The sequence below is a fragment of the Rhinolophus hipposideros genome (genome assembly GCF_964194185.1).
Source record: "Rhinolophus hipposideros genome assembly, chromosome: 6".
NCBI lineage: Eukaryota > Metazoa > Chordata > Mammalia > Chiroptera > Rhinolophidae > Rhinolophus > Rhinolophus hipposideros.
In genome coordinates, this window is record NC_138052.1 from 57,361,416 (window position 1) to 57,505,594 (window position 144,179).

A 144,179-nucleotide genomic window follows, 5' to 3' on the forward strand; every position below is an offset into this window, starting at 1 on the left:
TTTTAATATCTCTATTAGGAATCAAATAAGGAATAATATTTAAATTTAACATTCAAGTGTTTTGGCACTGTCAGGTGCTACTATTTAAGTTGCATTTTCTCATCTACCTGTCTCAACAAACCTTTGAGATATTATCATTTTCATTTTACAAGTGAGGAAACTGAAATGCAGATAGGTTGTTTTTTTTAATTACCAAAGGTCACACCCATAGTAAGTGATAAAGCTGGTATTGGTTCCTTGATTAGTGTGACTGCAAAGTTCATGCATACTCTTAATTACTGTGATGTCATTGAAGACGAGTTGGATGGCATAAATTTGTCAGTATTCAGTGAAGATGATTCTATAGTTTCTTCTAGAGTCCCTTAACTCTGCCCAAACTTTATGTATAGTCCCTTTATTAGATTTTCTTCAATTAAGAGATAGACTCTGCCATATTTTCCCCTGACACATACTGGCTCTTTTAGGTGGTGTTCTTTAGCTTTGCTTTCTATAGAAATTTGGATGAGAATTATTTCTGTAATGCTTTTGGCTAATCATGAAGAATTTTTCAGATTGCTTTTTTTTAATCATTTAGCTGACCCAGCCTTCTGTTGCTTCCCTACTTAAGGCAAGACGAGAGAAAAATTGATGAAAGCATCTTCTTGGATTCTTAGTATGTTTCCTGTCAAAGAGAGCGCTCCACTTATTCTTAAAGATAAATGCCACGTTTTCCCTCCCATCAAACTTCAAGCCAGGTACTACTAGCTGTGTATGACTGTCAATGTATGACAAAAATTCTCTTAGAAACAGCCTGTGACTAGCGTAGTAGACTGTATTGTTTTTATATCCTCCATCCCTTCCTTTTGGAAACTGCTACATTTTGACAAAATTGAATGTAGAAAGAGAAAAGGGGGTCAGGCTGTAAGGGTCAGACATATGTAAACAAGAAATTCATGGAGTTTTGTAAGGAACTGTTATTTTTTAAATTGTTTTAAAGACTGCATATAGTTAGACCATAATGTAAACGGAGGAACAAACTTGGTTGAAAAACTGGAAAAAGACAATAGAGGATTTCACTGTTGTTTAATAGTGGTCATAGAAAGAATAGACAGTAACATATATACTAAATACTTCAAGTTCTGTTCTCCTACATCCAAAGACCACCAGATATGAACATTTACTCCACTAAAAAATGATTAAGAAAGAGAATAGGGAAAATATGAAGTGATAGTATCCCAGTATTCGTAGTAAAAGAAGTAAGGAGTTAAGACTGAGCCAGAGATTGCAACTTGGTATTGCAAAGGAGTAACTAAGCCAGGCCTAAATGGAACATAGGATCTCCATAGTCAGCAGAAGAGGTGCCAGAAATAGAACTGATCTGAAAAGTTCAAAAAGAAAACAATGAAATATTAATTACAGTGTTGATCTTGACCATTCGCATCCAATTAGATTCACCTTTTCACCTACCAGATCTTTGATAATGCACTTCACACTTGTTTATTTGCGTCTGCTCTGCAAAATTAAAGACATATTTATCTTTCCTTTTGAAGTCACTCAAAGAACTTCGGGTTTGTTTCTGTGGAAAAACGCTAATGTAATGAACAATTTCAGTTTATGAGTTTTAATTCTTCTGGATTCTTTGCGTAGTACAAAGGACTTGTAAGTCTTGATTTTGTGTTAGCAGTTTATTGTGCTTAGACTTAAATAGAGATGATGAAATACATGTAAGTATATACAAATATTGGTTGATCTTTTTGGTTTGCTCTTGTCTTTTTTAAACATTAGAATGCTACATGGAAAACTGGCAAAATTAGTGGTAAAACAAAACTTGAGTTAGAATATAGGATAAGCTTATGATGATACTCAGGTTGCAGCTGAACACATAAGATCCACTTGCATTTTTACATTTAGTCTACCCCAAAAGTAAACAGTCTTTCAAAAATTGGGAAGGATACTACGTACTGTATACTGAACCGGACCTCTAAGGAGAGGCCTAGACTAGAGATACAAATCTGGGGTCGTCAGAATATGGATGTTATTTGAAGCAATAGGAAAAAATGAGATCATTATTGAGAGAGTATTTTAAAAAGGAAAATAGGGCCTACTCCAAAGGCCTGAGAAATTACAACTTTTAGGAATCAAATAAAAAATAAATGGAGCTAGCAAATGAGACTAAATAAGATTGTGAAGAGGAATAGAGACTGGGACAGTAGCTGGAGGGGTAAAGCAAGGGTTTTTTTGTTTGTTTATTTTCAGTAATAGTTGTCATATTATCCTGTAGAGACAGATTTATAACTCAGTACATAGAGGAGCAGAAGCCCTGACAGAACAGGAAGAAAAGAGATGGAGGAGAAGCAGATGATACAGTCAGATTGATTTTTGATTGGGGGTTGCAGGGAGAGACAAGATAATGATATTAGCTAATATTTACTGAGTACTTGTAATGTATCACGTCTTGTTCCAAGTGCCTAACATGCATTAACATGTTTCATCTTCATAAAAAGCCCTTAAAGTAGGTACACTTTATCATTCCTATTAAATGGATGAGGAAGTTGTGCCTAACACTGCAATTGGTAAGGGGCAGAGCACAGGCTATTAACCACTTGATATGTACACTGATGTAGATCAGTAGAATTGGTTTAGGGAAGGTTTCTTATATTTTCTATATTTTCAATGAAATAGAAATAGTTCATTAGTCTACAAGGGAGGTCATGTGTCAGAAAATGTTAACTGTTCATTTGAGTTTGGTGTCATGTACTGAAGGGTTAGAAGAAGAAGAGCCTAAGCTCTGGGGTCAGAATGACAGAGTTTGAATCCTGGCTTTGCTATTTACAGCAGTGTGACCTTGGACATGTGACTAAAGCTCTCTAAACTCAATTTTTCACCTTAATGGGAATAATTGCATCAACTACACTAGATTGTTGTGAGGAGTGCTTGCAATACATTTTAGCACTGTGCCTTATACAATTCAGTGAGTATAAATGTTGCTTGTCATTACTACTATTATGGCTGTGATTATTATTATTGTTATTATTATTGCCCCAGTCTGTCCAGTTGTGTGATTTTCTACATTGGTACATGGCACATGTACATAGAGGGTTGTGAATTTTTCTTTTATTAGATGAGTGCAATGTAAGGAGAAAGTGGCAAAGGCATTGAGTGAAGTGGTTAGGGAACAATATAGCTAACTAATTGTATTTTAGCATTCAATGAGAAAAAAAAAAATTTAAACCTACCTAATTGTATTAACATTGCTTTGCTTCACAGACTCCTATTTCAAAGTAATAATTTCTTAAAATGACATTTTCACTATTTCTTGTTAGACACATACCATAATTATTAAGTTTCCAAGTGTTGATTATGTGCAAATGTTAATGACATTAAATATATAAATTATAAAATATACATTATGCTAAAATGTTATAAACTCATTATAAGAATATTTGCCCCCCTTAAAACATCACTGAAGTCCAAATGTCTATAAGTCAGGCGTTGTCTAATGCTTAAATTCAACTTAGTATTCCCACTTAAATTTAAATCCAGAATTACTTAACCACTATCATACAAACTAAGCTGTTACTGTCAAGTCCTTTTATTCTGCGTTAAAACTACGAATATACAATGGCCCTACATAGATTGTTTGCATGTTAACATTTAGATTGTAACATAGATTGTAATGCATGTAACCATTTCTTCTATTACTTCTCATTACTTCAACTGATTCCTCTTTACACAACAAAACTTTAGAATCAGAATTCATTCAAATTGTCCTTAATTACTTTTTGCATTTCTCCCAATTCTGATGGTCTTTATTTGTACTATGTTTAAAGTGATAAAATGAACAATTAATTTTCAATTTGTGAAGAGAGAAAAGCCACGCTTCCTAATGAGTTTTAAATTATTTACTTATCTCATATAGTAGATCCTACATTTAAAATATTAGGAGTATATTAAAGCAAACTTTAGCATATATGTATATATATATATATAAATGCTATCTTGTGTCAGGTTTTAATTACAGAATAGTTTGACTTAAACAGAAAACATTTGTAAGTCAATTTAAATAGAAAATAGTCATGTCACCTAATAGTTTAGCTAAAAAACGCTGGGAGTTTTGTTATCTAATATATTCACCGAAAATGCAACCACTAGATTACAAACTACAGAATTTCCAAACATCAGAAGAGAACCTTGGCTGTGCAGTGAATTCTGGAAATAACAGAGTTAGTTTCGCTCACTCTCTTGTTTTAAGAGAGGATGAGATAGCCCATGAATTGAATCAGAAGAAAGGAAGGAGTCAATGCAAAAACAAAAACAAAGCTGCAATTATTTTTTCTTTACATGTCGGTCTTTATAGGCCAAATTCATTCTTGGTTTCAACTATTGTTCCTAATTAGCTTTGGATCATGAACCCCTATATAAATTTAATGAAGTTATGCATCCTGGCCATAAAAACATACAAATTTTAGTACCATCTTACAGTTCGTGATCTCACTAAAACCCACAGACCCAAGATTCAGAACCATTCTGAATTGTAGTGAGTCCACCCACAAAATCACGGTAGGAGCAATTGTATACCCAAGGAATCATGTGATAAGGTGTCCAGGTTTAACCTGACATACTCGTAAATGTTAAAATACTAATGTTATTTAGACCATTGTCTAGAGTTGTAAAAAGTATTCCTCTTTTGATCAATTCAATACATTGCAACCAACTCTATGGTAATCTTTCAACAAAAGGGATAGGGTAGCTTTTGTAATCAACATTTTATCAGAACTAAATATCCCACTGTAGATTGATCACTCAACTTCCCTCTTTATCTGCCTCCTCTGGCTGCCAGAACTTTGGCACTTCCAAGAGCAGGTGGAAAGGAGAATTGAAAGCAGGAAACTCAAGTTGTATCATTTTACTTTGAATTGAATACCTTGACTAAACAGTTTAATGCAAAGGGAAAAAATGGAAACGGCTGTTTAGCACTAAGCCTTTGAATTCTGTGCAAATTACCATTTGCCTCCATATCCCTTTCTCTCATTGCTATAGGTAATGGAGGGTTGGTTGCCTCCTTAATGAAATGCACAGTGCTTAAAAGAGATCCTGTGACTTCTACACATTACATAAGCCATAGTTAGCTTGCCTCAGAATGATTGCAGAAAAACTGTAAATTTAGTCTCAGAAACCTGCTGCTAAAGCAGAGCCAGCCAGCTTTTCAGCTTTTCAAGCTGCTATGTATAAAGCAGCACATTTGGAAATCTGTTGCTGGTACACCGTATTCGTATTCTATTCATGAGAAGTAAAACTGAGCATGAGAAAGAAAAGGACATAAGACATGTGAAAGGACCACAGACATGGAAGAAGCAATGAATCATAGAAAATCCAGTGTTGGTTAGGGTTTCAAATACATTAGGTATTCAACAGTCTTTGAATATTGAACAATATATTCTTATTAAAGAAATAACCCCTCTTTTGACTTCTTTGCTAGGTGGCAAATTCTCGCTCTACCAGCATACAACTGGCCCTATGTTTCATATTGCTTTTCGGCAGGGAAAAAGTAAATATAAAGTAAATACCACCACCATCATCATCATTTAACATTTTGACATAAAGCAATGGACTTGACTACAATTATCAGAGTTAGGTAAGCTGCCTCAAATTCTTTGTGGAATGAGGTCATGTAAAATATAATCAAATACTAGGGATTTGAGGGATTCTTTTTCCTTCTTTCCATGGGAGACAGATTAGTTTAATTTATATGAAAAATTTATTTTTGTTTTTTTTGTCTCTTTTATTTCAAGAAGTATTCCTACCTTAGTTGGAAGATTATTTTTAATGTTAATTTTTTTATTACAAATTTTTCAAACGTAAAAAAGAGTAGAGAGAAGAGTATAATAAGCTCCCATGTATCCATTACCCAGCTTTGACACTTAACATTTTTGCAAAATTGAATGTAAAGGATTTTAATTTATCTATGGTCTAATCAGAATTCATTTATTTATGCTATAAATAATAATTATAAATAATATAAGATAATAAATAACTAGAAATTCTTGAAAGAGATTACTTTGAGTTATTTTTTAAAAGACAACTATTTATTTTTCCCTCAGAAGGGACCTGGAGTTATAAATGGTATTCTTAATGTGGGGTTAATTTTATTTGTACGCTTAATGGTCATTTTTAGCAGATTTTTGGAAGAGGAGACTATTAGAATAACTATCAGAGTGACATGCCTAGCTATAGATAAACCAAAGGGTAAAAAGATCAGTTAAATACATATCTTTCTATCAACCTGAACTAACAGCATATAATATGACTGTGTGATTAATGTTTCCTAAATTTTGGTTTCTTCGAGAAGCAAATGAAGAATGCACCCAGTACATTGATTATGCTGAGTCACTGGGTTGAAAGAGAGAATGATACACCACCTACTGAACAATCACATTATTTTCTTCTTTGTGATTCACAATTTTATGAGAACTGGCAGGCAGGAAGCCACCAGGTCCTGTATGACCTGTCCTCTTTACAATGATACTCGGTGCCTGTTCCACATATTTTGATCTTGGGCAACTCTGATTATGAGAATTTGATTATATAAAAAATTCTCTGACTGGTGTGTAGGTTTAAGCAAAAAAAAAAAATTAAATCAAATAATACTCAGTATCATAGTGAAATAATTTATTAATATTAACTAAAATCTTTTTCAGTTAGCATTAAACATTTGCTAGACATTCACACTAATTGATAAGAAAAGTTACAAAATCATTTTGATTGACTCAGTCTAAAAATAGTTTCTTCTTTTTTTATTTCCAGAGAATTATAGAAGAGTAATTTTGCGGGCAATATCGGCTGTAGATTTGGAAAATTTACTAATTGACAAGGTTGGTTAATATCCTCATCATTTAATTTTTGTTTAGTAAGTTTTAGGTTAAGCCTAAGATTGATTGTGAGAAAAGAGCTATAATAAAATACAGAAATATTAATCTTTATAATTTTGTATTGTTCGTGATATCAAATGATTTTCCTCTCTATAATAGAGAAAAAATACAAACTGTATTTTGTTCATGAATCTATAATGTGGGGGAAAAAAGAGGTCTCCAAAATTTAGAGCTGCAAGACTCCATACTTTGGAAAACAAGAAAAATGAAGTTTAAACTGTTTTTGTAGTAAAAAAGGGCATTTTTTTTTTTTAATTTTGTTGGGGGAATATTAGGGAACAGCGTGTTTCTCCAGGGCCCATCAGCTCCAAGTTGTCCTTCAATCTAGTTGTGGAGGTTGCAGCTCAGCTCCAAATCCAGTCGCCATTTTCAATCTTTAGTTGGAGGGAGCCAACCAACCATCCTATGTGGGAATTGAACCGGTAACCTTGTTTAAGAGCTCACACTCTAACTACCTGAGCCATCCAACCACCCAAAAGGGAACTTTCGTACAGTGCTATAACCCTTTTGAAGATCAATTTGGATGTGTATAAAGAGCATTCAAAATATCCATGCATTCTACATATGAATATACACTCTTCCATTTGAATATTCAAATCCTGGAAATATTTCCTAAGGAAAAAAATCCTAAGCAAAAAAGAAAAAGTGCACAAGGATACTATTTATAATAACATCGATTAGACACAACCTAAATTCTCACAGTAGGGAATACAGAAGTTATAGTACATGCGTATAACAAGAAATTTCTAAGGAATTCCATCCATGTCAATGAAAGAAAACAAACAGATATCCAGGATTTACTAAAACCTGTTGTAGATCTGCTGCTTGTTGGGGCTTTAGATAGAAGTTCTTGGTCCTTTATTAGGTTTTTAGAACTAAAATGATTGTCTTTGTTGGTTGCGTGGGCCCTATAATGAAACCAAGTAAATCACCAGATTGGTGTGATATGAGTAACACTATAAGCTCTTGATACTTAAAGTATTATAGTATTACTTATCCTCAGCTCTGATTCTATAACAGAGAGGAGAAAGTGGGTGAAATACTAAACTCTCAGGCCCCTTTAAAGGCACTAGGGTCATAACCCAAAATTAAATACTTCAGACAAATGGGCCTTCAGAGAGGGGAACCTGGAACCTTGGTGGCCTGACAAGGGGTCAGGACAAGGAAGACACAGCAGTTTCAAGCACCACTTGGCCTATGAACAATGACGAATAGAGTTGGACTTCTGAGGCACAAAATCCACTAACCTGTGGGGACCAAATGAAGGTTCCCCTTGGGGTTCTTTGTATTCTCTGTGGCACCTACAAAGCCCAATGCTGGAATCATCTCTTTCATGGATTGAAGACGCCAGTGCCCAAACCATCCCTTTCATAGGCATTGTATGCTTCTGCTCTAAAGTCCCCGACGTTCTTTAATTTAGCCAAAAAATGTAATGTCAGTGACTGCAAAGGGCTGCTTTCAAAATGTACTTATATCCAAAAGGTAGACACAAATTCTCCAGTCCCCCTTTTCCTTTTTTAGCATGGATTAGGTTAGTAGGCAGCCTAACAGCAGAGGGGGAAGACAAAAGAGAAGTTAGTATATTTGGGAATGAGTCTGAGATTGGGACAAGAATAACAGTGACAGTCTTGGTGGTCTGGCCAGGGTCTGCTGTTAGGAGCACCTATGCCCAGATAAGAGAAAGAGAAAGTTTCTCTTCACTGAAGAGAGCAGAAGAGGAGGACTTGTCAGCATTCAGGTGTGCTTTGAGAGAAGATGTGACATTCCAAAGGCAGGAAACAATTTAAATAGAATTTTAAAGGAGTTGGGCCTAAAGTAAGGATCGCTGCTCCCTAAGGAAAAAGATGGTGTCACAACTCTGCTAAGTCTGCTCTGAATAAATTTAGGGAAACTGCCGTATCTCTATCCTTATATATCTTGGAACACAGAGAATTTGATGGCCCTGAAGACTGTTGTGGAAGGGGGAGTAGTAAAAATACTAAAACTCAAGGAATCAGCCTTCCATTTCCCAGGAACTGAAAAGGGTTGGGTAGAATCAGCCCTGCTTTTAACCGTTCTCTCCTTTGACATGTGTTCTGGCCCAGCCCATCTGAGGGCCACACTTTGCTGAACGTTTGGAGGACTCTGACATTGAAACTCCAACAGAGGGGATGTAGAGAAGTACGTGCAAACTGAGCACCTATAAAACTACAGAAAGGATTTTCCCCAATGTAAGAAAGAACCCCTTCCAATCTGTCCTCATTTTAGAAAATTAAGATATTCTAAAGACTAAGGAAATGTTGCCAACTTTAATAGGAAAATAGAAGACTAAAATATTTGGAATTTATAGGAACAGCAATCCACTCATTACAGTAAATAGTGTTAAAACTTTCCTTTATCTAACCTAGTTAGGGGGAAAGATTGCCTAATGTAGGTTTCAATTGTTTTTATTTCCCAAGCTCATGTTCTCATAGTGGTTTAGGTTGAGTAGAGAAATCATAAAATCATAAAATTTTAGAGTTTAAAGAGACCTGGGAGATCATTTCTTCCTCTTTATTTTATAGCCAAGAAATCTCAGAAGGCATAAATGGTTAAAATGTAGGAAGCCGAAAAGTTGCAGGAGAAGCAATAAATATAGATAATCCATAAAATGAAAATCAGACGGAATGAAATCTTGAGTTTATTATAGGAATTGTGATTGCTCTTAACCATAGTTTATCTGCAGGTTTGGATATGCTTTTGTTGCCTCTTAATTTTGTTGGTTAAGGAATGGATCAAGGTTTTCCAAAATTATTTTTTGCTGCTACAATGGAAATCTACAAAAAGGGATAATAGACTATTTTGGGACCATTGTTCAGAAGTGCATTTATTTTAGAAATGGTTACCATGGAGATGAGCACATGTGGTGTGACTCTACAGCTTTTGAGTTAGAGTCATCTATGCCACCAAGACATAAATAACCATATACACATAGAGGCACAAGAGTTCACGCACACATGCACACTGAAGTTATATTGTTCCCCTCTTTTTGTAATATAACAATAATAGAATTCCATGCAATGCTGATCTCTGATGGTGGGAGGACCTGCAAACTCTAGACATTTTAAATGTAATACTGTAGAATGATATAAGAAAAACTTTTAAAAAACATTGTAAAGTAGTCTGAATCAAGCTTAAAGACAAATAACATATTTAACATGTAAAATAAATGATGAGAAAATACTTCTTAGATATCACTGCTCTTTAAAATAGAATTATAAAAATAAGAAATTAAAAGAACTCAAACCCAGAGTATATTACATAAAAGTCCTTGAGTTATTTTCCCCAAAGTATATTAATATTGGGAATAGTTATTTAGCTAGTCTTTCTCTCTCTTCCATCTTTTTAGCCAGCTACCTAAGTAATTTCTTTTTGTTTGTTTGTTTCTTTTCATTTCTTTGTTTTTCTTTTCCTTTAATAAATATAATTTTTTAAGATGCTGAAATTCCCAAAAGCCTGGACACTTTCAGGAGATGACAAAGGTATGTATTTTGATAAAAGTTAATTTATTTTTACTTATTTTACTTTTTTGTTCACTTTCCAATAGTGAACATTTTCAAAGTTTAAAAAAGGAGAAAGTAAAATTAACCCCCTTTATGTACCCATCACCTAGTGTTGATACATAACAACATACGTCTACTTCTGTTAGATTTTTAACCCTCCTTCAAATCCAAAACATCATAATAAAGATTTTTTTGAATAATGACACTAATCAATAAAAAATTTTTTCCTCCATAATTTGATTTTTTAATATATTTCTTGGAAACTTCAAAGGTTTCATTATATATTAGGTGCAATATGAGGTACTAAATTCAGTAGTGTGAGTAGTAATGACCAGAACCAGAATAATAATAATAATAATAATGCTTCCTTGCACGTTAAAGCAATTTAATACACTGATGATTTTGCCACATTTATCTTTGAAGCTAAACACCATTTGTCTTATGCGAAAATAAATCTTTTTTTTATGCAGCAGAGTTGCTTTTTTTCCAGGCTAATGAGTGCATATGTATTTAAAAGTACATTTAAAGGAAGCCATGCACCTTCACCTTAACTTGTTTTATAGAAACTTAAGAAATGTACATCAAATAAAACCAGTATGTGTTTTTGCTTTTTTTCATAGACAGTTATTTTAACATATTTGATTAGTAAATAAATGCTCTATAGTTGCTAAGGAGTACACAGAAAGTTCAACTATAAAACAGTACATCACCTTTGGCAGTCTTTTCATAAAAATTAGTCATGTAAAGTTTCTCAATAGTTATTGCTATGTTTATACTGAAGCATCATGTATTTTTAGAACTGGGGTAAATCTTTCAATTGAAAATCAACAAAATCCAAAACTGAGGTCAACATAAAAGCTGGTAATAAACTTTTATTCCCTGACTTTTACTTCTCTACGCTTGCACACTGCTTTCTAGAAGTTCAGCACCGAAAGATGTGTGAAATTTGTGTTTTCCTCAATTTATTAATCCAATTTGCTTTACTCTTTTTATTGTTAAATACTTATTTACCAGAGTATTGTATTAAGAGCAAGTCTTTAAAAATCTAGTCTTCAAATCTTGGCCTTTTATATCTCAGTGTCAGGAAGTAAAAGATTTAACTCTCGTACAACGAGAGACCTCTCAGATCAGAAAAAAATCCTTTCACTCTATATAGTCTCATGCCAAATTAATTAATATGGTTGTAAATAATCATTGTTTGAAAAGAATGAGTGCTTTCTCCTATTTGCACAACTCTAGTGATTTTAACTTTTTTTCTTCCTCCTGATAGAATATCAAAATCAAGGGATATTTCCAGAGAAATATACAGTTCTTCAGGAGTATTTCCATGGGGAAAAAATTGCTAGGAATTTCTGACTCAGTTGAAAGAGGACTGAAGATAAAAATAGGAGACATGTCATACTTCATTGGACCAGTTTGTCATCCAGCTGAATGTTGACATTAAGACATCTTTTGAAGGGAAACACTATGGCTTTTTAATCATCCACCTAAAATCCAGAAATATAGATGGTTTCTTTAGAGAACTGGATCAGCTGATGAATGATCCAAACATTTTCCAAACTTCTTGACCATTATTCTGATGTTTGATTATTCCAGTGCTTTAGACAACATATTCAGTTAACTGTACTACCCACCATATTCCTTTGGTTGACATAAAATTACTTCTTTTAAGCTTTACAATACACTCCTTGGTGTTTTTAATATCCTAGGATTTTGTTAATATAGTTAACAGTATCGATATTATTCCTGATTCTTTTAAATAATTTGATCATAGTTCTGTTTTTTTTTACTATTTTAAATAAAAATATCATATATATATAGACATATATTTTGTAATTAATGTAATTAAGTTTAGAGGTGGATAAATTTCTGGCAGAAAGTGGAGAGGTCTACATTCCTTGAAGATGACACTGTGCAAAGGAATTTTCCGTCACTGACAATCTATTATTTTCTGAGCATGACCTACTTCTGCCTCCACTTCCAATCTATCAAATATTTTCAACCCCTCTAATTTGACAGCTGCCTCCACCACTCTTTTGTTCTATGTAAAATAACCAGTTGATTTCATTTCATCATATCAAATTACCTTTTCTTGTTTCTCGGTATCTTTGCCTCTCTGTAACTTTTTATATCACTGGGCAACATTTTTTTTCCCTAAACTCTGTTTAACCTTTCGTTCCATGGCCCAGGTTGTCTACTGATTTCTATAACTTCTCTTTATCTGGTTTCTTTCCATGTTTCACCTGCCTTTCATCCCCCCAAAGTTTGTCCTGCAGAGCATTATTCTTGAATGGGCTTTCTCTAAACTGGCTCCTTTGAAAAATTCATATTTTCTCATTCAGTCATTACCTCTATGTGAATGACCTCAACTCAACTCAGATATCCTGGCTTCACTCATTAATTCATCCCATCATGAAATATTTATCGAATGCTTACAATATGGCAGGCACTAAGTAATAAATTGGGTTCCTCAACACTATAAAAATACAACTCATAACCCTCATAAGACTCGTGTCCAAGTTTCTCTAGCTTTAAACTTGTCAAGTCATCTTTGATGAGCCTCTTTATTCAATTTCTATATTCATTTCTTCAATATCTTTTATTTTTGAAAAGTGTGTTTTGAGTCATCCGTTCTTATTGGTTTCAACATATTCCAAGTTTTCATGTCCCTTATAGCTGGCTTATTACTTTAGCTTCCTAATTGGTCCTCTGATTATGTTCTTCAGCCTGTATAACAATATTTTTTATCGTATCACTCCTATTGTTCAGAAACACTATAAGCCCAAACATCTCAATCTGGTTTTTGAAGCTTATGTAATCTAGACTCACCATACTGTGTAAATTTTAGCCCCTACAAGCATCTTCTTTATAGCTAAGATATTTCCCCATGACACGAATTATTTTTCACTTCTATGTTTTAGCTAATATTGTTTTCTTATTCTGTGATTTATTTTTTCTTGGTTGATTTTTCCCTCTCCCAAATGGAATTGTAAGTTCTTGGAAATCAGGATCTATTTTTAGTTATTGAATTTTATTAATTCTGAAATGCACATTTTTCAATATTATTAACTTCCCTGAAATCAAAATACATCTTATAATCAATGATGTCTTAAACATTGTAATAGCTTAATTGGCAGTATTTCTTCTTTCTTGGTGGTACATAAAATGATGTATTTTATAATCTTAAATTCAATGGAATACCATTTTTGGGGGTAACTTGACTTTAATGGAGTCAAGTTAATGGAGTCAAGTTTAATGGAGACTTTAATGGAGTATGAAGTCCATTGCAGATACTCTGTGAACGCTTGTTGGTTGATTTATTTTCTAGTTATGTGGTTTTGAACCACAGAAATGGCTGCAATAAAGATAACCCACATATCCAGCATGTGACTAATTTCAAAAATTAAGACAAAAATGGTTTGTTTTTGAAGGGAGGTAGAAAACATGAAAAAGAATTTGACAAGTATGTGGAACTGACTTAAAAAAATGTGTATCTTAAAGGATTAAACTCTAAATTTCTGAATTATATCCTAAACTCTCTTTCTGTAGGCTTAGAAAAGTTCTCACTAGTTTTGGGCCATGTGAGAGCCTTAAATATCTCCACAGACATGCAAATAATTAATATTTGGAAGGAAATGTAGAAAGTTTCTGCTTCTGCTTTTATTGCTTCTTTTTTGTATTATTACTATAACCATGCATATATAGGCAGAAAAAGGTTGTGTAATCAAAATGTTCCATTAACAAATTCATATAACAAGCACTGTGTTCATAAAGAAAATTTGCATTCAAACTTATTTTATTTAAACTAATATTTTTGAAAATGTCCTTGAAAAGCTCGCATAGGAGCAGTGCCATAATTACGAAAGAAGTTTGGTTTTTCTCTGTATTCATGTCAGGCTGTGTCTGCATGTTCTCAGTCAAGTGCAGAATTGGCTATTAACTCAAGCCAAAAGTTGTGATGTAAAGTATATTTTGGATTATTTATTAATATTTTTACTCATATAAATCATATTTGAATTCATGAAGATCTCATATTCCCACAATCATTTTATTATGTAATATGTCAGAATGTGTAATGCAGTGGGATAAAAGAGTGCTTTGAGATCCAACTCACCTGAGGTTGAACACAAGATCCACTTTTTACTAGTTTTTTGCTTTTCAATTAGTTTATCTAAAAATGGGATTTTTGTGAGGATTAGAGATAATACTTGGAAAATGCCTAGCATAGCACTTGGCATAGACACTCAATATCTGTTAGGAGAGAAAAATTATATGGGGGGTGGTGGCACAAGAACAATTCTAGGGTGTATTCATTTCACACTTTCCCTTTTCCCCCAGACCCAGGGGCTCTTAGCATTTGGAAGGATGTGCCACCTCTTTCAGGTCAACCCCTTACCAATCATGTCCCAACATAGGCAAAGCCTCCTCCATGGATGGAATGCTTCTCTGCCCCTCTGGCCTGGGTCTCAAAGCCTTTTGCTTCTTCTTTTTCTTCTGCCAGCACTCTAGGCCTAAGAGAGTGATACTTTCCCCAATCCCTCTGCATCTGGGCTAGCTATGTGAAAAGAACTTTTGCCCTTAAAGGACTTTTTGGAAAACCATATAGTGAAGTAGAACAAGCACTAAATATTGAATAAAGAGACCTGCGATCTGGGATCACGAATGATGTGACATTAGACAAATCAGTCTATTTCTTTCTCTAGACCTTGGTTCCTCTTCTGCAAAATGAAGAGTTGAGTCAGTGAATAGAATCAGTGTGTACTAGTATGCAGTGCTACTGCAGAGAGGTTAGCATTGCAGTATTATCAGCAGGGACTGCAGCTATGAATGTGCAACCAACAATTCTACTCATCCTCTATAGAAAACCTGGGCAAAAAATCCGGGCTTTTGAGTAAGAGGAACTCTGTTCAACAATCCTTGTTACTTGAATTTAACAAGTAAATGCAAACTCTGTGACGAAAGGCTTGGTCTTTAAGTTTCAAATCAAATGTCCTCCTATTTAAAAATGTAGTAAATATTACCTCTCTCACAGGTTTGTTATGAGGATTGAATCAGATACTGTTTGTAGAGTGTTGGGACACAGCATCGGGTCTTGCTGGGGCGGCCCTTAAATCCAGTATTAGTGCTCAGTCTTCATCTTATTCAACACTGTCAGCAGCATGTGACACAGCTGATCACACTGTCCTCCTTGGAACTCTTTATTTGTATTCTCAGACCTTTCTTTTCTATCTCCTAGGCGTCTCCTTCTTATTCTCCTTTGCTGCATCTTCTATCTTCCTCCCCCTAAATGTGGGCACACATCAGGCTTCTCTATCAAACTTCATTATTAGATCATCTCCTTCCATCTCATGGTTTTAAATTGTAATTTGAAGCTGATTACTCCAAAGGTTACATCTCCAGCAGAGATCTCCTCTATGAAGTCCAGATTCATATTTCCAGTTGCCCACTTGCCATCTCCATTTGGTCACTGATAAGCATATTAAATTTAAGACGTCCCAAACTGAACTTTTCATCTCCACATCATTCCTGTCTTGGTAAATGGCAAGTCTACTCTTCAGTTGCTTAGGCCAGAAAACCTTGGAATTATCCCATTCTCGCCCACATCAATTGTTTTTGCTTGGCTCTCATATATATCTAGCATCTGACTACACGTTACCTCCCCCTCTGCTGCCTTTCTAGCCCAGACAACTGTCATCTTCCAACTGGACCATTGCAGTAGTCTCCTAACCAACATCCCTGCTTCCATTTCACCCTCTCCTCACAACAGCCAGAAAGATCCTTGTGTAGCATAAGCATAATATGTCACTCGTCACAGATTGGGTTTTTCTGGAGGGAGACTGAGGTAGAATTTAGCATGCAGAACTTTTTTAAGGAGTGTCCTTGGGATAGACATTTATGCAAGGGAGGAGAAGGACAAGTCAGGAGGTTATGCAGGGTCAGTGACAGGCTTAGCCAAGCACATGTTGGCCTTTAGAGCTAGAATGGTCCTTCAGAGTTGTTTCAAGTAGGGCTAAGATGGCCAGGCCTCTATGGTCCCTCATCAATCAGTCATGGATGTGGTCTGGTCTGTGAGGGACAAAATCTCAGGCAGCCCTCTGCAGCTGAAGCAGCCTCTGAAGGGATTGTCACCAGTCAGCCAGTAGCACTCCCAGACCACAGGCATTCATTGAAGGGGTAACTGGGCAACACGACACAGGATCTATGACTCCTCTACCTATTTTTCTCTAGTGGCTTCCTATCTCACTCAGAATAAAATTCGAAGTCTTCATCATTTCTCTTTGTCCTCATCTCCTCCCACTCTTCCTTTCACTCACCACTAAAAGCCACACTAGCTACCTGGAAGTTTCTTGATCCCCCTCATCGCCTACCTCTCCCGTACACTCTTGTCTCAGCACTTGGCTGTTCCTTCTGTCTGCAAAGTTCTTCCCCCAGATAGCTACAGGTCTGGCTCCTTCACTTCATTCAAGTCTCTGCTCAAATTTCACTTTACTAGGATGGCCTTCTTTCACTAATTTATAGCAAATAGCACACTGCTCATTCACTCTGTTCCCTTATTTTACTTAATTTTTCTTTTTAGCACTTAAATCATGATCTACCATGGCTATTTATTTACTTATTGTCTGTCCACTCACTACCTCCACTTGCATATAAGCTCTATAAAAGACAGGAGTTTGTTTTTATTTACTGCTATATCCCCAGTGACTATAACAGTGCCTGGCACATAGTACATGCTCAATAAATATTTAACTTCAATTATTTTAGGAGCAGGGCTGTACTCCATAGCAAACGAGAGCTAAGGCATTGGACTGAAACAAACCTAAGTTTTATTTGTTGGTTATAAACATATATGCTGTGAAATGTGAGATATGTTATTTGTTCTTTGTGCATCCAAATTTTGTCAGTTGTAAAATGCATATACATAATACGTTTGTGGTGAGATCAAATGGGCTAATGTGTGTAAAGCATCATTAAGCAACTGATGGGTAACACTGACAATCTAAAAATTGCTTATAAGCACAGTACCCAGCATATAGTAAGTGCTCAATAGTTGGTAGTTTTTTAAAAATCATTTATGATAAACATATGAAATGTTTTGTGATTAGAGTTGTTTTTGAGGAAGCTGTGATTAATTGATGCAAATAATTTTTTCAGTTTATCATTTTAGAGTGCTGGTAGATAGCCTGGGCTGATATCTCACTCTTTTCAACAGGGAGAAATTTGGTTTATTTTATGTCAGCGAGTTTCAACACCGACAAAAATTGTAATATGTGGTGTTGGAGAATGTTTTCATTAAATGCAACTTCTTTACTTTATACATGTATTTATACATTGTGTCTAAGTCCGTTTAAAGTCGCATCTTAAATAAGGAAAGGAAAACTACTATTTAAAGGAATCTTGTGATTTCTGTTGCAAAAGAAATCATCTTTTTGTAATCAGAATCATCGCCCTGTAATTACGTTTTGGAAATTTGGATGTTTGCGTATTTGATTTAATCAAACTGTATGGAAGGACCTGCTGTAATGCTTCTGATAAACAGTGTATATTTACTGCATAAAAGGCCTCTTTCACTGGTGAAAATGTAGGAGGGAAGTCAGAAAATGCTTTAAGCTCTTTCAATTGTTATATACAGAAATATAACTTACCAAATTAATAGAAAAATATCCTTGCAGATTTAAATGGTTACCTCACAAACATACAAAACAGTTTTTACCTAGTAAACGTTCCTCTGGACTATAAAAGCAGAAAGAGAACGTGTGAAGGGCAATGTCCGTTGTATCCCCCCACCCTCCTGTGTTTCCTCTACAAGTTTGCACCGTGACTCCGCCGAAAAACCCAGGTCAGCAGAGACAGCTCACGGTCACTAACCCAAGTGACACACATCGCACACAGAGAGTCACTACTTTTAAAAAGCGAGGAACTATTACCCCTCTCTCCAATTAAGTCTTATAGTTTACCATTCTGCGTGAATGCTAGAGCTGGAGTTAAACAACCACAGTAAGAAAACGCCCCTGCGCATCCACTGAACCTTTAAGGAAAACGCAGCTTTTCCGGAGTCCGGAAGAAGAACGGGCATCCAATCCGCGCCCGTTTCTCAATGGCCAATCAAACTCCGCCTTACATTGCGGCGCTGGGAAAAACCGAGCTGGAAGTCTCTTGTCTCCGGGGGGTTGCCGTTACTGTCACCTGGAGGGCGGTACACCCCTGAGGCTGCATTTGTTACCTGAGCATTCAGGGACAAACACTTCAGCCCTTTTATGTGCTGCCTGGATTTGCTTGTATTTGTTCCTAGTCACTGCTCATGTGATGCACTCCCTTAACCAGGAAATTAAAGCATTCTCCCGGAATAATCTCAGGAAGCAATGCACCAGGGTGACAACGCTAACTGGAAAGAAAATTATAGAAACATGGAAAGATGCCAGAATTCATGTTGTGGAAGAAGTAGAGCCGAGCACTGGGGGTGGTTGTGGTTATGTGCAGGACCTTAGCTTGGACCTGCAAGTTGGCGTTATTAAGCCATGGTTACTCCTGGGTGAGTATGTCGATTTGTCATTGAGTCCTTCTAGTCATGTTACTTTCTCATTTCCCTTAATATGTAATAGTTTGTACTATCAGCTATCCTGCCGAAAAGTTGATAGGTTTCCTTTTTTGAATATGGAACTTCGATTGGCTAGCTAGAAATATTCCTGCTCCCACAATATATCTATAAAAAAACATAGATTCTAGTAGCACGTGGCTCCTGGTATTTGAATTTTAGAAAAGCTTCGTGTTTTTCTAACTTCTCTGGAGAATAACACACTGATGTTGTGTTTTCTGGGATTATGAAAGGATATCGCTTTTTTTCTTACCAAAAATAAAAATAATTAAAAATTATTTTTTAATTATTAAAAATAATGCTTTTATTAGGCAGAACTACAAGTGACAAGTGTTAAAATTATAGAAAAGTTAATACTGGAAATAGCCAAGTGCTTGTTTGCCTGCTGAGGTTACAAACCACATGGAATGCATGCCTCCTCTGGCCACATCTGCGCATGGTGGCTGTTTATACAGTTAAGGAAAAGGTGGACTTTTATTTTATAGCTACGTATGAGTCTGATGGTTTTACTACTTCTTGTATTATGGAAAATGATTTTCTATACAAGCATAGTCCACAAAGAGCAACCAAAGCAGTTATGAAAGCATAATACAAAGTTTTTAGCTTGCCAGGAATATGAATGATATGGTAGTCTTTTAAAAAAAATAGTCAACAATATTTCAAGTAGGTTTGAATCATTTTTCATTTGTCAATAGAGAAATTAAGACTTTGAAAGATTAATGATTTGTCAATATTTATGCAGCCACGCCATTCTTGAGTAAAAAGAATACTAAAACTGTGAATTAGAAATAGCCAGGTACTACATGAAGTGCACACAGCATCTCCCTCCCTTTAAAAATTCTGTGAAGTAGGGATTATCAGCTCCCTTGTACAGATGGGAACTGAATTTTAAATCGGTTAAGTAACTTCCACAAGGTAACACACCTAGTAAGTAACAACCGGGCATTGAGCACAAGTGTCTGATTGACTCCTGCTCAGCATTGATATATAGACTGCCTCGGGGAGTCTAGGTTTTCAGCTCTCCTCTGCTTCTAACTTATGAGATGAGCTAGTGCAAGTCATTTATCCTTTCTGGTCCTCCAAAAAGCTATCTGTAAAGCTGAGGTAACAGTACCTGCTTATCTCATAGGGTTGTTCTGAGGTTGTGAACGGTTTTTGAAACAAATCAGTTGCGGTATACATATGAGTTGTTATTGTACATGTGTATTATATGAATTATTACATGAGCAATCTTTAAATTCACCAAATAAATATCTGCAACTAGTTTCTGCAGCCCAGTGAAAAATTAAGTGGGTCATCTAGCTAGTCTGGAAGATTCAACCAGGATTTGTACACCATTTCTAGGAGAAAATATGTCCAGGCACATTTTCAATTATTTGGCTTTCACTATAGTAATAATGGTTTTAAATTATTGTAGAATTTTAACATTTGCTTATTATTTTTTTATCTAGACTTATCCAAAGTGAGCTGATAGAGATAGTGTTCTCAGATTGGCGTGGAACCCTTCCCAGGATCCTGGGAGGGTTCTGGAAGGGGCTGGTGAAACTATTCCTTATATGGTCCCGTTTCTGGACCAGGAAATGGGATATTTTCATCAGGTACAACCTCATTTTTTCTGACAGGTAGATGGCCCTTTTTCTGTCTAGTTACAAGTGCCTTATTCCTGAGGGACCCATAGATGGTTACGTCTACAGTTCTTCCACATGAATGATGCAGGGGTTGCTTCTGACCAGACTAGGTTTCTTTCTGGACATGGAATTGTTTCTAAGTTGCTTCGCAGAGCCTCCTTCACCTCTTCAAAGCAACACAACTCCAACCCAGCACTACATGGCAATTAACTTTTGTTTTTGGTGGGGAAGAAGGAAAATGGAGAGCTATTAAAATATAATCTGTCTTTTTCAGTTAGCTCATAAATTCAAACAAGCTTCTGCCATTCAAAAGTTTTACATAAAACTTTGAACTAGTATCTAACAGGTTGATAAAAGATCTTAGTCAGTGGGCATTTTCGTCCTAGGTTTTGCAAATTATATATACATATATATATATATATATATATATATATATATATATATATATATTTTTTGCAAATTATATTTTTACAACAAAAATCAACAGGATTTTTGGATCAATCTGACTTTATTTGGAAAAGTAGAAAATTCCATTTCTCTTGGATAGTTAAAAAGTGCACTCATTATTTGTCATACCCATTCTATTAAGCAGTCCCAATTGGTGACATTTTGAGTTCTTCAATTTCAGGTAAAAAGTTTGGGATTCTTTGTAAGGTTATAGAGAATATCTGAGATCTCGGAAGCCCAGTATTCATGGTGGTCAGATAATACATTAAATTTGTATGTAGCTCCTTATTTTGTAAAATTCTTTCACAAATGTTACATTACCTTATTCTCATATTAATTTATACTATTTCTATCCATTTATGAGTGTTCATGCTGACCAATTTTCTGAAATAAAACATTTCTCTTTGGAATATCATTTATTTCCCTTTCAGTAGTATAATTTTTTTTGGTTTGTTTTTGTGATGATGAAAATAGCGATTTGTAAGTTAAGATATGCTACATCAGAATTTATATAATATTTGGTATTTTCAGAAAAAAGATCTCTTAAAAAATAGAAACAGGATTCTAGAGATCTTACATAGCCTGTTTTTTTTGATGCAGATAATATGATTGCAAAACACTGAAATTGTTAGAAGTCTCAATTCCAAGAGCATATATTCTTTCTAAATCAGTTATCTGTAATACTTCTATAATAAAACTTGACCAAGATAATGAATATTAGTGATTTCGTAAGTGTCAATGTACAATGTGCAATAAGTGATTATTATTAGACCTCTTTATTTAGTTGTATTTCTAGTCATCAGCTTTTTAATTATTTTTAAAATTGTCACACAGTAAAATTGACTCTTGGTATTCAATTCTGTGAATTTTAACATAGGTTCATGTAGCCACTGTTAAAATCATTAAACTCTTAAAATTGATATTTGTTTTTAATCTTGATAAAGATAGTTTATAAAAGGATAACATTCTAATTTTTCAAAACAAAGGTTTAAAATAACAAGTCATAATGTATGATTTACAGTGTTTATTTCTTTTTAATGATAAGTGTTTATCCAATAAAAGTTTAACACAAGACTATAACACAAAGCAACCATTTAAAATTGGAGAAAAGCTGATGTTTATATCTAGAAATTAGAGAGAATTAACTTAAACTGAATATTACCAACTATTAGATGAAACACACAAGCTGATTACCTGAAATCCATTTGTGTTGACTAAAATTGTTACCTCCCCACTGTTAACACTCATATAATTTACTGATTGAAATGGCACAGCATACAGGTTGCATTTTTTTGGTCTCAGGAATACTAAATTTGTCTTAATATAGTCATATTTGAAAGTCATGTTCAAAATATGGCAGCCAACTCTGAAATATAATTTCTGTTCTGTTTGGCACGCAGGCGTTTGAGTGTGTTTAATGTATCCAGCTTTGATAAATGTAATAATGACAGTCTAGGGTAAAGAAAGGAAAGAATTTCATTCATGCATGTTTCCTTTTTTTTTTTTATTTCAAAGACTAAGTATAATAGAATTATTATTTAAAAATGACAGGCATGTTAAACCACCAAATTTCAATTAATTTATTTGATCCCATTTCCCCCCTGGAGATAGTTAGGACTTCTGATAGAAAACTGAGAAAATTTTTTACCTTCTGAAGTATTTCAAATGTATAGAAAATTACAGACAATAATATTACAGATAATTACGTATCCACCATCCAGCTTTAACAGTTGTTCGTATTTTGATAGGCTAACTTTTAAAGTAGAATACAATTACATGTAGACTCAGTAAGGAGTTGTATTACCAAGAGAATACTGACCAACCAGCACATTTGCTGGCCTTTCAGCTACTTAAAATCATATCTGAGAAGCTGGCAGCTTTCCCAGAAAGGTAAGGTAAGAAAAACAATTGTTTATGGAAATGGAACCTAATTTAGGAAACTGAAATACTTGAAATCTTTAAATAATCAATGCCTTATTTTTTCAATTGTACAATTCACTTTATTTTAATTAGTTATTCTCCTGTAAGCACGTGCTTATTAACTAGAGTCATTTTCCAAGTGTGGGAAATCTGGAAAGCCAACTTTGACAGGAAGAAACTGTAAGAGTATACCGCAAGTGGTACACGGAATGTGGGTGGAATTTTATAGGCCAGTACTGTTTGTTTTAAGCCACTGGGTCTTCCCAAATCAGCTGGTACTAAAGTCACTCTGTGGGTGTGTTTTTTTAAATACCATTTTTTTAATTACAAAAAGAATAGATTTTTATGTAAAAAATACAAATAAGCATAAAGAAGAAAAAATCACCTATAACATCACTGTTAACATTTTGTTCTATATAGTTTCTGTCCATTCTAAGCATACACATTTTTTTGTTTTTACAAAAATAGATGATGGTATTTTGTATTGTGCTTTTATCACCTAATATATTGGGATATATTTCCATGCCATAAATATTCTACATTTATCATTTCTAATGTCTGTATGTATTTCACTACATTATTGGACCATCTTTTACTTAACCCAAACCCTACTATTGAGCTTTTTTTAAAACAAGATGAGAAAACAACCTATTATCAGGTTATTTGTTTTTTGTTTTATTTTTGTGGTATTACAGACACTACTATGATGAACATCCTGATAGCTGATTTTTGTAACATCCAGAACTTTTAGGACAGATTCCTAGATGTGGGATTTCAGATTCTAGAGTATATATAAGATGAATATTTTTTAATGAATATTTCCAAATTGTCTTTCAGAAAATTGGTCCTTCCAAGTTGTGTTTTTAAAAATAATTGAATACCTAACAAAATTGTTGCAAAAATTGGATAGAAAGTCAGGATGATTATTTTTATGTTCAAGGTGATATGATTTATTTCTTATAGGATCACAAGATGCTGCTCATGATCTGGATACACTGAAAAAGCACAAGGTAAAAAATGTTTCTGGTCTGGCACCATGTATCGGAAGTATTTTAATTGTTACATTTATTTAGGAAAAATTGTGTCGGTTCATTTCAGAGTTTAATTGGTAATATTTTTGGCTATTATTTTAATAAAGTTGCAAAAGTAATCGCATCTAATTCAAACATGTGCATTTATAATCCATTTTTTCAATTTTATATTCTCTTAATCTCCCTTCACATATCCTCATGAAACTGATTTTGAACGCACATCTTGCTTATGTAGTTCCTCTGTGTGGGATAGAGTTTCCCTTCTTCTTGCATAAGACCTACATAGGCTTTGAGTCCCCACTCACATATCTCTTCCTCTCCAAAGCCATTTCCTCACATCCTCCCACATACAACTTGTGATTTATTAGTAATTTCAACATTTACTGATAATATTAGGCTGGTGCGAAAGGAATTGCATTTTTTGCAGTTATTTTTAACCTTTTAAACTACATCTACTTTTGCACCAACCTAATAATTTTAGCCTTCTACTATTTTGTCAAGCACTGTTTTAGGGTCATGGAACTACTATAGTTTAAGGAATGCAAGAAGTTCTTGTTCACATGAAGCTTATGATCTGAAGGGCAGGGAGGGGAGAAAGACAAGTAGCTATCATACATGGCATTGTGTGCTTTGATGGGGAAGTACAGGGCGCCGTTGGAGTGCATAGAAGATGACGCCATATTTGTTTTGGGTTGGGTCAGAGTTGGCTTGGGGATGAGAACAGGGAATTTTTCCTGGAGAAAGTGATGTTGAAGTTTTGCTCTGAAAGGGAATGGGGGAGGGAGCAGACAGAAAAGAGGGTGGGGAGGGAACAGATAGAAAAAATGGTTTGTGTGAAGACACGGAGGTGAGAGAAAGGCTGATGTTCTCAGGTATGGAAAAGCAGTTCAACAACGCTGGAATAGAAAGTGTGAGATAGAGGGGTACCAGGAGACACAGTCAGTGAGATAAGTGTGAGCCAGATCATGAAAGTCTGTGTAAACCAGAGTAAATTATTTGGACTTGGTCCAAAAGACAGTGGGAAGCCATTGAAAGGTTTTTACCCAGGGATCGAACCTGCATTTTAGAAAGATTGTTCATTAGAGGCAATGTGGAAAATAGAGAGTTGCTCAAGCTTGATGGGAGACTAGTTATGAGACTGTTGCAGTAATCTGAAAAAAGATGATGGTGGCTTAGATTAGGATTCAGTAGGGGTAGAGAAGTACATGGATTTGAGGTTTTTTTTTAAGAGGGTGGAATCCTCACAATTTAATGATTAATTAATTAATTACCTATGAGACAAGGTGGGGAGGGGAGGGAGAGATTGAAAGAGAAGGAGGAGTCAAAGCTGATATCCACATTTCTTGGGTAACTAAATAGGATTGGTGCCATTCCATGAGATAGGGAACAAAGTAGGGCTCAGTTTTGAACATTTTTAATTTCAGATGTTGTGAGTAATCTAGGTTAAATTATTCAGTAGTCAATATGGATATATTGTGCTGAAGTTCAGTTGAGAGGTAAAAATATAGATTTAGGAATCTTCAGCTTATACATGTGATTGGGATGAATGGAGTAGATAAAATCATTTGGAGAAAGGTATAAAGTGAGCTGAAAAGAAGGCCTACACAGAACCCTGAGTAATACCAAGTCATAAAGAATGGTCAACGGAAAAAAGAATTTGCAGTCAGAAAGGAGGATGTAGAGAGATTATGGGAAAGTAAAAAACAAAACAAAACAAAAAGTCATGTTGTGGAAGCCAAAGAAAGAGAATGTTTTAAGGAAGAGAGAATCAGTGGTGTCAGATGCTGCCAGAAGTTTAAGTGCAATTAGCACTAAGTTAGGTCTGTTGGACTTTGCAATGAAGCCATTGTTGGTGGGAACAGTTGCGTTTGAATAGGAGGCCAAAGCCAAATCAGATTTCAGAAAATTGAGAAATGGAAGATATGATGGCAGAAGAAAAGAAGAAAAAAAAGAAGGAGGGGAGAATGGAAAGAGCCAAAGGAGGGAGATGGGAGAATTTTGAGCATGCTTTAGGGGCTGATGGTGGTGGAGGAAGGAACTGAAAATACAGGAGAGAAAGAATTGTGACCAGAGGGATGGGCCAAGAAAGTACTAGGCAGTTTAATCCCAAACACAGGTGACAAAATGAGACTTAGAAAGGATGTAGGAGCACATCATCCATTGTAGTAAGAAGGCAGAAGGAAAATATGGGTGAACATGTAAGCAAGTTGTTAAATTGGATGGTAAGATGTGCGGGTTCCTATGATGGCTTCTGTCTTTACTATAAAGTAGTAAGTGAGGTGATCTGCTGCAATAAGGAAGAGATGGTATGCCTGAAAGTTATAAGAAGAATAGGGAAAGATTGAATGAGCTGATATGGGGAGTAAGGGAGAGAGCCTACTAAGGAAATATAGTTGCTAAGCATTGCTCAGGGTCCAGAGAGGTTGGCTCTCATAACTTTGGCATGAACTGCAACGTCCTGTGACTTTTCTCCAGCAACGCTTAACAGTCTGGGTATACTTATACTAATCCACTTTTACCAGACTGGTTCAGGGGAGGTAGACCATGGACTATAAACCAACTAGAAAAGGAAGTAAAGGCAAGAGGGGGCTCATAGATAAGAAGAAAATAGAAAGATTAAAAAATTGACGGGCTCTTGTGAAGTCTAGTGGGAGTAACTCAATGAAAGAGCTGGAAAGATAAGAGCAGATACCTTAATTTATGGTATTAGACTTGGAACAGTTTGGGGCATTGGCCTTGAAGGGGTGGGACTGAAGTGGAGCAATGATGAAAGTCATTGGAGATGAAGTAGTCAGAAAACTATTAAACCTAAATGGATACTGATATCACCTAGGATTATGGTAGGACTAGGGGTAGGATTCAGCCAACTGAGAGTCAGGTGCCCAAGGAACACAAGGTATAGAAAATGGAATAATCAGTTTGTATGAACCTCACAAAGCAAGGATTTTTACTGGAGGGTGGAAAAGAAGTGATTTGGAAGAGCAGCCAAAAGAATGCAACCCTACCCCTCACCCATGAGGTAAATGAGTGTTAGGCCTCCAGGAGATACAGAAATAAAGAAGGGGTAAGGTGCTTGCTCTTAAAATATTATACTTTGAGAGGTAATACATTCTCTGAAAGAATTGAAACAAGGCAATGAGAGGAGTTGGAGGGTAGCGACACAAGTCAGGGTAGGCCTTTCTGAGGGTATTGTATTTCAGCTGAGACCTTATGACAGACTTGGCCCTGCTTAGGTCAGGGCAAGAAGTCTTCAGATTGAGAGAATAATAGCAAATGTGAAGCTTTGCAGCCGGAAACTAGATCAGAGATCTCTTCCTCCCTTCTGGTCCTATAACACTTTGTTCTCCTATAGCTCTTACACCTCTGCTTTGTATTATTACCCTCAGTGAACATGTTTTCTCCTTCTCTGTTATTCCTCAAACTTCTAGAAGATAGATAGGTAGAGACCTTGTCCGACTTACCTTTGTTGCCCGCATATCTAAGAAAAAAATTTTGATTGAGTTGAGGCTAAAAATTTTATGTGATAAACACTTGCAGTTAATTTCTCCAAGAAAATAACTATTAACCAATTCACTAACTAATTTGATATGTTTACTTGTCAACTTACTTGTGTTTAAACTGGACTCTCCTTGTTTTGTTATAATAATTCCTGCCTGACAATAACAGATAATGGCCTGCAATTGTGTGAGGATATGAGGATTACTATGTTTCTTAACAGGAATGCTCTTAAATCAATATTTTAACATAAGTAGAACAAGGTTCAACATCTTACATTAATGAATTAATATTTCTTAGGGTAAAAACGAAAAATAGCTGATAAATTTGTTCATTGTCAAATACTGTTATTGTTTATCCCCCTCTTATGATACATCAGTTCAAATTCCATTTCATCTTGGTGACGTGTATCAAGTAAGTGTTTAAAAGGTCCTTCTCTCTCTGTATACGACCTGTTAAATGCTTGGAAGAAGCAAAGGTAAACTGAACAGCGGAATAGAGGGTTTCTAGAAAATGTAAGGATGCTGCAAAACAAAATTATTGACTTAAATACATGGCACATTTCAAAGGGATATCCTAGAATTCAAGTAAAATGCTGTATCTAGGAGAAATTCTCTGGTGGAGGATCATTTCAGAAATTTCCGTAGGAATTTCATTAGTGTTGAGATATGGTGATAATGGTTGCTTTATTAATAAGCTACTAGAGAGCCTCGTGTGTGCCAAATAAAGCACTATAGAGGATAGAAAACTGAGAGTAACATAAAATGTTCCCAGTTATTTATTGTAGCATTGTTTATAATAGCAAATTATTAAAATCAAACCATGTGTCCATCAATAGGGAATTGGTTACATGGACAATAGACCACCCACATCATAGACTTGTATAGAGCTGTAAAAAAGAACACATAAAAGGATCTCCAATGACTGAGATGAAAAGATCTCCAGGATGTATTTAAATGTGGGGAACCCCAAGGTGTTGGCTTTGTGTAAGAAAGGGAGTAAATAAAATATTTGCAGAAAGATACTCTAAAAGAATGTACAAGAAACCAACAATGGCGGTTATCATAAAGGTGGCAGACAACGGAGTGTATAGGGACAGGGTGAGAGCAAGACTTGTTAATGTTTCTTTTTATAATGTTTTATTTTTGAAACAGTGCAATAAAATAATTTTTTTTAATTGGAAATAATAATGCCTAAATATGAGGATTAAGTGAGATAAACTGTATGCCTAACACATACTAAGTACTCAATAAAGGGGCTATTCTTATTATCTCTGTTGTAAAGGGCATCCCGAGGGACAATCGTCTGAAATTGTCCTTCCTTCCTTCTAGCTTCTCCCATCTTGTCTCTATTTAAGAGTCTCTCTGGAGTAGACATTTGAGATTTTTTTCTATTGTCTTTCTTCCTCGGAGCAGTTAGGTTAGTAAATGGCCTATGGCTCTCTCTTTATGAGGCCTAGGTCCCTGACTGCCTTAACCAATATTCTTTTGGTTGTGAACCACAGAAACCTGGGCAAGGAAAAAGAATGCGTATGATGATTTAGGGGGATCTCTGGAACCGCAGGGTAGAGAGTGGCCAGAGAATGGAAGGCCATTCAAGATAGCCCCGCTCTCCCACTGGCGTCATGGTCCCTCTCTGCACATGTACTCTATTCTTCTCATTTGTATGCAGGACTTTTTTAGCTTCTCTGAGCATGTAATAGAAAATGGCTGTCTTAAAGCTCACTTGGTGGATCATTTTAGCTGTCTTTTACACCTATTTTGTAAATTTTTAAAGATAGTGATCCACCTAAGCTGTCAGGTGTCCACCCAAACCCAGTCAGCTATGCTGGAGGGAGGAGTGAGGGGCTGCCAGAGATATACCTGTGCGGGAAGTTGGGGCAGGAGAGGCAGGGCTGGACAAATACTCTAAAATATGTGTGAAATACATGAAAATAATGAGATCAGGCAAAAATCTAAGACACATGCTAAGAAAGAGAATAAATGCAATGAGAAGCATGTTATAACAAGAAACACTGACTCATTTTTCTCTTCCATTTAACCTTTGGATTCTCTTAATGGACTTTTCCTGGCTCCTTCCAGATGCCTGGTGGATAGTAGGAAAGGGGCTCGTATGCATACATGGAGTAGGAGGTTGCTTATGTTTACCATTTGAAAGAAAATCCTTCATAACCATCCCACCTTTAAACCAGACTACTTCATCAGAACCTCTGGGTTGGAGGCCCTGGGGCATTCATATTTTTTAAAAGCTTACCGGGTGATTCTAATGTGCAGCCACACTTGAGAGCCATTGTACTTAAAAGAGTATGAAGGAAAATTGGGAAGTAATTATTGAAAGGGAAGTTTGTGCTGCTGATACACTTCCCTTAAGTTTTTTACATGGACTTTCATGGATTTATTCAACAAATATTTTAACTAATTTCTGTGCTAAGGTCACTGCTCATTCACAATGCTTATTTATGATAGTGAGTAAGCTAAACATGGTCCCTACCTTCATGGAGTTTCTAGTATGGTGAGGGAGACAATCTCTAAGTGCTAATGGCTATAATAGGGCAAGTAGAGGGTGCTGTGGGAACATATAGAAATAGCACCTCTGGTGAGGGATGAGGCAGTCAGAGACGGCTTTCTGGAGGAACTGTTAGTCAAGTGAGTCATGCTTAAATTGTTTATTCTTGTTACAGATCTCAACATCCAGTCTCTTTAATTAACCTAATTCATGAGAGTTTTTTTTTTAATTATCTTTTTTTTTTTCTCTTTAAGGTGACTCATATTCTCAATGTTGCCTATGGAGTTGAAAATGCTTTCCTCAGTGACTTCATATATAAGAGCGTTTCTATCCTGGATTTGCCTGAAACCAATATCCTGTCTTATTTTCCAGAATGTTTTGAATTTATTGAACAAGCAAAAGTGAAGGTAAGTTTTATTTTGATCCATAGTTCTTCAAAAGCAGAAAATTTAAAATATGGGTCCATTATCCCATCTTTATTCTTTTTGTAATAAATATGTAGAGGACCATTATGAAGTTTCCCTTCCAACAATATTTTATTAATTCCTACAACTATTTAGTTCTCTAACTGCACTTTTTTCAATGATATATTTATTTTTAAGATTAATTTCTTATCTTTCTATGTCTTCCTGAGAAATGTTAGGAGATCAAATTCTCCATTTACTGGATTTTCCTGTGTATATATGTACTTAGATTTCCTTTGACAGTTTATAACTACCTGCCCTCTGACCAGTTTGCAAGATAATCAGGTAGACTACAGGGAAAAAAGCTGCTTTAGTTCTGTTATTTATTTATGAGAATTAATTTGCATTCATTTTCATGGCTGAGGTAGGGATTGTGAATCTGCATTTTTAACAATAAAATTTTAGGGTGGTCTAAAGGTTAGACGTGTATTGCTTTACTGAGATTGTATGAAAATGCTGAACAGAAGCTGTCCATTGGTTCTCTGACTATGGAAGACCATCATACAATACATACTTTGATCTTGATATTGGATCCAAGTCAATACTCAGACAGGCAGGTTTTCTAGGTTGGCTGTTACCAATAATTATACCTTGAAATGATATTATTTTTAGTCAGTATATAATTCTTACAAAATTTATATGAGGTAAATAGATGGGAATATAGAAGCACTTACAGAGCAAAGCTAACTCTCTTGGAACACCTAACAATTGACAGTTAACATTAGAATCCAGTTTAATTGAACTCTAATGATCTCCCTTCTGCCTTTTCTCCTTCCCTTTCTCTCTCCCTCTCCCTTCCTTCTGTTCATTTAGTAATATTTATTGAGTGTCATATGTGCCCAGCACTGTTCTAAGTGCCTTCTCTGGATTACCTGGAAAATATAAAACTATTCAACCCTACCATTCAACTTTATTTAATAACAGATATTTGGATGAAAGAAAAGGAAGAGGTTTTCTAATTCAAATCCTAATGTTGGCCGCTCTGTTCTCCTATGAAAAATTTGATAGGCTTTAGCTTGTAACAGTCTAGGCTGCCAGTAATTAGCGTTAAAAATTAAATTGATGCTGTTTCTGTATGCTACTTCTCTAAGGAGATGTAGAATATACCTTAGATGGTAAAGGAAAAATATAGACATCATTCATATTCATATTCTAATATATGTATTTGTTGCAAGTCAAAAGTGGAAAGAGTAATAGTTAATTAATATAGTCCTTTGCTTGAGTTTCTGGAAAAACAGAACCTGAGACAGGATTAAGAGCTGATGCTTCATTTGATAGGTGCAGTCCCTAGGCAGTGCAACTGAGATGGAAGGGAAGTGATTCAGGGAAGGGTGAAAAGCAACGTAAGATGTGTTTAACCCTGCTGAGCCCAACTTCACAATGAGCTGACAGTGACAGCTGTGTGCTCCAGACGTCTCCTGGCCGGGCGTATAAAGGAACTGCACCTCAATTCAGACTTTGGGAAGGAGGGAAGAGAGAATTGATTTGCCTGACTCTCTGTCAACTCCTGTTTGCCACTGGTCAGAGTTTACCCATGGGAAGGTAACCACGCCCACAATTCCAGGTTACAACTTGACTTCTTTAGTAGCCACCTTGAAGCAAAACGCAGAGCCCTGTGGTGTGACTTTTCATCCAAGTTCAGAAGCAGCAAGGGTATAAAGAACTCAGGGTGTACCTGTCTGTGCAGAGACTGCCACTGAGAAAGGGGCCTTTTGAGGCAAGCACAATTCAACAGGTCTAAGAGGAGGGGCACTCGGTGCCACAGAGGTGACGGCTGCAGGGGAACAAGCTTAGGGTCCATGAGATGATAGCACTGAAAGAATCTGAGGAGATACACAAAACATTTCTGCTACAAAATGTACGAGAATTCTATAATACATTCTAACTTCTCAAGCCTTTTCTTTTTTAAACTTTTATTTATTTGTGTTTTTCCAGGACACTTCAGCGCCAAGTCACGTAGTTGTTTCAGTCTAGTTGTGGAGGGTGCAACTCACAGTGGTCCCTCTGGGGCTCCAACTGGCAACCTTAAGAGCATTGCGCTCTAACCAACTGAGCTAACCGGCCGCCCCTCAAGCCTTACGTTTTATACTAGGATCTGAATCTCAGCCAGTATTTCCTTGCCCTGAAAACTCTTATTGTTTAGATTAATACACATTTGGTTTTAGCAATAGAATTCTTGAATTGTCTTCATTCATTTTTTTCTAGACAAGATCTCTTCATGACTTTGTCTAATCGTATATGCAAGTATTATTAAATCTGATTACTCTATGAATTGCATATTTCAGAACTACCTTTTTGGCCCTAGTTTTCTGGTTTTATCTGTTTACATATAGCTGCCAATGGAGTGTCTTCTATTTTCCCATGTCTTTCCTCATTTCCTTCTGTAGTGTTTGTTTCTCTGCCCTTCCTCTATCTCTGCCTCATGCCTTATTTGTCAGGTTTATGCCTAAAGGGACAGAAATAAACATGAGAGGGAAGTAGTAAGGTAACCTTTATAGCCTCAAGAGTTCTCTGGAAAATTCACTTGGTCCCTTTTATATGTGTGGAAGGTTTTGTTTGATAGTATAAAAATGTGTATTTGATATTTCATATTTACTGTATTACTTATAAGATGTGATTTTAAAAACATGATGTGTGTAATCCATATCATTGTAGAAAAATAGGAAAATACAGATAAAATTAAGATCACCCTAATTTCCAAAATTTAGACATAATCACTGTTAGCATTTTGATGTTTTCTATAGATTAAAAGACTCATTTACAAAAGACCTGAAGTTGGCTCAATTAATCTTTCAACAAATATTAATTACTTATTCTGAGAAGATATGAGGGATACATATTGCTGCCCTCAAGGAGCTTGCAATCTAGTTCAGAAGCTATTACTAACAATACAAGAACAAAGAAAGCTTGATAAAATGAAATATTGTAACCTAATTACTATCTGCCCATAGCAAAATGGTGATTTGAATTTTTAAGAAAATGCTTTCTTCTCAGAAATGCAGAACAAATTTAATTGATTTGATTAGTAAATATTTATGGAATATCTACCATGTGTCAAAAATTGCACTAAGTTCTAGGCATACAAAGATGACTGAGACAGTCCTTGGCCTTCATCTCACTCAGAGGAAGGCAGGCTTCTTAGACCAGAAGCCAGAGTTAGCTGGGCCAAGAAAAAGAGCAAAGGCCTTCCAAGCAGAGGATAATAGCAAGTGCAAAAGAAAAAACTGCTTTATAAATTATTTAATTGTCCCTATTTTGAGTTCTGGAAAGGGGATATAAAGCCGATATTTTCTCAAAATACTTGCAAGGACAGTATGATTCCCAAGGAATAATAAAAGGCAAATAGGTAAATTCAAAAGCTACAGAAACCAATGGAGAGATAACTGTTACAAAAAGAATGTAAGAAGAAAATGCTAACACTATTAAATCTTAGCTAAAACTGGATGCGTAGTATATGAGACTGAAAAATAAAGCTAGCTTCATTTTCAAAGACATAGGTATGGATCATAAAATAAAACTGACTAGTATGTAGTCAGAAAATATTAAAAATGACACTGAAGAGTTATCTCTTATTAAGGTTATGATTCTAAGTTTCTTTGAAATATCTAACTTATTTTGAGCTAAAAGAAGTTCATTACTAGTTTTCATCAGTTACTGTAATATGATTTTAAAATATCTTCAGTCTCATAAAAATGAAGTATTGAAAAAAGTGAGAAAAATTTCGTATATTTGTGTTTTACTTTTCTTGTACAGAAAGTTATATCTGGAAATGACTCAGAAATGTGTGCATAGATGAAAACAATTGAAATGATCTTTTCGATATGAGTATTTTCAAAATATTAACTAATTTGTTGTGAATGAGATGCACTTGCAAATTTGTTATAACAGATCTAGGAAAGGAATTTTGCAACAAATTTATGTTTCTGAGAAAACTGTCTGTCATAAACATAGTATTGTTAATGTGTGGTTTGGGTAGAGTTTTTAGTTGTAAGTTTCGTTTTTTTCCCCTTCCCCTGTTTCCATCTGTCTTTTGTGTTGTACCAAAAGAGGAATCAGGAAATGAAGTAATTAACATGTCTAGTTCTGTAGGGCGTGCTCACAGTTCCCTACATTTCATTTAGATCATTAACTTTTTAAAAGCCTGAAATAAGCCAACCTGTATCAATGGTGTTCCATCAGATCTATCACATTCATTATTAATGCAATATTACCCCCACCAGCATTGGGCCTGCACTGTGTCCCTTTTCACTTGTAAAGTATCATTTGCAAGTTACCCGAACCGTTTTTCATTTATTGACCTCATGCTGGTGTCAATTACCTTTTCCACTTCACATTGTCATGAGCTTTTTGTGTCATCATTTCACTACCTCATAAGTTTAACTATTTTTTGAGTTACTTCCTTCCAGCATAAATTATATCTAAGGGTAGAAAAATTTTTCCTTGCTGATCATTTTACATGTAGATTTCCAAACTAGTGACACTATTAATAGTTTCTTTATAGGAATACTATGTGTACCGAGACTGTCTCCGTCTTTCTGTTTAGTTTATTATTACAGTTTTCTTAATGTTTGCACATCTATTTCCTGTAATTTTTCTCTTATTTATAGACATGTGGCTAAGTTACTAGGCTTTTATGTGCAGTTTTACTAGATTACTTCAGTTTAAAGGGTACTCTTTCAGAATTCTAAATACATCATCAAAGCATTTCAATCCTGGGGGTTGGTAAGAGGTGTTGGTTGACTGTTTTCCCTCTTTCCTTACACGAATTGTATTTTAATAATTGAATACATTGATAGAATGAATATTTTTATTTTATAATTTTAAATAGTGAAAGAATGTACGATAAATTTAATAACCTCTCTTAAATGAATAATGAAGAGCTTTGTTTCATTTTATTGCAGGATGGAGTGGTTCTTGTTCATTGTAATGCGGGAGTTTCTAGGGCAGCTGCAATTGTAATAGGCTTCCTGATGAATTCTGAAGAAATCTCGTTTACTAGTGCTTTTTCTTTGGTGAAAAATGCAAGGCCTTCCATATGTCCAAATGCTGGCTTCATGGAGCAACTTCGTACATATCAAGAGGGCAAAGAAAGCAATAAGTGTGACAAAATACAGGAATTAGAAGGGGACAACAGTTCATGAGTTACATTCTAGCAGATGATGGACAAGTGTAAATTCTGAGTTGTCCTCTATAGCTACCTTTCCCCCTTTTTGGATAGTAGACTAATAAAAAATGTCCTTTTCTCTTGCATTTTTCAAGTGGAAGTGGAGGTCAATCGATTGTCCTGAACTAGTGTATAAATAATTTTTAAAATTATATTATGTATTCTTTGGTATTATGTGATTAAATGCATCTGATTTGCTAAGGGAGAATAACAACGTATCACCAATAATTGATTTCTGTAGAAGGAAAAGGTTTAAATTTAAAATCTATGTTAGAGCATGGAAAGATTAAATCAGTTGATTAAGACTTTTGGTATTTTTCTATTCCAGCAACTGTTTCCATGAAGGAAAAAGCTTGAAATGCTACTTGACTTACTATTTCAGAGGGGGATAAATTTCTTTGTAAATAATTTAAGATTAAAAACCAATACCCTAAACCTTCCAAAAGAGGTAACCAAAATGTGAAGGTTTACATAATAGTTACATAGTAGTTACCATAGTCACAACATTTTTATGTCCTTTTATGAAAATGTACCCACTTTTCATTTTGATTTTAAAAAATTTAATTATATTCCCTGCTTTGATTTTTTACGTTTTTGTATAGCTTTTTCTCTCTTATAGTGAGTTTATGGTTCTTTATTGAGGTGATCTAGTCTCTTACATTGTGTGCTTTTTATCCTGGGTTCCTAGCATTCTGTTTTTGGATCCCATAATTTTTTGATCTCCTTGGATCATGTTTTATACTGAAAGATCATTTTTCAGATTTTATTTGTTCAATGATCTGTTTTCTAGCTTGATATTCTACTAGAGAACATATTTTTAAGGAAAGAATGGTTATAGTTTTGTAAGAAATTTTAAATACATTGTTAGACAGCCTAAAATGATTTACAATTTTATCTCTGGCCAGAGACTTTGAATAGTTTCTTGTTTTTTAAATTACGTCTCCATATTGGCAAGGCTGAACTTATCTGTACACCATAAATTTGCTTATTCTTTGACTTATTCAAAATAAAATGTACTTAAAATTAATTATAATAATTAAGATAGGATTTATTTAAGTAGCCTTTCATGACTTAGACAATTTCATTGTCATTTAGATTTAATGACAGTTCTGAGCTCTTCTTCAATATATATTAGAGAGAGTAAGCATATTCCCATATGTAAGTTGAAAGTGCATGCACACACATTGAGCACATCATGCGTTTGAGAAAGCAGGCTTTCTTATGCTGTCAGGAGCAAAAAGCAGAAGTGAGAAGTGCAGATTATGTCTCGAGATAGCTTATAGCCTGACAAGATGCCATCACATGCAAAGCTATGAACTTTGCTCCTGTTAAGCAGCAGCGTACATGTAATCAACCTACTTGAGCTGTATTGTCCACCTTGTCCAACCAAGGTGGACAGAATCACCTTAAATATGAAACTGATGTATAATGTTGTCTCTGTTGCTGAGGGTTTGCAGGTTGAACCTTTTCCATTCACATGAAAACATTTATTTAAACACATTTTCTTTTGCTAGGTGCTGTTTAGTTTTCAGCCATTAAATGTTGTGACATGAAGCCTTGAATAGAACTTGTTCATAATGTAATATAGTACTTATTTCTGTAGTTTGTGTGCTTAGTTTTTGCCTCTAGTGGTTTGGTTATGGTACAAGCTCATATTTTCTGTATCATCTACAGAAGTGTGTTGAATATTTCATTTGATCTTAAATGATAGTAGTTTGCTGTATCTAAAATAGATCAATGAGTGTAATTCAGTCTTTTAAATTAGGGGTACTATGTAAGGCAATGATGGGTCATATATATAGTATGTTTATTGTTTCCCATGGATATAAGGCACTCTGTCATACCTAGTTATTTATAAAAAGGAATTTTATCATTATGATGATTTATCTCACATAAATGAAAAAAAAATGTATATCAAATAGAGGGAAAAATATTTCAAGGAGTTTTTACCTGTATTTTAAAATAGGTTTTGTCTACCAATTTTTAAAGGGAAGAGGAAATGAAAATATTATTTATTTTTAAACATTGAAAAGAAATATAGAGCCTTCCTAGCAACCTGAAAAAGATGAGTAAAACAAAGGTACTGAAATATATGATAAAATTCTGTTTATTTGAGGTTAATATTTTTAAAATATTTTGCTAAAACTTTACATTTTAATATAGGTTTGTGATTACATATAATTTGAATTGAAAACCAAGAAATATTTAAAATTTTTGGAAAACCGAAGAAATCTTTTTTTTAAGTCTTTTGGATAAAATTTAGACCATTATTTTAACTCAAAGACAAAGATTTCAGAGGAAATGGGAGTATAGTATTTAAAATTATTATTGCAGTTTTACTTCCACATCCTTTTTTCCCTGTTGAACCTTGATTGACATGTATGAATAGCACATTCAGATAGTATGAATATGTATTATGCAACCTAGGTAATATACTTTAATTCTGATTGATAATTTCAGTGGTGATGGGGACACTGCCAGGACTTGTCACATGATTATTAGTAACTCAAATGGTTCAAATGTATATAGCAAGTCCCCCTCAAAGGTAATTTATCCAGAGTCTTGAATGTAGCAAGTATAAATCAGACCTTATAACTTTACCCAGTGAGTTAACTCAATAAATTGACACCTTTATAAGCAAAGCCATAATACATTCTAAAATAACAGAAATGTAGCACAATGAATTATTTGTTTTTGCCAAGTGACTCTAAATAGTTGATTTTTCTGCCCAAAGGAATCTGAACATATTTAGTCACCATGTAATTATTTAAGAATATAAACCAGAAGATTTCAAAGTTTTATATTCTTGCAATACATTCAATAGAATTTACAGTTAACAAATTTATGGTTTGTTTTCATTGATATACTTTAAAAGTAACGTAAACTTTTCTATTTCAAGTGAAGCTTGACTTGTTTTGTATCCATATTTGTAATTACCCTTTATCGTTTCTAGGTATTAATGTACTTTAATAAAATAATAAATTTACTATTTCCCCTGTTAATACCTTTATTTCTTTGAGTTTATTTGTTTTAAAAGATTTAATACTGACTTGCTGTCAAACTCTAGGTTAAAAAATCTGTTGACAGGATACAAAATTATACATTTTTCAATATAAATTTGTTTCAGGTCTATGGAGATTTGTTGGTTCCAGGCACTTCAAGAAATGAAAAGCTAACATAAAATCTTACAATTAGCATTACTGTGAATAAATTGGCATTGAAAATTCAATGGAACACGCTAGTATTTTAAATCAAGAGGTGTTGAATTACTCTCAGATTAAATATTCTAACCATGACAGCACTGAGATTATTCGGACATTGTCTGGTACCCACCTCCCACATTCACACATTACTTCTCTGACCTACTCATCATCTGCTTTCTCCTCGCCAAACTGGCCTCTTGGCTATCCATTCTTTGAAAATGCATAATCAAGGCCCCCACTTCATTACCTGCTGTTCCCTCTACCTGGAACACTTATCCTCAGAAACATCAGATCTTTGCTCAAATGTTACCTTCTTAGTAGAGTCTTCCCTGACCACCTTATTTAAAATTGCTCCCATCCCTAACACTTTTATCCACCTTATTTCAAATTGTTTCCCTGACCACGTTATTTAAAATTGCTCCCATCCCTAACACTTTTATCCTCCTTCCTGTTTTATTTATGGCATTGCCCTAATTTTATCACCAAAATTCTACATATTTTACTTATCTTGTTGTTTTTCCCATCAAAACTTGAGTCCACCATGAGGGCAGAGGTTTTTACTATATTGTTTATCTGTACTAGGAGTATCGCTTAACACGCATTCAAAAATTGCTTGTTCCAGAAGGAAGGAAGACAAAAAGCTGATGCATGTCTCCCCAAGTTATGTAAGTTCTGATGTTACTTTTTCACTTCCAACACATGATAAGAACCATTTAATTGATTAAAAGATAACAGGTGAATCAGCTAAACAGATGTTTCCTTTGATGTTTGGCTACCCCCTTTCTGACAGTTATTTACTGTGATGAAATGATTAGAAAAATCTCATAAATTTCCAAATGTAATATTTAATTTATAAAGACATACCTTTCATCATAATTATTTATAGAGGTCAGATAATGCAAATAACTAACAGATCTGTATGTTTCTGTACACTGTCCCTACAACTTAAACACCACAAAGCTCTTTTGGAGAGCATCTGTGTGCTGTAGGTGACATCACAGTCTAAGAGACTAACAGCCCGTGCTACACCAGTTACCAAAGGCTGACATGATGAGCACATGAGTGATAGGATGTTCCCTCTCCTTGCTCTCTGCAGGTGAAAAACTCCATCCTTTTCCTAAAGTCTAACTAAAGGTGGATATGTTTTTTCTACACTTCAATTTTTAAAAAATCTTGGTTTTTATTTTTAAAGTAGATGGATGGTAGGAATTTTATATACAAATAGTGTTATTAACAGACATTTATAAATAGATTGATGAGTATTCAGTATATATGGTAGATACACAAGTTGTTTGGCCGTGAATATATCAAACATATTGAAAATAAATAAAATTGAGATTTCACACATATCCAACTGTTTAAAATTTTGTTTTGAATTTAAGAGAAAGATGAAATATATATAGCCCAGAGCTAATTTTCTGGTTGGATGCTCTGGAGCCCTACATACTCCATTCAAGTGTTTCAGGGATTACTTGGAAGTGTGATAGTCAGTAGACAGTTTAGGGTACATGAACCCTGAAATAGTGGGGCTTGCGTTCTCCCTGTTTTTTTTTTAAACCCCAACCAGAGCAGTTCTGTGGTATGTCTTAAGTACTGCACCATAATTAGTTTAAAGAGTTCCCCATCTAAGTTTGAAAAATCAATTGTCTACAATAATAGCACTTTGATGAAATCTTATGCCAGAATAGAAAAGGGGAACAGGTATTCCACTTTATATGATATTTTATTTAATATGTTCATAAGGGAAAGGAAAGCAAGTATTGTAATTAAGATAATATTCATGAACAGAAGCATATGGTTAACATGCAATATTCCTAAAGATTGTAGTTTAACAAGAAACGTATAAAAGTAAAATCATGCCATACAAATGTTTTTCATTCAAGATAATCCAAGTTATGAGAATATCATTTTAACAAAAAAAGGATAAATAATTAGAACTACAAACAGGTGTTCATTTTATAATATAATTAATAAGCACTTCTAATAGAATTAATGTACAAAACTTTAATTTTAAAAATCTGAAAACATGCAAAATTGCATCAAATAAGTTATGTCAGATAATTTACCCATTATTCAATATTTATTTAGAGCTTGTCATTAATTCATTTACTTTTTCAATATATATTTATTGACTACTGATAGAAATACAGAAAAAAACTTAAGGTCCCTGTCCTCAAGAAAACCTATCTAGTGGGACTGAAAACTTATAAAACAAATATCTTACAGCAAATGAGTTGCAGAATATGTTGTACATCCTGAAATGGCATGATGGTTGAGGGCTGGCAGGGCTGGGGCAAGTTTGATGGCAGAAAAGAGCTGCTACTTAGAGGATGGACAGGACTTTGCAAATTGGGGCGGGAAGCAAAGAGATGCTAGGCAAGGGGATTGCTGTGAGCAAGAATACGATGTGGAGATCTTTCACAACAGGTTGAAGGTTTGCAAAGGGCTATAATGGGAGAATTGATTGGAGCAGAAGGCTGAAAAGCTTTACTTTTTAAGGCCAAGGTTTTCAACCACCCTAGGTAAAGGTAGGTGACAAGGTGTATTCCCTTTATGGGTGCCTATTGAAATCTCCAAGAGATCCTCCTGCCCTCCTGTCTCAGTCCATTTCGGCTGTTATAACAGAATACCACAGACAGGGTGACTTATAAACGACAGAAATTTATTTCTCAGAGTTCTGGAAGCTGGGAAATCCAAGATCAAGTCACCAGCAAATTTAGTGTCTGGTTAGAGTCTGCTTCAGGTTCATAGATGGCAGTCTTGTTGTTGTATCCTCACATGGCAGAGGAGGGCGTTGGGGAAGAACTCCCTGGGGTCTGTTTTGTAAGGGAACTAATCTCATTCATGAGTGTTCCACCATGATGACTCAATCACCCTCAAAGTTCCCACCTCCAGATACTATCAATTTGGGGTATTTCAACATATGAATTCTGGGGGACACCAATATTCAGTCTGTAGAACCTTACACCCTGAGAGATTCTGATTTTCCCCTTCCCTTGCTGCCTAAGTGAAAATGAATGTAGTGTAATGAGGGGTGTTATTGGTTGGCATGTGTTGCCCATGTGAATTCTGTGGAGCTGAGGAAAAGGAGGCTGATGTAGGGAACAGGAAATCCATGAAGGTTTTGGACAGCTGGGTAATGTGTATAGAGAAGGGAAAATTGACCAGTGGTATTTTAGATTTGGTGGGAGAGACTGAGCACAGGAAAATGTTAAGGGTTGACTGCAACTGTCTAGGAGTTAAGTAGAGAGAAAGAATAGGACTTGTTATCCTAATATTTGATGGCAGGGAAGGTGGAAGCCAGAAAAAGCAAAAGGGACCAGGCACTGTACCTCGCATAACCACTTTTCAAAGCAGGTATTGTTTCTATTTTACACAAAGTAAAATCTACAAAGATTTAATATCAATCCATGTAATTCGGGATTTAAGTGGGAAATTTGGGCTCTAAATTCAGGTCTGACTTTAAAATGTATGTAGTGTAATGCTATAACATACTGATTTTAATTTCTGGTTACTAAAAGGCTAATAGGACACGGACAACTGGAATGGGGCAAGTTTTTAGGGGTAAGATGAGTTTGTCTTTGAGGTTTAATGTCCTAGTAGGTTGTTCAGCAAGCATTTGGAAAATTATCATTTGGCTTTAGAGAGAGGAGGGGCATACAATAATGGAAATTATTTGCATAGCTGTGACAATCAACAAGGACTCCAAAGGAGACCATAAAGAATTGAGGAAGAGAGAGGACAAAGGCTTCACTAACAATACTATTTCCAGGTTACAATAAAATGGGATCAGGTATGGAAAAGCCAGGGAAAGAGTAGAAAACTGTGAGGAGAAATAGGAAGTGTAGCATCATCCAAAACAAGGAAAACACTTATATATATGAATAGATTGTCAAAGCTGTTGAATACTGCAGATGTCAAGGATACAGACCTAATAAGACAATTAGGAGAAAAATAGTTGGGGGGTCAGTAGTTTCAGATTTACGCAGGAACCAGTGTGTAATGAATTAAAAAACAAGATGGTGAAGTTAGAGAAATAGACAAAACTCTGTAAGACCCTTCTTTTGAGATCTTGAAAAAAAGAGAAGAAATATGAGAGAAATTAGTGCATGCTGGCTAGAAGAAAACGTAGTTCTAGGGAAGATTTTTGGCAGAACAAACTGGGCATCTTTATACCTTGATAAAGAAATAGACAGTTGAAAGCATAGAATTAGAAATGCAAGTGAAGAAAGGAAAGTGACTTTCTTAAAATAAAAACATTTTAATCTTAATAATACTAAAAATAGTAAATACACCTACAATTAACCACTAAAAATTATGTAAATTAAAAGCCCTTCTTAAGACCTTCGATTTACAAACCCCTTTCCCACTCCATCTTTCCTGTTAATAGTTTGACACAAAGGTTTTCCAACTTCTTTTTTAAATAAGCATGTCTCTCTGTTTTTATACTTTTTTATTGATTTTTTTAAAAGTTATTTTTATTGGGGAATATTGGGGAGCAGTGTGTTTCTCCAGGGCCCATCAGTTCCAAATCGTTGCCCTTCAATCTAGTTGTGGAGGGCACAGCTCACTGGCCCATGTGGGAATCAAACCGGCAATCCTGTTGTTCAGGGCTCACATTCTAATCAACTGAGCCATCCAGCTGCCCTGTTTTTATACTTTCTGTTGTTAAATTAAAATGGTGTCGTATAAATGTTTTAAAATTGCTTCTTTTAGTATATCCATCCTGAAAATTTTTCTAGGTCAATACAGACACTCAAATATCAAATCCATTTTCTTAACAGATGTGCATGATCTTCTGTTAGGCTAGATCGTAATTTATATAGAATTCCTTCATTGGTGAACCTTTCTTGGTACCTTAGCTCTGAAAAGGCAATTGCTGGGTGTGGGGCAAAGATCCACAGTCTAATCTCTGGAACCTATGAATATTTCCTTATATGGCAAGAGATACTTTGCAGATCTGATTATTAATTTAATCAGTACGACTAGAGATTGAAATGGTAAGATTATCCTGGATTATTTGAGTAGGCCCTAAATATAATTACTAATGTCCTTATAAGAGGCAGGCAGAGGGAGATTTTACTACAGAAGAAGAAGGCCATGTGATGATAAAAGCAGAGAGAAGCAGTGTTGCAGAGGTAGATGCTATGCCCCGGGTTTTGAAGGGCGAGGACAGAGCCTCTAAAAGCCAAGGAATATAGTTAGCCTCCAGAAGTTAGAAAACACAACGAAACAGATTCTCCTCGGGGTTCCTCCAGAAGAAACCAGTTTTGCTGACACCTTGATTTTAGCCCCTTAAGACTCATTTCAGATTTCTGGCCTCCAGAACTGTAAAAGATAAATTTATGTGGGTTTAAACAGCCAAATTTGTGGTAATTCACTATGACCTCATCTGAACTTGATTACATCTGCAAATACCCTATTTCCAAATAAGGTCACATTCGTATGTACTGAAGGTTAGGACTTGAACATATCTTTTTGGGGGACACAGTTCAACCCACAGACCTGTAAAAAAGAAAGTCAATTCATCTGTCAGTGGTTTTAATTTTTTATCTCTGGGAACTTGCCCGTGAGTGCTGGAATTGTTATTGCCTCATTCAAATCACAAAATTCTTGCTCCATTGGAGATTTCAGGAAATCCCAGAGAACACAGTGAGGGAGGATGGTTGGTATTTTGAGGATACTGAGTTTGGTACGGGCCAGAAATATCCCATAACATATACATGTCATTTTTATAATTAGTAATTGAGCAAAACTGTATACCCAAGAAAGTCCGGCTGTATTCTGCTGTGTGGTGGGCTCGTATTTACTATCTTTTGTGTGACAAGGAGGTCAAGAAAAGAAAAAAAAAAAAAACAACCCTATACCTCAATTCAGCTTAGGCAAGCTACCTAACAATGGAAGATAAGCAGGTTAGAGCAAAAGTGCTGTGGGAAATTTTCGGCCACCCGCACATATCTTCCGTTAAAAACATGTACCCAGTTAAGCTTACCCCAAAACTGGATATCCTGTTGCTGCAGCAAAGATAAGCAGAACATCCCCTTAAGGAAAACCTAACCCTGGGAACATCCCCTTAAGGAAATCTACCCCTGAGAACATCCCCTTAAAAAAAAAAAAACACAGCACCCCTTTTTGTCTCCAAGACACATAAAAAGGGATGGGAAACAGTGCTCAGGGCTCTCGCTCACTGCTATGTCAGTGGAGGCTTGAGCCCAGATTCGAATCTGTAATAAAGGCCTTGTTAATTTGTCCAATTCGGCTCCGTGGTCATTTCTTGGGGACTCGCTCCGTAACATTTTGTATGTATTAATATGTAACAAGACAGCAAATATGAGTTATGCTTTAATGTAAAATTGTGCCAATATAGCACAATGTTTTTTTGAAAATGGCAGAGATGATAGAAAACAAGCTATGAGAATGGAGCTTCACGTACTAAACCCAGAAATCCATACTGGAATGTGGCACCAACTGTTTCTTCAAGCCAGCTTTTTCAGGTGTTACTTGGAAAAGCTGACAGATGACGGAGCACTGGGTAAACTCGCGCTGATTGTGAACCTTGAGCTAAAGCATTCGCACCACCCTACTAGTTTCACAGCACATTCGTCACCGACCCAGGGAAATCCTCCTCGGAGTCTGCGCAGAGACGTTGCCCTACTCCAAAATGACGGCTCGGGTGCCCACAGCTCACGGGAAGCGCATATCCGGAAGTTACGCAACCCCATACGGCAGCGCGGCCCTACCCGTGGGGACAGTTTCCGCCATTTTTGAAAATCGGGAAGGTCCCAAGCTAAGTGTAGTTGCCGCCGGGATGGCAGCCTTTGTCGTGGAACCCCAGGCACCCACGTTGGGTGAGTGAAAAAGTGCTTCTCTTTTCTGGCACTGCGATTCACGCCGTTGGCCCGACGCGGGCCAAAGGGAAAGGCAGTAGTCATCAGGCTCTGGTCAGGGGCCGAGGGGTCGTCTTTGGCGCGCTCCCAAGTTCCTAGTCAGCCCCCTGCCGAGGCCTCGCCATCCCGACGCACCCCTGGCGTCTTAGACTCGACGCTGGGTTTCGGGATCCGGGGAAACGTCGGTGGCCACGGATTTATGGGCGTCCACGTGAGTGGGCGGGGCCCTGGGGTGTGGTGACCGACCATTGCTCTCTGGTCACCTGGGCTTGTGGTTCCTGTTTGATTCCAGCCCTCTCCTGGCGTTTGCCAAAGGAACCTGTTATCACTGGACGCTTGAATCGTGCCACACTTATTTAATCGGGTGATGACAGTCGTCGAGATTCTGGCCCTAAGAGGAAGCCAGGAGTTCTCACGATTTTTCCTGCCTTCACCGTGGCAAAGGGACCAGCTCTTGTAGGAGGTCTTTTTTCTCAAATCAGTCACGTAATGAAATTTTTGAAATTCATTCCCTTTATATAATGGGGAGCATTGCTGAAACGTGTCGTTGAAAAAAATTTAAGTTGACAGGACGTCGCCTTCTTTTTTTGTCTGCTGAGTTTTGGGACGTGTGAGAACCGTCGAATACTTTAGAACAACAGAAAATAAACCGTCTACTTTCATATGTTTGAAAATTAGGTTACGACTTTCTGAGTTTGGAAAAGAAAGCAAGTGTGATATCTGAAGAATGAAGTGTTCTTTTAGATTGGAAGGGCATATATAATGCTTTCCATGTTTTGTGCAAAATAAGTTTCTTTTGAGAATAGAGTGACATGAACTGTTTTACTATTAGTCATACAAAGCTAAATGCATAATGTCAGTGGAGATACTCTGCTATATTTAAATTTATGTGCAGATGTTGGTCTAAGTATTTATGTTTTGTATTATTTTAGTAATCCGAAAACTATTCATTTCCAGTTCCACAGTTTTCTACTCAACAAAAACATGTTGGAGTGCGTATTTCTTGGCGTTGCAAATGTGAATAAACCTGACCCTGGTCAGAACTCTGACATTAGCTGATATTAATTGTTCAAGTCCACATATTGCAGATATTCTAGGTGATGAATAAACATTTTCCCAGCACCTAATTTTGTGTTAAAACTAAGGGTTACTTTAACTAACAGTTGTAGCTGAGTAAGAAGGCACAGTACTTACCATTTTAGAAACACATACTGTGACATGGAATGGGAAGACTTGCACAATCCGCTGGGATACATAGCTTTCTCTTTAAGTGAAATTTAGCCTGAAGGGTCATCAGTGACAGTCTGATAAAGAGTCCTTTGTGCCCTCACTCTGGTGCTTTGTACAGTATCAAAATATATGTCCAGATGTATCAGAACTTTTCTTGACTTATTTTTATAATTACCATGTTTCGTCGAAAATAAGACCTAGCCGACAGTCAGCTGTAATGCGTCTTTTGGAGCAAAGATCAATATAAATATATGAATATAAATTTATTATATTAAATTAATATCAACACAAATATAACATAAATTAAATATTAACAAATGCTAATATAAAAATATTAATAAAAATTTTATTATACGACTGTGTCTTATATAGTAATATAAAACCGGGTATAATACAATATAATAGCGGGTCATATATTATAATACCAGGTCTTATATAATTATATTAATTTTTGCTCTAAAAGATGCAGACAGAACAGCTGATTGGCTAGGTCTTATTTTTGGGGAAACACAGTACCATATTATTTTTTTTCTTTTGGGGCATGGGAGAGTGAAAGTAGTTGGTGTTACCTAAAATTTTTTATTTATTACTATGGGTTTTTAATATCTGTTAAGAAAACGCTTTTGTTTAGACTTATGGTTTGATTTTAGTGTATGTTCTTTGGAAATATGTCGTAGTAACATAGTAACATAGTAACATAGTAACTAGCACTTTAAAATAATTACAATGTAATTATAGTTTTTTCTGCTTGCTTTATCTTTTTCCTGAATTACTTTACCTTTTTCCTATTTTATACACTTGCATTTTAAATATCTAGGTTAATAACAAGAAATAAGAGGACGAATAAATAATTGACAGCATTTGGATGCAAGAAACACATTTTTGAGGCTGTTTTGAGGTTAAGGAGTAGTTAAGACGATATAAATGATACACAAAACGTTTGCTATTTCTGAGTGCCGTGAATCACATTCAGGCTTGTCACATAGTTGAAAAATTAAATTTTCATGAGCAGAAATTGTAAAATTTTCATATGTACATTAGTCACTCAGTTTTGGCTATTATAAGATACCATTGTAATAATAATTAATATTTGTTGAACATTCACTGTATATTAGGCATTGGGTCAAGTGCTTCACTTACTGTAATTGCAATCAAAGATGTTGGATGCTGAGAGACTTGAACCTAAGTCTCTGACTCCAGAGGCCATATTTTCCTTACTGTGCTGTTTTGCTCTGAAATTAGAGTACTCTAAGTTATAGCTTCCTTATCTTCATAGTGGGAATAATAATAAGTACCCTGTAAATTGTGAAGCTTAATTTTCAATAGATGATTATGAAGTAGCAGCTATTTTAAAATTGGTTGTATCAGGGAAGCTTGAAAGTTATTCCTAACTTTAAAATGAATGATTTTTACAAAATGATCCAAAAAGTAAACTTTGCAAATCTTTTAAATATGTTTCTTAATAGGAATGCTAATCATTACTATTATTTCATATGTGCTCTGTGTGCATGAGTTCACTTCATTCCAAAAATGATTTACAGTTTTTATGTGTGGGGATTTTAAAAATGTGACATATAGTAAGTTAAACCCATTGTTTGATATGCTAAGACTTTGTGTAAGTAACTTGTACACCCTGTCCGTATTTTTGGTTGTTAACATAATAGAATCTGACCCAGAAATGCAAAAAGGTTTTCCTGCATGTATTAGGGATTTCTTTTTTATGTAATAATTATTTTTTATTTAAAAATAAGTGTTGATTCTTAAACCTGTGAAATAATGCTCACAAAAATAGCAGTCAGAGATTAATAGTCATATTTTTCTAGCAATAATTTTTATTGGTTTTTAAAATAATAAATTTAATTGGTTCTACAGTATTTAACAATATTGATTACATTTCCAAAATTATTTATGTTAGATTCTTACCTCTTTTTGTTAGATAGTATAATATTAAAGTTATTTTATTTTTTTGATTCATTCAGGATCTGAACCAATGATGCTGGGTTCACCCACATCTCCAAAGCCAGGGGTTAATGCCCAGTTCTTACCTGGATTTTTAATGGGGGATTTGCCAGCTCCAGTAACTCCACAACCTCGATCAATCAGTGGCCCGTCAGTAGGAGTAATGGAAATGAGATCACCTTTACTTGGAGGTAGGTAGATTGCTTAAAATAGTTTCATAGTACTATTAGTACATGTACTAGAATTTTAAAAAGAGTAATGGTGCAGCTTTCACCTTATTAACCCATTTACTAATTTAAAAATTAAGTAATGGCTTTATTTTTTTATTTTAAGACTCTTGGAATAGAGGTGTAAGGGATATAAACTACAGTAGTTCTCCCTGCTTATCCTCAGAGGATATGTTCCAAGACCCTCAGGGGATGCCTGAAACCACTGATAGTACCAAACCTTGTATATGCTGTATTTTTTCCTATACATATGTACCTATGATGAAGTTTAATTTATAAATTAGGCACATTAAGAGTTTAACAATAATAACTAATAATAAAAAAGCAATTATAACAATATACTTTAATAAAGTTGTGAATGTGATCTCCCTCAGAATATCTTATTGTACTGTATGTACAGCATGGATACACTGGACAAAGAGATGATTCATAGCCCAGGCTGGACAATGAAAGATTTCATCATGTTACTCATGACGGTGCATAATTTAAAATTTATGAATTGTTTATTTCTTCACTTTTCCATTTAATATTTTCATACTGAGAGTAATTGAAACTGCAAATAGCACAACTGTGGGTAAGGGGGGACCACTGTACTATAATTCAAAGAATCACTCATTAAAAATGTGCTTACTACGTTTCATCTAATCTAAGATGCTACTGATTGTAAAACTCAAGTTATTTTGAGTACCACTAAGAAAGAAAAACAGTAAATATGTTACAATGCCAAGATCCATTTTTTGTCAATTACTCCTGTTTCAGAGGTGTTCAAGTCTGTGTGTGTATGGGGGGGGGGGGAGAAATATGGTTGTTTAACTTGACCTGAGCTTAAATAATTCATCTTAAATGTAATAACAAATATTCAGTCAAAAGAAGTGTAATTTGAAAATTTGTAGCTACGAATTCTACTTCTAGTCAGAGTGAATTAAGATTGTTACTTGTAGTGTGTTTAGTGAAAGATCTTACTTCACAAACTGGAGTTTTTGACATAGAATATGCAATTGTCAGCACAGAATGTTGTTACCTAAATGCAACATATGTCTTTCACAGGATGCTTTAAGAAAGAAATATTTTAAAAGATAACTTTGAAGTTTTGACTATGAGGAGTGAGAATTAGGTACAAAAATGATGCGATTCCAAATGTGAGCTAATACCCTTTCAATAGATGTTTAAATGTAAACTCTTCTTATTTTGTCTTTAAAGTATTGTTTTGTTTAAAGTGGTTTATTTTATATATATATGTACATATACACACACATATTTATATATATGTATACAGGATTGATCATGTACAATTATCATAAATTATATTTGAAGTAATTTACTTTAAAATATCTGGACAGATTTTTGTTTTGTATATATTTTGAATGTGTTACTATTTTAGCTACAATATATTGAGTACTATGAGCCAGGCAGTATGCTACCTATTTTGTTATTTTCATTCTTTTCTATCAATCTTAAAGGATAGGTAGTAGTATCCCTAGTTTTCAAAAGAGGAGACTTACGCTAAATGCAATAAAGAACTTGTTGGAGCTCACTTGTTAGTAAGTGACAGAGCAGGAGTCTAAAGCCCAGGTCAGTCCCGCTCTACAGCCTGTGCTCCAGACAGCTTACGCTGTACCGACTAGGTTCAGACATTCGTTTACACAGGGCATGGGCTGCTTCACTATTTGGCATTGCTGATTCTCTGACTTAATAAGACATCTTTATGTTCCTAAAAGTTGGTCCTTATATCTTTATTATGTACTTAAATCTAGTTTTACTGTGAAACATATGAATGGGATCTGTTTCATTTTGACAAATTCCACATTAGGGGATTATATTTATTAAAGTATATACAAACTGAAGCTTTTTAATATCTACTTTCAAGTGAGAAATAGGATCAAGTTTTGTATTGACATGTTAAATATTTTGTAGAGAAAGCAAAAGTTCCATGTGTTTACTAAAAACTGAAATTTCTGTTTACTTATTCTGAAATCTTTTATTCAAAGTGTGGGCTGTGGATCACCAGCATTGGCATCGTTAGGAGCTTGTCAGAAATTCATAATCTCAGACTCTACCCTACACATTCTGAGTCGGCATCTGAATTTTAACAAGATCCCTAGGTGACTTTCATATGTATTAAAGTTTGAGAAGCACTAGGAGACAAGAATTTAAGTCAATATTTTAAAAATATAAATTAAAAAAAAATCTTATCAGAAAGATGGAAGATTTCTTTTTTCTCACCTGACTATATTTTTTATACACTGTAGGTGGGTCACCACCACAACCAGTTGTACCAGCTCATAAAGATAAAACCGGAGCACCACCAGTTAGAAGTATATATGATGACATTTCCAGCCCAGGCCTTGGATCAACACCTTTAACTTCAAGAAGACAGGTGATACACATACCCTCATTCATGATCCACAATTAATAATTTCACATTCGGCTATCCAGTGAGGGTCAGTAATTTGAAATGTTTCCCTGAGGTCTATTTTAGTGTAACTTTATTGCACAAAATAAGAATTAAGGACATTTATCATAGAATCTACTTAAATTGTGTTTATTATGAAATGTACTTAAAAATATAAAAGAACTCCAGATTATTTTCTCATATAGGTCATTCTATGGATTCTGTAGGTATGTCTTATTCACCTTCAGAGTCCTTGCTCCTAACCTACTTAATATACATGTAGAAATAATTATGGTTTAAGTCATACCAGTTCTTTAAAAAGTTCAATATTTATACATAATTCTGTAAAAGAACAAATGAAAATTCAGGGTTTTTTCCAGATCTAGGGCACTTAGTAATGATTTGAGATCTTTGTTTTAGGAATTTTTTTATTAATATAAGACCACTATCCTTTTAGATCTAAGTTCCCTGTTTACTTTACTAAAAACACTGCCTCCTGCATATTTATGAGCTGATGATTTATGATGGTTTAGTATGTTCCTGATATCGGTGTTCTGATGGTGACGTTAAGTTTTGGTTGGTGTAGGTGTTTTGATGGTGTCATTTTCACTCGTAGAGTATGCAAGATAGAGATTCTCTGCTTCGATGGGCCTGATTGCTACAAGAACGTGTCTGATACTTATAAAGTTCCTATGGTGCACAGGCCCTAATCTCACAGTTTAAGTAATTTGTCAAGGGTAAGGCAGCTGGTCTAGCAGAGCCAGGCTTTCAACCCAGGCAGCCCTAAATCTAGAGCTTGTGTTTGTAACAGCCATCCTGTGCTAGTATTACTGTGATAACTCTTGATTGTCACTTTGAAGGTGGTATGGATTTTTTTTTAAAGTAGGAGTTTAGTAGCTTTTGTAGTCACAAGTGTTCTCTCCTACCACTATTGTGCTTAGGACTTATAAAGTATGTCAGTTAAACTGATAATTTTTTTTGTATAAAGACGTTTCTGCTGTTTAATTTGGAGAAATGTTTTATGGCTTTCCCTAAGTCAAATATAGCATAGTTGTTGGAAAGTTGAAGAATAGCAGAAAGCATCTTTCAGTAAATTTTGATTATTTATAGGCTTGATATCCCTGGCATAGTAAGCCTACTTGTCAATCAAAACAAAATGAATTCATTGTGTTGAACAGATTATCTTCTCTTTGCAACACTTGCAGACCTTCCTGCCTGTCCAGTACTGTAGCCACCAGCCAAGTGTGGTTCTGGATACTTGAAATGTGGCTATTGCTGTACTTAATTGAGGTATATGTGTCTATAAAATTTAAAATTGCCTATATGGCTTGTGTTATATTTGGATAGTGGTGGTCTAGACCAGGGGTGTCCAAACTTTTTTCAACGTTTTTCACCAAGGGCCATATGTGGTAAAATACACAAACAGCCAGGCCACTCACTTGAGGTGAAGTACGTATTGCCTCACCTGGTTTATTTAAGTAAACTAAATATATTATTGAAATTTGCTGCGGGCCAATTAGCAATGGATCATGGGCTGCAGTTGGGACACTCCTAGTCTAGACTTAACAAATCCAGAATATTCTCGTCTGGAATATTTTTCTTAAGGTTGGTAAGCAAATCTGGCATTTAGTTTGGTATGAGAATCACTGGCTTATAAACTTGTTAGTTTTCATTATTCCTCTGATGATACATGGAAAGAAAGGTAGTTTACAGTTATTGCTATGTTCAAAATATAAGTATTTGTGAGTCATAATTTGTAGAGAATGTTTTTGACTTGAAAATTGGTAAGAATATTATTATTAGATTAAAGCCCAAATTAATTTTGCGTCCTAAGACTTTGCTCAACCTCTTCAATTGTGAAAGATATTGGCATTAAGAATTGAATGATATGTTTTGTATCTCTCCTGACATTCTTTCAACATTTGATTCTGGTTGTTAGATAATAGTAAGATTTTAGATTTTCTTAGTTTAATCAGGATTTGTTAATAGAATTTATATTTACTTCTAGAGAAAGAGTGTTGTCATTCTTGATTTGATACTATTATCTTTGTTTATAGAAGGATTTTTACTGTAATCTTTAATTTTCTCACATTTAAAGGAAATAGTATTGATAATATTCTTGCTTTGTAACTTTCTACTAGTAAAGGCAGAGATATTCTGTCTTTTACTGTGTAGATTGTTTTAAATCTATAGTATTTCATCGTTTGTAAATGTCTGTTTAAAATAAAATCTTGCCATCTTTCTACTTTTCTGTGTGAGCTTGGTGGTTTGAAGAATCACCATTGTTTGTGTTATTTCAAATATTGTACCTTAGGAACTAAAACCAAATAGCAGTGTTACTTTCTATTAAAAATAATGCCTTTTTACCTAATGCAACTTTACTTATTTTAAACAAAGAATATGCTAAGGGTCTAGCATGTTTTAGATTAATACTGCTCAACTTAAAAAAGAAATTAGGGAGTACTCTTTGATAGTGAGCTGATTATAGGCATCTGTAGTACCTGGTAGACATTCAGTTGTCTGTTCAGTGAAGGCTTTCAATACCTATTGTGTTTGTTATTGGTAGAACTTGGCAGTTTTACCTTAACACTTTCTTCTGTTTTTATGTAGCCAAACATGTCAATAATGCAGAGTCCTCTTGTTGGAGTTACAACAACGACTCCCGGAACAGGTAAGCAAAAGCCTTTTTAACACCAAAGACTGTTCTCTACTCTTCGAATGAAGATAATATAAGACCTTTGTTGATAATTGCCAATTTCCCCCCGCCCCCAAACTTGGAGACCTTCTCAAATGTCAGTAATTTCCTTCAGGAAGGAAATACTTTGTGTATTGATTGTTTTCTGAATTTAAAGATAAGATGTGATATTCTACTCAAAATATTAAGAATTAAAAATATTATATATTTAATAGTGTCTCCTGAGATACTAAAAACTAATAAAGAGCTGTTGCAATTGGGAAGAATATGGAGACTGAATAATAAAGGTGTTTTGAGAGGTATTCATAGATATAAATCTGTCATTAACTATAAACAGCCACTGATTATATCTAGATTTTTTAAAGATTAATGGTATTCTTTTGTCACCATCAGCATCATCATCAGTACACCTCTTATTATATATTCATGTATTCATAATCTAGCAAGTGATCATTCAGCAAATAATTGAGCATTTAACCATGTACCAGGCCCTGAGAAACTGAACAAAATACATAGCCCTTGCTTTATGGAGCTTACATTTATTTACAGAATTTACATTTGTAAATTAAGTAAATTATGAAGTTTGTTAGAAGGCAATACATTTTATGGAGGAAAATTGAGCAGCAAGGGGGAGTAGGAAGTGAGGGCTTATATAGTTTTAAATAGGGTGGTGTATTAGTTTTCTATTGTTACCATAAAAGAAATCACCACAAACTTAAAAGTGGCTTAAATACTACAAATGTATTATTTTACAGTTCTGGAGGTGAGAAGTCTGAAATGGGTTTCTGGGCTAAAATTAAAGCATTCATATAGCTGTGTTAATTTATGGAGGCTCCGGGGAGAATCTGTTTTCCCTAATGTTCCATCTCTTAGAGGCTGCCCATGTTTCTTTGCTTGTGGTCCCCTTCATCTTCAAAGCCAGCAACTTTGTATCTCTGATGATTTTTCTGTAGTCATGTCACCTCTCTTGCCAGGACCCTTCTGAATATATCAGGTTCTTCTGGATAATCCAGGATAATCTCCCTATTTTATGGACAACTGATGAGCAGCCTTAATTCCACCTGCAACCTAATTCTCCTTTGCCATGTAATGTAACATATTCCCAGGTTCCAAGGATATGGACTTGGCCATTGGAGGGGGGGCATTATTCTGCTTCCTACAGATAGTTGAGGAGAAAGTAACATTTGGTCAAAAACCGGAACTACCGTAAGTAAGGGAAGTAGGAAAAGTGTTCCAGGCAGAGGAAATGCAAGTACGAAGCCAGTGAGACAGGAGTGTGTCTAGGGTGTTCAAATAACAGTAAGAAGGCAAGTGTGAAATGAGTGAGTGAGGGGGAGAGTAGTGGGAAATGAAATCAGAGAAATAATGGAGGCTGATATTACAGGGTTTTGTAAATCATTGTAACAAGTGGTTCTTACCCAGAAATGGTGGAAAACAAATAGAATGAGACTTGGTGTGATGAGAATAAACTTTTGGGTAAGGACCAGGCTAGAAGCAAGGAGAACAGAAAGGAGGCTACTGCATTAATGCAGGTGAGAGATGGTGGTGGCTTAGATATAAAGGAAGTTGGGAAAGGAGGATACGAGGAACAACAACAAAAATATGGAACAAAAACAACAGCAAGAGAGTAGATTTAAAATGAATCAAGTCAGCAAATATATAAAACAAAAACGTAGTGAGCACTCCAGTTAGAAGACAGAGATTGTCAGAATGAATAACAAAAGCAGTATCCACTGACAAGGTAGATCTTGCTATTCTCCAGATCCAGATTTCTTCAGTCAGGAATGCTCACTGACTGTGTCCTCAAAGTCTAGATTTCTACTTTCAGTTTTTTCAAGGCTATGTAGGTTTTTTCTATTACACTCCTCACATTTCTTTCCGCCTGCATCCCCTGTCCAATTCCTAAGCCACTTCCAGAGTTTTAGTTGTTATAGCAGCGCCCCACTTGTGATACCAAAATCTGTATTACTTTTAAATTACTACCATAACAAATTATCACAAACTTAGTGGCTTGAAACAACACAAATTTATTATCGCACAGTTTCTATAGGTCAGGTGTCTGGCCACAGCTTGGTTCTTTGCTTTAGAACTCAGGTGTCAGCAGGGCTGTGTTCCTTTCTGGAAGCTCTGGAGATGAAATGCTTCCATACTCATTCAGGTTGTTGGCCGAATTCAGTTCCATGTGGTTGTAGGACTGAGGTACCTGTTTCTTTGCTGACCTGCTTGGAGGTTGTTCCAAGCTTTTTGAGGCTGCGCTCATTCGTTGGCTTGTAGTTCCCCTTCTATCTTCAAAGAACAAATGGCAGATAAAGCCTTTTTTATGCTTTGAATCTCTTGCCTCCTTCTTTGTTGGATCTCTCTGACTTGCCTTTTCTGCCATCTGCTGCTATTAAGGGCTCATTTTATTACATTTGGCCCAGTGGATTACAGTTTTCCCCCATTATCGGACAGTAGAGCATTTCTATGAAACCTGAAATCTGAAATGGCCTAAAGTAATGAAGGATTATGTATCTCAGAATACATCTTGCTAGCGGAGTACAGAATAAATCAAAATAAAGCACATAGTCTCACAGACACAGTTCAAAGCGATGGCAGCTGTTGCTGAGATGCTGAATGTAGTTCAGGGAAGGAGCTTGGCTGCTCCTTGGGTATATGCTGCCTCTCTAAGGGCTCGCTGAAAAACAAATGTTGAATGCTATTTTTAATGTTCACCTTTTTTTACAAAAGTGAAATGCTCTGGATTTCTTTCAGTTAGCAAACACAGGTACTAACATAAGTCTTTTGTAAAAGGAAAGAGTTGTAGCACAAACTGAAACTGCGAAAAGGTGGGAATACCTATAATCCAGGGTAATTCCTTATTTTAAGCTCAGTTGATCAGCTTAATGCTATCTGCAGAGTCCTTTCACAGCAATACCTAGGTTAGAGTTTGAATTACCCATCAAATTTTGGGGGATATCTTTAGATTTCTGTCTTCCACATATATCATGGTGAAATATCTAGGATGTCACCTCAGTCTCATATTTGATGTGGAATGTCCTAAGGGAATAGGTTTTAACAGTCCTATTCTGATCAGACAAATAAGTAGCTTACAGTGCTTTGTTATATGACTATTTGTTATAATAGTGACTTGTTGTTTAATTGAGTCAGTAAGTGATGCCAGGGATTGAAAATGCAAAAACACATAATGTTAAGTAATATATTTGATGTGTTACAGGATCTCTTAGTTGTCTGAAAAGCATGCATTATAATGCTCTTATTGGTGTCAAGTGAAAGAGCACAGGATTAATCTGCTAAATATCCTTTTGTTAACTTATTTTTGTATAATATAATTTCTGTGAGGGTCTTGTAATTTTGGAAACGAAATATGAAAATGAGATTTGTGGTAGAAAAATATACCTATCGTAAATTGGCCACTGGGAGCCACTGCTGCTTCTACTCTGAATTTAATGAATTTGTATATAGTAAATCTTAATGGGGTATAAATGAAAAAGAATATTTTTGAAAATATATGATGAGCACGAGGACCTACCATTCAAGGCCAATAATAAGCAGGAAATGGGAAAAAGGAGTTGCCTTGAAAACATTAAGAGGAAAATGGAAACTTTTCACTTATAGCTATTTTTTTAAACTGTTATTTCATGTTAAATAGATGAAAATTTCTTGTATAATGAGTAAATTTGAACTTTCTGAGATTGGCAACTTTATAAAGAGATGTCGTGGGATTTAATGACACAAATGGTATTTTATGCTTAAGTCTTTGTGTCCAATAAGGAAGGGTGTTTTTTTTGTGTGTTTGTTTTTTGTTTTTTAAGTTCTGTAACTGATGTTCTCTTTTAGAGTCTTATTTCTGGTGCAAGAAAACCTTAGTCATATGACAAAGAGGGGAATCTGGATTAAAGAATTTCTGAAAGTCTACGCAGTCTTGGTATATTATTGCCTAGGTAGAGAATGCTGACTGTGTTTGCCCTATCTTTCCACATCCTCATCCCTCAATTTTCTTCTGCTACTAAATATTCATCTGCTTTTCATCTTCTTTTAAATTTAATTTTTTTCTTGAGAAGTTCTTTCACTTGTCTGTCAGCTCTCTTCTCGAAAGGCATACGTACCACTTACATCTACTGAATTAAAATCCTCGTGTTAGCATGTTGTTAACAGATTAAGTGTGATGATTACACCATAGCACTTCTGGGCTGCTTTTGTTGATGCTGGTAGCTCAGAGTTTTGACTATGTTCCTGGAAGGGAGGGAAAGGGGCTAATTTATCTGAGGGACGGTGCCCTGATCCTTTTTTTTCTGATCTGGGTTAGCTGTTCCCTGTATGTGCTCCTATAAAGCTCTCTCTGCTCAACTCTTGTCTTTCTCCATTACTGGTTTATGAATTCCTTCACGACATAGATTCCTTCTGTATCTTCATTATTTACCCATCAGAGAAGTGGGTGTAAATAGACCTCAGTAAATGTTGGTTGACTGAGTAGATTGATGGATTTAAGCTGTTAGTAAATTGAATGGTGGCCCCAAGATTATACATCTGCATCCTAATACCCGGAACCTGTGAATATTAGTAGGTGGCCAAAATATAAGATTAAAGATCCTGAGAGGAGGGGCTCTCACGGAGAGTTTAGACAGTTAAGGAGAGAGGGGAAGTTAATCCTGGTAATTACCTGGCTGTCCCTAAATCCAAGTCTAAGTGTCCTTAGAAGAGAGAGGCAGAGAGAAATCGGACAGAATGGAGAGACATGCAGAGGAGAAGTTGAAGTGATGACTGTGGCAAAGATTGGAGTGATGTGGCCACAAGCCAGTGAACACTGAAACATGCCAGCAATCACCGGAAGCTAGAAGAGGCAAGCAGTGGATTCTCCCATAGTGCCTTCTGCAGGTTTTTGGATCTGCTGAAAACTTGATTGGACTGCTGGCCTCCAGAACTGAGAGAGAATAAATTTCTGTTGTTTTAAACCACTCGGTTTGTGGTAATTTGTTACAGTAGAAAGAAGAAATGTATATATGTATATAGTGTTTTGAGGCAATGACATTCCAATGCCAAGCAAGAAGATTGGAGTACTTGTGTCCAACTTGGTACAGCATAGTTTATCTTTAATAATAATTAGAGTAAACACAACCTTATTCTAGATTACATTAGTTTCTTATTGCTGCCGAAACAAGTTATTACAGATTAGTGGCTTAAAACAACTCATTTATTATCTTAAAATTCTGGAGGTCTGAAGTCTGAAGTGGGTCTTTATGGACTAAAATCAAGGCATTGATAGGGTTGCATTCTTTTAGGGGAGAATCTTTTTTTTTCTGTTCTAGCTTCTACTGTGTTTCCCGAAAATAAGACCTAGCCACACAATCAGCTCTAATGCGTCTTTTGGAGCAAAAATTAATGTTAGACCCAGTATTTTATTATATTTATTTATATTTATATTTTATATTATAAAGACCCGGTCTTACAGTAAAATGAGATCCAGTCTTATATTAATTTTTGCCCCAAAAGATGCATTAGAGCTGATTGTCCGGCTAGGTCTTATTTTCGGGGAAACATGATAGTAGCTGCTCAGGATTCTCGGCTCATGGCTTCCTATCATCTTCAAAGCTTGCAATGGCCAATTGAGTCTTTATATCACTCTTTTCCTCATTTAGGGTCCCTTGTGATTATGTCAGATTTACTGGGTTATTAAGATTATCCTTTATAGGATAATCTTAATTTAAGATTAGATGATTAACAATCTTCTGTCTTCATCCTTAATTCCTGTTTCCCATGTAATGTAATTTATTCACAGCTTCTGAGGATTAGGACATGGACATCTTTGGGGGACCATTTTCTGCTTACCACATAGACTTTTAAAAATTAGTCGCCAACATTTATTTAGTTTCATGCCAGGTTAGGCATAGTACCATTGAGTGGTCTGTAGTTTTAGTGGGAGTAATATTTTACGTTTTAGTCAAAATAATAAAGATAGTTTAAAAAAATCAAATAGTATGTACTTAAATACAATGAAATGCAGCAGTCTTTAGCTTTATTCCTCCAGAACTAACCAGGTCAGATCTTAGAGCTATTCCTTTTGGACTTTACTTCCTAAATGAGATGCTGTATCCATTTTTTCATTGTTACTATAACAAATTATCACAAATTTAGTGGCTTAAAACAACTCAGCATAGTCTTTTACAGTTCTAGGAGTCAGAAGCCCAAAATCAATTTTATTGGGCTAAAGTCAAAGATAGTGTTGGTAGGGTGGGTTTATTCTGGAGGCTCTGAGAGAATTCTTCTCCCGCACTCCCACCCCCAGCTTCTAGCAGCTACCTGTATTCTTCGGCTTGTGGCCACTTCTTTCATCTTTAAAGTGTATCACTCTCATCTCTGTTTTCATCATCTGATCACCTGTCTGTAGCAAAATCTCCCTCCCTCTCTTGTGAGGACACTAATGTATATATGGGGGGGCCCACTAGAATAATCTTCCCATCTGAAGATCCTAATCACATATGCAAAGTCCCTTTTGACATATAAGGTAAGGTTCCAGGGATTAAGGATCTGGGGATGAGATTCCAGGGATTAAGATGTAGTTATTTTGGAGGGCCATTGCTTGGCCATATATGATTATATTGCTAATTCTTGATTTTCAGTTTCTAGTATTGCTCTATTTAAGGTAATTGAAGATATTATCTCCCCCACATTATCTGAATATAATTATATCAAACTTTATTCCTTTGTCAGTGTTTATATTATTATGACTATATAAGCACTGTCAGTGCTGAACCAAGTAGTATATTATAATGTATCCTTTCTGTAAAATTTTAATTTTTCTTTAGTTAAAAACTGTTCCTTTTTTCCCATTTGTCAAATTTTCTATGTGTCACTTGTTTCTTTTATTTTAAGCAAATGTTCTGTTGGTATGATACACATCTATCTTTTTTTAAATGCTCAAACATAATTTCAAAACAATTTTTGTTTGTTTATTTTAAACTGAGAATATCTTTTAGTCTCTCTGGTTGTTTCCTATTACAGCTATCATCCTAGGACTTGCCTTAGCAAGTTTCTAGAGTTGATGTATTTTTCCAAGATAACATGTTTTCTTCTTATTTCCTCATTCTGGTGAAGAAATATATTTGAGTAGCTTTCTAAGAAGGCTTCACTTCAGGGAAGTGAAATGTAAGTCCTCATGTCTGAAATGCTTTTTTTCTGTCTTTTGACTGGATTACTAGCTTGGCCGGATAGTATTTTACATCAGAATTTTGGAGGCATCATTCCCTTGTCTCCTAGCTTCTAGAGTTCGGTGGAAGTTACTTGCGGTGATGATTCCTGAGTCTTTGTATGTGGCCTGGTTTTGAAAAATTTAAGATGCCTCTATGGTTAGTATTCTCAATTCCATAAGCGTGCCTTGGTATGGGACTTTTTAATTTGTTTTGCTGGGGAATTAATTGATGGATCCTTTAAATCAAGACACTTTTAGTTCTGGGAAGTTTCCCTGTATGTATTTATTTGGTAATTGCTCTTGCTCTTTTTTTTGTTGTTTGTTCCCTCTTTCAGGAATTCCTTCTGATGGTGAGTGAGCACTGTAGACTTTTCTGTTTTTTCTTCCCTACGTTCTTTTATATGTATATTCTACTTTCTGAGAGTTATCCTCAATCTCAGCTTCCATCTCATAGTAATTTTTCTATTCTGTCATTTTAATTTCCAGGAATCTTTTTTGTTGTTGATGTTCTCTGAATATACTTAAAAATGTAGCATCCTGTTCTTGTTTCATGGGTATAATATCTTACCAGTGAGATTAATGTTTGTTTTTTATTTTTTATTCCTGCTCATATTGTCTGTTTTCTTCTTTTTCTTTCTACGTCTTCTGTCTTTCTTGGTGGAGGGATATTTACTGAATGAGGCACTACAAAGCTACTTGGAATCTGTGCATGTGTGTGCATCAGTAGTGACAGGAAGGGGAAAATTGGTGGCGAGAAGCTATTTGTCTCTTACCGGGCTTCACTGTAAGGGAATTGGGCAGTTAGCTAGATTTTTGTAGGGAAAAATCTGATTTTAGCATATGTAGGTCTTTTTTCTTTCAATTATTCCCAAAGAAGAATTTTTTTTTTTTTTTTTTTTATTGGGGAATATTGGAGAACAGTGTGTTTCTCCAGGGCCCACCACCAGCTCGAAGTCATTGTCCTTCAATCTAGTTGTGGGGGGCGCAGCTCAGCTCCAAGTCTAGTTGCCATTTTTAATCTTTATTGCAGGGGATGCAGCCCTCCATCTCATGTGGGAATTGAACCGGCCACCCTGTTGTTCAGAGCTCACACTCTAACCAACTGAGCCATCCGTCCAACCCGAAGAATTTGTTAATATTCAGCCTTAACGTCTAAGCTGGTATTCTTCATATAGAATGGGAGAAGTCTCCTTTTCAATACGCAGATTTTCGCTTAATCACTCTCCTTACAGTTGTTCTCCACTGTGATTGGACTCATTGACTACTGAGCCATTTGGATTCCTTTTCCTCAGAGTGTTGGGATGGTTTTTTCCTGCAGGCCCCCCCGCTAAGAGCTCCATACCCCCTTGTTGAAGCTGTCTCCTGCAGGCCCCCGGCTAGGAGCTCCATCCCCCTCCTCCGATACTAATCGGAGCTGTCTCCAATGGGGCCGGCAAGCCCCCCCCCCCCCGCTAAGGGCTCCATCCCTGTCTCCCGGGGACACTATGGTTAGAGGCCTCCCTCTCAAACAATGTTGAGGGATCACAGCTACTTGGGACGGACCTCCCTGGCACCCCGGCCAGATTCCCCCCCCAAACCTGGAGGCCTAACCCTTTAAAACAAAGCGCTGGACCCCAGTAAGTGCTCAGTCTTTGGGAACAATCCCGCTGAGCCCTCCGGCGTAATAAAGCTGTGTTCTCCCTGATCTCTGCGTGCCACTTGAGTCTCGGTCCTAGTCATTTTTTGCGCAACAAGAGAAGACTAAGTCCTTGGTCTCTGGGGGGTGGAATGGCTGAGTGACAGTCATCTGGCTGCCTAAGATGTGGAGGGGCCTGCCATTTCATCCTTTATTACACCCACTTTAAACTAGTCTTTCTTGATTTCATCCAGCAGCCTCTTTTACACCTTTCATAGTTGCTGTGGTCTCCAAAACCTGAAACTTTCTAGAATGACTGTCATTGGGTGTTTGAAGGTATTAGAGATGAAATAAGTGTTAACTATGTTTTATTGGATGTTGTTGTGTCCATTGTTCAATATGATTTTTGGGTACAATCAGATTGTTAAACTGAAAAGTCTAAGGAAACAGTCCCCACAAGATTACACTCACTTCAGATGCCAGCTGCAAGTTTAGGGGTACCCAGAACTGCTCTCACTTATGGCCTACAGGCTATAAATTCAGGGTTCCCAAACCCACCCTAAAGTTTGGTAATTTACTGGAAATACTCAGAACCCCCTGAAAGTGCTATACATATAGTTACAGTTTTATTACTGCAAAAGGGTCAAATAAGAGCCAAAGAAACATGCATAGGGCAAAATCTGGAAGGGTTTGAAACACAAAGCTCCCGTGATACATCACCCTCATGACACTGATACATGGCACTACACAGAGTACTGCCAACGAGGGAAGCTCACTGGAGCCTCTATGTCCAGAGTTTCTATTGGGGTTTCATTATGTAAATATGATTGAATCGTTGATCAAGTGGCTAAACTCACTCTCTGGTTGCTTCCTTTGCCCAGAGGTAGGCTGATACCACGTGGCTCCAAGTTGCATTCTTTTTATCATATGGTTGCTCTTTATGGTGAGACTTGTCCCCACCATGAGTCATAAATTGTTAGTTTGTTAGCAAACTATCTAGTGTACTTGAGGGCCCGCCTTGAATAACAAAAATACTCCTATTGCTAGGGAAATTCCTAGGGGTTAGAGATTCCCTCCCAGGAACCTGACAAAGGCCTGACTTTTCTTTGGGCTGAGGCCAAATTCTTTGTTATACATTGTGCTACTTCGTTTAGTGGTAAGAAGGTAACCACACTACTGGGAAACTCTTTTTCCCAAGTTTCATATGCCATGTATCTGTTTAAAATTTACCACTCTTTTTATCTCTTTTGTTTTCATTTAGGCGAGTGGTCTATTTTGAAATAATTGAATCTGTTCCTTAATTGAGGCTGTTTTCATAAAGAGTTAAAAAATAAGGTCTTTTGCCCTCCACTGTGATCTGATCTTGTGAAGAGTTTGAATTGTGATTTACCAAGGGAGACACATTAGAGTCCAATTTGATGTGGTTTTGATAGGTACATTTTATTTTCATCTTATAAAGTATAGCATGTGGGTACCAGAAGTCTGATTGAAAGGGAAGTAGAATCAGTGGAGCAATTAAACATTAACAAGGTGGGGGGCAATTATGCTAAATTTATGTAAATAGTTTTAGATTATGTATAAGTAATTATGTTTTTCAGAGTAGTTGACAGGGCAAAAATTAGATTGCTTATTCGTTTGAAACTTAATTTTGATTTGTTTTATTTTTAAAGGTCATAATGGTTGTCTCATTTTGAGCCTTCATTTAATTTCTCGCTTGAAGGTTATTGCATGATGTAACATAACTAAGTTTTACCTTCTTAATGTTAATACAGAACATAAAAAAATTTGAATTGACTTCAGATTTTATACTAAAATGCCTTTTACTGTTGTTTGTGTATTAAAGGCATATCTTTGTAGTAAGAACTAAATTTATTTGAATATCTTTTGTGTGTATCTGCTTATTTCCTAACAAGATAGTTGATGATAAGTTAGTTGACAATCGGACACTTGTCAAAATGGAGTGTTTCATTTTAAATCACCCACATTTTAGAAATGTGTTGTACCAATTATTTAAATGCATCAATGAGGATGAGGAAAAAGAATTGTTAAACGTGTTACAGCATGGATGCAGTTTGATGTTCATTTCACTGATTTACTTTGTATTCTCTTTTTCATCAAACATGAACTCAGTTTTAAAAGTCAGATAAATCTATAGGACTGAGCTATGTAGTATACTGGGATTCTATTTCCTTTATGTGATTCCTAGGGGTTAGAGATTCCCTCCCAGAAGGGAGGGAATGAGCCAATGATTTGCATGTCATCATTTGATCGCTTTTTAAAAAATATTTGAATATTCGTTTCTCAATCTTTCTGGCTGCTAAATTGTTTTTTAACTTGTTAACTTGATTGAAATAAGCAGTCATTCTTGAGCATCTTGTTTTCTAGTTGGTATTTCTACTTGGTATTTCAAGCATAGTATTTTGAATTAAATAGACTCTTTAATTAAAGTCTAATAGATCTGAGGTGATCTGAAACATTTTTTCTGAAGGAAAGGCTACATAAATAGGTTAAATTAGATTAATTGTGGTTTCTAAATTTGAGTCCAAATTAAAGGGATTCAAGTTGTATGGCATGCTTAAAGAGTTAAGAATTTTGAAATCCTTAGGTGACCATATATATTTTTTCTCTTTAGTCAGAATCACATTGTTGCATTGTAGTTTTTACTTAATTGCGTCTTTTAACTTTTGATTCTGTTGAAGGTGTAGTTTTGGTTTGGTACTGTTTGGAGATAAGAGGTGTTCATCATTCCTAGAAGTCCTTTAGACTTGACTCTGAATATATTTGTGATGTTAATGCAAAAGAATAATTGTACCAAGTGCACCATTTATATTGAAGTTATACATTGTTAACATAGTTAACTTTTTTGAGTTCTTGTCAACTGCTGCATTTGATTCTTGGAATTACAGGTAAGTTTTGTGTTACAAGTTAATGTATGGATATAACTAAGGGAAACTAACGTTTATTTATTACAGGTTTATTCAGATAAAATTGACATAAAACATTGTAAGTTTAAGGTACACAATTTGTTGACTTGACGAATTCATATATTACAAACTGATCACAGTGTTCACTAACACCTAATTACCATTTCTTTTTTGTGGTAAGAACATTTAAGATCTACTCTATTATATATAATATAGTACAGTGTTATTAATGATAATACCATGCTGTGCTTTAGATCCCCAGAACTTACTCATCTTATGAATGGAAGTTTGTACACTTTTTTTTTTAAAAGATTTTATTGGGGAAGGGGAACAGGCCTTTATTGGGGAGCAGTGTGTACTTCCAGGACTTTTTTCCAAGTCAAGTTGTTGTCCTTTCAATCTTAGTTGTGGAGGGTGCCGTTCAGCTTCAAGTTGTTGTCCTTCAGTCTTAGTTGTGGAGGGCGCAGCTCAGCTCCAGATCTGGTTGCTGTTGCTAGTTGAAGGGGGCGGAGCCCACCATCCCTTGCGGGAGTTGAACCGGCAACCTTGTGGTTGAGAGGATGCACTCCAACCAACTGAGCCATCTGGGAGCTCAGGGGCAGCTCAGTACAAGGTGCCATGTTCAATCTTAGTTGCAGGGGGCGCTGCCCACCATCCTTTGTGGGACTTGAGGAATCGAACTGGCAGTCTTGTGGTTGAGACCCCACTGGGCCATGTGGGAATCGAACCAGCAGCCTTCAGAGTTAGGAGCATGGAGCTCTAACTGCCTGAGCCAACAGGTTGGCCCCTGAAGTTTGTACACTTTTACCACCATCTCCTCATATCCCCAGTCCCTAGTAACCACGACTCTGTTTCTATGAGTTTGGCTTTTTTTATATTTCACATATAAGTGAGATATTACAGTAATTGTCTTTCTCTGACTATTCACTTAATGTCATGAGCATCCTGCCTCAAGGTCCATCCATAATTGTTGCAAATGACAAGATTGCCTTCGTTCTCAAGGCTGAATAATATCCATTGTAGATAGCTACCACATCATCTTTATACATTCATTTATTGATGGACACTTAGATTGTTTTCGTATCTTGGTTATAATGAATGATGCTGTAATGAACATGGGAATGCTGATATCTCTTGAGATCCTGTTTTCATTTTCTTTGGATATATACCCAGAACTGGGATTGCTGGATCATGGTGGTAGTTCTATTTTTAATTTTTTGAGCAACCGCCATATTGTTTTCTGTAGCGGCTGTACAAATTGCTATTCCCACCAGCAGTGCACAAGGATTCTTTTTTCTCCAAATCCTCACCAACACTGTCTTTCTGATGATAACCATTCTAAAAGGTGTGTGGTGATATATCATTGTGGTTATAATTTGCATTTTCCTGATGATTAGTGATGTTGAGCACCTTTTTTTGTACCTGTTGGCCATTTGTATATCTTTTCTGGAAAAAATGGCTATTCAGTTCCTCTGTCCATTTTTTTTTAACCGGATTGTTTGTTTTCTTTATGATTGTATGAATTCCTTACATATTTTGGATATTAACCCCTATCATGTATGGTTGGCAACTATTTTCTTCCATTCCAGAGGTGGTTTTTTCATCTTAATGGTCTTGTAGATGGCTTTAAGAAGTATGGACATTATAGTATTAATTCTTCTGATCCACGAACATATGGTATCTTTCCATTTGCTTGTGATTTCAGTTTCTTTCATCCGAGTCTTGTGGTTTCAGTGCACAAATCTTTCACCTCCTTGGTTAAATTTGTTTTATTGGGTATTTTTTGTTTGTTTGTTTTAAGGAGGGCATGGCTCACAGTGGCCCATGTGGGGATCGAACCGGCAACCTTAGTGTTATCAGCACCACGCTCTAACTGAGCTAACTGGTCACCCATTTTATTATTTTTGATGGTATCGTAAATAGGACTTTTTTCTTTATTTTTTTTTAAGATACTTCATTGTTAGTATATTAGGATTTTCTCTATGTAAGATCATGTCATGTGCAAACAAAGATAAGTACACTTCTTTCCAATTTGGATGCCTTTTATTTCCTTTTCTTGTATGATTGGTTTGGCTAGGAGCAATAGGAGTGTTAAGTGGACACCATTTTCTTTCTTCTGATCTTAGAGGAAAAGCTTTCAACCCTTTCTCCATTGAGTATGATGTTATATGTGGGCTTGTTGTATATGGCTTTTATTATATTGAGGTATATCTGTACCTAATTTGTTGAGCACTTTTGTCATGAAAGGATGTTATATTTTGTCAAATGCTTTTTCTTTGTCTGTCGAGATGATCATGAGATTTTTATCTTCCAGTCTGTAAATGTGGTGTCACATTTATTGATTTGAGTATGTTGAACCATTCTTGCATTCCAAGGATAAATGCTGCTTGGTCATCATATGTGATCATTTTAATGTATTGTTGAGAGACTTTTTGCATCTGTATTTATCAGGAATGTTGGTCTGTAGCTTCCTCTTCTTGTAGTTTTCTTATGTGGCTTTTGTATCAGGGTAATGCTGGCTTTGTAAAAAGGAAAGTAACATTTATTGAACCTTTTAAACATGCTCTCTCAGTTAATCTTCAACTATGTTGGATAGGTATTTTTATATACATTTGTGCTTTGTTTTCCTCATATGTAAAATGGATATGGCGGTTATTTCTCATAGAATTGCATTTAGGATTAAATATGAATACTGTAGTCGCTCCTTATTCTCTGTTTTGCTTTCTGCAGTTTCGATTACCTACAGTCCAAATATACAGGGTCCAAAAATACTAAATGGAAAATTCTAAAACTAATTCATTTGCTTTAAATTGCATGTTGTTTTGAGTAGTATGATGAAATCTCAGCCATTCCATTGCATTGCTTTCGGGATGTGAATCATCCCTTTGTCCAGTGTATCCATGCTGTATATGCTACCCACTTGTTAGTCACTTAGTAGCCTTCTGGGTTATCAGACTGACTGTCATGGTACCACAGTACTCGTGTTCAAATAACTCTTATTTTACTTAATAATGGCTCATAAGAGCAAGACTAGTGATGGTGGCAATTCAAGTACACCAAACAGAAGCCATAAAATACTTTTTAAATGGAAGGATGAGTACAGTACAAAAAGATACTTTGAGAGAGATGACATTCATATAACTTTTATTACAATACATTGTTATAATTGTTCTACCATTATTAGTTGTTGTTGATCTCTTACTGTGCCTAATTTATAAATTGAGCTTTATCAAAGTATGTATCTATAGGAACAGATACTAGGGGTGCCAAAAAAATGTATACAAGTGGACACTTTGGTCAGTGTTGCTCAAGCAGTAGTTTGCCGTAATCAGAAGTGTCTGAACCTCAATGATAACCACTGAGCACCTCTTGTAATTGCAGAAGACAAACGTGACTTGTATTCGTGTTTTGTTATCAGTGTATATTGAGTATTACAATTTTAATACAGTTTTCCTTTCTTAAAATGTTTTTGGCATCCTCTGTATATATAGTCATGTGTTGCTTAGCAACAGGGATACATTCTGAGAAATATGTTAGGTGATTTAGTTGTGCAAAGATTGTAGAATAGAAACCTCGATGGTATACCCCACTACACACCGAGGGTATGTGATATAGCCTCTTGCTCCAAGAGTACAACCCAGTACAGCATGTTACTGTACTAAATACTGTAGGCACTTGTAACATAGTGGTGTTTGTCTATCTAAACATAACTAAACATAGAAAAGATACAGTAAAAATATGTTATAAAAGATACAAAAAATGGTACACTTGTGTAGGGCACTTACCATGAATGGAGCTTGTAGCCTGGGGACGTGTCTGGGTGAGTCAGTCAGTGAGTGGGGAGTGAACATGAAGGCCCAGGACATTACTCTTCCCTGCTGTAAACTTGATAACCATTGCACACCAGCACCACCACAGTCACTTAAGTTCTAATGCGCTACGATGTACGACAACTGTGACATCACTAGGCAATAGGAATTTTGGAGCTCCATTATCATCTTCTGGGATCATTTTCATATGTGCAATCTTGTTGGCTGAAACATCGTTTCGTACATGGCTGTAGTATGTCCGGGGCTCAGTGCTAGCCATGATTTTAGGCATCCACTGTGCGGCTCTTGGAATGTATCCCCTGAGGATAAGGGGGACTACTGTATAAGTACTCAATATATGCTGACAGTCGTCATTAATGTTGATATTTTTGTTGTAATAGTTGGGAAGTGAGGCTCAATAACTTGCTTTAGTTATGACTGTGGTAGAACTGCAATGTGAACTGACTGCAAAGCATATCACCCTTCTCACTACATGATTCTCTTTACCAAGGTGAATAATTGGCCCAGGGCTAGCGTTGCTATTTGCCATCCAATCCAACCCAGTCTGGACTCCTAACACAATTACATGTTGCCTTCCAAAAAGCAAGATGTTGTGCTGCCTTCCCCTCCCTTATATATTAAAGACATTTGCATTATTTTTCGGTAATTCAGTAGCAGTTAGAAGATGAGAATCTAGAAAAAAGTAATAATCTCTGAAAATAAGTTATTGAGGGTGGTTTAGTTTTTTGTTTTTAGTTTTCTTTGACCTTTCGAGTGTTAGTATTTTCTCTTGAGAGTAACTTGACTCTCCAGTCCATTTTTTGTTATAGGTTAATAATGTATTACTGTGAGTCATGTGTTTGTTAAGAGAACAACTTTTTCTTTTGTTCTGAGGAAATCATTCTATATTTATTAACAGAAAATTAAAACTCAGTTGTAACCCTTTTTGCATCTCAGCTTTGGATTTGAATAATAGCTTTATTATTCATTTCCAATAACCTTGGTCTCTGTAAATTCTTGTGTTACCCATGCATTTATTTATAAGGCATATAGGAGGTGCTTGACACCAGATCATTATTTACCAAAATATGTGTTTTATGGAGGATGAAAAGTGGTTAAGAAGACTATAGGAAACTTTGAGTTGAATGTAGTTACAAATGTTTCTTTATTGGAAAACCTTTGAGAGTTTTTTATGTGCATTGTAAGTCTCCCATCAGGACAATATAATATATGGCCTTTCATAAAACTTTTACCACAGTACCTTCGTCCCCACCCTGTAGCATAGCTTTTTTTATTTCTTAACAGTATACTTGAACAAATCCATTTGACTATCAACACTTTGGAACGACTTAGGGTGATTTTCAACTCAGTTGGGAATTAAGAAAAAAATGACAAGACAGCAGGTATTATGGTTAGAAGATGTTGAGCAGAAGCCTTCAGAAAATTAGTAAATATGGAGTGTGAATCATGTGCAAGGTCCTATAGAACAGCTGTTCTTAAAAATTGCAGACCTGAGAGCTTTGGGAGTACAGCTATTGATACTTACTGCATTAGAAATTAAAATTGAGGACATTTTAAAGTATATATTAATTCATTTAAAAATAGTTTCATGTAAACTTAACCTTTAAAAGGTAACCCTTTTTAAAGTAAAAACTAACTTTTCTACAAGAAAAGATTTTCATGAGAAGAGTGACATTGTTTTATGGTTTTCAAATCTTACTGTCTGTCTTAAAATACAACTGAATTCTCGTTATCTGCTTCTGTATTCAACCTGATTGATTGAATCACATCAAATAGCCTCTGGAAAAGTCCAGTGTACCCTCATGAGTGAGTGAGAGTGAAAAAGGCAAATGAAACCTTAAACAATTAAGAAAATAATTTTGACTTGGCTTAGCCCATGAGAGGTTCTTGGGGAGCCCAGATCTATAGGCCAGACATGCACAACTGCTGTAGTGATTACAGGTGTTAACTAGATTACTGACTAAGCAATTTCCACTTCCTCTCTGGGTGTTATTTAACCTCACCCTGTTTCCTAATTTGCTAAATGGAGCTACTAATAGGATCTACCATATAAGGTTGTTAGAATTAAATAAAATTATACCTGTAAAGAATGGTGTTATAAGTACTCAGTAAAATGCTACCGTTCATTATCATTTCAAAATTTCAGTGCTGTTACCTCGTCCTTGCTCACAAGTTACCATTGGCTTTCCCACTCATTTCAGGTAAAAGCCAGTCTTTACCAATGGCTTGCAAAGTTTTTTCATGGCCTGACATCTTGGTACCTCTGTGCTCATATACTTGTCCTGACCTCAAAACTCCCTCCTCAGTGGACAAATACTGGCCTTCCAGCTGTTCATCAAACACCAGGCATGTCCTTTCTCAGGGCCTTTATACTTGCTTTTTTCTCCACCTTATATTCACATCTTCAGATATTGTCATGGCTTACTTCCCATCTCCTTCAGGTTTTTGTTTTAGTGGCACTTCAGTGAAATTGTTTTTATTAAACCCTTTCATATATATATATATATATATATATGTATATATATATATATATATATATATATATATATATATATATATATTCCTTATCTCCCTTCTCTGCTTCATTGTTTTTTCTCTGCTTCATTGTTTTTTCTGTAGGGTTTTCGGTTTCCTTACATGCTAGGTATTATTTGTCTTTTGCTAGAATTTAAGCCCCATTAGAGATAGGTTTTTTTTTTTTTTAGTCTAACTTGTTCACTAGGTATCTTAGATACCTAGAATGACGTGAATATTTAAGTGCTGAAAAAATGTTTCTTTATGAGTAAATCATTGCTACTACTACAAAGACCAAAGAAAAATTTCTCTGCTGCTCAGAAGTGTGTGGTCTCGATAAGACGGTGCCTCTGAGCTAATTGAATATGTAAAGAGTTTAGCTTGACAGGTTGGACATAAAGAAATACTCATTATTGAAGGGTATTGAAGGTTAAGAAAAGAAAGGACAGAATCAGACACTTAAGATAGAAATGACCTGGAAAAAATAAAACTGCATTCACATCTTAGGGATTAGGGTAGAGTCTGTTTAGTGGCCGACTAGAAAAAGAAGGGTAGAACTATATTGTGGGAGCCAGGGCATTTGGATTTTGTTCTGTGGGTAATGAGCAGTTACTGAATATTTTTAAGGCAGAGGTGCCATGATGAAAGTGGTAGGTTTGGAAGATGAATCCAACAGAAGTCTTTGAGGTGGACTGGAGATCCTTCTGGTGTAGGCTTAACTGGAAATTAATAAAACATTTGCAAAATCATTAGTTATGCTCAATTATGAATGACTTCTCAAATTGTATGGTAGTATAAAATTATCATTTGATTACAGTTGTGTATTTTAAGCTATTTATGCAATTGCCAACTTTTAATACTTTTTCATTTAAAACTAAAAGTTTCAATTAAAAATTAACCAAGATGTTTATATTGGTAACTAACTTACTAAATATACTAATATAGGACAAAGTATGTTTAGTCCTGCAAACATTGGTCAACCACGAAAGACAACGTTATCTCCTGCCCAGTTGGATCCTTTTTATACTCAAGGAGATTCTCTGACTTCTGAAGATCACCTCGATGATACATGGGTAACTGTGTTCGGGTAAGGTTTCTGGATCATTTACCATTAAAAGAAAATAAACCTCCTCAGCATTTTATAATGAATATTATCAAACATATACAAAATTAAAAGAATTGCACAGCAAACAGCCATATACCTATCACCTAGGTTCCACACGTAATATTTGCTACATTTATTGCATCTTCCATTCATCTTTTTTTTTTAAATTTATTCGGGTGACAATTGTTAGTGAAATTACATAGATTTCAGGTGTACAATTCTGTATTACATCATCTATAAATCCCATTGTGCGTTCACCACCCAACCATTCATCTTTTTTGTTGTTGGTATAATTCAGAGTAAATTGCAGACATCAGTACAGATCACTCTGACACTTCAACATGCATATTACTAACTAGTGTTAAATATTTGTTTGTAGTTTTTTCATCATCTGTCTGTCTGCCTTTTCTCAGATTTTTTTCTCTTCAGAATATTTGCTGGATATTGAAACAGTTGCCCCTTTAGACTTAGGAAGTGCCTTTTTCTCTTTCTAGTTAGTGACTGTTCCTCTGCTTATAGTAGACTTAACCAGTTTGGGACTAACCAATTGAATTTCATTTGTGTATGTGTACTATGTCACTAATATATTCTGTATTTTTTTTGTAGTCACAGAATATTAATTATTAATAGAAATTGTGTATGACAGGCCTAGATGTATTTTGAATAGATTTTTAGATCTAAAAAGTACTTTAAAGCATCTTAGAGGTACTGCATCTTTACAGATGAGGAAACAGGTAGAGACAGATTTATTTAGAGGTTTACATCTGGTTATTAGCAAAGCTTCAGCAAAAATTCAGGTGTTCTTAGTTTTCAAGCTCTTATTTGTATTGTACTATGTAAGATTTGTTTCTGAAAGTGTTATGTGTCATACTGATACTGGACCTAACTATATTTAGTTTGGGAGTAAAAAAGTATCATAAATATAAGAATAAAAATAGAAGAACGAGCTCCTTGAAGGAAGAACAATACACAGTAAATGTTAATGGACTTTATATAGTCAATGTATTTAAAAGTTAAAAATTCAAAAGAATATATAGTGGAAAGTTTTCCTTCCTGCTTTTTCCCCCAGCTACAATTTTTTCCCCCTTTAAAGCAATAATTGCCACCTATTTTTTTGTGTAATCTTCCAGACAGATTCTATGTGTTTGTTACTGATTGTGTTTAAAAAGTAGGATCATTACTTTCTCTCGTTTTGCAGAAAGCCCACACTCAGCCCTTTATCCATGGCAATTGGTCTGGCTACTTTGTGTGTGTGTGTGTGTGTGTGTGTGTGTGTGTGTGTGTGTGTGTGTGTGTGTGTGTAGTAAATGTTTTGTTTCCTCTCATGAATGGCTGTATATTTTTGGATGTCCGTTTCCGTCTGTTTTTTAGGCTCAGTAGTAATGGTGTCACTTTTAAGATTCCTTAGGAATTGGCTAAATTACTTGAAGTACTTCTGTTAGTCCTTTTCTTCATTTTTAAGACATACACATTCCCACCTATTTATTTTCTGTTGGTTTTATGTTTTTGTAACCCTCTGTATGAATTTCATTGCAAGAACTGAGACATTTTCTTCTCAGGAATACAATATTTCAATAATTTATGGGAAAGTATATCTAAAATACATTACATATGTTTTTTCATTGATAATTTAACTTCCTGCTGACTCAGCATCGTTATGAGAAACCATTCATTGTTTTAGGGTGATTCTTTTAGAGGATATTGGAATGTTTCCATTCAAAGTGGTCCTGAGTCTTGGAATTATGTTTTATTTCTTGAGTACGTCCTTTACTTGTAACCATTATTTCTCCCCTTCATTTATATTTTCTTTAGCTCTGCTTTGTTAGGCACCCTGCCTCTTTTGTTGTTTTTCTTTGGGGTTAAAAATTTTATATTCAAGCTTATATAACATAAAATAAAATTCCAGTCTTGAATGCAGTGAGTATTTTACTCGCATAGATTTTAATTTGCAGAGTTTCTCATTTTTGTGACTTAGATTTTTTTTTTTTTTTAAAGCATTGTAATCTAAGCTCTAGACTGAAGTTACTGGTTAAGGGAACTCTGTAGATTTTCAAATTGAAAATGGATTTATTGATTGGACTATATAAATATTAATGACTTGTAAAATATTCAAACCATGTAGAACTTTATAAAGAAGAAAGTAAGTTACTTAGAATTTTCCCATACAGAATATATGGCTATTAAAAACTATATATGTATTTTTTCCCCTTTCTTTTGCCTCCTGCCCCACCCTCCGGTTCAAGCCGTTGTTTCTCAGTCTAATTGTGTAGGACACAGCTCCCTGGCCCATGCTCGTATCATGAGCCTTGCGCTCTCCGTGGCTGAGGCAGTTGGTCGCCAGCTCACAGCAGCTCACGGCAGCTCACGGCAGCTCCCTCTGGCTGCTGGCCACTCATGATGGCTGCCGGCTGCACATGCTGGCTGCCGGCGACCTCGGCGTTAGGAGCCCGGCGCTCCAACCACCTGAGCCACCGGGCCAGCCCGGCTATTAAAATACTGGTAACCATCCTTTTAAGTGTTTCTATACCATTGACATTGTACTGACTTTAATTTTTTTTTAGGGCTAAATTTATGAATTTTCAGATGATGCTTAATGTATAATGATATAACTATGTAATTTAAAATTCTTTCCCTTTTAATAACTGTAGTATACCTAAATATTTCTATCACACACATACAGAGACACACACACACACACACACACACACACACACACACACACCCTTGCAAAATAATTATATAGAGAACGGCAACTTCATCGTTCTTTTTTAAGGGCTGTGATAATGGCAGTGAGAGTGGGATTTCAGGGGTGGAATCTAGAGATGGAATAGAATGGCTGATTCAAAACTAATTTTAATGTATTTGCTTTTGGGTGATAGACAATGATAGATTTAGCTGGTATAGGGGAAAACAGGATGATCGAGGATCTCCTAGTTTTCTAGATAATTGGGAGGAATTTATCTTGAAGCACTTGTAAGTACGGTAATTTGTATTCATATTTATTGTCGAAGATGACTGGGCAACTCTTTTTTTTCAGGTTTCCTCAAGCATCTGCTTCCTATATATTATTACAATTTGCACAATATGGGAATATCTTAAAACATGTGGTAAGGCTGAATTCTTTTCAATTCCAGGTTTAGCCTGAGGAGAGATAATGAATTGAGAGAAACTTTGTTGCTGAATTTTGTCTGTATTTCCTTTTTTAAAAAAATTTTCATATAATGTGCCCACTGGAGTCTGGAAGTTGCATAATATTTGTCAAAAAGGGATAAAGAGAGAAAATAAGAGAGAATGAGAGTCTCAGGCTTCCCCTCACCCCTTTTTGTAATTAGTTTACAGTCAAAAAAGATTGTGCATAATTTTATTCTACCGTTTTCCAATTTGAACTTGTTTTATTGCGTATAAAGAAAAAGCGAGAAGTTCCAGACTCATAGAGTTCTTAAGGCTTTATAGTTTATAGAGAGCTTTAAAGAAAATTATCTTACTTTGCACAAGTTATAAATAACAAAGCATTTTTTCTGTTATTAGAGATTGACTCATTTAACTTCTACACAAAAATCAGGTTAATATAGTTTTAAAAGATTTTATAACAAGTGTTGATAAGACCTTTTTACTGGAAACAATGATCTTTTGAGAATTACTTTATTTTCAGAGAATATTTGTTACATATTCTTTATATTAGAGAATTGAGAGATAGAGATTATTGAAATTGTTTAGTGAGATTTTTGTTGAATCCTAGTATCTAGCTTTTTATAGGGCATCAAATAAAAAGTGGAAGCAGATTTATCTTCATATATTTTTATTTTCTAATGTAATTCATCAAGTTTAGATTTTATATATTTTATATTGTAAGATACAACTTTATTCTTTGCAGATGTCTAACACAGGAAATTGGATGCATATTCGTTATCAATCTAAACTGCAGGCCCGGAAAGCCTTAAGCAAAGATGGGAGGATTTTTGGAGAGTCCATCATGATTGGTGTAAAACCATGTATAGATAAAGTAAGTTATTGCTGACGTAAGGAAAATAGCTTAATCTATATGAAGAGCACAAGTCTAAATTTTGACATTGGTGGTTATGTCACTTTGCTTCACTATGCCTCTTTTTCTTCGTTTGTAAAATGTGATGATGTTATGTACTCTTTTTGTGGAAAGCAAAAGATGTTTAGTCGCAGACTTTAAAATTTAGAAATCATGTATCCTTTTCATTTTACATACAAGGATAAGAGCACAAGAGGCCTTAAGTAACTTGTCCGGAGTTGTTAAAAGTGAAGCATAGATTTTAGGTCTCTTAACTTCTAACCCATTCTCTTTCTTGTGCAAAACAACATCAGATTTTTTTAAGTACTTGAAAGGAATGATGCTATTTCATAATGAATTATTTCACATGAGGGTTCACTTAAATGGCTGGAGCTTTTTATTATTTCTATTTTGATATTTAAAAATTATATATTTATATGCTTATAAAACAATGCTGAGCACAATTTAAACTTTTCTTTGTGGCTTTAAAATCACGATCGTTCTTTTTAGTAAATAAATGTGAACTCCTACCTATCAGGGACTGTAGTTGGTGCTTGCATATGCACATTAGTGCACAAAGCAGACATGGCTTCTGTTCTCATAATCTAGGATGGCTGTTTAGTTGTATAATTATTATAATGTGCTGTACCAGATATTTGCAGAGGCTAGATGAGAATTTGGGGTTACTGGATACTATATAGTACTGGACTTTGATTTTTCCTCTCCCCAGATTTCTCCAAGAATTCTTTTTCTTTCTGGCTGATTTTCCATAGTGTTTGTTAGGAGATTCTTACTTTTGTGAATCTGTAATTGGCTTGAGGATGTTTGAGATCATTGAAGTTACATTTTTGGCTGAATATTAGATTGCATATGCTAGCTAAGAAGCATATATTTTATCAAGTCTAAAATTATTTTAAAATTTAATTAGATTAAATGAAGTCTTTTAATCAAGTTTTCTTTGTAAGTAGGATGTAATATTAGTTAATATGTATTATGTTTATAAACAGAAGTTGTTATATCTTTATTTCTCTAGAGTGTTATGGAAAACAGTGACAGGTGTGCTTTATCATCTTCATCTCTAGCCTTTACACCACCAATCAAAACCTTAGGTACACCAACCCAACCTGGAAGTACTCCTAGGATTTCTACCATGAGACCTCTTGCTACAGCATACAAAGCTTCTACTAGTGACTATCAGGTATTTTAAGAATTGGATATAAAGGATGCACTTTCAAGCTGAAGTGCATGGCATGTTCAATTTTTTTCGTTGGATTAATTTGTATTGGTATGCCATTAAATATTTCCTACTGAAGTGATAGCCTTGGTGAAACCTATAAACTTTATATTCTTAAATTTCCTATTTTAAAAATTAGAATTTTGGTCAACTGGAAACTTATCTTGAATTTTTAAAAAATTTCTTTGCTATTTTTAAAAACATTTGAGAGTTTATTTTAGTTTTTTAAGGTATTTTAGTTTTTTAAGGTATTTGCATATATAAAACGTTTCTCTTGGGAATGTCTCTGGCATGAGGGAATATTAAAAAGCCTACTAAGTTGACAACTAAATCTGATGGTATCATGAAGAACCTCAGGTGGAAGTAGCCTTTGGTTATCAAAAGAAAACATTGACCAGTTCTCATTTTAGAACCTCTCATTTCAAAAAAGCTTAAAGGAAAAGTTTATTATATTCATTGAAGAATGGTGAAAGTATTAATGACTATCATTCAGCTATTGTCCCCTAATTAATTAGGCAGGAGTTCTGAACTTGCTCAGCTATGGACATGGGTTCTGAAACAGTAACTGTAAGAGTTGTGCTATAGTCGTGCAGGTAGTAACAGTTTAGTCTTTTGACTTACCCTGAAATTTGGAGGTCATTCTAGAACTGTGTTTTTCTCCTTTCGTTTCTTTTTAACCAATATTTTAAAGCCCTCATCTCTTGTAGCTTTTGTGTTATTTTCTCAGTTTCCTAATTTAAGGAGTAGATGTAATTTGTCTTGCCAAAGGAATGAGATGTTGCCCTTTTTAACTACATAAGGATGTTCTTTCTAACTAAAGGCATATTTTAATCTTTAAATATACAATTTCTTTCTACAAATGCATTTTAATGTTTGGCTCTTTTAAATCAACCATTAACTCTAGAATTGACTATGACACTGAAGAACCCATAATCTAACAATTATGTGTTTTTTCACTAGGTCATTTCTGACAGACAAACGCCAAAAAAAGATGAAAGTCTTGTATCCAGAGCAATGGAGTACATGTTCGGCTGGTAGTATAATGACAGCTGAGAACTCAACTACAAAGGAGGAGGCTGCTACATTCAGATAGTTAGCGGAGTACTGCCAGTTTTCCTTGGGTTAGTTATATAACCACTCCTGGCAGTATCGGATAGCTGTCTCATACTTCTAGAAGCCTTTTTCTTTTAAGGAGACAGCATATTTATAGCTCACACTTTAAAAGATATGTTTTAAAGAAAGAAAACTTGAAATATGTTTTAAAGAAAGAAAAAGTCCCAGAAATTAGGATTTTATGCTTTCTGTGGTAGCGCATGCTTAAACACAAAAAACTCACCAGCATTGATTACTGTAAATCATATAATTGAGTTTTCAGTGAGGCTGTGTTGTCTTCTTCAGTTGGTAGGGTGAATTTCATGAAGGGTAACTTGTACAACTGCTTCTAACAAGACACAAGGATTATAATTAACAATTTGAATTATGGCCTTTTAATTTAGATGGTATTTAATATTTTAATTATCCTTGTTTGTATATCTCCTATCATGGATTGTCATCTTTCAGTAGTCTTATGCCAAAACAATCTTTTTAAAAACCTGATAAGTTCTTGATAATAAACTTTATCAATTATATGTATTGAATGTTTTCTGAAAGAGTGATTTATTCTATTATTACAAAAAGTTTTAAGTGGTTGCTGAAATAGAGAAAATATGTCATGAACCTCCATATACCTGTAATCCAGCTTTAATAACCATAAATATTTGTTATATTTGTTTCTTCTCTCCCCCTTTTTTGTTTAAAGCATATCTCAAATGTGATGTCATTTTAATCTAAATATTTGAGGATATATCAAAACCCAACATTTCCTTACGTAATTACAGTGTTAGTATCACACCTAACAGAATTAATAATGGTTTCTTAATATCTAATATCCAGTCCATTCAAAAATGTATCAGTAGTCTCAAATGTATTTATGCTTGATTTATTCGAATCACTGTTAAGAGTCAGTGTATACGTTTATTTGGCTGTTTTGTCTTTGGAGTGTCTTGAAATCTAAATGAATTTCTCCTCCCTTCCCCCTTGTCCAACACACCATGACTTGTTGAAGGAACCATGTGAGTTTCCTGTAGTGTCCCATAGAATGAATTTGGTTGATTGTTTTCTCGTTTATCCCTTGTCCTAGAAGTTAGATCTAGAGAGGACTAATTAGATTCTTTCTTTTCTTTCTTCCTTTCCTTCCCTTCCCTTTCCCTTTCCCTTTCCCTTTCCCTTTCCCTTTCCCTTTCCCTTCCCTTTCCTTTCTTTTTTTTTTTTTTGTTGAGAGCCCACTGGCCCATGTGGGAATCGAACCGGCAGCCTTCGGAGTTAGGAGCATGGAGCTCTAACCGCCTGCGCCACCGGGCCGGCCCCTAATTAGATTCTCATTTCATTTTTTTGAGCAAGAATACTTCATATTAGTATGATGCACTTTATATCGTTAAATTAAGAGACATGTAATTCTGATTGTCCCACTTTTAACGATGCTGAGATTGGTCATTGGCACATGGGCAGAAGCCTGATGCCTTCATTGGATGATAGCTCCCTGTAACCTTTTTACATAATACTTTTAAAAGGATGCATTAATGACACTTGCCTGGCTCAGTTATTTCTTAAGGTTTGCAAAATGATTTTCCAAATCTATCATTCCTATTGCATTTATTTGCTGGAATTCTTTTATATAGAAGAACCTTGAGCCATCCATTAGGGCTATTTGGTTATCATGGAATACATTCATACCAGAATGGCAGGATAAATATTTAAATATTCTTTCCCTTTATTAGTTTTCAGAGTAATTTTTGGTGCCCTGGCAACTTCTGTTGGTGTCCTGTAAATTAAAAAAAAACTTTTTCCTTAGATACCACTATGAACTTAAGACTTTTTTCTCTTAACTCACTGTTTCAATCACTTAGTCATTATTCTTTTATTCAAATTCTCTCTCTTGGCCAGTGAGAACCTCATCAAGGTGGCTCTTGTGTGAAAAAGAGGTTTTTAATTGAAATAATATTTCACCATAGTACATGTATCTAGGTAATCTGCATCTTTCCTTACTTTTATTACATCCTTATAAATAATAACTAAAATAACATTGTATGGAAGGTTTTGATATGATTCTGAAATAACAGCAGACTACCATTGAAGACTTTTTTAGTTCTCTGATGAATGACACTAAGGAAGGTACTGGCATAGATGAAAATTGATTTATCATTACATTTATAGAATATTTTTCATCTGAAACTTTTATATTGAAGTCTTTCAATTTAAAATAGGATGATATTTTATGTTCTACTTCATTACATTCAGAACTTAAAGGTAGAACTGGCTACTAAATATTAAACTCTTGCCTTTGTATTTGAGTTAGACACATTTTTGTAAAAAGACTGCGGTTTTTGTTTGTTTTTTCAGAGGGCAGTTTTATTTCCATAGACCTCTGGAGCATGAAGTTTGCTTTCTGACCAAACATATTTGCTATGTTTGGATTTGATTTTTTACCCATTGTGGTATCTTACTATCTTTGTATGTTTAAATAAATCATAATTTATTTAAAAAGAGCAAGGAAACATATAAATGTATCAAACCAACTCATTGAACACCTCAAACTTCTACAATGTTTCAATTATATCAATACAAAATAACAATAATTAAAAAGCAACCACCATCATCACCAACAACAAAAACAAGCCAGGCAAAATCTCAGGAAAGTAACTCATTGAACACCTCAAACTTCTACAATGTTTCAATTATATCAATACAAAATAACAATAATTAAAAAGCAACCACCATCATCACCAACAACAAAAACAAGCCAGGCAAAATCTCAGGAAAGTAAGCCGCCATACTTTTGAATACTATACAAAAACAACAGAACTGGGAACTCTGAAGCTAGAAAAGTTACCCTGAACCACGCCTCTTTCTACAAGTTCAGAAGAGCTGATTTCACACAAAAGTAACATGAAACTATAGTCATGCAAAGTTGTATCCTTACAGAAAGTACATCAGAAAGGCATGCCAATGAAATAAAACTGACACTATTTCAAAATGAGTTATAAAATATTTCGAAAATGATACAAAATGTGAAAATATAAAAAATCAGAATTTGAAAAACTTGAGAAAATAAAGGGAAAAAAATAATTCAGAAATGACAACTAGAATAAGCACAAAAGTAGATAAACAACAGGTGATGCCTTAAGGGAAATAGAATTCGAAAAGGAGGATAGCTTTAGAAATCAGGAAAGATATACAAAGGATTAGTGGGAAGATGAAATTTTTAGACATTAAAAAATTCAGAACATATATATACAGAACCATATACGAAAAATACTTTCTGTATGTATACAGAACAAAATACGAAAAATACTTTTTGAAAAAAATTATTTAGAACTACATATTGAAAACACCATGCTTACCTGAAAATATTATCTCAGATATAAACTTGGACAAAAATAGTAAGTGACTTAGAAGAGCAAAACTAGCACTATACCAGAAGTATAACACATTTAAGAGTATTTGTGGGTGGAAAAGGGCAAAGATTTTATATCTAACAAAACTGATTTTTATAGAAATCACTGCTCAGATAGCCTCAACATGCAAGAATTCAGGAAACAAATGTCCCTTGAGCATTTGCTGAGAAGTGGACTAGAGAATACGCTCAGGCAAGGTAAATAACTAGAAAGATGACAGAAGTCTAGTGAGCATCAAATTTGACATATCACTAAACCAAAGTGCTAACCAGGTAGGTTTATTGCTGGAAGCTCAGCCCACGGGGTGGATTTTCTCTTATCACTGTCTTGTAGCAGTCAAGTTTTGGCTTACAGCAGATCCTGAGTTGATGGGGAAATGTTAGTGTCTTGGAGGTAAGTGGCGGGTTCTGGGCCACGTTTTCATGAAATTTGGAGCCTCTGGAACTGCTTGGGCCCCCTCTTAAATGTACCATGGGTTCTTACTATGCTGGCTCAGTCTTATGGCATTTTGGATCTGACAATACCAAGCATATGATAGGCAGCTCTGGTCACATACTTACGCTATGATGTGATTGATGGTTAGGTGCCCGGTCACTTGTTTTGATGCCCTCTTTCGCAGCCACACTAAAATCTTCCAAGTCCTCTGAGAAATGGTTTGAAGCATTTTCCCCGTGTATATTTTTTGCTGTCTCCAACATCCAGAAGCCTACCATTTGCTGTATCTTTTTTAGTGGTAGGAGGAGCAAGGTGAATAATTTGTCCTCTAGGTAGCAGTGTTTCAGCATGCTCTAGACCACTGGACCCCTCATAACCACCAGTGTGGTAAGCCTCTGGATTTTTGTGGTGCATCTCCTACCCACTGGCTTGCGTGTTTTATTTGGTAAGTAAAATGTGCCACTGCTTGCAGTTTCAATGAACATGATGCCATCAGTGATCAAGAGCTCTCTGACTATTGTGACTCGCCCCCTGTGAGACAGACATGGGCCAAGATTCCATTTATCACTGGCTGCCTATGGCACCACACTAATAGGGACCATGAGGAACATTTCGGTTCATTAGGGTCAACTAAAGACCCTGTACCTAACAGTCCTTGAAATAGCTGGTCCTTGAAATAGTCCTTGAAATAGTTCCTCTGCAGTGTACAGTTACTCTGAAAAATGAAGATGACTTAGGAGTAAGTATGTATATACATACTGTGGCCTTGAAAATTCCTTCCTCAATTGGAACTGGCCTCCCATTTAGTCTGGGTCTAAGAATTGACTCATATCTGGAAATGGCTGTGGCTGTGTGGTAACTGACATCATCCTTCTGATTATGTGCTCTTGAGCTTTCTAAATTAATATGTAGAGCAATATGTTTGGTAGCTGGCTTCCTCTTTTAAAAACCACTTTATTTTCCAAAAAAAACATGCAGAATTAAAATACAACTTAATAGGTGATAAGGTGAGTCACCTTGGAACTACCACTCAGTTGAGAGAATTTTAACAGCAGTCTCCATCTGCCCCATTTCAATCTCTCTCCCACAAAATTAAACACTAAACTTTTATAATTATTACATTTAAATGGTTTTATCAAAATGTGCATTCCTAGACTCTGTTCCACTGACTCTGTTCCCTATGCCTATACTCCATATAAAACTAAACTTTTATAATCATTAAGTAGTTTGCGGGGTTAGTTAAAATTCTTGCTAATAAGCCTCATTAAAAAAAAAGTGATACATTAAAGATGGCTGCAAATTTTGCACTCTTCCCCCTTGAGAGGCAAGATCTATTTCTCCTGTGTTTCTGTTTTTTTGTAAAATTTACTATTATTATTATTACTATTATAGAATATTGAGGAAGTGATGCTATGCCAGTTCCATAACTAGCCTGTGAAAGAGGACCATCAGCTTCTACTTTGGTTTCTTGAAGTCCTGATCTGCCATGTAACATAACCCATTATCTGGTGGGAGAAATGGAGAGTCTGAGCTACATGCAGTGTGGGAAAGGGACTCCACTAACCCCAGCCTTCCTGTTGACCATGGCACCCAGAATGAGGCACCTGTTTAAGCACAGCCCAATGCCAGCTCAATTGCCAAGAACCCGTTAATATCACATGAAGCAGGAGAAAGCCAGCCAAGCCCTGCCTTAATTCCTATTTCACAAGATTTTGAGCTAGAATAAAATGGTTGTTTTAAGCTATTAAGTTTTAGGGAGGTAGATTACACAGCAACTGGAATAGAGGATAATAACAGAACACGTAAGTGGCTCACCTAAGATCACATAGATAAATACTGACAGCAATAGGACAGAAACCAAGATTCTTTAGAATGCAGTGTTGTGGAATTACAGCATATTTTATATAATAATTGATTTTTTGATTTTTTTAAAAAAGATTTTATTGGGGAAGGGGAACAGGACTTCATTGGGGAACAGTGTGTACTTACAGGCTTTTTTTCCAAGTCAAGTTGTTGTCCTTTCAATCTTAGTTGTGGAGGGTGCAATTCAGCTTCAAGCTGTTGAACTTTCAGTCTTAGTTGTGGAGGGCGCAGCTCAGCTCCAGGTCCAGTTGCCGTTTTCTAGTTGCAGGGTGCGCAGCTTACCATCCTTTGGGGGACCCGAGGAATCGAACTGGCAACCTTGTGGTTGAGAGCCCACTGGCCCATGTGGGAATCGAGCCGGCAGTCCCTGGAGCCAGGAACATAGAGCTCCAACCGTCTGAGCCAGTGAGCCGGCCCCAGGTTTTTTGATTTTTAAATCATTTCAATTTAAGATGTACTGGAGTTGAGAAGCGTTTTAAATGAATCTCCTGGGTTCCAATTGCAGCTCTAGAATTAACTACTATGCAAAAGAATATTCAAAAAAGTATTAACAATTTATAGACAAATAAATGAATTATTTGAGACCATATGAAGTATAGTTAAAATTTATACAAAAGATTATCTCAACACAAATCACTGCGCAATTTGTTAATTGTGAATATTTAAATATCATTAAAGTTTGCTGAATTCTACATATATTGTGTTTGTGCTAACACTTATATTCTAGGCCAAGGCATAGGAGATTCTTGGTTCAGAGGACACATACACATCCTTCAGCTCCAAGTTTCTGCAAACTGGGAGAAACCTCAGAGCATTGTGTGCTGGAGTAGGGACAGTGACTCTGGGAGCAACTCAGAACTTTGTTCTACGAGATGGGTCAGTGACACAGGTTTCCTTGGAGCCTTTGGGTCACATTAAACTGTCAGGTTATTTCTTGGTTACTCAGTGGAAGATATTTTATAAACTTAAACCATTTATCTCTTTCTGGTTGTTTCTTATAATTGTTAAGTCTTGCAGAAGCAGTTTTTGAAGTGTAATTTCAAATGGAGTTTAAATAGTTTCTGTTGTAAAAATGGTGTTCATGTTCCTAGTATTTCAAAAACATTTAACTCAAACTGCAGATGTAGCTCCATCTTGTGGTGACTGTCGGAACTGTCCAACAGGAAAAAGTATAAACTGAACCTAGAAGCTGGAAAACCTGAGATAGAAAGCAATTGCTGTCTTCAAGATTTTGTAAATATTGACTTCTTTATATATATATATATATATATGTAAACATTTATATATATGTATATATTTATATATGTATATATTTATATATATATATATATTTGTTCCTTTCTGCCTTTTTTTGAGGCTTAGTTTTAGTTTTACTGTCATATTTATTTTTGTCATAAAGGGTCAAAAATGTGTTTTGGAGGGAACGGACAGGTATAAATAAGTCAATTTTCTGTTTCAAAATTTTCTTTTGAGCCAGAATAAAAGGATTATTCATCTTGATGCATTGAAACATAGAAACATTGAGTTAGGTCATTGATTTAAAAAGGAGAAATTAGTAGGATCAAGGAGCTATAATTGTTTTCAAGTAACTCGACTGCTGTTTATATGACCTACAAAAAGAACATGGGTTGTTGTTGTGCGGGGTCTCCTGTAGGGTCTCTGCTCCTGCTCCCCCCATAAGAACGCAGGATATGGTGAGGCCAAAAAGGAACACCCACGGAGCCATAGGTAGGGAAGTCATACCACTATATTCTCGCTGGCGGCTGGGTTGGAGACATAGGAAGCAGGAGCCACACTGTTCACAACCCGCCATCCTAATTGCAATCTGCGCTTGCCAGCCACCATCTTCTTGCTAGCTCCCATTTTTTCTGCTAGCGTAGCAGTTATATTAGCAGTTATATTAGTGGCCAATGGCTTACGGGTTACAGCTGACGGCCAACTAGCCACAGCTGATGGCCATCTGATCACAGTTGATGGCCATTTACTACCCGAGCCAGCACCTTTTAGCGTGAGGCCGAGAGCCTGGAAACTGCTCTCTGGGGCTCTGTCCCCACAGTTGTATATACCTCTAATTCCTAAATCAGTGAGGATTTGGAAAACTTTGTCCAACAACCAACTTAAGTAATATTTATTTAGCTCCCAATATGTGCCAGGGCCTTGGGATACATCAGAGGAATAAAGATACAAAGACTTGTGGTGCTAACATGCCAGCAGAAAGAAACAGCAGGACGTAATCATGGTAAATAAGTTGTAGGGTAGGTTAAAGGGTAATAGGCATTAGGGGGGAAAATTAATCAGAAATGCTGAGTATTAAACAGGGCACTCGTGGTCTTAACAAGAAGTTGAGATTTGAGCAAAAACTTGAGAGGGATGTTGTTAGCAGAGTGGAATCTTGGGAAGAACATTCCAGGCAGATGGAACAGCAAGGATGAAGGAGTTTGCCTGGTATGTTCAGGGAACAGCATGGAGGAGGCTAGAGTTGAGTAAAATAGGGGAAGAGTAATAAGAAAAGAGACCAGGGGTAGTGGGGGTTCGGGTCACATAGGATCTATAAGACCTCTATCAAAACTGGCTTTTGCTCTTTGTGGTAGGCAGAATAATGACCCAAAGATGTCAGTGTCCTAATCTCAGAACCAAGGAACATGTTACATTACATGGCAAGGGGAACTATGCAGATATGGTTAATGGTATGGACCTTGAGATGAGGAGATTATCACTGATTATTCAGGTGGGTCCAATCTAATCACAAACTTGGAGGAACTCCCCACTCCCCACCTAAGTCCCAGATAGAGCCTTTGGAATCTGGGAACAGCCCTCATCTGACAGCCAGCAAGGAAATCGAGACACGAGTCCTATAACTGTAAGAAACTGAATTCTGGAAACAACCTGAATGAGCAAGGAAACTGACTCTCCTAGAGCCTCCAAAAAGGAACACATCCCTGCTGACTTCTTGATTTTGGCTTTGTGAAACTCTAAGCAGAGGCTCATTGGAGCTTGCTGGACTTTTAATCCATAGGAACTGAAAAATAGTTTGTGTTGATTTGATTTGGCAGGAATAGAAAATGAATACACATGAGTGAAACAGTGATTGGATACTTTTGAGTAGAGGAATATGATAGGACTGTGTACTTTTTATTAATTATGTAAACTTCTGTAATCTCTTGATAACAAGTGGTTTTTACAATCTTTTACTACAGGTAATCTTACCTTTTGGCTTTGGTAGTTAACAGCCGAATAATTTATATCCTTGACCATCAGACATTTATGGTAGGCAGAATAATGGCCCCCAAAGTACTGGAAAATTTTGACAGCTTGAAAAGCCTTTTATACTTTCTGAATTTCAGCATTAATATATATTTCTTCAACAGGAAATACAGATTAATATAATCTGGAACACTTAAATGAATGTAAAATTATTTAATTCATTTAGGGAATAATTGATATCGATTTGCAAAGCCACTCCTGAATTACCTCTGAAGCCAATAATAACTGTCCACTTTCTTTTTGCTTTTCTTTTTTTTTGTATTTTTCTTACAAATGAAGTCCTTATTAAACCAAAGTTGCTGAAGATTAAGTGAGGAATAAAAAGATATTAAAATTGTCTTTAAGCTCCTGTCTCAAAATGTTTCTTAAAATTTGGGTCTGTTTTCCACAGCATTCCATTTTGGCTGTCTCTCTATTCTTCAAAAGAAGTTTCCTGAAAATGATTTGTATTCAGTATTGTATACACATTGATGGAAGCTAATCCTCTATCGTGCTTTTGCATTTCAAGATAAGTTTACCCAACTCTGTGCACTAGGAGGCCACTAGCTTAAAAAACTCACTTTTAAGTGATAGAACTGTACTTTGTAAGCATGCTTAGGGAGGAACTCCCATTCCTCTGGAGAGGAAAGAATTTAATACTCTCTTTGTGATAAAATGCTGGGCACAATAGATATGGCTCTTCTACACTACTTCATAAACTAAAAAAGATCAAGTTATGTTACCTAACATTAAATTCACTGATGTGTGAAAATTACACCAAACATAAGGCAAGTGGTTCTCTAAGGGTCAATAAAGTCTGTTCACATTGTGTCTTTAGCATCAGGCAGTTTCTCACTCCAGGGAAACCCCAACCCAAATGTGGCATTGTCAGACTTAAAACTTTTGAAATATTAATCAGTATTATGATTAATGTAGTAAAGAAAAGTTAGTACTACAACTTGAAATATTAATGATTAATATTGTAATTAATTAGGGAAGAAAAGTTAGTACTAAGCAGTACTGAAAACCAAGGAGACTGAGGGCTCGTAAAATTTAACGTAAGCTTTAGAGAGATGAATTAAGAGGCTTCCCTCTGGGAGTTTGTGTTGTAGTGATTCAAGTCAGACCTAGAACACTGTACACTTACACAAATCAAGACTTTAGTAGGCTGCTCATCTAATTCAGTTCTAGGGACACCATGATCAATTACTTATACCAAAGATATCTCCGTATGTATGTCATACTATTAACTAATGCTTTGGCTCTATTACCCATTATAGCAATCACATCAATCTTGTCTTTGGCACTTAAGTGTTACAATTGGGTCCACATCACTCTGCTGTTACTCCATTGAATTCAAGGAGACCAGTTCAATGGCAGCACTTACCTGTCTTTGCTGATCTGCGGAGAGAAGAGCAGCCACCGCAGAGCTTAAGGATGCTGGGACTCATATGTTACATAGCGGGGATGAAAGGAGTATCCTTTGGACGTTTGCAGGGGATATATTTAGGTGGTTGATGAGCAAGTTTCCTCTAGCATTTCAGTGTACTTAAGCCCTTGGATGTCTTCTTAAAAGTATTGCCTGGGGATCTTGGGGGTTGCTGAGAGCCTTTCTGGGTTTCCATGTGATCAAACATTTTTTTCATAATAAGAAGACATTATTTGCTTTCCCATTCTTCTTCCATGAGTGTGTAGTGGAGTTTTTCAGAGCCTATATGACACGTGATGATAATATCTCTATGATGGCTAATGGAATATATGCTTGTGTATATTTGTGTTTCAAATTAGGGGGGTGGAGGTGGGGAAAGCTCTTAATTTCCAGGAGTGTAAAGGAGTCTGAGACTAAAAGTGTGAGAAACAATGCCCTATAATATCTCAGGGAAAGTCTGTCATCACAACTTCATTTAATGTGAGCTACCTTTGAGTCCACAGATTTTCCCAATTGTTTTTGTGTTTTTAACTTCACTGATTTCTGCTCTAGTATTTATTTTATTCCTTCTGTTTACTTTAGGTTTAATTTCTTTTCTTATTTTGGTTTCTTATGGTTGAGCTTAACCTATTGATTTTAGATGTTAGTTCTTTTCTAATATAGACACGTAACGGTATAAATTTTTCCTGAAGCACTGCTTTAGTTGTATTCTACAAATTTTGAAATGCTGAACAGTAGTAGTCCCACCTGATTTGTGGTTTTGCTTTTCATGCTTTCAGTTACCTGTAGTCAACCCAGTCCAAAACTATTAAATGGAAAATTCCAGAAATAAACAATTCATAAGTTTTAAATTGTGCGCTGTTCCGAGTAGCGTGATGAACTCTTGCATCGCGATGTCTTGCTTGCTCGGTTCCCCCTGGACGTGAATCATTCCTACGTCAGCATTTCCACACTATATAAGTACGTTCCAGGCCCAGTAGTCACTGAGTAGCCCTCTTGGTTCAGACCGACTGTCATAGCATCTCATTGCTTGTAGTCAAATAACCCTTGTTTTACTTAATAGTCGCCCCAAAGCACAAGAGCAGTGATGCTGGCTATTTAGATATGCTGAAGAGAAGCCCTAACGTGGTTCCTTTCAGTGAAAAGGTGAGTACAGTACAATGAGATATTTTAAGAGAGAGAGAGAGACCATGCTCACATGACTTTTATTACAGTATATTGTTAAAATTATTCTATTGTATTATTAGTTATTGTTGTTAATCTCTTCCTTTGCCTAATTTATGAATTAAACTATTTTAGGCATGTATGTATAGGGGAAAACATAGTATATATAGGGTTCTGTATTGTCCCCAGTTTCAGGCATCCAATGGGGATCTTGGAACGTATCCCCTATGGATAAGAGGGGGATATACTGCATTTTGATTTTCATGTAATTCAAAATATTTCAAAATTTCCCTTTAGAAATGATTATTTAGAAATGTGTTTACTTTCCATGTATTTGAGGATTTTCTAGATACCTTTCTCTTACTGATTTACTGATTTCTAATTCTGTTATGGTCTCAGAACATACTTTTATGATTTCTATCGTTTTTCATTTGATAAAATTTGTTTTATGGCCTTGAATAGAGTCTGTCTTATTGCATGTTTCATATACACTTAGAAATAATTGGGAATTGACTATATATTAGAATGTTGCAGAATAATACACATGAAATAGTGTGTGCAATGGTAGATAAATTACAGAAAACCCCAGTTATTAACTTGTGTCCATTCTCCCTTGCAATGTGACTTTGCAGCTTCTTGTATCACAGAGTGGGCTCTATTTCCTCACCCCCTGATTCTGGGATGGCCTGGTGAGTTGCTTTGGCCAATGGAATAGATGGAAATAGTGTAAAAGTCCCAAGTCTAACCCTCAAGAAGCCTTGCACTCTTCTGTCTCTTGAAGCGCTGTGATCAGTGTGAGAGCAAACCTGGGTTATCCTAATAGAGGCTGAGAGAGTAGGTAGAACAAAACAGAATCAACCCAGGTATTTTAAATCAACCCAAGCCTGACAGGATCAGCTGCCTGCCTGACCCACAGCTGACTGCAGGGGTCTGAGGGAGGGTAGCAAAGGCTAGAACTGCCTGGCTGACTGACAGACTTAGGGGAAACAATAAATAGTTGTTATTTTAAGATTCTATGTTAGGATAATTTATTAGGCAACATTATCGTTACAATTGGTAATTGATACATGGCCCAACCTTAAATTTAGTTACCCAAAGTATTCTTACATGGAAACATATATGGGCACTAAAAAAAGAGTTACAAAGACTTTCAGGTCATTAAAGCCAAGGTACCACAAATTATGTGGTGACAAAACGTCATGTTTCTTACAAAAGGCACATCTCTTCCTCACCTCACCCTTGATCATCTACATCCATAAAAAGATACCCTATTCAGTAATGCTTCTGAAAACAATACATGTTTCCCAGGTACAAATGAAAGACAGTTTAGTCTAATGATTAAGATAGCGGACTCTGGAGGCAGATCCTTCTACTCTCTAGCTGTATGACCTTGGGAGATGATATTAGGATCTACCACACAGAACTGTGGAAAGAATTCATTAATTAATGTATATAAAGGGCTTAGAATAGTACATGGCATGTAGTAAATATTATGTAAGTAAATGTTATGTAAGCTACTCTTAGTATGTTAAATGTAGACTCTATTAGTGGAACATTACAAAGCTTATGTACCTTTAAAAAATTCATAAAGAGGTCCGTCTTCAAGAAATAATTTTACTGTGGATAAGTCTTAATGTGTTTAAGATAATCTATTCCATTTCCAATCACTGTACTCAAAATGCTGCTTCAACTTTCTTGCTGGTAGAGATGGCAAGCAGGCAGTAAAGAAGTAATGGCACTTCAGGTAGCAAATGTACATTGTTAGGTGTTCTAAAGCAACATTCCCTGAATGTTTTTAGAGCTATAGAAGTTTGAGGTTAGTAATCTACCATAGTACAAAACATAGGAACCCTTAAAGCTTTAAAAAAGTCCTTGGTTCTTTGCTGGGCATGATGCTAATTGTATTACTATTCAGCTGTAAGGCCCTTTGCATCATGCTGTACATAGTGATATTTATTTATATTTTTATTAAGCTTGACAGATGCTACATTAACCTTTAAAAAAAAGCAACATAGTTTGTGTAACAGAAAGGTTTCTCCAAAGTGGGGAAAAATATTTTTGCAGGGATTAGAATGTGAAGGGTCAGAAGGAAATATAATATTCCTGTATTATGTAGCTATATATATTATATTTACACTGTGGTTCTTTCCAAGAAACATTTGAAGTAGCTTCTAATATTATATACAATATAACAGAATGAAAATTATTTAAAGGGGACATCGGTTGAATAACACAAATAGGAAGTTGTTTATTCCGTTCATCTCTCCCTTCCTTTTTCATGGAATCTTTGAAGTTATATTTTACTGAGCACCTACCGTATGTCGGGCACTTCATAAAAACTGTCACTATTCATAAAACAACCTTTGTATAATTGTTCCCATTTTACAGGCAAGGACATTGAGACAGTACACTTAAGCAGCTTGCCCTAGGCCGTAGCTGTGCTAAGGAGTAGAGTTTTGACTCAAACACAGATTTATTGGAAGTTAAAAAGTTCCTGCTTCTCCCCGTGGTGGTTTTCAAGTCAGCTCTGCTCAGCTCTGCGGGACCCTAAGGCAGCTGCTTAACCAGAGCATATCTGGTTTTATGTGTTTACATAGTAGGGTTTTCACACAAGGTCACTTTTGAATACAGCTTTTATGTTTTGATACACATTTTACGATTTACAGAAGGACAGTTAGGACACTGAATTGGAAATACATTCAATTATTATGTAACTGTTAATCATGTGTTGGCTGACTGGGTGCTAGGTCACGAGCTCCTTGAGAACTGAAAGCCCAGAAAGAACAAAACCTCTCCCTTTCCTTACTTAGTATAGTAGTACTTGGCATTTAGTAGGTGTGCATTAAATACCGTGTTTCCCCAGAAATGAGACCTAACCAGAAAATAAGCCCTAGCATGATTTATCAGGATGCTTGTAATGTAAAATAAGTCCTACCGTGTTTCCCTGAAAATAAGTCTGGGTCTTATACTAGTTTTTGCTCCAAAAGATGCATTAGGGCTTATTTGATATTACAAGCACCCTGGAAAATCATGCTACTGCTTATTTTCTAGTTAGGTCTTATTTTTGGGGATACACGGTATCTATTCTAATTACATAGAAACCAGGACAGTGAAAGATGTGCTTTCATTGAGTAGGTAACATTGGTCCCAGAAAACAAGAAATTGGCATTATCTGAGGGCAAGGACCATTAGTTATTGTTAATGTTCCTTAGGGCATTTAGAAAAAGATGAGAACTTAATAAATGTAAAACAGTTTTAATTGTCATTATATGCTTATCATCAATTAGCTAGATTAGAAAATATTTTCCAGAATCTTTGTGCTCAATGTGAAATAGAATAAAGCACAAACTATTAAGAGAAAAATTCCACTAATAAGATATAACATAAGAACTACAATGAAATATAAAATTTGGGGATGTTATAGACCCAATGTCATTAAGTTACTCTTGCTATATAATTTGATTTGTTTGAGCATTACAAAACAATATTACTACCTTACCATTCTTCCTAAACAATATTACTACCTTACCATTCTTCCTAACCTCCAATAAATTTGTAGTTTAGCTCCCAAAAGTCCACATTCTCACATCACAAAAACATAGTTAGCTCAAGTGAATTGACTTCCTCCTTCATAAAACAACTCTATGTGATTAATGAATTAGTCTATTAAACCTTGAATTGAAGAGGAACAATCAATAAAGCAAACATTTTTGATCCATTAGGTACAATGTTAACTCTCAAGCCTCTTTGGCGAAGCTCTATTTTCATATAATGTTTTCATGTGGTATTTGACAAGAAGAAAAGTTCTCAGTAAGGTGGTGGTACTTAAGTGTTAATAAGCATTGAAGTCCTAACAGCACTGGCTGCCAAACCTGTGTGTATTAATGTGAATTAATGAGATTTTCTTCTCCAAAGAGGAAAACAGGTTGTTAGAGGTTAAATGATGATGAGCGAAACACAAGCAATGTCAGTTTGATAGAAAGCCTTCAATTTAGAGGAGTGACCTTTAAAAGGGACTGCATAAATAATATCAACATAATCACTTGGGATAATATTTTGGATTTACAGTTTAGGTAGCAGTGAAGCATATTGATTGATTGATTTGGTTTTTAAAAACCGTGCCCTTTGGGAAATCACCTCAGTACATAATTAAAGCAAAAATACAGTGATGACAACAAAACATGAACAACTGAAACAATCATAGCATGAAATACTGGTTTTGCAAAAGTCACCCTTTTAATGACATACTATTGGGGAAAGACAGGTATTTTTAACTCAGCTCCAGATTACACAGAGCAATTAGAAAGTAGTAGCTGGTATGGAAGGGATCATACGTTTGGGCAATTAAACCAATATATTTTCATCTTTAGTAATTCCTAGTTCCAAGATGATCCAAGGCTTCTGTTATTTAGAATTGTGCCAAGAGGGCTCAGGTCACATATTGTCTTCTATAATATAGCAAAAATAACCCTTCTACCATCAGACTGAGCAGTTAGGTTTAGTACCCAAAAGAAAAGAAGGAGGAGATCGTGTTCTGAAGACTCTGCCAAAAGAAAACGGGCAGGCTCTTCTGGTTTCAGAATATGTGGGAGAGAGGTCATTAGACATAGGTGTCTGAGTTCCCTTCTCCAGGCTGATAAATTTGTAGGAAAGCCAAAAATAGAGTCACATTTGTTCTATTCTCCTTTTGGAATGTTGGCATGAGGCTGCCACTTAGGGCGGCTCTTTGTGAACATTGAAGGCAATAGAGTGGCAATGGTTGATGAAGGTGGGAAGAAAGGTGAGTCTGAGGCAGCATTCCTGGCTCCTACAGAGCAGCTGTATCTGGAAGGGATTTTGCTGGGAACTTGCTCAAAGTGGTTTGCTGCAGTGGTAGGCTGGGCCAGAAACTGAATGGGAGTTGCCTCCAGACTCTATGAGGACATCGTCACAGCCAGCACGGTCTGACTGGGCGGTGGTATCACTGTGGCTTGCATAGGGTGGGGGTGGAGTTTCTCTAGATCAGGACTGAGCAAAGACACTGTATTCTTTAGTCATGCAATTTGGCACAGCCAAGGATCCCACAATGGGAAGTTTAAGATAAAGGTGCTGGCAGATGTGTCTGGCGAGGGCCCTCTTCCTGTCTTACATATGGCCATCTTCTGCTGTGTTCTCACATGGCAGAGAGCAGAGAGAGACACCCCAAAGGCCCCACCTTCTAATACCATTACCTTCAGGATTAAGATTTCACCGTATACAATGGGGGTGTGTGTGCAAACCTTAGTCCGTCACATGCCCACTGAAAACCACAACACCAACACTACCACATTCTCTTAATGCAATTCCACCCTCCTTCAGTCCTTTATCTCTTCTTTTTTTTATAGCAAAACTTCTCAAATACCTCCGATTTCTCTCTTCCAGTTTATTAAACACCGCCTTCAGTGTGTTTTCACCCCAATAATTCCACTGAAACTGCCCTAATGAAGATAACCAATGACTTTCGTGTTGCTAAATGCAATGGTTAATTCTCCATCTTTATCTGATTTGGCCCATCAACAGCATTTGGCACAACTGATCACTCTCTTCTCCTCTTTCCCTTACCTTACTGGCTGCCCCCTTTTCAGTCTCTTTTGCTGCCCCTCCTCATCTTTCCAATTTATCAGTTTTGGAGGTCCCAAGAGTTCAGTCCTTGAATATCTTCTCTTTTCTATCTACACTGATTACTTTTGTGGTCACATCTAGTCTCATGATTTTTTAATCTCATTCCTATGCTGCTGTTTCCCAATTTTTAAATCCAGGAAAAACTGCTTTCTGAACAGTTAACTCCTATGATAAACTGCCCATTTATCAACTCCAGTGGGACATATAATGCACATTTCAAGTTTAACATGTGTAAATGAAACCTTTTTCTCAGTTGATAGTAATTCTGTACTATGGTTGTTCAGGCCAAACAACCTTGGAGTTATCCTTGACTTCCTTTTCTCTCACAATCTATATCAAACCCAGCAGCAGATACTAGAATCCAGCTCTTTCTCACCGCCACCACCATTTTTCACTATTTCCACCTTTGTGTCTCTAGAATCTTGGTCTCTCTAGAGCACCAGAATGATGCTTTTGAGTGCAAGGCCATGCTACTTCTCTGCTCAGAACCCTTCAGTGGCTGGCTCCTTGTTTCCTTCAGAGTAAAACCTAAAATTCTTACCCTGGTCTATAAGCTTCCACATAGTCTTCCTGACCCTTCTCTCCTACCTCTTTATCTCATTCTTCTACTTTCTCAGCTTGCTTACTTAACTCAGCTACACTGGTCTCCTGTTTTTCAAACACCCTTGGCAGATTCAGATCTCAGGGCTTTTGCATTTGCTGTTTCTACTGTTTGGAAAGCTCTAACCTTAATATCTGCATGTCTCATACTCTCACACAATTTGTTTTTATTTCTCAAATGTCACATTCTCAATGGGGCTTTCCCTGACTACCTTATTTAAAATTGCAATCTCTACCCCCAATCTGGCATTCCCTATCCTTTTTCTGGTTTTATTTTTCTCCATAGCTTTTATGACTTTATAATACCCTACGTAACTTATTTATTTTATTTTTAATAGGGTTCTACTTTAATGTTGTGTGAATATGTCTAAGAAGTAGAGGTTGATTGTAATTTGCTAAAGACACAGCATTCAGTTCACAGCTAGACTAGGACAGGGCTAAGTACATTTAAAAGGAACTCTGTTATCTGGGAAAGTGTGAGGAAACAGATTTTTTTTTTTTTTTTTTGCGGGGTGAGGGAAGTTAATAGAGGGGAATTTCCAGGGGATCTAAGAAATATCATGGGTTTACATAGATGTAAAACAAAAAGTGATAGACCATGCAGAAACCTATGCTGTCTTCATTCGTCCTAGGTAAATTACATTTACATTTCCTGCAAATTTAACTTTATCGTTCTTTTCTAGGAGTGAGACAAGAATCCCAAAGAAGTCCTCTGATCCACTTTATTTGTGATACCATCCTATATTTAGACCAAGGCATAAGAGATAGTGAGGACTGCAGCTAAAACTTACTAAACCACTGTGATCCTTGAAAATTAGTGTGGGTAAGAATCACTTGAGCAGGCTGGTAGTGGAGAAGCTTGTTAAAAATCCACATTTCCTGGCTCTTCCATGAGGTGCCCTGCACTGGAAGGTTGGGGGGCCAGGTTGGTAATCCACAATTTTGACATCCTGCTAAGGTGATTCTGATATAGGTGGTCCATCTACCTTCCTTTGTGAAACACTATCCCATTGATTATTATTGTAGAATTGAATTACAGAGTCAGAGGAATCTGAAAGAAATTTCTAGAGAATTTTATGTTTTGGTAGGACATTGAAGGATTAAGGGATCTAGGTGACATTCTTATTCTTTCTGTTGATTTTTTTTTTTTTTTTGTATGAGAAAATGAGGAAATTGAATAGCTGGAGACATTAGTGATGTCAGAAATCTGGATTTCACTTCTTGTATCACAAAGTGAGAATGATGGAGTCCTTGCAAGGAACTAAGTTTATTTTACAAATGCCGGAAGAATGTGTTTGACTGAAAACTAGCACTTGATAAAAGTCAATGTTTGAGATGGGGAGAAAAATTTCATGAGAAGGCTATAAAATTGAACATTATGTAGTTTAACAGAAAAATGAAGCTGCATTCATATTTATGAAATAACACATTAGGTCTTTCTTTTATTAGAAATATTTACAAACATGCAATACCTTTTGTAAAGTAAAATATTTAAACAAATATAGCGATAACTAAGAAAATGGGCATAGGCTGCATTTCTGGTCAAGTGGATCATTTGCAAACACATGAAAGTTACCTAAGTTTTGGTTTGCCTACCAGGCAGGAGAAGCTCCATTTTGGGCCTAGAAATTTATTTCAACATGCCATTTCTTAAATTCCTCAGCTTAAAATATCCAATATGCCAGGGTGCCATATTTCGGGATAGAAAGTCCTGAGCCCTGTCAGAGACATTTAAAATCTGGAAGGTTCTTAGCCTAACCGGCTAGAAGAGCACACTTCTTATGCCAACTGTCTGGCTGATTGACCTTAACGAGTCACTCCATCTCTCTGGACTTCTGTTTGCTCATCTTGAAATCACAGAAGTGAATTACAAAATCTATGCAAGTCTCCTACCTTAAAAACAAATCTATGAAATTGAAATATGCATTTTAAAAATTAATTTCCAGCCTAGAGGCATAGTGCATTTCTGTTTTCTTGCCAATCAACTTTGAAAAAATAGAATGTTTATTAAAGTGAGACTGTTGAATATTAAAATTCCAATTGTGTTTTTAAGGAGAATCTATGTATCTTACTGAGATAAACTTTTTTTATTTTGTTTTGTTTTTTTTTGGCCTCAGGTTGTTGGGTTTGTTGATTTTGAATTTTCTATTATGCTTTTGAATACTCCTCAATTCTACATATACCCTTTGTATTCCAAAAAAATTCAACTAAATGCATGTCACTTCACATGTAGGCATGCATAAGCAAATAAACAGCGTCTAGCCATATATTTCAGTAGAATTAACTGAGCTGAACTTATCCCTCATGCTGGCACTGTAATAGGCTATTGATCTCAGATTGCATTTTTCTGTTTCTTTATAATTGAATTTTGTTCTCAAATGAAAGAACATGTTCATTTTTAGTTTGCGTTTAGTAAAATATAAGCTGCATCTGGGATCAGTTTTATCATGTGCTCAATGGAGGACTAAATCTTTCATAGAATTAAGCATGGAATACTATAACTATTTTTAAAAAGTATCCACCTCTTAGAAGAGATTTTTTCCCCCAAAAAAGCTAAATTTTATATGTTAACTGTTTAGAAAATGCTGCATAATAATATCCAGAAATCAGAATATTATATGCAAAACTGCAGAACTTTCCCCTGTGAAAACTAATGGAAGATATTCTGCAATTAGATAAATTAACCCATCTATAGGAACTAAAAGAAATTAAAACTAAAAGAAATAGGACAGAGGGTTTAATAATAAAATAAAGCGATCTTTAAGTAGAAAAGAGTTATCTGCCAAAACTAGAGGTGATTTTTCATCTTAGGCTACACCTTCCTTTGATTTTTTTTTTTTAAATGGCAATGAGAAGGACATTTTTAGGAAGCTAAGAAAAGACTTTTGTATGCCCTTTATTCACTATCGAATGCAGTGCTCCCAATAATATTCAGATACTAATCACACTGCTTTTGGCTGCTAAAGGTGAGAGTCTTTAACTGTTCCAAAAGTCCTGGGTCCCAAAGCTCTTCACTTACTTGTTGGTTATTGTGTGCAGATAACAGAGGGTCTGATTTCTAGTGGCCTATAAAGACACTGGAGTAGGTTGTCTCTGACCCCCCTTTCTTAAAATTGAGGAATATTGGGGAACCGTGTGTTTCTCCAAGGCCCATCAGCTCCAAGTCAAGTCGTTGTCCTTCAATCTAGTTGTGAAGGGCACAGCTCAGTTCCAAGTCCAGTCACCATTTTCAATCTTAGTTGCAGGGGGCACAGCCCACCGTCCCATGTGGGAATTGAACCGGCAATCTTACTGTTCAGAGCTCATGCTCTAACCAACTGAGCTATCCGGCCACCCCCTCTGATCCTTTTCATTGGTCGCCTTTGGTGGGGACGGGGAGATATAAAGTGCCTATGGTAAAATTCAATTATAAAACAGTCACTCTCAAGACTCTCTTCAGTCTCCAGGGAAAACTTCCCTGCTTCTGTCGCCCAAAGTCCTTGAAACAAAACGGTGTGAACCACATGTTGTGTTGATCACATTGGAAAGGAAGCATGGGGGGAATGTGAGCAGAAGAAACAGTTAAGTGAGAAGAATTAGCATATCAAGTCCTTCCTCTCAGATAGCATGAATGCAGTAGATCCACACAGCTCCTCCTGTCATGTTCCCGTTTCACTTTGTTTTCCAATGTGTGGTCTTGGAGGTCCTCATGAGTTAGTGAAGTACTCTCAGTGATTGCACAAGGTTGCTGAGGAATGCTGTGCAGTGGTGAACAATTAATTTTATTCTCAAATTTGCATGTATTTACATTTAGATATAATATGCATTAAGCATGATACCACACTGGCAACTAGATGGCTATTAAAGATTAGAATGGGGAATTGCTTTATTTTTCTAAAGTATTTAATAACATTAAATTTTTTTTTAAATTAAACAAAACCACTTTAAATAATTTTGATTTAAAATTGATTCCATTAATAATTGTGCTTTTTAATTTAAAAATAGTTTTGGATATTTTAAGAGAAAAATAATCTATTTGAAAATGTATGAGGAATGCTTTTTCAATTTTTTAATATTTACGTTGACTCACATTTTTGATACAAATATATCCACATTTGAACATTTGGCAAACAATTACATTTACTTTTTAATTCTTTAAATCATTGGGGACGAGAATGTCAAAAGTGATAAAAATTGATAGCACAAAAATAGAAAAAAATGGAGTCTTACTTTTTAAGTATTTCCCTCAGAAGTGAAACTCAGGAAAGAAGAAAATTGGGGGTGGGGTGGGGGAAGAATAGAAAATTTATAAGAGACAATCTGCTTAAATTTTTAAATCTAGAAACAAAGTAAAAAGTTTCTTTTGAGCATGACCCACATGAAAATCATAAATAGGACATTATAAATTTTTATTTAATGATGATGTACTTATTGATCAAAACAAAGAAAATGAGCAAGACATTTATTCTCATGAAACCCACAACATGAATAGATCATGGGAAGTTTCTGAAACTTCGTTTTCTTTACTAAAGATTTAATTACGAGTTCACATTATGAGAATGTATTTTAGCCTCCATTTGTACTTGTGCCCTGGTTCCTCAAATGGTAAGGATATTTCCTTCTTCCTCTTCCATTCTCTCTAAGCTCACCCTTTTCAGAATGTTGTCCCCAGAACCCCACTGAAACTACACAGAGCAGGTCACTAATAACGTCTTGCCCCTTTCTGATTCCATGGTCAATTCTCAGTTTTCATCTTACTTGACGTAGCAGCAGCCTGTGATACCCTTGATACCCGTGTACCACTCCCTTGATACACATTTTTACATTCTCCTAGGACAGCATGCTTTCTTGTTTTCATCCTATTGTATTGTATTGTTATTCCTTCTCAGTCTCTTTTGCTGGTTTCTTTTTTCTCTCTGTCTTCTCGTGTTGGAGTACCCCAGGACTCAACCCAGTCCATCTCTGTAACTGCACTCATTCCTTAGGTGATCTCATCTATTCTCCCATTTTTTTTTTTTTTTTTTTTTTTTTTATTAATTAATTTATTTATTAGTTTCAGGTGTACAAAACAAGGTAATACTTAGACGTTCATCATTTATATCCCTCATACTGTGAACCCCCCTCCCCCCATTCACTATCCCTCCGACCTCACACTGAACCATCACATTATATATATAAAATTATAGTTGGCATTCATTAATGTTTAGCTTCTGATGTACAATGCCATGATCAGGTATCCACAGTATCCCTGAGGTGGTCTCCCAAATAGGACGCATGTCCATCGGATACCCAACAAAATCTTTACAACATTATAGAATACCTTCCCCAAATTAATTTTCAAAAGAAAAACCCTGAGGCCATCTTGTGGTTACCAGCTGCTTCCAAATCCCTTCACCTTTCCCCTTATCCCCAACCCCCTCCCACACACCCATCTAACCACTCTCGGTTTTTTCTCTGCGTCCCCAAAACTGACTCTGATTAGTTCATTCACATAGTCTTTTCTTTAGATTCCATATATAAGTGAGATCATATGGTACTTGTCTTTCTCTTTCTGACTTATTTCACTTAACATAATGTTCTCTAGATCCATCCATGTTGCTGCAAATGATAAGATTTCTTTCTTCTTTATGGATGCGTAATACTCCATTGTATAAATGTACCACAGCTTCTTAATCCAGTCATCTACCGATGGGCATTTTGGTTGTTTCCATATCTTGGCTATTGTGTAAAGTGCTGCAATAAACATAGGAGTGCATACAGATTTTTGAATTGGAGTTTTGGATTTCTCCGGGTAGATGCCTAGGAGTGGAATTACTGGATCATAGGGTAGTTCCATTTTCAGATTCCTGAGATACCTCCATACTGTTTTCCATAGTGGCTGCACTAATCTGCAGTCCCACCAACAGTGCACTAGCGTTCCCTTTTCTCCACATCCGCGCCAGCATTTGTTGTTTGTTGATTTATTGATAATAGCCATTTTGACTGGAGTGAGGTGGTATCTCATTGTGGTTTTTATTTGCATTTCTCTGATGGTTAGTGAGGTTGAGCATTTCTTCATATGTCTTCTTGCCTTCTGTATGTCCTTCTTAGAGAAATGTCTCCCCAAGTCCTCTGCCCATTTTTTAATTGGGTTGTTTGTTTTTTTGGAGTTGAGTTGAGTAAGTTTTTTATAGATTTGTGATATTAATCCCTTATCAGATATATCATTGGCAAATATCTTTTCCCATACAGTAGGATCCCTTTTTGTTTTATTGATGGTTTCCTTTGCTGTGAAAAAACTTTTTAGTTTGATGTAATCCCACATGTTTATTTTTTCTCTTACTTCGCTCGCGCGTATTCTCCCATTTTTAAACAAGTTTATATTTCCTCCCCAGCTTTCCTCCTAAACTTCATATTCAAATATTCAACTGTTTGACATCTCTCCTTGGGTGTCTAATAGATATGTCATGTTGAACTGCTGATACTAATCCCAAAAGTTGCTACCTCAGCAGGTCTGCCTCAGTTAATGATAATGCTATCCTTCTGGTTGCTCATGCCAGCAACTTGTAGTCAATTCGTGACTTCTTATTTTCTTATACCCCTTATCTTATTCATTCCTCAATAAATGTTGCTACTTCTTATCTTATTCATTCCTCAATAAATGTTGCTACTTCTATTTTCAAAGTATATCAAGACTCTATCCAGTTCTTAATATCTCCATGGCTATCACCCTGTTCCACCGTGCTACATTTTTCACTGCAGTAGCCTCCTAACTAGTCTTCTGTTTCTACCCTTGCCCTGTGTGGCAGTTTAAAATAGATTCACAAACTCTGACTCTTCAAGAGATAGAGCCTAATTCCCTTCTCCTTGAGTGACCTCTTTCGAACGAATAGAATAAGGCAAAAATGACAGTGTGTATCCTCTGAGGACTCAGTTACAGAAGACATTGCAGCTTTAGCCTTTGTCTCTTGGATCACTAGTTCTGGGGGAAACCAGCTGCCATGCTTTGAGGACACTCAAGCAGCCCCATGGAGAGAACCCATGGCAAGGAACTGAAATGCCTCTTGCCAACAGGGAACTGAGACCTCTTGCCAGCAACTGTATGGGTCAGCCATCTTGGAAATGAATTCTCTGGCTCATTGAGACTTGCGATGACAATAACCCCAGCTGACATCTCAAATATAATGTTGGGAGAGTCCCCTGTGATGTAATAAGTTCTACAATATGAGGAAAACACAGCCCCTTTCAAGTGGTTAACAATCAAACTGAAAAAATAAATACAGGTCTGGGCTGTAGCTAAAGTGAGCCTCTTGCTTTTGCCATTTACTTTCATTTACTTTGCAAACCTCAGCAATTGGCTTCTGATTCACCAATTTCTCCCTTTCTTTTTCCCTGCTCCCTTTGAACTAATGTACCTCCTCAGTCCCTCTGTGCTCCTTCAGTCTTTTCCTCCCTCCTATCACTGCTGGCTCCCTTTAGATTCCATCACAGTGTCCTCCATCCTTTCTCAGTGGAAATTCTTAAAAGAGAAGCATGTAATTTCAATTTGCACCTCTTCACCTCTTCAGCCTACTGCAAGTTGACTTTTGACTTCATCAATCTACTAAAATGACTCATGCCAACGAGACTTCATAAAAACCACATACAATTTGTTTTTAGTTCTTTAAAATTTCTACATAAATCTCTTTAATTTTACATTAAAATTAAATAATGCGCACAGTGCATGATTATTTGCTTAGTAGTTCATTTTGTATTAGCCGAAGAGAAAATTGAACCTGTCAGTCAAACTGCATGGAATGAGAAATAATATATTTTTATTACCAGTAAACAGAAACTTGTACAATAAATTTTTTTTGTGTCACTTCAAATGTTATCAACGGTGGCAACTTTTAAAGGTATGTAAAGTGTTTTCTGTCCTTATTTATTTTAGTAGGGATTTTGATTGCAGGCAGCTTACCTTTTATTTTTTTCCCCTTTTGGCTTATAGTCACAATCCTTGAGCACAAGTATAACAAAGCCTTTTTCAAATGAAACCTCCCTATGGTAATGTAGTAATATAATATTAGAAAGATTTTGTTCACACACATTTCCTCATTTAATCCTCAAACAACTTTTTGAAGGGTATTTAATATCCCCCAACCCCCCACGTACTAATGAAGAAACTGAAACTCAGAGGAAGATAAATTGCCACATTCACATAGGTTGTGAGTATGTGTTTGCTGAAATCTAGGTGTTCTGACTCCAAAGTTAAGAGCTGTTTGTACTGAGTCCCAGCTCCTTGGATGCAGTCCAAGTACACAAGTAACGTTATAGATAATAGTGACACTTAAAAGCAAATTATTTTTTAAATTGATATTTCTGTTTAAACATTACAGGACCATACATTTCCCATAGTTTTAAGCTACTTGGATTCCTTATCAAAAAGTTCCATATTGACTGAGTATAGATATTGAATAAGTTTATTATGAGTTTTTATTAAAAGAGATTTGCAGTAAGGAGCCACCATACACTTTGATACTCTTTCACACAACTTTGCTCTGAACAGACATGGTTACATTACATTTAACATAGAGATAGGTGTTTAATAGCCTTTGGCAGTGAGAAGAGATTAAGGAGTTTTGATAGAAATGGTGAAGAAAGTAATTGGATATGATTGTTATGTTCAATATAGCCACCAGGCTGTTGATTTAAGTTTCAGTCTGTCCTGAAATATTAATAACAACATTTTGTGGGCATCTCTGGATCATTAACCATTGTCTATGAATGTACAAAATAATAATCTATCTGTAAAGCTGATGTGTGTATGACAAACTGAAATCTAGGCACTCTAGGAACCTTTAAAAATTAAAGTAATAGACATATGAACACTTCGAGTAAGAAATCTGGCTTGGCTTTTCCCAGTTCAAATTTATATCAATAAAAATGCTTTTCAAAGGCAGCCTCCTTGACTACTGGAAATAGTCAAGACAATGAGATTAAGATTAATTGGCTGACTCAGCAAGAAAAGGAATTCAGGGAATTTGATTCTAGAAGGGAAGCAGAACAAGCAAACAGGATGAGTAACTGCTTATTGGAATAAATAGAATTTTGTGGTTTCAGGCATATTTAAATTGGAGAAAGAGTGAGGTTCCCCCCCCCCCCGCCCGTCCCCTCTCCGAGCATGATGAAAAGCCTGGAGCTGAAAAGATAGTACATGTGGAAGACAGTGAGGCCACCTGCCTCCCTGGAGTAGCTGGACAGGTACAGGAAGATCAGAGTGGAGAGGCTGCTGTACTCTAGGTGTTGGAATGTATGCTGAATGCAACAAAGAGCTGTTGAAGTTTCTTTCTCCTGTTTTATTTAGATATAATTGACATACAACATTGTGCAAGTTTTAGAAGTACAACATAAGGATATTATGATGACATTGATATATTGATATACATATCGATGCATTGATATATGTACATGTTATAAAAGATTACCAAAATAAGCTTAGTTAACATCTGTCACTTCACAGTTACCATTGTTTTCCTTATGATGAGAACTTTTTAAGATCTGTTTTCTTAGCAGCTTTCAAACAAATGATACAGTATTGTTCCCTACAATCATCATGCTGTGCATTCCATCTGTTTGGTCTGATCATGGGTTTTGGAATAGAAGGAAGTAACTGGACTTAGAGAGATCAGCTATGACTGTTTTACAGAGTTTTGTATTTCAGAAACCAGTAAAGTTTCAAAAAAAGTCTTGAGGACTAACATATATTTGTCAAATTATCTATTTTGCTAAGGAAGAATGTTAAGAAAACAACAACAAAAAATAAAAAGTGAATTACTACACCAATTCATAAAGAAATGCATTTTAACATCAATTTAGTGGGAAGGATATACTCCCAGAGAAAAGGACAAAACATTAAAATGGATAAAATTGGTGTTATTAAAGACTTCCTGCATTGTACTTATGTTTCTCTTGTGCCAGGAAAATGTCACATATCTGCATGTCTCACATACTGCATCAGTGTCACACACACTGATGTCTTAGATCCACTGAGCTAAGAGAATACCATAATTATTCAGGCATTAGATGATGAGAACCTGGGAGACGAAAAGAAAGAACAAATGAAAGACGGAAGATGATGATGGAAGAATGACAGCACTTGGCGCCAGACTGAAGATAGAAGATAAAGGGAGACTGTGAAATATACCTACAAAAATTAAATTGTGACCTGATACAGTTTGTAATAGTTGGTATTGTGTATAACATTGCACTAATTTCTTCTCGTAACAGAACTTTTGAGACGTCATAGCAAGTGATCAGTGTTTTGTTATCTTCTTTTTTCAGCACCAGAAACTAGAAATGCAGTTTCTCAAATGTATGAAGAACATGTTTTTATTAGTGACTGATCAGTTAAAATATTTGTTCATCTATAGCCAAACTGGTCTTGAGTAGGATTTCAAAGGAGGCAAGAAAGTTGATTTTAGAGGAGGTTAGAAAGTTCACTTTAATGAACCACCATAATATGGTCATATCAAGCGTTCATAGATGTTGTTCTAAACAATTACCAGGATTTTTAGAGTTTATTATTAACATCTCATTTTTGACTCTTGAGAATTGACATTTAGCATTTCCCAGGTTTTATGGTTGTAGAGTTTCTGATTCTTTTTCCATGGAATGATTTCACGATATAAATAGAGGTATGAGTGTTTATGTTTGCAAAAAAAGAGCAGAGGTTTTGTGACTTTGGAAATTATTTTTCAGACTTACAAGAGGATATGTTCTTTAGGAAAGAAAGTGAATTCTTTTCTTTCAAGCAGGAGATTTATTTAAAAAATGGTTAATGGCAAATGTGTTCTTTGCTGAATATTAACCTGTAACATTAAGTTAAAATGTTCTTAATCTATGTTTCTGGAGTTCTTTTAAATGTTAGACTCTAGAAATAAACTGATTCACTACACTGCTAGGTAATGGCTAGTATTGGCTTTGCTGCAGGGTATTTAAAATGAAATTTTGAAGTGTATTGAAAAAAGTTACCAGTTTACTTACTATACAGTAGGTTGGAATGAGAATATCTGAAAGATGAAAAATTCAATAAATGGCTGTGGATTTGCAGGAATTTATGAGATAATAATAAGAAAAGGTTTTTGGCTTTGATCATAAAGTAAATGAGTCATTTAATATTACTTTTAGTGCTGGTACAAAGTTTTAGGACCCAGTAAGACGTCTATGTGCATTTAAATAAAACGATTATTACAAGAAAGTTGCAATAAATAAATGGCATTTATGTAATAAGGAGACAGGGTTCAAACTGCTTTAAAATTTCCATAAGAGCAAATTTGAGTACAGGATTTAGGATTTAGTAACAAAGAGATTTCAATCCCTTAATCCCTTTGTGATGACTATATTCATCATTTAACCATTTTACAATGAAAGGAATAAAAATGTCAATGTTGGTTCTTATTAGCACTTGTGACTGAAAAATTTATTGTACATTATATATACTTTTGGCCCCAAATAACTATTTGATTTATAATTTAGTTATTGCAATGCAATGAAATACTTTCTACTCTATTTGTAACCACTGGAAGAGCAATACGAATCATCTTTCAAATAAAAATATTTCCTTTTTTGACTTTTCCCAAAGGTGTTTCAAAGTATAAGAATGCCTTTTCTTTTTATCTGATGTTGCCAGACCTTTACTCATCATATCGACAGTGATTATTTTCTGAGTTGATCCTAGCCTTGCAAAGGAGCTCTAGAGATTTAAACATGTTATTAATTTAGAAAATAAATTTCAAACTACTCATACTGTTTTACCTAGAATTATTATACTATTAAGAGTAAATATCTTCTTAAACTCAATAGGGAGCCATAAAATGAATAAATAAGATTTCTAAAATAGGTACCTGAGTGTATATAAAATAACTAATAACAAATAAGAGCTAATAAAATGGGGCAGCTAAATCATATAAGTCAACAAAATTTATATTAAAAAGATCTTATAAATATTAACTTTAATTTTCCTAGATTGCCATATGGAATTGCTGTTATTTGAAGTCAAAACAAACATGGGAGATATCTGACATTTTACTTAAATGTATTTAATCAAAGTTTGTATGTGTTCTAAACCAGCTACAGTTTTTGAGATGTTATTTCAAGTGCTCATAGGTATTAGGATTTAATCCTCACAACACCACCATGGTCTGGAAATCCTAGTTTATGCCCATCTATAGATGAGGGAAAGTACAGCACAGAGCCCCAAATGGACAAATACACAGCTTGCCAGCTGCGTGCTCTGGGTCTGAGTCACGTCACCTATGGGGAGTTATATCTCAGGCTTCCTTCTCATTTCCTGTAGTCCTTCTGTCACCAAGTACTATAATTTCATGTCTTTGAATTGATTGTTCTTTCCTCTTCTTTTCTGGGTTCTCTCCGTTTATGCCTGAATGATTATCTCAGGCATCAGCTTGAGGACTTAAGTCAATTTGTGATGAAATTTTGGCACCATCCTCTTAAAACTATTAATCTAGTTCTGGATTCCAAAAAAAATAGTTCATACTCCACAGCTATTATTTATATAAGCTTGTAGGAACCGCTACCTGCACCCATTTATTAGCACTTAAAAAGGACACTTATAACCTCTCGAAAGGACTCCCTGCATCCACCCTTGTTTCCCCTAATTTGTTCTTTATTATACAGCAGCCAGAACTACTATTTTAGAATGTAAATTGGAAGGTGTACTTCCTTTCCAAAATCCTTCCAAATTTTCCACTGCTACTCAGCAGTGGAAATAAATCCCAACTCCTACTCAGGACGACAGGACCCTGAATAAACTCGTTCCTGCCCATCTCTTGTGTATCTCTGTCCTCTTGTTACCTCAAATATATCTTTGCACAGTCATTCCTCTTTACTCTAATGTTTAACTCTTTAGCTCCTTTGCATACTTTGTGTCTCACCTCTCTGGAGAGGCATTTCTTTACTCCCTTGTCTACAGTACACCCCACGGCGATTCTCTCTTGTGGCACTCAGTTCTTTTCCTTCAGAGTTCTCATTCCATTTTATGGTTCTATGTTTATTCATTTTTTCACTTTTTAAATGTATTTCTTATGTACCAAACTGTAAGCTCACTGAGGGCAGGAACTCTGTCTACTTTGTTTGCGAATGTATGATCAACATTCAGCATAGTCTCATGTACATAGTGCATTCTGAATAAATATTTGTGGAATATGATTATACTCTTATGTATTTCAATCTGTTTTGACAATGGCTGCGAAAATATGAGCCTCATAAGGATTTGTAGAGTCCAAATTTGAGGTGAATTAGAGATAAGGAATGCAAAAATCTCAAAAATGGTGGAGATACGTTTTTCAGAAGGCTGAACTTTACGTTTCTGCCTTATTATATTTCTGTACAATTCTTTTAAACAACGAAGAAATTGAAAAGAAAAATCATTGTAGAAAACAAATGACTTCTGCTTATGGAAAAAACCAGTAGTAGTAGTGTGAATAATGGCATATGGGATCAGAACATGCTACCCCCAAATATGCCACTTTTGCATAAGGACTGTTTTGAGCTGAAGGCAATTTACAGGCACCAAATGCAAAAAGAGGTCTCTACCCTCCCCTTTTCTGTCTAAAAACAAGATATAAATTTCCTTTTGTGTCCTGGTTTATGGCTCCATCACTCCAATCTCTGCCTCTGTCTTCATGTGGCCTTCTCTGTGTCTGTGTGCTTGTCCTCTTCCTTTTTTTTTCAATTACAGTTTAAATAATTTTTTTTATTTTTCAATTACAGTTGACATACATCTTCCTACTCCTTTCTCCTGTACCAGGAGGAGGGAAATGACTGTTATCACTGGAGACAGAAATCACTGCGATGGATCTGTACAAACAACCCTTACTGAAATTAACCTTTATCTGTCATTAGTTTCCCCCAAATATTTACCTTTGCACAATTTACCGTGCTGGTAAATTTTCCTTTCCTACACCTGTTATTTCTCAGATTCCTTCAGTTTAAAATCTTCAACTTGCCAAGACACCATATTTTAGGGTAGCATGTTCTGAACTCCATCATGCAGATACTCTAAGGAGATGAAGATGTAGTACCTTTTATGAATCTTTAGTCTGTTATGCCTTCCCATACTTAGCCTATATTTTGTGCAGAATGTGTTTTTCTGTGATATGACTTTATTTTTAAGTGAAATTTAAGTGTAAAATAATCATGAGACCCCAAATCTGAAAAATCGGTAAAGAAAATGTTTCAGAAATAAGAAAAAAGGACAAGAACAATTACATTACATATTATGTACGAACTGTATTTGTTTACTTTCAAATTGCTGTTTATTACTGATATAAACACTTTTTTCATTTAACTGTGATATTTTTCTAGCTGTGAAAATTGAGTATCTTGTGTTGAGATGAAACACATCACAATTTTCCCATTAAATTTAATGGAAATACTTTTTATTTTAATTTAAAAGCTTTTTACTTAACAGCAGGGTTTTCAAGTACTAAGGAAAATCATTAAGTAAGGGATAGGTGTACTTGAAAAACAGCACTTTGATTGGGACACCTAATGACTACTAAGTTCTGAAGAAGAACCATCACTGTAAATGAGAAGTCTTGACAATTTTATTATTGTTTCTGCCTACCATTCATCTAGGTTGAATTCGTTTGCCACAAAGCTGTCAAATTTTCCACTCTGCTTTTCTATCTGCTACTTCTTATGGGCTCACGAGGAACAAGTTAGCAACACCATTTGCTTCTGCTAACTTAGCATTATTTTCACTCCAGTTCACTAATATTTATGAAATAATTCATTTGGTTGAAATTATTTTCCCATTTAAAATTATTTGCCATAGGAGTACATACATTTTTTTTTTGAATTAATGTTTTAATGTTTTTTTGGAGAAATACCCAGAAATAGAATAGCTGGATCATTTGGTAGTCCTAATCTTAATTTTTTGAGCAACGGTCATACTGTTTTGCACAGTAGCTGCATCAATTTACAATCCTACCAACAATTTATGATGGATTACAACATTATTTACAATAGCCAAGATATGAAAAAAACTTAAGTGTCCATCAACTGATGAATGGATAAAGAAGATGTGTCATTTATTTATAATGTGTATAATGTGTATACATATATAAATGTATACACATTTTAAGACAGGAAAAAACTATAATAAAATTGTAATACTCAATATATACCAATGACAAAAGATGAATACAAAGCATGTGTATACATTTTTTGGCAACCCCATATATGGCATATCATATATATGATATATATAAGGTTGACAATTATGTTTGTGAACTCATCCCAGAAAGAGTGTGACTGTGATATTTTTCTAGCTGTGAAAATTGAGTATCTTGTGTTGAGATGAAACACATCACAATTTTCCCATTAAATTTAATGGAAATACTTTTTATTTTAATTTAAAAGCTCTTTACTTAACAGCAGGGTTTTCAAGTACTAAGGAAAATCATTAAGTAAGGGATAGGTGTACCTCGTTGCTGAATATCACTACAGTCACCTTCAAAGTACTCCTCTTGGGAAGCTATGAACTGACACCAGCTCTAGTCCACCCTTCAAAGCAATTTTGGAACTCTTTTTCTGGAATAGCCATCAGAGCTGTCATATTACCCTTGATGTCTGGAATGTCATCAAAATGTCTTCTTTTCAATGCTTTCATTATCTTTGGATAAAGAAAGAAGTCATTGGGGACCAGATTAGGTGCGTAGGGAGGGTGATCCAATACAGTTATTTGTTTACTGTCTGGAAACTCCCTCATAGACAGTGCTGTGTGAGCTGGTGCATTGTCATGATGCAAGAGTCCTGAATTGTTGGTGAAAAATTCAGGTTGTCTAACTTTTTCACACAGCCTTTTCAGCACTTCTAAATAGTAAACTTGGTGAACTGATTGTCCAATTAGTATAAATTCATAATGAAGAATCCCTCTGATTTCAAAAAGGGTTGGCAACATCGTTGCAACAAGTTCCCGAACATAATTGTCAGACTTTCATATGTATATGTATGATGTATATGATATACATGTCATATATATGATACATATGATATGTATACATGTCATGTATATCATATATATACTGAAGGTGCCCCAAAAATGTATACAAATGGACACTTTGGTCAACATTGCTCAAGCAGTAGTTCACCGTATTCAGAAGTGTCTGGATGCTGATAGTAACCACTCTGAACACCTTTTATAATTGCAGAAGTCAAACTTGACTTGTAGTCATCTTTCGTTATTGGTATATATTGAGTATTATAATTTTAATAGTTTTCTCCTTTCTTAAAATGTGTATACATTTTTTTGGCTCTCTCTGTATATAGACACATGATGGAATACTATTCAGTCATAAAAAGATGAAATATTGCCATTTACAACATGGATGGACCTTGAAGATATTATGTTAAGTGAAATAAGTGAGATGGAAAAAGCCAAAAATCGTATGATTTCACTCACATGTGGAATATAAAATAAAAAGAAAGAAAGGAAGAAAGAAAGAAGAAAACAAAACAAAACTAAAACAAACTCACTGATATGGACAACAGATTGGTGGTTACCAGAAGGGAAGGAGGTGGGGGGGCATAAATTGGTAAAAGAGGTGAAGTATATGGATAAATAGTATTGGATAAATACCCAGAAGTAGAATAGCTGGATCATTTCATAGTCCTAATCTTAATTTTTTGAGATTAGGTGAAGGATGGAAACTAGACTTTTGATAGTGAGCATGCTACAGTGTATATAGATATCAAATTCTAATTTTGTATACCTGAAACTTATATAATGTTATAAATCAAGTTATCTCAATAAAAATAAATTGACCGCAAATACTTGTGTTTTTTTTTTTTGGTGAATATGTATTTAGTAACAAGTTATGCCTTGAAGCTATTTTCATTCAAGAAATTTTTAATAAAGGACCAAAATACCTTTGAAAAATCTTTTGCTAATCCTCAACTCAGTTGTTTTTTAACATCTTATTTCTCAAAATAAAACAGCCACAATTTAGATACTATAAAATAATATATAACTCTGAATGTACAGTTAACTATATGTAAATATAGCTATAATTGTATATATTTTTCCTTTCTAAAAATTTTAGGCCATATTTTCAATTTTGCATCTTTAAAAATCCTGTTTACTGCTTTTGATGTTTGTCTCTGTAAATCTGGTTTCCTGAGCTAGATTTTGGGGCTAAAGTACTCTGAGGAGATTTCATTGTAGGTAACTATGAATGTGCTTTGCTTCTCCATATGTAACTCTTGTTATATGCAAAGGAAGAGCTTTTTGTTAGTCAGGACTAAGGGTCATTTTATTGTGGACCTTTATTTGCACCTCTAATACAGCGTTCCAGATGAGGAAAGCAAAGAGAAAATCAGGTATCTCACTCAGTAACTTATTTGATGGAGGAGCAAAATTAAAGTTAATGACTAATAAAATATACATGGCTTGCTGGTCATAGATTGTTGAATAACAATTTTTAGGTCTAAAATGTGAAACATCATTAATTTCATCAAAAATGATTTTAATCAATGATGCTATCACCTTGCCTTGTACAAAATAGGCCTTAAATAAATATTGATTTATACAAACTTATATGGTACCTACTTTAATAGGTACCTACTTTATTTATTGAATTTATTTACATAATAATGTGAAGGATATTAGTGAAGACTAAAATTAAATTGTGAATACCTTGTATCATATTATCATATATATCATTGTTTAGGTATAAAATGTGTCTTCAGGTAATTTCATTTGATTTACTTCTGATATTAATTTTTATTTAGGGACATTTCAAGACATAAGAGCTCAGATTACTAAGTATTTAGGTTGTGCCTACATGAACTAACTAACTAAAATAAGGGTGAAAAATACTTTGTTTATATGAGTAACTTTATACTAAAACACATCTATTATCAGGGAAAATTTTTTTCAGCCTGAATTCTTAGGACTTACATTGACTGAGTTATTTCTAGTTTCTACGTTCATTGATTGATTTATTGTCATACTGTACAATTCAGAAAACAATATGAACTGGTTGATTAATCTTATAAAAAGTGTCTAATATTTCTTAAATTTGTGGATATGATTTTTCTGAATTTGCTTTTTTAAAAATTCAAGCTCATTTAATAACTCTTCATAAATCATTATTATATAATTTACTGCAATTCCATGCTAAGGAAAATGTTTTATTTGGATAAAATTTTTGCTCAAATTTACACATTATAAATTAAGCATTTATAATAAAGTATAAAATAGATTGTTATCCAAACAAATAGAAAATTCACAGTTGTTTATTGAACATTTGACATCTTGCAGTCTAACATTTAAAAAATAGCATTATTTCATTTCCATTGCCGTTTCCATAAAGACACTTTAACTACCACATGTAACACTGAGTTTTATAGAATATAAACGCTTTCTTTAAAGAATTAAAAACTATCAGGACTCTATTACCTGTTATCTATAAGATAAGGTAAAAATTGAGAGGGGATTTGACTTTAAGGCCGATTATGTAACAGTCACTGTGATTTAGAAAGTAAATCTCACTTAATCTTTTCAATGGCCCTTTGAGGTAATTATTATCTCCATTTTACACAGGAGAAAATTGAAGTTCAGTCTGGTTAATTAATTTGCTTAAGGTCACACAGTTAGTAAATGGTGAAGTCAGCATTTTGAACACAGTTATGTTGAATACCATGTTTTTTATACTGTAACATGGTAACTTCATTCTTTAATTATTGAAAAAGGATTTTTAAATTAGCTTTTGACAACACATAATGCCATTTCAGTTCCATATAATACAGAATTCACTTTTTAAGCACTAATCTGAAACTGCAGCTTGGAGAGACTTGCTGAGGTTTCCATAGCTACTTGTTTGATCCACCCTATTTCGCCTCTATGATCTCATTTAGTCTTCAGCACAACCCTGTGAATTAGGCATTATTTCCCCTTTAGAAACCAGGAAACAGGTGGAGAGAAATAAAGTGGCTTGTCTAAGCTAGTATTCAAACAAAAGAGAGATAACTAGGACTTCAGTTGAAGTCTTTTGTGCTTAACTCCAGAGGCTTTTTAAACCACTACAGTGAAGATATTGGGAGAATTAAACAGATTCTGAGAACTGCAAAAAGTGAAACAAGTTCCAGATGACTTAGCGGAACCCACCTGTTTACCTGTTGAGTAATAATAATAATAATATAAATTAACATTTACTGAGCTCATCACTCTACTGAATATTTTGTCATTATCTCTCATAATGTTTATAACAAATCTTATGAATTTCCCCATTTTGGAAATGAAGAAATTTAGTCACTTAGAGATTAAATGATTTGCCCAAGTTCACACCACTGGAAGAGCTAAGTTGTAAATACAAAACAATGCAACTTTAAAGTTCTTGCAAGTAACCAAGAAACTTATTCTATATTTAACCTCTTGTATTCATCCTTCTGAATTACCTCCTCTTTATCAAACCATTCCTAATGGTGCCAACTGGACGTGGCCTTTTAAACCTATATAATAATGCTAGGTTTGTATCTTTATTTGAAGGAATCTTCTTCTTTTTTAGGGTTGAATTGGGTTTATTTACATATTTATTGTCTGTCGCTCTAGATCCGAAACTTCCCAGGAATATGTCAAAGATTGGAATCAGCCAGAGCTTCATCTACTCCCACCTCAACTTGATGAGAGGCCCTACATCTTATGTACAATTTTGGAATCGACAAAATTCAGCTATAGAGATCTGGGACCGTCGGTGGGTAAGTGAGGATTTTAATAGAATCTAATTGGATTGACAGGTATAAATGCCTTGACAGGGGCTTAACGAGATTATTTTAAAATTCGGTTGCATTTGCTCTTATACTCTAGTTAATCAAAAAATCTAAAATAATGACAAGGGAACTAAATACTTAACCCTCATTTAGGCAAAGTCAATGAGGGTACCTTGTATAAAAACTGAGAAAGTTAAAAGGAGATAGATGGCTAACAATCAATCTAAAACCAAATTCCACTTTGCAATTGATGAGTAATGTTTAATGGCTTTCTATTGTTCATCGGATTGTCAACAAACTCCTTACCAGGATGTCCACATCTATGTATTGTCTAGCCTTTACCATTTTCTCAGTCCTTGCAACTCCCCATATGCTCTCCACCACAAAGTTTTACATATTCTGTATCCTCTGTCTGAATGCAGCATATTTTTAACTTTATTATGAATTAAGAACTTGCAGTTCAGTCATTTTAAATATTGTCTGAATGCCTGCTCTATGTAAGGCAATGAGAGAGATTTGGGGCATAATGACATAGTACTTGTCTCAGGTTAATTAAAATCTTGTTGTGGGAAAAATATGTAAACATCTTAAAAACCAATTAAAAAGACAAAATAATTTAGGAAAATAATCAAAGGACTGTCATAGGTCCTTTGTGACTAGATATCCAATGAATAGTACTATTTGGCATATCAATTCTGTAGTTTCAAGTTTCTTGTACTCTCTCAATAAAGTAAAAGCTCACAATAGCCTACTTCACAATAATGTACATTTGGATAAAATACAGTTGGTGTACTAACCACTATGATGTACACCTGAAACTAATATAGTATTGAATGGCAACTGTAATTGAAAAAAAAAATGGTGATTGGCCATTTTTCTCCTTATCTTCTGCAGGTGGGAGGACTGTAAGTCTAGGTAGGGAATGTGATGGGAAATTGGGGGGATATCTCTGAGTCCCCTCTTTTCTCCCTGGATTGTGCTGATGGAATGGGCATGAATGGGCATGAACTAAGTAGGAGGTTCCTGTCACTGTCCTGCAAGTCACAGACTGTCAGAATTATCCCTATTAATAGTATTTAAGCTTGAGTTTACAACTGCTACCAGGTGGTACCATTGCAGAGACCAGAAGATTTTAGCTTGCACAATTAGACTAACAGAATTCTTGAATGGCTAGCCCTACAGGCTTACATATGAAGTCTGGCAATTAAGTTTGCAAACTTGCTATCGTGCACTTACATTGGCAGCACTGTACAAACAGCTCAGTAAGGTTAAATCTTGGTATATCAGTGTCTCACAGCTGTGTTCATGTCGATGTGTGAAGATGGCTTGCTGAGTGGCGTTCATTATTGTTGTATGTTTTTGTGTGCTGTTGCGAGAATGTCTGAGCTTGAATTAGAGCAATGAACAAACATTAAATTTCTTGTTAAACTTGGCAAGAGTGGATGTGATATCAGGGACTTCTTAGTCCAAGTTTATGGAGATAATGCTTTGAAGAAAACAGCAGTGTACAAATGGATTAAACATTTTTCAGAGGGGATAGAATACATCACTGATGAAGAGAGGTCAGGGGGGCCAGTAATGAGCAGAAATGACAAAAACAATGCAAATATTCATCAAATTGTGTGTCAAAATCATGGGCTGACTGTGAGAAACATAGCAGACCAAGGAAACATTGATAAAGAAGCAGGAAAATCTTAACTGAAACTCTTGGCACGAGAAAGGTGTGTGCAAAAATGCTACCGAAGGAACTCACTGATGAACAAAAGCAAAGGAAAGTCGAAGTTGGCCAAGACCTTTTGGAGAAGCAAGATGATGTTTTAGGCTGTGTTATCACTGGTGATGAAACATGGGTGTACCGATACGACCCTGAAACAAAGCAGCAAAGTGCACAATGGAAGTCAGCTGATTCTCCACAACCAAAGAAGTTCCGTCAGTCCAAATTAAGAGTCAAAATAATGTTGCTAATTTTCTTTGATATCAGAGAGATTATGAATTTGTACCAAATGAACGAACAGTTAACCAAGTTTACTATTTGCAAGTCCTGAAAAGCCTGCGTGAAAAAGAGGAAAGCGACCTGAACTTTTCGCCAATAATTCATGGCTCTTGCATCACGACAATGCACAAGCTCACATGGCATTGTCTGTGAGGAAATTTTTAGCCAGTAAACAAATAACTGTATTCGAACACCCTCCCTACTCACCTGATCTGGCCCCCAATGACCTCTTTCTTTACCGGAAGATAAAGGAAATATTGAAAGGAAGACATTTTGATGACATTCAGGACATCAAGGTAATATGTCAACAGCTCTGATGGCCATTCCATAAAAAGAGTTCCAAAATTGCTTTGAAGGGTGGAGTAGGCACTGGCATTGGTGCATAGCTTCCCAAGGGGAGTACTTCGAAGGTGACTGTAGTGATGATGTTCAGCAATGAGGTGAGGTTGTTGCACTTCTTGGATGAATTCACAAACGTAGTTGTCAGACCTCATATGTGTTCTTATTTCCCCTTCTTTCTTATAAGAAAGTAGCACACTATATCATCTTTTTCACTTTGGCATTTTTCACTTAGCAACGTATCCTGGAAATCATCCATGTCAGCATATAAAGACATTTTCCTATCATTTTTATAACTGCGTAATATTCCATTGTGTGGATGTTCCATTGTTTATGATATTACTCTCCTATGTGTGAGCATATAGGTTGTTTCCAATATTTTGCAACTGCAAACAAAGCTGGAAAGAATAACTTTTTGCACTTCCATTTCTGTTTCTCAATCTTAAAAAAATCCATTGTCAAGCATTTACTTATATTTTATAATGTTATATAAGTATATAAACATAAATATGTATGCATAAACAGACGCCTTTCATTCTTGTAACTCTAACACCACCATAAAATCGTAAATTTATACATTAAACATCAACAAAACCACAAAAGCAATTAAAGTTTAAATTAACTATATTAATTTAATATGATAGAGGGAAATGTTTATATGAAATTAACTCATCTTTTGTAATAAGAATTTTGTTTGATGGTTATGGTGCCATATCTACTTGCTGACTCACTTCTACCATTTCTTTTTCTGTGCACTGAGAAACTTTATTCATACAGTAAGTAACTCTGGATTCTACTTGGCTTCTCTTGGCATCAATTTGGTGTTAAGTCAACTGATGTCCCTTTATTTTTGGTCTATAAGAACTAAAGTTCTACATTTTCTACTTTAGTTACATATTTTTTTGACATCAAAATGTAGTCTCATTTAATCAAATACCTTACAAACTAAACTCTTATTCTATGAAATTCTCTTAATTTTGAATTATCATTACAAAATTAAAATTTGACTCTATAACCTATAAAATAATTCAACACGCATACAGAGTTAAAAGCAGGATGATTGTTTTTATTTTCACATGAAGACATGCCAACTTTATGGCAGCCAGACATCCTTATCAACTCATTAAATGTTAAGTATTGCTATTTCTGCTTCCAGAAAGTTGGTGGAACTTTTCCCACTACAAATATCTAGAAATGCTTGATAAAATATAGCAAAATATTTTTAAAAATATACACGGATGAATGTAAAAGAGTATAAGGGAAATCCTCAGGTGCCAGAGCAAAGAGGAATATGAGCATTAGAGAGACAGGTACAGACAGACACTGTGACAGCCTGGAAGAGGTACTGGGCCAGGTGGCAACCAAAGATTTGGGTTTGAACAGCTACACGAGGATGTTAGAGTAGGCCTTGGGCTCCTGAGGAGGAGAGCTGGAGGTGAGACCCATGCATAAGGCTCTGGCCTATTGAAAACTTATACTCCGAGAGAGGACTGAAAACATCTGCCCCTTATGGTGGAGGCTGAAAGAGATAAAAAGGAAGACTTTCCCCTTCTTTATTTGGGTGGGAGGAAAAGTTTCTGTGAGAAATTTAAACCTTTGTCTATTTTGCAAATTTGTTTGGCATTCAAGTTACAGTACTTTGATGGTTTAGGAAATTCTAAACTGAGAAATTAATGTAAAAATATATCTCAAGCTGGTGCCATGTTTGGGCACCTGACCAAAGGAAAATAAAACTACGAAAGAGAAATACTTTGTTGACCCATCATGCGCTGCATTTTCCTAGGGTTTGGATTGGGAAAGGAGAGACTTGCTTAAGAATTAAATTAGAAAAAATGCTCTATTGGGCAGAGATGATTGTCACTCAGGAGTGGGATTACTAATCTTAATCTCTTGCCATTGTTATGGATTGAATGTTTGTGTACTCCCAAATTTCATGTTGAAACACTGACCTCCATTTAGTATTAAAAGGTAAGGGCTTTGGGAGGTAATTAGGTCACAAAGGTGGAGTCTTCATGATGGGATTAACACCCTTATTATAAAAGGAGATACTGAGAACTTGTCTCACTCTCTCTTTTTTTTAATGATTAGTTTTAGGTGTACAAAACAATGTAATAGTTGGACATTTACACCCCTCACAAAGTGATAATCCCCCTCCTCCAATTTACCACCACTCCAATATCACACATAGTCGCCACAGTTCCACTGATCCCATGCCCTGTGCTGCACTCCACATCCTGTGACACACACACACACACACACACACACACACACACACACATCTATATACCACAGTTGACACCCATCACTATTCAGCTTCAGCTTCAGGTGTACACTGCAGCAGTCAGGCTCCTATACCATCCATGAAGTGGTCTCCCCAATAAGACAAGTGTCCATCAGATACCCTACAAAATCTTTACAACATTACTGATTATACTCTCTGAACTGTTCTTCATATCCCTGTGGCAATTTTGAGGTTACTGATTGTACTTTTAATCCCCTCACCTTCTCCCCCATCCCCACCCCCCTCCCATCTAGCAACCTTAAGTTTTTTTCTCTGTATCTCTGAGACTGTTTCTGATTAGCCTGTTCATTTATTCTTTTCTTTAGATTCCACATATAAGTGAGATCATATAGTATTTGTCTTTCTCCATCTGACTTGTTTTGCTTAGAATAATGTTCTCTATGTCCATCCATATCATTGCAAATGGTAAGATTTCATTCTTCTTCATGGCCGAGTAACACTCCATTGTATAAATGTACCACAGTTTCTTTATCTAGTCATCTACCAATGAGCATTTCCGTTGTTTACACATCTTGGCTACTGTGTTTCACTCTCTTTCTGCTCTCTCCACCTTGTGAGGATACTATAATCACACAACACTTAACAATGGATACATTCTGAGGAATGCATTGTTAGGTGATTTTGTCATTGTGAGAACATTGTAGGGTACACTTACACCAACCTAGATTGTATAGCCTACTACTCACCTAGACTGTGTGGTATAGCCTGTTGCTCCTAGACTACAAACCTGTACAGCATGTTACTGTACTGGATACTGCAGGCAATTATAGCACAATGGTAAGTTTTTATATATGTAAACTTATCTACACTTAGGTAAGGTACAGTAAAAATAAGGTATAAAAGATAAAAAATGGTCCACCTGTATAGGGATTTTACCCTGATTGGAGCTTGCAGGACTGGAAGTTGCTCTGGGCGAGTCAGTGTGAGTGGTGAGTGAATGTGAAAGCTTAGGATGTTACTGTTCACTTCTGTAGGCTTCATAAACACTGTACACAGAGGCTACAATAAAACTATAAAACAACAGAAGATTAAACCAAACACAAGATAAAATGATTCAATCAAGAGATGCAGTAAACACAAGATGCACAAGGCTGCTGTCAGCATAACACAGTTAACTGTTTTACAGCAAACTTTTTTTTAAAGTAGAAAGACTACGTTCTAAAATAATGATAAAAAGTATGGCACAATATGATGTCAGAGAAGCAGTAGATTGGGGGCGGGGGATTATCACTTTGTGAAGGGTATAAATGTCTAACTATTACATTGTTTTGTACACCTGAAACTAATAAATAAAAAAGTATAGCACCGTAAATACATAAACCAGTAACACGGATGTTTATTATCATTATCAAGTATTATATCCTGTGCATAATTGTATGCCTTAGGCTTTTATATGACTGGCAGAGCAATAAGTTTGTTTATACCAGCATCACCACAGACATGTGAGTAATGCTTTACGCTCTGACATTATGACAGCAATGATGTCAATAGGCAATAAGAATTTCTCAGCTCCATTATAATCTTACGGGACCTCCATCTTATATGCAGTGCCTTGTTGACTGACACATTGTTATGCAGTACATGGCTGTATATGAAAAGACCATCCTCTGCAAACCAGGAAGAGTGCCCTTGCCATCATCAGCTCTGCTGGCCCCTTGATCTTGGACTTCACCATCTCCAGAACTGTGAGAAAGAAATGTTTGTTTAAACCACCTAATTTATGGTAGTCTATTTTAGCAGCCCGAACTAAGACAACCGTATAACTCCTGCCAGATTACTCTCAAAAAATACTGCAATGATTTACAGTGATCTTTTTAAAACAAGTAAAATTTCAAAGCTGTACAAAAATTTACAGATATCTAAATTTACAGAAGTTCATATGTAGTTGGCTACATTACTCTGTAAAAAATCCTAAATCAGTAAACTTATTTGATTGTATAGGTTCTGACATGACATTTTTCTTAAAAAGTGATATGTACTGAGGATCAGCTCTTTATTTTTCTTATATTTTATTTCTCCTATTGACTACAGTTTGATAATATATAAGTTTCATAAATACCATGTTTCCCTGAAAATAAGACCGGGTTCTTATATTAATTTTTGCTCCAAAAGATGCATTAGGGCTTATGTTCAGGGGATGTCATCCTGAAAAATCATGCTAGGGCTTATTTTCTGGTTAGGTCTTATTTTCAGGGAAACACGGTAATGAAAATATACCACTGAAATGCAAGTTGTTTTACCTGCTGTATCATGGATATAGGACAGTTTGTATCTATTACTGCATTTTCAATAAACACGTATTTTCTTTTTAACTGCCTTTTCTAATTTTATTTGTCCTAGAAAAGAAATTTTTGAACAAATTGCCTAATGAAGCTCTTATTAATGAGTATTAAAATTTATTATAAAAGCTTTCAAATATGGAAAAATAGTTCAATAAACTCCTTATACTGATCACTCAGATAATCAGAATTTTGCCATTTATTTCATCTACCTTCTCTTGCCCTTCTTTCTTTCTTTTTTTTTTTTTTTTAGAAAGAATGAAATGATACTCAATATTACAGAGCAGAAAACAAGAGATTAGGAATCAAGTCCCACAGTGGCACAAATAATAACAATATATTGTAATTGCAGCAATTTAAAAATTTTAAATTCACTTGTGGAATTTCAAAGCTCTTTAGATGATAAATCCATAAAGATGGGCTCATACATGTACCACCATAAATTCTGTGGCCACCAAATTGCAACCCTTTAAGGAGTTTTCAGAGGAAACTGTTAAAATGCCCATGAGTTAATCTGAATTTGGCTTATTTATTTACTTCTTTGCAACAAAATCTATACTGTAAGTATAAGAGAGGGCATGCAGGATGCAGACATAAGGACAGTCAGGACCAGCATGGGGCCAAATTCCTGTGGAATCTCTACTGGGTATTCCTCTCTTCCATCTCTTCTGACACCCAGTATTGCTTACTCTTGGCTATTATTAAGATGTTGATAAAATAGAGGATTAAGTTTTGACTTCATTCTTAAGGGGATTTACATTCTCCTGGAAGTGGGGAAAAAGCTTTCAAGGAATTGAGCTAAAACCGTAGTCCCATAAATGGGGGAGCAGACACTTCCAGAGGTGAGGGCACCACCGAAGGAGAACGAGCAGCCAGCACCCAACACTGCCCTTATCTCTTTGCTGATTTAGTATAAGGCAAATCCCGCACATAACATCATTTCACCCCTATAAACTTCAGTAATCATTTCTAAAAGAAAAAAAAAGCTATTTTCTCACAGTGCCAATATCACAATGAACATTAAAAAGAATTATTTGGTATCATCTAATACATAGTTCATAATTACATTTCTCCAACTTTAAAAGTCTTTACACATGGTTTTTTAGAGTAAGAATTCAAACAAGTCTACACATTGGGTGGTTGTTTCCCTTAAGTCTCTTTTCACGTAAAGCTATCTCCTCATTAGCTTTTCCCCCTATGTCATTGACTCATAAATACCCTGTAGATTGCCCATATTCTGGATTTGTCTATTTGATGTCTTTTAATGTTATAATTGTTCCTCCTTTCTACATATATCCTATAAGTGAAAGTTTGCTGTAGAGGTTTGATTAGATTCATATTCAAGATTTTTTGGCCAGACTATTTCTTAGGTGGTCCTGTGTGCTTTCTATTGCATCACATCTAGAGGCGTGACATCAGGTTCTATTTGTTGTAAGACTGAGATTGATCCTTGGTTTTTGGTGATGACAGCCTGATGCCTTACATTGAAAAATTTACCACCAACCTGTTACCTAATTGTGTCATCCATTGAGGAATATTGCTTGAATCAGTGCTTTGATTTGGCTTGCAAAATGGTATCCCAATGCTATCATTCCTTTGATATTTATTAGCTGGCATTCTTCTATAAAGAAAAACTTTCATTTATGATTAAATAGAGCTTTTATAAATATTTCAATCTAATGTAGAAGAAAACATAATCTGATATTTTTTATTTCTATGGATGTGTCTATGCTTATCTTCTCATTCACTATGTAGACTAATCATGGAATCTTGGAGATTTTCCTTATTATGCATACAGCTATACATTAATATTAGAATTTCAAATATGCATTAAAAGAGAATCCAGTATTGCCACTTGGTATAGCGTTTTCCTCTGATTCCGTTTTTAGAATTGTCCTAACTTTTGGCAAATCCATCACTTTTTCTCTCTAAGATGCAAGGTGAAAAGCAATCATCCTTAGCTTATTGCGGTAACACTTATACAAAGGGATATGGAAACCAGATTAATGGGTTAGATCAGCATCTATCATTTTTCTGTTTTGCCTACCAGCTGTCTCCTCATGGAGGGAAATATCCAGCAACTTTGCACCGCTGCTCCTAAAGCAGCTCTGCTAACAGATGGTGACTTGAAGAAATCCCATAGTTCATCATTAAATGTGGATGACATAATTTGAACATGTTGTGAGGAAAATTGTTTAATTTTTTTCCATTCTTAGGTGCTAACTCAGTTGTTTTAAAAAAAAGGTGCTGTAGGTTAGCGTTGAGAGCATCTAGGGAAAGAATGTGAAAAAATATGCCAGACATCTTTTCAGGGACTTGATTTTATGATCCCAGCAAGTGCTGTAATTCATCTCTTGCATGTCTAAAGTGAATCTTTGAAGAAACTACACTATTCTTTTGTATTACCAATGTCCTTAAAACCTGGTGAATGTATGTGTGTTAGAAATCGTTCCAAGGTTGTCATGAATAAATGATATTTGAGATCAGATAAGTTACACAAAAACTTTTTAGTGTACGGCAGCAAATTGCAAAAAGTCAACTGAATGTCTTTTAAAGAAGTTAAATGCTTTAAAATGGAAGTTCATAGATATTAACTGGATTGCCAACTTTTGTAGCAATGTTCTGCCCTTCCTAATTTACTGGGCAACAGTCATACTTGTCATTTATAGATCTTTGAATATATGAGGCATTTTCTTGTCTCATAGCCTTTGTGCATGCTGTTTCCTCAGTGTGCAATGATTTTTCTCCAAACCATGGTTTTGTTTCAATTTTATTTAGGTCAAATGTCACCTTTTTAGAGAAACTTTCTCTGGGCATGTCTTGTCACATTCCATTCCCTTACCCTGTTTTATTGTTCTTCGTAACACTTAAAATTCTGCAGTTGTTTATTGTGGAATTTCTTTTCAAATAAGAATTTGAGTTCCGGGAGAATGTTTGCTGTATTCACAGAACCTAGGAAAGTACCTGGAACCTACCCAAACCATACATGAGTTAGAATTGATTTTAGTTCTGAATTGCAGAAAATGCAGCCAAGAGAACCTTTAGCTATAAGGACATTACTGACCCTTTACAAGAAGCCTAAGTGTCAGCTGTCACAGGTTGGAGTGGGGTCTCAAGACTTTTTATTTATATCTGCACTACCATCTTTGGTGTGATGTTCTTTTATCCTTATGTTTTTTGATATCAGACATGAGATGGCTACCTCAGTTCCAGGCATTATGTTTATAATCTAGGCAGAAAGAGGAGGAAAATGGTGGCACCAGCAACACCTGTCACTTTTATCAGGCAGCAGAGATGTTTCCACAAACTCCCCAGGTGACTTTTGCTTCCATCTCATTGAATAGAACTGTTGCATGCAGCCACTCCTAGCTGAAAGAGAGTCTGGAAGGTAGATATTCAAAATATCCAAACACTAGCAAAAGTAACCAAAGGAGAAGGGTCTTAGAAGTGGTCACTGGGATAACTAGTTAATAGTGTCTATCACAAAGACAATTTGAGGAATATAATCAACAATGTTGTAAAGATTTTGTAGGGTATCAGATGGGCAAATGTCTTATTAGGGAGACCACTCGATGGACGGTGTAGATGCTTGACCACTGCACTGTACAACTGAAGCTGAAGCTGAATAATATTGAATGCCAACTATAATTTAATATATATATAGTCATGGGATATAGAGTACAGCATAGGAAATAGCATCAATGGAATTGTAATAGATATATATGATGTCAGGGGGCAATAGATTGGGGAAGAGGGGTTATCACTTTGTGAGGGATGTAAATGTCTAACTATTGCATTGTTTTATACACCTGAAACTAATAAAAAAAATAGTGTACTACAGTAGTCAATTAGAATTCATTGAATGAATCAATGTTAATCAAAACAATAAGAGTTGCTTTAGCTCAGGAGCACAATAAATAGTTCAAATTCCTTTTTAGCAGTATAAATTCTATAAGGAACTTGAATTTTTGGACAGTTAACTCAAACGTAAGGAGAATATAAATACCCAGAATCAAAGAAAATGAGAAAATGAAAAAGGATAACAAATGAAATAAAATGATAAACCATATAGTCATGGTTTATGAACCAAAATTTTCTAGGGAGGTCATACAGCCTAATGATTAAATGAATCAGCAAACCTACGTTTCAATTTTACCTCATCTGCTTAATTTTTTTAAGTCTCAGTTTTTTTCATCTTTAAAATGAAGATAATGAAGGAGCTGTTTCATTTATCATTCATGACTAAGACTTCACTTATAAAATACATACAAAATAGTATGGAAGCAGTTGGCACTTTACTAGAAAAAAACAGCCCAAAATTTACTTATAAAACTAAGTAAAAAGATAAATACAATTATTCAGATTTACTTTTCACGATCTTAACTATTCTTTAAAAAACAATACTCTATTTGTTGTGGTACTTATCCTCTTTAACCTCTTAACTAAAATCTGTTCATATTTCTATGCTTCTTATAGACTTATTTTCAAAATGACAAAAAATACTTGAGTAGATTATGGGGTAGTCTTAAGGTTATTCTGCTTAAAAGAACAAATGGGTCGAATAGTTTAAATTATGAAATTTTATGAGACTAAAAGAAAACCGTAGTTTGTGATCAGTTTTTGATGGTTCATTGGTTACACTGCTTAGAAGTTGAATGCCACCTGGGTAGGGACACATGAGATTATTTTCATCAGGCATGTCTGTTTTGATATAGTGCTGACTCTGTTATTCTTGCATCTAATGTATTCAAGTTGGCATAGAAGTGAAAGACATAATTCTCATTACATGTGCTAAGCCAGGCAGCAAGGGAAACAAGCCTGACTAAATGCTTGGATTTCACCCAATGGTGCAGCAAACTAATGTTGTTTCTGAAAATGAAAACTGTGTCTGTATTTGTCAGCTGGAAATGTCCAGGGCTTTAGAGAAAGTGTTCAATAAATGGAGGACACTGTTCACTAAATTAACCCCCTTTAATTCAAAGGCACTGAGATGAAGTTCTCTATGAATAATAAAGGTGCTTGTTCATAACTTAGACCACTTTGGTGATTTTATGCTGAAGGACAAGTTGTGTGACATTTTTTTTTTTTTAACTTGATGCATTTCTTGGCAGCAGCAGCTAATAAAATTAGATTTTTTTTTTTCAAGTTTCAGAAACTGTTCAAATAGGTATTTAAGGTCAATTGTATTGTCTATAGTTAAAAAAATTGGTATCCTTAAGAGTTTTAGTCATCTTTCCTTTCTTCTTTGTTAATAAACTTTGAACTTGTATTTGTTATTATAATTACTCTTATTATTCTTATTGACACTGACTTGATTTTGAAATAATAATTTCACAATTACGCATTTCTATTTCCTTCTCTGCTTAAAAACGTTCCCATCTTGTTTCTCACTATCTTGTCCCCCACCCCCATTCACTAAGCTTGTAAAGTGCATGATTATTTATTAGAATATGTGATGGTTCAAATGTCTCTTATTAATAATTACCTACTAGAAAACTAGTAAGTTTTATTTATGATCTCACAATGAAAACTGATTTCCACCAAAAATTATTTATATTTCCTTAAAATATGAAATAATGTTACAAATGAATAGTGTATGAAAATAATTAATTGTGCATAAGTAGTCAACACTGTTAATAGGATTAGGACTTTACCTATTTCTTCAAGCAATTTTCATTTCATATTATCAATAAAGCTTTTCTTTTAATGTACCTGAGATTCTTTTTTTTGTGGGATTTCATGCATAATTATTGATATAATGAGCATTTATATCTCTAACATGGGAAAGACACAAATGTTCTTTGACATCTTTAAAAAGAGTCCCAAATTTTATCTTTTATTGAACATCATAAAGCTTTACAAAATTATCATGACTGGTTGCTCATTAACTCTGGAAGCTTCAGAGTAACTATATGGAGTAAAGGGTTCAAGTGGCCCAGTACAGTGCTTTGGAGTTTATTAAAAGCCAGGATCAACATAATTACAGTGCGTTTGACTTTCAGTTGGGGGTTTTTGCTCTGAAGGGTTGTAAGGATTAATATGACTGTGTTGTAGCAGTGTCTTTACCACAATTAGTATTCAGCAGTCTTTAGTCAACCTAAAATCTATATTTTATGGTGTGTTTGGGAGTAGTTGTAAGAACTCAGTTTGCACATATATTTTGTCAATCAACAAATACTTATTAAGCACCTACACTCATCTTTGAATCTATTCAGCTTGACACTTTTCTATTATTTCTCCCATCTATGCTTTCTCATAATGAATTTATGAAATGTTTATTTGGGAACTTGAGGTCAATTGTGGCTGAGTGGAACCCTTTAGTCTCTTCTTCCCCTAACTCTGGCTGATACAAAGGTCACAGAAAGGAATAGGTTAAAGTTTTATTATGAAATGAGTTTTGAGATCAAATACTTTGGTGTGTTTGAAAATTTTGGAGATGCATTTCCAATTCTCATTTAAGATTTTGAGAAATATGCCATGGCCATAGAATTGATTGCATTTTACATACTCAAGAAAAAATAAAGCTTAAAAAAATCAGAATGGTCAGGGGGAAGAGGGAAGAGATATTGGTAGAAGAGGGTAAAGGGTGTCAAACATGGCGATGAAAGGAGAACTGACTCTAGGTGGTGACCACAGAATGTGATATGTAGATGATATATTATAGAACTGTACACTTATTATGGAACTGTACACTTGAAACCTATACAATTTTACTAACAATGTCACCCCAATACGTTTAATTAAAAAAATCATAATGCCAGTATCCTTCACAATGCTTTTCTTGCTTATAGGCTGGCTCTGTCCCACCACATCTCACCTACTGCATTACATTACCTTAGGGAATCTCTTTAGGCTCTGCCTTAGGGACCTAATCATCTGCTTTGCTTATCCTTTGCTGACACTTTGCTGCAGATGCAGTTCTTTCCCTTTCTGCAACCTAGACTTTATATCCTGAGCTCACCTTCACATGGATTCAGATTTCTCTTTTTCTGGTCACCCTGGTCTGAGACAAAGACCTGGGCCTCCTTCTTGTCCTTGTGGGCTATAGTAGCCAAAAAAGCAAGCCTACATGAATGGACCTAAATTTGGAAATGTATTTATTACATTCTTTTCATGACTAAGAAAAATTGGTTAGTTCAATATTACTTCAATACTTGACATCAATGCTTCAGTGAGATATTTTGGCTCTATCAGATTTTTCCATGTTCAGAATGAATCTTTAAAAACGTATCTTATCCGAGATTTTAATATATCCACATCAAGTCCCCAAAAAGAATCTTTTAGAAAAAAGCCTACCTGTAGTTTGCCTATGTGTGCCAATGTTCATTACAATGATATCAGGAATAAGTGTGAGGAGCCAAGTTTCCAAGGGCTTGTTGTTATACAGGATGAGCCAAAACACAGCCTTTTAAAAATGAAACAGATTTATTTAATGATAGGATGAACAGAACAATAGGAGTCACAGCAAGAGACAAGTGACGAACAGGTGGCACTGAACTGTATAATCAGTATGCCAAATGAAGGTCGATGATGTTACTAAATCACAAATATCAATCAATGTGGGAGCCATTATGATATATCACACTCCTGGAGAGGAAAAAAAAATCCTGTTAAAACACTGTTGTGTAAGGAGTGTTGCTTACTTGCTGCATACCCTCTGGCCACAAAATATAGACTGCAATTGTCAGTAGGCAATGCTGGGTACAAGTTTGTTTTTTGTTTGTTTATTTTATGACAGCTTCATTCAGATATAATTTACATACCATAGATCTCATCCATTTAAAGTGTACAATTCAATGGTTTTTAGTATATTTACAGAGTTATGCACAATTAATTTTAGAACATTTCCATCACCCTGTAACAGAAACTCCTTACGCATTTAGTAGTCATTCCCCATTTCCTTCAATTCCCCAGTCTTGGACAACCACTAATCTGTTTTCTATCTCTATGGATTTGCCAATTCTGGAAGTTTCATATAATGGAATTGTACAATATGTGGTCTTCTGGGACTGCTTCTTTAACTTACTGTCTTCAAAGATCATGCATGTTGTAGCATGAATTAGTAGTTCATTCCTTTTTATTGCCAAGTGCTATTCTACTATATGGATATATCACATTTTATTTATTCATTAGCTGATGAATTTGGATTTAAGGGCTGGACAGAGATGCATTCCTTTTGTAATAAAATCTAAGCACATTTTTTAATTTGTGGGGCAGCTTGTATAGAAAGTGAAATGGTTGAACAAAAGAATGGAAAATTGGAATCTGAGTTGTGAAAAGTCAATGTTTTTTTCTTATTTTAGAAAGCAAATATCTAATATTTAATTTTATATATTCTATAGTGTTGATGCAGGCCCCCACCCCCACTGTTACCACTAAATGTCTATTGAAAGTTAGTCACTGACAGCTGACGCATGTTAGTTGTGTTGAGAGCAGGTAGAGGAAATCAAAGAAACGGCCGTGTCCTTTGTTTAGGTTGATACCAGTGAACAGAGTTATAGGAACTTAAAGCAGAGAGGAGAACAAGAATTCAGAAGCAGAAAATGACTCAGATGCACCTTGAAGAAAACCAAGCCTCTCAGACTTCCTAGAACTCTTAGGGAGGGCCTTGGAAATCCCACAGGCCATGAACAAGAATTCCAGTCGTTTTTATTGACATCTTTGGGTGCAGGGAAACCCTAGTTGGCATGCAAGGACCACAATGAATGAATCTCTGTTATGAAATATGACTAAAGCTTTAAAAAAATTTTATAATGACAAAGGCTTGAGCTGTACAACAATAATAGCTTCAAATGCACTGAACTTTAAAAAAATTATAAATAAATGGGGTCACTTTTAAAAAATGATTTGTTTCTTTCTATTTTGAATAGATTATCTTGTATGGCTTTGAACATCCATAGGCCTGGGTTTGGTTTCGGAAGAATACAAATAGGTGCAAGGAGAACAATGATATTTAACGGTTCATGTTTAAAAATAAGATTTCTACAGATTTTTAAATCTGTCTTTAGAAAGGATTCTCTAAATTCTTTCATTTTTCCTTTTAGCTTATCAAGGTCTAGGCTTGGTGGGCTAATGGAGACGGTGTCATACACAAGAAGTGTAGGTAGGAAGAGAAAGTAGAGAGATCCTGCCCCTTTCAGATCCTGGGAAGAAAGCAGAGAAGAAACTGTTGGTGGCCAGACATGCATGTCCTAGGGAGGAAGGGCTTCAGCTCCAGGATATAACATTGCAGGCATGGGGATTCTTCAACTGTACTGCCTTTCCCTCTCGTTGTTAGGGCTTGATAAAAAGGCTGTCTCTTGAATTCCCCCACATAAAACTCGGGGTGTAGCCACATGAAGGTAAACTTGATAACAAAATTAGAAGACAGTGAGGATTTGAAGTTTAAATGTCCCATGTGTTGTGGACTTTGGAATTCTAGCCAGCCTGCCAAAGGACCGTCCATGGTAGGGTGGATCCAGGATTAGAAGCCTGATGGAAGATGATGCAGAAAAACGGGCCTGTAGCCAGCCAGAGCTGAAGGAACACAAACCTGGAAAAAGGGGATCTGGACCTGAGATCGCCAGGCTAGTACTGCTGTGTCAGAGTCGTTAAATGCCGTTATATAAATCGGCTGTCAAGGAAGTGTTTAATGTACTGAAGGAAACCAAACTTTATACAAAAGTCAACATTTACTAAATATATTTTTACCTATCATCTATCTATCTATCTACTATCTCTCTAATCTATGTATCACCCATGTAGGTATTTTTTTTTTTTTTTTTTTTTGCTTACCAACAGGTAAAAACTTAGGCCAGAGCCATTATAGATGAAATAAAGAAATTGCATTTTCTTTTTTTTTTCATGCTATATTCTTTTTTTTAATTTAAATTTATTTATTGGGGTGACAATTGTTAATGAAATTACATAATTTCAGGTGTACAATTCTGTATTACATCAACTATAAATCCCATTGTGTGTTCACCACCCAGACTCAGTTCTCCGTCCATCACCATATATTTGATCCCCCTTACCCTCATCTCCCTCCCCCCACCCCCTTTACCCTCTGGTAACCACTAAACTATTGTCTGTGTCTATGAGTTTTTGTTTCTCATTTGTTTGTCTTGTTTTTGGTTTATATACCACATATCAGTGAAATCATAGGGTTCTCTGCTTTTTCTGTCTGACTTATTTCGCTTAGGATTATACTCTCAAGATCCATCCATGTTGTTACAAATGTTCCTATATCATCTTTCCTTAACGCCGCTTAGTATTCCATTGTGTATATATACCACAACTTCTTTATCCATTTGTCTATCGAAGGACATTTTGGTTGTTTCCATGTCTTGGCCACCGTAAACAAAACTGCAATGAACATTGTAGTACACGTGTCTCTATAGAGAAATGCTTTCAAATTTTTTGGGTAGATACCCAGGCGAACGATTGCTGGGTCATATAGTAATTCTATTCGTAATAAGAAATTGCATTTTCTTTGCACATCAGATTTACAGTGAGATTTAAAGTTTGTGACTCATCTCCCTATATTCCACTATTATCTGCTATTAGAATAAACAATCATTCTGGTGCTAATCAAATCTTCCTCATCAGGTATTTTGAAATGCTGTGGGATGTAGCCAAAGAAAACCTGTTCACCTTGTTCTTTTTGTCATTGTATTTTTCTTTTTCATTTACTAATTTTTGTCCTTAGCAGTCCAGAGCCAAAAGAAACAGGTGGCTTGCAGTTCTGGTGTACTGGGTATGAGTTCTCCAAGTAAGCTAGTTCTCCATTCTGAGACTGGCTTTTGATTTCCATAATATCTTGAAACACTCTAAAGATACTAATTAGAATTTTTTTTTTGAAGAATGTCTCTACCATGTATTATTTTTACTCCATCCAGGGTAAATTTTTTCTGTCGCTTTGTTGCGTGAAATCTGTTGAGTTTTGGTTGAGCAATTATAGTTTTGAAATGGGGACTACATTGAGACATATAAATGCCTGGGATGGCATCTCCTTTGTGAAAAGTCTATTGAATGAAATGATTGATTATAGACTTTAGGCTCCGTTGGTGGTGATTGGTAGGCTAATTAAGAAACCTAACAGTTTTCAAAATCAGAGAAATACTGTGGTGATTGTGTTAATTTGCTACAGTTACCATAACAAAGTACCACAGACTGGGTAACTTAAACAACAGAAATCTATTTTGTCACAGGTCTGGAGGCGACAAGTCTGAGATCAAGGTGTTGGCAGGATGGAGTTCTTCTGAGGCCTCTTTCTTTGGCTTCTAGATGGCCTTCTTTTCCCTTTGTCTTCACATAGCCTTCCCCTCTATGTCTGTGTCCTAATCTCCTCATTTTATAAGGACACCAGTCAATAAGGTCTTTATAAGTCCCACCCTAAAGACTTTATTTTAATCGAATTATGTCTTTAAAAATCCTATCTCCAAGTACAGTCATATTCTGAGGTACTAGAGTTAAGATTTTAACATATGAATTTGGGGAGAACACAATTACATAATAGTGATCTTTACTGAGTTTTACTCCTTGAAGAACTGTCACTTCTGTTTTACTCTTCAGGTGCATTGAGGTAGTTTGGAGTTCTTCTAGGCTTGATCTGCTGATAGACCCACCCCACACATTCACACTAATAATCCTTACCAAACAAATCTTACACTGTTTTTAGTGGAAAGTTCTTGGGACTCCAGCTGGAGAAGAAGGCTGCAGCTCTCTTGAATGTGCATTTGTTCCACCCGAAAGACAACATCCCCTATTACAGTCTTGGATGTTAGCTGGACTGTTTTGGTTTTGTAAGGCTGGGTTTATAAACATAATTCTTTTCCATCTTCTAGAAATTTGTGAAAGTATCAGACTGTCATATCTGTAGAAGTCATCCTCTCTTGACTCCACCGTGCCATGGATTTATTCTATCTTTTGTCTGCCTTTATTGTTATTTCAAAGGGAATTTGGGAGGGAGGAGAGTAATATGTATGCTTTGTATGGCACAGTGAGCCAGAAGTTAACTATAAAATTTTAAACTATTATGTTTGTATTTCTATTAGTGGTTTATATAGAAACGTTTTGTATGTTGTTTCTTGATCATTAAGACAATTTTGAGAGTTAGCTATGACCTGGCCTGAACTCCCTGAGGCCTGGGTCCTTCATTAATACATTTAAAATGATGATGATATTCATATCACAGAGTTTTTAGGATGCAAAGAGATCAGGTATGTAATGTGGATATAGTGCCTGACACATGGCCGACTCTCTAAAAATATTGGTTTGTTTGCCTGGTGCTGAGTCCTATAGCATTTTCCTGCCCCAGGCAACTCTGCTCACAGCCTAGTTATGCCATTACAGCGGACTGTAATGCCCATTCGTTCTCTTTCCTGAAGTGCTTCTGTGTATAGCTCCCTAGGCTACTGGCTTATTTTCAGGTTGCTCTTTTGTAACATTCCTCTCCTAAGGGTTCACTCATATTAAAAAAGTTAACAAAAGTTCCTGCAAGATATTGCTAAATAGAGTAGGTTCAAAATTTTTTCTTGTACAGCTATATCCTTTTCAGTTGACTAAATGTATTGTTTGTGGCTATTGAAATAAAGGAGTAAATGCTCTATTTCAGCATTGTTCTTAAACAAATCAGATTTGATTCATATTGTTTTAATGTTCAGGGATCTTGCAAGATTGAGAATTGTTGACTCACAGTTAATGCAATAAAATCCTTATAATGAATGGTCTTGTGCCATTTTTGTTTCATTTGCCTCTTTTGCTCCTTTCTCTATTGCCCTTTACTTTCTGATGTGTCCCTTGGGCTTGGATTACAAATCTGAATATACAGTGTGGATTTGGTGACTCAGATCGTTTTATGTGCCCAAGTCACTGATCTGCTGTGATATGTGACTAGTATTTCCAGACTGATTTATAATCCTACGTGAGAGAGAGAGATCTATGTTCAGGGTCATTGAATTTCACAAGAATGGAAAATTAAATGAAAGCTCAAAGCACAGTATCTGTTAGATTTTAAAACTCTTGAGAATTTCAATGGAAACATACTCTACATGTATCTCATCTGTTTACAATTTATCTTATCAAAATATTATGTTGTTAAGCTCAGAGGTGCCCAGGATATCAGTTAAGCCTTTTAAAGTCTTTTCATTTAATTGTATAATAGGAAATCATGTTTTGGCAAGTAAAATAGACTTTTTCTCTCACCTAAGTCCTCTATTCCTCACTGTTTAGTTGTTTTTTATCATCCCCAAAATCAAGGGATTTAGGACACTGATTTATTTTCATATTATTAAAAATGAGCTAATGCTGTAATAGGCATATAAAAAGAAAAGAGAGAGACGTCTCTTACCACTATTTTGACTTGGAAATCTTAAGGGGAAAGGAAAAGACTAGAAAAATAAGTTTCTTTTATTTCTAAAGTGAACTTAAAATTTTAATTTGTAGGGATGCAGCTCTTACTGAAGTTAGATCTTATTTAATAAGCGGAAAACTGCTAGAAGGCCCTTAAAAATTTCATAACAAAATCAATGAAAATTTACATATTTTTGTAATTCAAAACTGATTTGGATGCCCACCCACCACCCCTTTGTGTTCTCTGATATTAAATAAGAGGTGAACTGTAGATAAAGGATATCTTATAGTCCTTGGGATTGCTTCCAAAAGGATTCTCTCATATCTGTTGCTTCTTACTGCCAATACAAGTAAAGAAAATCAGAATCAGAATTCCAGGAAACTACTGGTCAGCTTCCAAATTTCTACTGTAAGTTTAGTCCACTCTTGATACATTCCTTATGTATAAATAGTTTTTAAAAATCTTTCAAATGGTATGAAAATAAGTGTACAACAAGATAAAGGGAACTAAAATTGTTTTATATACATTGAATTATGGTAAAAACAAAACACCAAAAAACCCAGCATTTTAAAATTCAGAGGGTGCCAAAAAAATGTATGTACATTTTAAGAAAGGAAAATACTGTATTAAAATTGTAATACTCAATATATACAGATAACAAAAGATGAATACAAGTCATGTGTATACACATTTTTGACACCTCCAGTTTAAAGATAAAATTATAAATAGTTTTAATAACTATTTATGGAATGACCCTTATAAAAACCTTTAAATTTTGTTGTTTTATCCTCTGGAATAGTTCCTGTGCATGATTGCATTCATAATTCACAAAAATGGGTGTTACAGGTAAACATTTTCACTTACTGTATTGTCCTACAAAATATATACTCAAAAACCAGAAGAGATAGGGTGATTTCAACTAAGTGAGATCTTTTTTTCCCCCGTCTCTTGTTTTTGGTAAAGTCTTAGATTTCAAATGGTATAGAGTTCAATACAGAATTCATTTGTCTGACTTTCTTCATGTACCCAGGCCTTTCAGTTGTATTTGAGTTTTCATTTTTGGCTCTGTTATGTGACATTGGACATTAAGCTAGCTGAGCCAGTTTCCTAATGTATAAAAAAGGAGGATGAGAACTATATGCCTCACAGAGTGTTGTGATGATTAAATACGATCTCCAGCACATACTACTTGGATCATGGAGAAGTCTTAACAAATAGCAGCTATTATTATTTTCATTGTTGCTGCTACTAATAATGATGACAACAAATTTCCCCATTCAGAATGATTTCAATGGCTACGTTTGTTCTGTCATTGAATGCACAGTAGTACCTGGAAATTACACCTTTTCTTTGAGATCAAAGTATCTTTTTTGCTTTTCTTTTCAGAGATTATTTTTAGTAGTTGTTGATTGTTCTTACGTTGTAGCGGATTAAAAAAATAGCTTCCAGGGTAAAATCAAACTGAAGCTTATCATTATGATGAATAGATTCAAATACAGATTGAAAGGCAATACCATTTTTAAGAGTATGATGTCCACTTCTCTGGGTGCTAACAAAAAGAAATGAGAACCAGGGCTCCCTGTCAACATTGCACGAGTTCTAAGAAGTTAAGGCGCTTTCCTCTGCTCATAACCAAAGGACAATTCAAAAGGAAGAGTTAAAGTAAGAATGTTTCTTTTTATAAAAGTAAAGGAAACCAAAAATCAAATAAAAATTGCTGCCAAGGGAGAAAGAGAATTGGAGAACTGTGACAAGTCCCTCTGGGGTCCAGATTGTTGGCGCAATGATGAGAGGTTAAAATGAATGGAACAATGGGAAATCAGTCATGTGCCTGAAGCTAATCATCTGGCTTCTGAACAAAAGGAGGGAAGAACAAATATTTTAGGAAGGGAAGAAAGCCCAGGGAGTTGGTGCAGAAGTTAAGTTCCTTTATCCAAGAACAAAAAGTCAAAGAGAGTTAATGGATGATTTACTGGAAGCTGAGTGGTAACATGTAAGTCTGAGAAAGACTTATATGTTATAAAGAGGTTTCCTTTCTCAGATAGTTGAAACAATGTGGAACATTGCTTTAAGAAAATATTTGATAATATATTTTCAGCCTTTTGAACATACTCTTTACTCTTTTTTTACTCATTTTTAAATTAAGCTTTTTGGGGTTGGTTATTGGACATTGGTTAATAAAATTATATAGATTTCAAGTGTACAATTTCTTTTCCTTCATAATTGTAAACAGAAGCGTCTAAGTCCAATGAGTACCTGATTGAAGCTAAAGATGTGTTATTTTCAGTATGCCTAGAGACTGCTATTCCCCCCTAATTCCATTAATAATAGTAGAGATGTGTATATATTTATATTTTCTATTTCCTATACCATGTGAGAGGAAATGCCATAAAATATTTAAATGATTACACGATTATAAAGAAACAGTGGTTGTTTGAAAAGCTGCATTGCCATTAGCTAACTTGAAATGTTTGTTTGAATATTTCTTAAAAATCTGTCTTCTTTGTGTGGGAGGTATTTTAGTGGAGTCATAGAATAATGTAGGGAAGTATAGGTGGAATGAAAGTTGAAGAATCTCTGTAAGTGGATCCCAAATGTACTGTAAAACCCCTTTCCTATAAAATGCTTCAGTGAATTGCTTGCTAGATTTGGAAATCAGCATTGTTCAGTTGCCAATAAAGTGAGATATTTCCATTACCCTAACACTTAAATGAAATAACTGGGAAAGAGTGGGTAGGAATGAGATTGAAGTATTTTACTAAGAAACTCTAGGAAAAGTCAATGTTGAAAATATCAGATTAAAAAAATGGTCTTTTTTCTTGCTTAGGATGGAGTGCTCATCTGTTTGATGTCACCAGTTTTATGTCACCAGTTTATGTCACCAGTTTTATGGACTATTTTTCTCTTCTTTATCTGCCAGAACAGAGGTCATGCTGGAGCAAGAAAAAAGAAAAAGAGAAAGCCAGTCAATTCATGGCTACCTCATGCTATGCCAGGCATAATCATTAAACATATGGTTAACTCATTGGGGAAAAAGTAACTTAAAACTTTTAGTTGACACAGTTTGCCATTCAACTTAGCAAAAATATTTAACCACTATTTCCACGTAGGCACAACTCAGGGTAAATAGGAAGAACAGGGACCTAGGGTCGTGGATAGCCTGGCATTTGGTGTTGATGCTACATACAACTTACTGTGGGAATTGCAGTCTAGCACATAATTTAATCGAGCTTTAGTTTCCCCCTTTGCAAAGTAGGTTGAATGAGGTGTTCTTTATGATCTCTTTGAGATCTAAAATTCTATGATTCTGTTTTTCCTGTTAAAAATGTTAGAAAGTGACTGTCATAAATAAGTTACAAATAAGGTGCTCCAGAATTTCAGAAGAAATTGCTTCGATCTTTGCGCTATCTATTTTATAGATAGTAATTTCACATGTAGAGATGAAGGAAAATTCCTTTGGGTCAGAGGGAACTGCAAATATAAGAAGCAGAAATTGGAGAGATCATTTCAGAGAACAAGTGGTTAAACTCTTTAAAAGCTTTGCCCTTTTTCCTTTCAAGGGAGACAGCCTTTATAAAAACAAAACAAAAACAACAGAAAAGAACAAAAACCCACAACAATACCTGTTCCATACAAAACCTTATGTAAATGAGAGTCAAAGATTAAAGTTAAAAGGGATTTTATTTCTGATAACCAAAGAAACATAAGTTCATTGAAGAAAATTTGTACAACACAAAAATTATAGGTAAGAAAATAAAACAGACATAATCCCAACATGCGGAGATAATTACTGTTAATATTTTGGTGTAAGTTCTTGTAATCTTTATGCGTAAAGATACATATATTTGTATAATTATGCTCACGTTGTGCACATTATTTCATTACCAATTTTAGAACTTAATATATTAGCATACAGGATTGCTCCTGCCTGGCTCGTTTTGGGGAAATTTAATTCTGTGCGCCTCAGTTTGCTTTGTCAGGGGTGGCTTTGTCCTTAATGGTACTCTAATCAGTCTCAGAAGGAAGTGGGTGCTAAGGTTTGGCTGTAGTAAGATTATTTACTGAGACACAACGGGTATTTATTTTTTCTCAGAGAATCTATTCATTTGCCGTTCTAGGTTCCTGGAGGGCAAGGACAAGTTTTTGGTACCACCGGGGAACAGTACTGGACTTGACATAAAGTAAACGCTTATGTTTGTTGAGCTGTATTTTCAGCTAGATGGTTCTTTAGAAGAGGGCCAAGTACAGAATATCTTTTCCACTTGGGGCTAGAGAAAACTTTTGTGTATTTGGCAATTCCTGACCAAAGGTACTATTTCCCTACTTCCTGTTGTTTCCTATGTATACTATACGTGTGTGTGTGTGTGTGTGTGTGTGCGTGTGTATGTGTGTGTACAAGGAATGATCACAAATTACGGTGAATGCTCTTTCCGAGTGCCATCCAACGGAAAGGCAGGGATCTCCAATATGGGAAGCAGCATATGGAAACTTAGTAATAGTGTGTGACATGTTTCACCTTGTTTGGTGCAGTCAATGAGAGTTTGGTACAGTTGTGAGAAGGTGTGTTTTAAAGTGCAGCACAAATAATGGATCACAAACAATGCCTTCAGATGAAATGGGCAAATGGTTTCATCCTCCATCATGACAACACTTTGTGTTACATATTACTTTTGGTATGGCAATTTCTGTGAAATAAAAAGACTACGGTGTGTCCTCATCCACCTTATTCACCGGATCTGGCACCATGCAACTTCAGGCTCTTCCACAAAATCAAAATGACCATGAAAGGTAAACATTCTGAATCGATTCAGGACATCGAGGCAGCCATGAGAGTGCAAGTAAAGACACTCACCAAAGAAGACTTTCAGAACTGCTTTAGGAAGTGGCAAGAACAATGCGATAAGTGTGTTTGAAGCGAGGGGGAGTATTTTGAGAGGGATTAATGACAATGTGTCTTTTGCTGTAATACATTTTAAAATTTAAACATTCACCATGTTGTTTGATCGCACCTCGTATATAGCATATGTACTATATGTTATAGTATATATATATATATGTAATTTTTTCCAAGTAAATTTAAAGATATTTAAATCTGATGAAACCTTAGAATCCTCATGTTTCCTATTTTTAGCTCCTTACAAATATTAATATAATATTTGATTGGCATGGATATTTTTCCTGCTTTTGTTTGACCTGCAGTCCCAACTTAAAAGACCTACAACTGTAAAGGAAAGCCCTGGCCTGAGTTCTGTAGACCTTCCTTGATTTAGTTAAATGGCCTTTAGTATGCTTCTAACGGGGTCAGACATGTTTAATATTGGACTCTGAGTTCATTCCAATGATGTAGGAATCTAGAAACCTTTATTCTTCTCTGGGTGTAGCATAGAATTCAGACCAGGCCTAGAATGAATCCTGGTAGTAAGAGAAAAAGGTGATTAGTTGGGAGAGACTCCAGGTTATTACTATCTCTCTTCTCATTTTTAAATCGAGGCTATGGAGAACCACATTGTCGAGCTGAGTTATTAGTTCTACACTAGGGCAATTAGGCACTCACTTTCCCAATTTTTTCTTTAGAATGCACTAATGAGAAAAAATGTAAGGATGTCAGAATAATAGACAATTTTGTATATTTCCCAGACTCTTCTTGGTGCTTAGTAAATGAATAAGATGATAAAGCTTAATTTTGCTCCAACAATAATTAGCTTTTATTTATACCCTAAGATGTTGCTTTTGGGCACTGATGAGGCCTAAGTTTAATTACTTTTTGATGAGGTTTTACTGTCTATTAGCATCATACTTGTGTTTGGAAGAGAGTTGGTATGGGTTGGGATTTAATCTGAGGATGTGGAGGGAATTGACTGATCTGAGAGAGGGTAATGTCCAGTCTTGGTCATATTAGCTTCAAGGCTTACCTAGCCAGATCCTGTAACACAATTGTTTAGGCCATCAGAACACAACTCTTTTTCTAGATTGATTTTCCTTCTTTCTTACAGTTTTCTATTTCTTATTTTGTGTGCTTACATTCCTTGATTTCTTTTAGGTTGACAAGAAGTTATTTTCAAAAGTCAACTTGAAAAATTTGTCTTTTCTAATTTGGGACTAATTCACATCCCACTTCATCTCATCCCCTATGTTTCAGAGAAAATGTTTTCTGTGTTTTACTTAACAGTTTTGATATCTTTGAATTTATGTTTCATAGGCAGAGGAAAATAGGATGTCAAATAAAGCCTCAACTGCAGCATACACATTTACAGCTTTCTTCTTAATGTGGATAATGTTTTGTTCTAATAAAAGGTAAGGCTTCATTTCAAGGGCACTCTTTGGGTGATGCAGATTCTTGGATTCCTTTGTGTTTTGTTGAAACTCATTATGTGCCTGAATGACTAAAGGGAGAATGGATGTTTTTATATTGCACTATGGCTGTCAGTTGTAATCAAGTTCAAGTAGCAAACAAAGCTCAAAGTGAATGAACACAAGGATGTTATCTACCAGTGGCATCTTCATTTTTGAGGTATTGTACCATTCACAATAAAGGCAACAGAGAGACTCTGTTATAAGTGAACACTGAATATTTCAGTTTAGTCCTTTCAGATTATTGTGAATGTGTCATTAACATTGGAGTGAGCTGGAAGGGAGC

The 144,179-nt window shown here is 35.4% G+C and overlaps 2 protein-coding genes across 4 annotated transcripts; both read left to right on the forward strand.

Moving 5' to 3' along the window:
• The first annotated feature begins 18,552 nt into the window (after positions 1-18,552).
• On the forward strand, positions 18,553-38,676 carry DUSP19 (dual specificity phosphatase 19). 2 transcript variants are annotated; one of them, XM_081051687.1, is made up of 4 exons: positions 18,553-18,959; positions 23,981-24,027; positions 30,421-30,449; positions 35,414-38,669. In XM_081051687.1, exons 1-4 carry the CDS (start codon positions 18,734-18,736, stop codon positions 35,469-35,471), a joined length of 360 nt encoding a protein of 119 aa, XP_080907813.1. In that variant the 5' UTR covers positions 18,553-18,733; the 3' UTR covers positions 35,472-38,669. The 2 variants fall into 2 exon arrangements, with proteins under 2 accessions (XP_080907813.1, XP_080907812.1); XM_081051686.1 differs by having other exon boundaries at positions 18,562-18,959; positions 30,303-30,455; positions 35,414-38,676.
• A 6,974-nt stretch (positions 38,677-45,650) lies between these two features.
• On the forward strand, positions 45,651-80,333 carry NUP35 (nucleoporin 35). 2 transcript variants are annotated; one of them, XM_081051685.1, is made up of 9 exons: positions 45,673-45,727; positions 48,976-49,146; positions 51,432-51,559; positions 54,185-54,245; positions 73,284-73,425; positions 76,481-76,550; positions 77,318-77,446; positions 78,498-78,662; positions 79,659-80,333. In XM_081051685.1, the coding sequence occupies exons 1-9, from the start codon at positions 45,688-45,690 to the stop codon at positions 79,734-79,736; spliced, it is 984 nt and encodes a 327-aa protein (XP_080907811.1). In that variant the 5' UTR covers positions 45,673-45,687; the 3' UTR covers positions 79,737-80,333. The 2 variants fall into 2 exon arrangements, with proteins under 2 accessions (XP_080907810.1, XP_080907811.1); XM_081051684.1 differs by lacking the exons at positions 51,432-51,559; positions 54,185-54,245 and having other exon boundaries at positions 45,651-45,727.
• Positions 80,334-144,179: the final 63,846 nt, after the last annotated feature.

Bases quoted from the DNA above. Each gene is read 5' to 3' on its own strand.
- DUSP19 (XM_081051686.1), top strand. From the start codon at position 18,734: ATGCACTCCCTTAACCAGGAAATTAAAGCATTCTCCCGGAATAATCTC. The intron at 24,028-30,302 runs GTAAAAAATGTT...TTTCTCTTTAAG, and splicing joins ATACACTGAAAAAGCACAAG to GTGACTCATATTCTCAATGT. The intron at 30,456-35,413 runs GTAAGTTTTATT...ATTTTATTGCAG, and splicing joins TTGAACAAGCAAAAGTGAAG to GATGGAGTGGTTCTTGTTCA.
- NUP35 (XM_081051685.1), top strand. From the start codon at position 45,688: ATGGCAGCCTTTGTCGTGGAACCCCAGGCACCCACGTTGG. The intron at 45,728-48,975 runs GTGAGTGAAAAA...TGATTCATTCAG, and splicing joins ACCCCAGGCACCCACGTTGG to GATCTGAACCAATGATGCTG. The intron at 49,147-51,431 runs GTAGGTAGATTG...TATACACTGTAG, and splicing joins GAGATCACCTTTACTTGGAG to GTGGGTCACCACCACAACCA.